We start from the raw sequence: 122,330 nt of genomic DNA, 5'->3' as shown, positions 1-122,330 counted from the left end.
TTCGGATGCATTGTAACGTCAGCCTGTCTGGAGGTATTTAGGACTTAGAAATGTTTGAATCTTTTCCCACTGTTGTTTCATATAAACTACTGCTTTCCAGCTACTCCTTGAATGTGTTGATTCATACACACACACACACACACACACACACATACACTATGTTTAACGTCAACAACAACCATAAGTTATCCCAACATGTCATCATTTTTGCTCCATCACTTTTCTCGCTTTTTCAACTCTTAAGATAAATGAGTTGAGTGGGTGACACATTTCCTACTTTGATCTTGCAGCTAGTCTCCACCAGGACGGGTGCTTGGGTTTGTGTGTTGCAGTGGGTACGTGTTAATTAGGAGCAAGCTTTCAAGCAAGCTCGATTAAATGAAGAGTCTTTGATCCTTCATGCTTTGGCCTCTCATGGGTACAAATACCAGAACACCCCTTAGATAGAGAGGGAGAGGGAGAGAGAGAGAGAGAGAGAGAGAGAGACAGAGAGAGAGAGAGAGAGAGAGAGAGAGACTATATACTATACTGTCTTTTTTATGACATTCTATACTATGACTTTTTATGACATTCTATGCTATGACTTTTATGACATTCTATACTATGACTTTTTATGACATTCTATGCTATAACTTTTATGACATTCTATACTATGACTTTGTATGACATACTACACTAACCCAGCCATGACCAAAGTCTATTCCAGCACCCAGTCTGTTCCTGGTTAATGTCGAGTGGCAGGAACATAAGATGAATGAAATATGACTTAAGGCTAACCCAGCAAAGAGAAGTCGGTGACTGTTGCGCCCAAATCTTTGGAAAGAACTGGTTCCATCCTGGCATCCCGGATTGGGCAGCACTTGACAGCATGACGAGGACTCCAGCGGGACGAGAGGAGATGGACCGAGATGGACCGCGCTGCTGTTTACATTCCTTCTCATGCAATTACTAAATGCACGACTGCTACTGTTTTTCTTCAGTCATGCTTCTCTTGTATAGCAAATAGACGAACCCTGTGACGCATACTGCCAATAAATTATCATTATAGTCATATCTCTTGAAGAGCTTTTTATCACTTTTTATGACATACTATATTTCATGACTTTGTAGTGACATACTATACTGACTTTGTTAATTCATCAATTAAAAATACAACATATTAACATTTGAATGTAATGCTATACAATTACTTTCTTGACATTTTTATGACACAATATACCATGACTTTTTTAATGAAAACACCCAGAACCAAATCACTTATTATTTAGCCTTTATTAAATAATAATAACATTAAAAAAGAAATTCTTCTGTACAAAGTCTACAAACAACAGTTTTAGTTATCTGACCAGTGCCGCAGGTGTGCGTGTATGTCTCAATATAGTGTGCATTTGCCTGTGTGTGTGTGGGTGTGTTTCAGGGTGTATATGTGTGTATCCATCGAGACAGAAGAGGTAATGCTATCTTGACTTCCAGAAGGTCAGAAGGTAAAAGTGTGAGAGAGAGAGAAATAGAGAGAGACATAATAAGCTCCAAGGCACTTGGAAAATGGTCCAATGAAAACGCAGTTTGGACAAAAACAACCCTCCATCTCTCTCTCTCCATTGTTCTCTCCCTTATCTCTCCTTCTATGATCATCTTTCAACACCTTTTAATAACCCCCCCCCCCCTATTATATTTTTTAATTTCATCCCAATGCTTCTCCTGGCTATATCCATGCATGCCCTCAGACAAGGAGAGATGACAGAAAGGCAGAAAGAGAGATGGAGCAACAACAAATGTGACTTAGATTCAGTAAACGCAAAAATTACTTTCTGTGATTGACCATCTGCTGTGGCCGAGCAGGGTGAGAAAGAAAAGCACGAAGCCGACAGGACAGCATCTGGTCCTCCAATTACAGTTTCTAAGATGTCTGTCTAGGTCACTGACTCTCCCTTACTATCCGTCTCTTGTATTGTGTCTTTGTTTGTCGTTCACTCCGAGTCGTGGTTGTGTTTCTCTCTATGTCACATTCCACCTGACAGTCTCATTAGATGTTTGTTCATCTTATTGGTCTGTAGCCACAATGCAACAGTCTCCCATGATTTACATTCATACGTACAGAGTACGTACTTTCAGACGTACAAAATTAGTATTAAAGCGGATTGAAGTTTGTTTTTTAAGTCAGTGTTGACTAATTTTTCACCTCGGACGAAAATCTTTCCAAAACTTTTACAAATCGCTTTGAGTTGTCTTACCATGACCATAAAAACTCAAAATATGTTTTAGTTGTCAAAAGTGTTGAGCTGCAGATATGCTTAAGTTATATGTTGATATTTTACTTTTTGTAGGCACTAAAGGTAGAGCTTTCTAGAAAACAAAAAGTTACATTTACACATTGTGTGTATCTTTGAAGAAATGTGTTGAATCCATTTCCTTCCTCATGAAAAAAACAATTTCAAAGCCATTTTTCCCCTCACGAATAAATAAAAATTCTTGCTAGCTTGCGGTCTTCTTCTCCTTCGCTTTTTCATGGCATGTAACCGCTGCCAACTGTTCATCACTGGAATAGTGTGAAACCATGTTGCTGCATGCTTGTGTGCATGCATCAGATACTAGCAAAATGGAAATGTTGCTCAGTAGCGCTACTAGTGGTCAAAAGCTCCACGGGGTACCTTTAAGTTTCCACCAAAAAGCTGAAGTCAAATGGTGACACATGAATGTAACTGTTGGGAGAAAGCTGCATAATGCCAAAATGTTTGATGTTTGTTGGATAAATGATGAGACTTCTGCTGCATGTTAACATATTCTCTCTCTCTCTCTCTCTCTCTGCATGTGTCTCCTCCTGTTCGTCAGTCTCTCCAGCAGCACTGGCACTCCTCGATGGCTGTCCTCCGATACAGCGTATACTGCAGTTTAGCTTAAGGCTCGATTGTGTGTCCAAGAAAGTCAACGGTATTTCCACTCTCCTCCTTTAGTCATCCCTTCTTCTTCTTCTTCTGTTTTCTTTTAAGCGTGCTTCATTCAGAGGGGTGACGCCACGAGCGGCGGGTAAAAGGCAGGGTGATCCATCACTCAGTCCGTTCGCCACCCTGCCTCTTTTAACACTTGTTCTGACCCCCTGTGCACATACACAGCTCTTTGGCAATCCATAGGTTGCAATAAAACAATCACTGACATTTTGTTCACACAGTGTCTGTCCATCATTTGGGCATCATACAGTCTCAAAAGCAAAAAAATATAGATATATACCAAAGACAAACCCTATAATACTGAATCTAAAGCACGACTCCATAACAGCATGTTAGATTTAGATAAATCTCTGATTTTCTGTCTTCCATCTTCCTTTACCTTTCCTCTACTCTTTTAAAAGACTGATCATCTATAGTGGAAAATGTGTGAAAATGGAAAAGGGCTGAAGTAACAATTAAGACCATGAAGTCCAACACAATGCTAAAGAAAGTCTAAAAATGGCGTAAGAGCTCTACAGGGCGGCTACGAACTGAAGCTGGCATTTCTTTAACTTTTTTTTTTCCCCCAGACACAAGTCTAAAACATAACAAAAACAGTCACCATTACTCTTCTATGCCACTGGTTTCACAAAGCGCAGACAAAGGAGCAAGCGAGTGCCATGTGGCATTAATGGACATTTGAAAGTCCCAGAACTCATATCGAAAACTTTCAGAAACAAAACAAAAAGAAAATGTCCTTTTTCATCCTCTTTTTCTTCTTCACCTTTAGAAATCTAGATTCATTCGAGTCACAGGTACCCACATTAAATGGTCCACTGGTGCTGAAGTCTTCACCAACAGTCAGAAGCTGGAGGTTTTTTTTTTTTTGTATTTCAGCATGCCGTCTCTATTGGCCACATTCAAATTCAAGCCGATGAGGACAAAATGACTTCTGCAAAGTAGTTAATGGAATTCTCTTCTTCATTAAGAATTCCATTACCAACATTTTTACCAAACACCCCAGACTGTGCCGTCATTTGTGGTCCAAATGTCTAGATTGTCAAGGGTGCTGTCGTCTTTCTCCTCGCTTCATTGCAGTGGCGGGGGTTTGTTATATTCTGTGGTAGATCTGTCATTCATATTCATTCCTTCATTCATTCACAGGCGTTTTATCGAGCAGGCTCTCTCCTGCAGGCGGAGGAGATGTGGTACTGTGGGAAGGGGGGGAACTGGGGTCAGGTGTTCCCCCAGTTTAGGCCTCATAGCATGTGGGGGATATCAATGTCACAAGTTCCCACTGGCACACAAATAGGGGGAACTCCGGGATGAATGTTACCCCTTTTAGACATCAGAGCAGGATATTAGGAAAGTTGACACTGGGGAAGGAAATAACAGATAGTGCTTCCTTTTTGTGTTTTCTTTGTCCAAACCGAGAACAGAACAAATTGACTTCTGCAGGAGCTCACGGGACGTGTCTTTCCCCCCCCCCCATCGTTCTCTCGAATTCTCCTCCTCGTCTTCATGCCTCTGAGCAGCACCTCTGCTGGTTTATCTTCACTTTATGCTTAATCCCGTCGTACAACTCAAAGTTGTAGTTCTCCAGTGTCGTGGAGGAGCGCGAGGAAAGGCCGCTGTAGGAGCACGTGCAGTAGAGGAGCAGTCCTGCGCAAACGGCACCCATCAGCACGCCCAGCGAGCTCATCACGATGATGGTGAGGAGGATGGGGTCCAGCGTGTACAGCCAGGCGTTGTCCTTGTCTTTGTCTGACACCAGGGTGACGGAGGAGGGGTCCACATCAGAGGAGGAGGGGGTCGAGAAGGAGGACGGCCAACCTGGGAAGACATAGTCTGGAGACGAAACAGGAAACTTTAGAGAAAATATCTGAACATAATTAAGTTTCAGAGCAATATACTGTCATTTACTACAGATACTGGTCAATGTTAAAATTGTAATGTAACGGTAGCACAAGCTGAGAAGAGTCAGAAAGTCAGAACTGACTCTTTAATGTCACTTATACAGCAATGTCTATCGTAAATTAGCTAGCATTAGCCACAATAGGCTACTGCTTATTCCACACTCAGTCAGGCTGCAGCAGCAAATCCCTTGAGTGTAGTGAAGTGAGCAAGGGTGCGTTTTACTGCTTATGGATCACGTTTTCAACGTTGGATGGAAGGACTGTGGTTTTTCTTCCTTCAACAGTCGCATCGCCTCGCTTTAAGAATTCAACTGTATCGGAGGCAAATACCCCGACGTCATGGCCGATTTATTCAAGAACAGCTAATTCTGTTACCCCGGTTGTTATTGTTGACTTCATAAGTTTGGAAACATAATGCAATGAATTACTTTTAAGGTGCTCTCCGGTGTGTCTTGTGTGTGTTGAAGTGTGCACATCTAGCTGGCATAAGCGATCAGGCTAATCCACTTAATGAATGTATACACATGAACAAGCCAATCCGCAATTAGGCACTGCATTTAGAGTGTTTCATGGCAGAACACAGTACACACACACACACACACACACACACACACATAGATAGAGACACACAGCGGAAAGCAATAAACAGACAGTAAACAGACTTGTTTCGTGAGGTAAAGGCTGAGTACTCTTCTTGTATCTGTCAAGGGGCTGGGAGAAACAAGGGATAATAACACATACATGTGGACACACACACACACACACACACACACAGGCGCATTACATACGCGGAAAGTAAACCGTGATTGTTACAGACAGATGTTTTCTAGGTGCCCAGGAGGAAGGTGTCTGTCTCACTTTGTCTGCCACAGAACATGAAAGAGGAGAGGAAACACACGCCAACATGCCAACATGCACACACACACGCACACACACACCAGAGGTTGTCTGTCACTGTTGCCACAGGCTTTTTTCTTGTGGAATCACAAGTAAAAGGAAGAGCCATGGGCATGCCTCTGCTTTAAGAGCTATTTCTCTGGTATTTGAGTGAGGCTTGTAAAACGGCCAGTGCAGCCTCGGGCTGAGACGACAGGGAGAGAAGGGGACTTCAAACCTCACCTCCATTGTTGGGGGGCTTGTGGTTGTAAACATGATCGTTTCCAAAATCCATAGGCCTGGGATCTGTTAAAAAGATCAGAAGAGAACAGTATTAATCTCAAACATCCAGTCAAGCCAGAGCTACTCAAGAGTCCACAACATGTTGTGATACCATCACTCCATCCCTTATGTTGTCAGCTCACAAGCTACATTTGTAGATGGAAATCAAACTACACAAACAGCTGAAAGAGTTCAAAGAGTGAGGGATCTTGTTCAGACTGTGAAGATATCAGGCAAGAGATCGCCTACAGTTTAAACCGTGTTATTTATTTATTTAGAGAGAGAGAGAGAGAGAGAGACAGAGCGAGAGACCGAATGGTGAAAAAAAGATACCCACAACCGCTTCATAGAAAAATATCACTTTTATTACCTTCACATTCCCCACAATATATTTTCTTTTTATTCCAAGACCATGAAATTCAACAAGCTAAAATACCACATTCTATTTCTGAGGCAGGCCGAAGTGCAAGGCTTTAAAGGGTCTGGAAGCTCAACTCAGTTTTTATTCAAGGCAAATTATATTACAATCCTCAGGAAAAAAAGAGCAATATCTGAGCAGCTGATAATCATTTATTGCTGCGGCAAAGCAACCAAAAATGTATTATGGAGTGAAACCGTAATAGATATTTCAAGGACATGAGGTGAAAAACTAATTTAGTTGATATGAAAAAAAGATACGGAGCCTCATTTCCTCAGTTAGATAAGGTCAATTTTTTCTATGAGACAATTTTAACATGTGGCATCCAGACTTAGAGAGAGTATTGGAAGTTCGTAAAGGCTGTTTATAGAAGACCTAAGTCTTCTATAAACAGCCTTTACGAACTTCCAATACTCTCCCGTCTGTAAATGATAAGAGGTGAATACTTTTAAATGAGACCTGCTATCTGTGAAATGAAGATATCTGCTCATGTGTTAAATATGAGGTAATTTCCTTGAAGTTCAAAAAGTGAATCAATGAAATCTTTAATTGTTTAAAATTGACCCAAAGCTGGCTTCCAAACCCAATTAGAGAATAAACTGAATAAATTACAGCAACCAATAAACCCTACGCTGAATGGAGCGTATTCATTCTCCGATGTTGATGGTTGTTGGGAATTTGATTATTTAATTATTTGATTGTGGGATTGAGCATGTGTGCCTCTGGGTTTTGTATGTTTCTCCGGAGTTCAATATTTAATTTGCTTTAAGTGCACAACCGCAAAATCCAGCGCAAGTCAAACAGACAATCGTAAAGTTGAGGTCTTTCTTTCACAGAGGCAGAGAGGAAATACATCAATGAGGAGGCTGCAGCCAGGGATGAACGTTTAAGCAGTTTACCACTTCAAGGCTGGTTTTGTTGAGCTTGAATCTAAACGAGTCACAGTTTGAATTTAAAACTCGTTCAAGTTCATCCCCCTGCTGAGGCCATGTTCCAGAAAGGCCAGTCTGTGCTGCAGCCAACAGATTTACATGAAGAAAGGTCTTTCTGATCAGCAAAAAAACCTCAATTATTTGAACAAGAAATCAAAGAACAATAACATCATCGATTCATTTGATTAAAAATGACATCATCAAGGTAGGTTTTACTAAATAAATCGCACTTTACCCCTAAAATGTGAGATTTCACATCACCGAAATTGAGGGCGAAAGGGGAGAAATGAGAACAAAGGAGCACACGCCTGGAAAACTTCAACATGTCTTCAAATGTTTGTCTGAACCACCCAACTAAATAAAACAATGCTGTAATGTTATTATATATATTTAAAAAATGCTGTTACTGTGCACAGTAACACCTGTTTAGCTGAATATGGCTAATCCCAGTCGTCACACTGTAAATTACATTATCTTCTGGAACTCTTACTGAAATGCACTCGCCATGTAAGACTGCACTTAGTGTAGTACATGCACATGGAAGCATCGAATCAGTCTTCTGGTAAATGTGTACGGTCTCACAACAGACCCTCAGGGCTCGAACTTATCCTTTCTCACAGTTAACGAAACATTAAATCAACGGGAGGAAAGCAAAAGAAGCAGGATAAAGCAAAGACAGATGCTCGGACAGTCTTTGGACGACTGTTGAACACTTTCTAATGATCCTGGCTTAAAGCCCGAAGGCTAGGATCCTGAGAAGAATCATCACGCGGATCTGAAAGGAGATTAAAACTCCCTGTAGCCCCATTTTATCTCCACTCTCCAATTAGCAAAGACAGGAAAAAAAAGAGGGCTTTTTTTTTTAATTCAGGAAAAGACATGGATGGCTCTTTGGCACCATACGCTGTTCCAGTGGGGGCCCGAGGACCTGTTAGAGTGCTTTCACTCGTAATATTTCTCCAGGAGCAGAGAAGGAGGAGGGCAGAAAAAAAAGAAAGGCCTGAGGGCTAGAAATGCTTACCGCAGGGTTTTATGAATGCAATAAGCTCCATTAACTAATTAGAACTATTAAAGGGCTTCAAAGTAGTCTGTGATGGAGAAGGGAGAGGGAGGTTGATTTAAAAGCGCTGCGTGAAGAGACGCCAGCGCATTTTCCAAATCTTGCAAAAAGTTTGATGGAAAGAGAGAGAGAGAGAGAGAGAATGAAAGAGAAAAGTGCACGGGTAGCACAACATAAATACAGTCATATATCATTTCTCTGTTTTGAATTTCGGACCTGCATTGATTGGGTTACAGCGCAGGGCCGCTACAGTGAGTCATGTGATGTGTAAATCATGCACAAGTCGATTGAAATGGAAGGGAGAGGGATACGAAAGCATAATATAACGAAAATACTTGTTGACTCAAGCACAAAACCACATTTTCCGAGACACAATTTGATGGAACAAGTCAATATGGAGAGCTGCAGGTTTGTGTTTGTTAGATTGTGTGCGTGCAGTGAGTTTAATGTGCGTCTCCATCACACTGTCCATTCTGCCAAAAGACTTCTTTCATCTGCGTTTGTGTTTGAAACAACCTGCCCTCCCTCCTCCAAGTCTTTCCCTCCTTCAATCCAAACTGCAACCTGCCTCCCTGTCAGCCTTCCTCTCGGAGCAAAAGAAAAATCTATCTTTAGAAAGTATAGAGAGCAGGTTTTTTTTTTTTTCAAAACTTCTTTCATCTTCCTCCATCTCTGGGCGCATTCTTTGGAGGGAAAGGGGGCTCGCTTAACGGGCCCTGCTCCTCTGAGAGATGTTGCTCTCCTCCTTTTCTGCCTCTCATTTTCTCTCCAGTGTTTTTTTTTTTTTACTGGAAGGATTTGCAACGAAGGGAAGGAGTAGAATAGGAACAGGCGGGTTTTGATAAAAAAAAGGCTGGGGGATTCGAGCATGAACAAAAAAATGGTGCGGGGGGGGGGGGGGGGGGGGGGTAGCACACAACATAAAATGGTGAGCTGCTGAGAATCCCAGGAAATAAGCACCACAGTGGTGCGCCCGGTTTCACAGACGTGGATTTGACTGGAAGTTGACACTGGGCTTTTCAAACCAAAACCAAGCAAATTAAATGACACTTTTTTTTAACATCATCTGAATCAATATCCCACAACAGCTTGAAGCTGGACGCTTTAAATGAAGTACAAACATTTTTTTGTTGCAAAATGGCTTCAACATAAGTAACGTTGTTAAGATCATCTCAGTGAACACAATCAACATAAATACATGTGTCCGACCGTTGCATTGAAACAATAGTCAGCGAGTAGAAAATAAATCAACATTGTATAACTATTATACACCAGAAGCACATGTAGGCATCCTGTTACATGTAATTGCAAAGACAGAAGTTCTATTTAATGAAAACCAGTAGAGCACTCAACGTATAAGTTTCTATTAAGATTCACAGTAAATGTAAGAAATTGTAACAAATCATCAAATACTTCAATAAATCATCATCGAGCAGCAGAAAGGTGCTATTGTTACTCTCAACATTGCAAAACATCGTAAACACATCTGCGTAATATAAAAACACACATAAGGTGAGACGGATGATTCAGAAAACATCTGCGTGACGGTAGTGCTGCACTGGAATCCGTCTTATTTGACATTTCATAGGAAATGAAATGATACAAATAAATGGCCGGTGATCCTGGATCAGTGTTTTTTTTTTAAAACCCTTCATAAGTAAGCAGCTCTTTCCCACAGCATTTGTTTGGTCTCACCTGTTGAATAGAAGCCAAACTGAGCAGCCAAGTGGACCACATTGTCAGGTCACCAGGCTAATATGCAAAACATTCAGATTTTCACAAATTATTGATTTGTCATCGGATGACACGCAAAAAAGATCGAACAGAAAATATTTAAACTTGCACAGACTTGAAAGAAAAGTAAGACTGCGTCTTTAGATACTCGACACATATGATTTTTGATTTGTTTCATTCATCCGGTCTGTGTGTGTGCGCGGGACATACAACGATGTTTGATTTGAACATTAACAGACAGGCATTGGATTATTTATATGATCAAGGCAAAACTGTATGGAGTCCATTCATACTCCGATTTGACACTGAGGCACCACCTCGTTCTGGAGGCGAAGAGGTAAGAGTTTTAAAGCACATTTTTAAGAAAGGCATATCAGCATGTTTTGAAGAATGCACTCGGGGTAACACGCCAGACTCAATTATTAGACGCTGAAAAGTTTTTAAGTGTCCGTGCATATGCGTATGAGCCTTTTGAGCCTTTGTGTGTTGCGATGCCGAGACAGTGTTTTGTTTCTAGGTCTGCAGGATGCGATGTAAGCTGTCTCATCCTATCCCCCCCCCCCCCCCCAGTGTAAACCAGACAGAGAACAGCACAACACTGATTCCCCGTTCACAGACCAAAGGAGACACCCACACTGGATGTGCAGCCGTCTATCTGTCACGGCTGGACGGCAGCACTAATTCTCCCCATTCCCTCTTCCTTCTCTGTTCTTAATCTGTCTCTGTCACTCTCGGTCTCTCAAAGGCTAGTGGACAAACAAACAGCAGCTTCATTCAGACCCAGAGAAATAGACTTCTTTCTTTCTGCAGCACACACTTCTATCTCCCTGTACCTCTGTGTAAATCCCTTCTCTGTCGGACAGAGTATTTGGAGGCAGGCAGTGTCCAAGTTGCAGATCAGAGCAGGGCAGACAGACATTTCCTGCTTTGTAGAAGAAGAAAATATGCTGTTTCAACGCTGCATGTACATATGTTTTGTCCACAGTTTGTTAGGCAGTCTTCATGTCCAGGCTACCAAGTTGGGGTGCAGCTGTAGAAGCCAGTAGGCTCTTAAGTTCATCAAAAAAGTGGCAATGTAATGTTGTTATCAGGCCCTCATCAGCCTTCACAATTGGCAATTAAAGTTCTTTCATCGACTCTCCCCAGCGATGGTGAAGTTCTCACAATTTCCTTCTGCCAGTGGCAGCCCACAAGGAAGTTTAGCAAAGGTGCATGCTGATCAGCTAATTCAATCAGTCATCAGCAACAGGAGCTGCAGTGTCTCTTCTATGTAGATTCTCGTCATGCTGAACACTGCTGTTGATCATGTATTTCAGGGGGTTTTGACACCCTTTAAATCGCTTTGTTTGAACAAAGCATTCTAATAAAATGATATCATTCACATACAGTCCAGTTGTTTTCAACACTGGGAATCACAGCCGTCGTCTTTCTCCAGTCTGATGGTGAGCATGGGGTCAAGAATCGGCCCGGTACCTGGGTACAGGTGGTTTTGGTTCGGGCTCTGGACCAGATTATAGCTGAGGTTTTGGTTCTGGTAGCAGTTTTGGTGACTTGGCTGATTTGGATGCTGGCTGTTGTGGTACATCACTGAATGATGATGACTAGCGCTGGTCTTCTTGGGCGCCCAGTGGTACCGATGGCAGCACAGTGTCACCACCACGGTTACAGTGACCAGCAGCAAGAGGGCAGCACCTCCCGCCAACACATAGTACCAGTAGGCAGGAACGGGCTGCACCGCCACTGTGTCTACTGTGGGCTCCATCCCAGACATGGCACCCCCTGGAGGGCAGGAGGACACATTACTGGTTGGCACTACGGACGAGGGAGGCAGGCATGCAGACCCAATTGGAGAGTCAAAAGCTGTCGAATTGACTGTTCTCGAAACCCCTCCCCCAAACAGTGATTGTTAAATCATAGCTTAGCAACCTTTACTCTGCATCTGTCAAGCTTTAGATTTCTGCATGTGCTGAAATCAAGTGTGTTATTTTGTAGCCCTTCCAAAACCTACGAGTAAACAAATAAGGAATGGATTAAACACAGTGTTTATCTGCGCTATCGTAAGATGCAATCCATAGCATGTCTCGCTAACTAGCTTAGCAACAAGGATTGATTTCATAGCTTACTGGCACATCATTACCTAGGTACCTAAAACTAAACTACTAGCTTAGTTTGTGGGGTTTCAAACATACTGTGTATGGTTACGTTAGAATGTCTGACTTTACATTTTGCTCTTTGTAATACTAGGATTGTCTTCTGCACGGATGCAGCTTTGATTCGCTAACGAGCAATAGCTGATCAAATCTGCCACCTCAGCCGGTAGAACTAATGACAGCCAGCGAGAAATGAGAAGACTGCTTTTGTCTCCCTCCGGCTAAAATCAAAAAGCTATTGTTTCAGAAAGTACGAAGGATTTCAAGTGTTAACTCTGCCATTGTTTTGTAAATTGCATACATGTTGGGCGAGGATGAAATGCTTGACAGGCCTAACAGTAACTAAGGGGGGTGGCATTCAGGGAATGGTCAATTACTGCAGCAGTGAGCTGCAATCATGTCTCTTGCTGTTATTCAACTAAACACAATATATAAGATCTACTGCAGGCAACACAACTTCCAGATGTAGCTCACTTTCTCAACATTTAAACACCCAACTGCATACTCCAAGTCATCTTCAATCTTCATTCTTTATCAAAAAAAAAGTACTGATGCATGTAGATTATGCTGTGTTTTTTGGCTGATGCAAACAACACAACAATTAGCTGCACATTGACAGTAAGAGGCTCATGCGATGCGTTCAGATTCGATCGGAGAATGCAAAGCCTTGATTATGCAGTGACTGGCTGAGTTGGACAAAAGGGTGGGGTGTTAGGTGGTTGTATTCGGCAGGACGCAGCTGCTTTTATCCGGGCGAGATCACATTGAAGGGAGTCGAGTGGAGGGAGAAATAGATGGAGAGGGGAAATCAGAGGGAAATTACAGAAGGGAAGAGGAGGCATTATAGGAAGAAAGAATGGAGTGAAATAGAGAGGGATTGAAGAAAGTGAGGAGAGAGGGGAGGGAGGGGGAGTGAAGGGAGAGAGCTAATCCTGCCATGATATCTTTAATCCTGCATTAGAGGGTTTGTCTGAAACTTCAATACTCTGTCAACTCACCGTGAAAGAAACCCGCTGAGAGAGAGGTTGTGTGGAAGAAAGAAAGACAACGGGAGAGAACGGAAGAAAGATAGAACGTGAAAAAGAAAAGAAAGGTCAAAAGAAAGAGGAAATAGAGGCGGGGAAAGGAAGGAGTAGATGGAGAGGAGCAATAATGAAAGGACAGAGGCAGAAGAGGTGCAGAGACACAGAACCTCAAGGAAACCAGTGAGCTTAATTTTGCCTTTAAAAGAAAAAAAAGAAAAAGAAGTTCAGACGAACTCTTTAAGGGTTTAAAATTGGCTTTGATTGGAAAGCTGTGCTCGAAGCAGCCTGAGCAGAGAGCCTTTGCATCAGTGGATTAAGACACAGATGATTTCTAGGGCTGCAAAAATTGACCGTTACTTTGCTTCTTTTTTTTTCATCCAAAGGGGAACAAAGGGGAAATGTTCTCAAGAGCACCACTCCCAACGTGAGCTAAAAAGTGTGGCTTTCAAGGAACCTTGGTTACTAGAGTTTCTGAATCACTGATCTTTTTCTCATTCAAGGTCTAACACTTTACACATCAACAGCCTTTCCTTATCTGCAATGAGATAAAGTGGAGCTGGAAGTGTGAGAGCTCTCTCGTCAAACTGAAGCCAGAATTAGCTTCTTTTCTGTGTGTGTGTGTGTGTGTGTGTGTGTGTATATATATATATACATGTGTATGTGTAGCACGGTCGGTCAGTGTGCCTCCTTGTTTGCGATGGATACAAAAACCCAACACAGTGGTTCACGTCACACCACAATGAAGCTGCCATCGTACTGTCAGCCGAGGATCACATCAGGCGATAATCACACATCACACTTTACATTTGATCGACAGATCTCCTGAAGTTTCTCCATGAATGTGAGATTTTGGGTCGATTAATTCATTTAATTTAATATATTTTTGGTGGCTTTTGTCCACCGCGCACTCGCCATTTTATAGATGAAGATTATAATAGGATACAATTCAAATACATTGGTTGCTGTAATTAATTCACTGTATTCCTCCTCACACGTCCTCACTATGGATGGAGTCAATCTGACTTCTTGATTTAAATTAATTGAATTAAAATTATCTTCTAACAATTTCCTCTCTATGCCTTCATCACTCAAAATCTTGTTTCAAGCTCCTTCTCACCTGCAGGATTGAGCAAAACCCACAGAACCCTGCTGCCCAGAGCCACAACCCACACACTCATCAAGTATCCACATCAAGACACACACATATAAGTAACAACTGAAACATTTATAGATAAATAGTATGTTAACAATCTATGCAGTAAGTTTTGAATAGAGTTCAACACTTTACTTCTTAGCTGACTTTTCAACAGGCGTCTCAAAGGAGATATTGAATCCCTCTCTCCGGGGCTCAGCCTCGTGAAAACATACGTGTGTGAGAGCTGACACTGTTGTCATGCTGCGAGTCACATGATACCTGCTCAGGATCCAATATTCTAAGCACCCGCAAGCATTAGGTCAAATATTCAGCGTACGAGTCTGGTGAGAAGAGTTTTCTGAGTTTGGCTCTTACTATATTTGGGATTGCTATTCTTGTTTATTATTAAATTGAATGTGGTGAACAAAAACAAAGTGCTGCTCAAGCACCTGACAGTATTCAAAGAATGTTTTTGATCTCTTCACACACTCGGAACACATGGACACTCTCTCTCACACACACACACACACAGCAAAAAACTAAAAATACACACAAATGATAAAAGTCTTGATATACTACTCGGAGTGGTAAAATAAAGTACATATTTATATTTTTTAGGTCCAACTTTGAATAAATTCAGTGTCACTAAGGCGCTGGCTCTTTATAAATCCCCATGTTAATATGTTGTGGGTGTCTAAACAAAAGCAGTCTGGCATTTTAGGTCACAACCCAGACTTTGAAACCAAGCGAACCAGTAGCATAATCTGCCTAAGCCCATTTTATCTGTTTTCAGACTGGCCTATTTAAGGATGAAGGAGGGGGGAAAGGAAAGAGGGGAATAAATGGTGAACAGGGGGGCAGAGGAGAGGAGAAAAAACAAAAAAACAAAAGGCAAGAAAGGGAATGAAAAAGACTGGTTCAGATGAAAGTAGAGAAGCAGAAAGAAGCGGGAGCAAAATATTGAAAAGGGCAGAAAATTGTAATAAGAAGAAGTAGAGACGAAGAGAAGGAAGAAAAGAAGCTCCTCGTATGGCGTTGAATGAAGAGAGAGAGAGAGAGAGATTACATGGTGACAGAAAATCAGGACGGAGGAATGAACGAGGAGCGAATGTGTGCTGATCTCTACAATGAGGAAGTAGTTAGAGTTGGACTGAGTTAAGAACACAGAAGTTCTTTTAGTTTCATTAATAACCAAAGAAAACCACTGGATGGGGACTGTTCAGCCATCACCTCATGATTTTTACCTCTGCTCCTATGTCACCTTTAAATTCATTTAAAATACGAGCAAGTATTTCAGTAATTTGCTGTGCCCACTATAGGCACACTCACTGTGTTGCATACATGTATACCAGTAACAGATCACACACAACGTGTTGCACACCATTATAGACTTGGAGAAGTGCAAACACACCCTGATGTTACTCTGTTGGAATTGCGGCCTGCCAATGTTGTTGTAGTAAATAATCACGTGTAACTATGTGTTTATGTGAGCAGAAAATAGTAATTTTCTCACTGAGGAACAGACCAAACTACACCAAGAATATCAGCCCAGCATGCAGGGAGTCATGCTGAAACAATGCAGTGGATCCATTCCGTCAAGTTGCAACGTTGTTACCGTTATTTGAATAAATGTGGATAAAGTCCACAATCAAAATCCATCAATAAAGGACATATTCTTTGACTAGTTGGAAATGTTATACGTATGTATGTAGTTATATATAAACATTACACATTGTATTTAATCGAGGTCACTCGGGGACAGTGCAGTGCTGCGAGCTGAGCTTAGCAACAAGCAGAAAGCACAGACATTTGGCACAGGAAGTACAAATGGAACAGGAAGTAGGACTTACTGGTTATGCCCGGAGTTAAGGCGGGGAAAGGCTCTGGAAGAAGAGAGGGAAAAAGAAATGTTATTGATGATGGTTGAGAATTAATATGTGTGATAAAGCGCCGAAGGGATAAGGGATGTATTGCACCGCTGTGATATGAATCTCATTCGGTGATTAAAGTTCAGATGATTCGTACGCAGTGTGAGTTCACTGCAGTTTGATACATTTATTTCATTCTAAAGTAGCCCTTTACTAAACTGAAATACAGCACCAAATACATCATGTTCGGGATTTTGCTTAGTCTCGGTGTACGGCGGCATATTTCCATGATTAAATTGACATGGAAAAACTATATTTGTGATGATTGTTAACAGAAATGCATTTCAATGCAGCTGAATCGCAAAACTGCAGGACGCCGCACTTTTTGCGAAGGCACGTGTTTCTCCTTTTTGAGAAAATCAAGAAATATTTGTCGAGTTCCGAGATGATATAGGAGTCTAAAAGCCCATACATCTTCCTGGATCACAGTCATTTTCACAAAATGGAGAGAAAATAAAGAGAGGGAGTCAAAAGGGTGGATTGCATTGGGTTGAAAGACAGCAAGCATGTCGTCCCTGAATGTCTCTCTCTCGCTCTTTGTGTGTCCGTCATTTTTGACTTGCTCTCACTTTCTTTTCTTTGCTGTGTCATTTATGTCTCTCCTTCCTGTGAATGCTCTCTAACTCTCTTTTCCTAAGGTGACACAAGAGGTGTCAACGGCAGAAGAAGAAAGAAGTGGGTGGATGGAAGATAGGGGTGAAAAGAGTGAAGAGAGACGGGAAATAGAGGACTGGGAAGGAAGGGTGGAGGTAAGTTAAAGGGCCATGGGAACAGGGACTGCAATGTACTGCTGTTTATTATTTGCCGGAGGATACGACATCTATTATGAAAGTGAGAGAGAGCGGCACGGAGGGAAAACAAGAGAGAATGGCAGCACAAGTAAAGTAAAGAAGAAAAAAAGATAATATAAGGTGTGAAGGAGTGGGTGATGGACTAATGAGAAAACAATATGAAACGAGAATGGTGGAAACATTGGTGGGAAAAGTAAAAGAGGTAAGAGTAAACATGTGCCCAGATAGAACGGCATAGCGAGAAGCGTCATTCACAGAATGTAGTAACAATCACCTGTCATCTGAGACATCAAACTCAAACCACGGAAATGGTTACAACATTGAAAATCCCAGAGTCACATATAAAATAGTGAAAAAGTTCTTTAAAACGTTAATCTGTTATAGCCACGACACAGAATTATGAGAGAAATTCATTCAGTCGGGGGACTTTTGAGAGACGAATTTAAATACGAATGGTCAAAATTGAAGCAGCAGAGGCCAAGACATCCAGTCTTTTAGTTCCTAGACTCAGACGGAAAATGCAGGATCCTTCAATACCCATAATGCAACATGATAGCTGATCAGAATCAGCTATATTGGCCATGTATGCGTACTCATACATGGAATTTGTCTCCGGTGTCCACTCCGCTCTCAATGTACATACAATACACAATCCTATTCGGTCCGTCCTGCCTGTTAAAGGCTCTAAGTGAGATTACCCTGGTGAAATCATCAATGCTATTGATAAAGCTTCTCCAAAGCCACAGAAGACGTCATACTACTGTTGACACAGGCTAAGAATTCCCCCTCATGGCTTCATGTGTAAAATCGGTAGAATTCCCATTCAAAATATGGTGTCAGTAAAACATACCATAAGCCCAACTGAACAACTGGAGAGCTCGCCGTGATTTTAATGTGGAGGATTTAAATGAAAGAGAAGCTGGGCAGAGATTAGACGGATTAACACCAGGCTCAATTAAACCGGGTTGAAAGTGAAGCAGCTTGAAATGTGGGAAGCCGGTTTACAAGCGTGTGTGTGTGTGTGTGTGTGTCTTCATATGTAACGGTTGTTGATGTAATACAGCGGTGGCAGTTTTACGTCATTATATTGTGTGGTCACATCATGGTAACTATCGCTTGTGTGTAAGAGAGAGAAGAAGAACGACATGAACGCGCACACACGTTCTTTTGATGCTCTGTGGCTCAGCGATGGCCCAGACTGATTGACTGAAAGACAAGGCTAGGGACAGAGCGAGAGAAGGAGAGAGAGAGAGGAGAGAAAGCAGCAGAAGAATCATAACGGGAGGGGTGGGGTTGTATCGAAAAACACTGAAGGAGATAGAGAGAGGGAGATATGAAAGATAGATTAGTATCCATGCCCAAAGGCCGTTTGTGGCCTACTTTCTTTTAATATATATATTTTTTTTCATGTGTGTAAACGAGAAACATTATGAGTTGTTATCCCTTCTCTCTCGCTCCACCGGTCTCCGGTGAGAACATGGTGGTAAAGGAGTCGGGGAATCAGGCAGATAGATCATTGTATGGACAGACGGACTGACCGAATAAAGCTGACGTCGTGATGACCAGGTAGACAGACAGGTGGTGGGACTTACGTGTACACTGCTCCAGCTCGATGCTGCTGCTCATGTGGATGTTATCTATTCTGATGTGGCCTCTGGTCGGGTGATCGAAAAAGCCCTCGAATGCCACCTAGATTATGGAATAAGAGAGATATATTACAATAAGCTTTTCTTTATCAAACACTGTACAATGTAGTGGTCTGTAAAAAGGTGGGGAAACCCACAGTAGGTAATGATGAGCTGTTGCAAACACCAATAGATGTAAAACTATAATATTTTAATCGGAGCGTTCATCTTTCATTCCAGCGTTTTAAGTGTTCCTTAATCATACACTTAATCATCACGTTAACTACACGCTGTGGGCTTCTGTCCCCAGTTATGTGCTGGAAAAACCAATGATAGCACAAAGTAGTAAATGTCGGTGTCCCTGCAGTGAGTTCAAAAACAACACGTACCAGATACTCCTTGGGGCTCTGGGGCAGGATGGTGCGGCCCTCCCTCCAGTGAGGCCCCTGGTCTCCCTTTAGAGCCCACAGCAGCGTCTCCTCCTGGTCGCTGTCCCTCAGCAGGACCCTCAGGCTCCCCTGGGCCTCCCCCTGGAGCTGGTAGTAGAAGAGGAGGCAGAGCGGGCCTCGCTCTGGCCCCACCTCGGGGCTCAGCAGCCGGGCTCGCTTGCGCTGGGTGTGGGCGCCTGCGTCCAGGTGGAGGTAGTTCCCTGAGAAATCTGCAGGAAAGGAAGAGACCGAGAGTTGGCGGATGCTTCATTGTCGTATTATTGCAGGATCAGTGTGTATTGTAGATTCATTACTTGTAACAAATGATACATTCGTGACCTTTAAACTGATTCATCTCCCCTCCCTTTAGCGTGGGGATGTAAGTTCATGGTTTTGCCTGTGCTATTTGCATTTTATTCTTTTAATTGATTCCATTTTAATGACTTTTATGATTTGTGACAGTGCTGCAGCGCAAAGCCGATTCCTCCTCCTCGCTGGTGTAGCAGTGCCAACGTACAGTATGATGTAATAATGCAGTGGAATGTGGGTTCTTAGCGTTTAAGCCATTACCTCCATCATCCTGTGGTACGAGGCTTAAACCGCAAATGAGACTGCCATTTCATCGTGGCCACTAATGGCTATGGATACAAATGAATGCGCATGCATACACACACAGACACACGCACGCACACAATCGTGCTAAACAGCCCGAATCACTCTGAATGCTGACACCTCGTTCTGTTGCTCTCTCCGATTTTGCTACTTAGTCAGCACAGCCATCATACCAACACAGTTACAAAGCTTGCGACCGTATAGCGTATCGCTGTGTGTGTGTGTGTGTGTGCTTCCTCTACACACACTCACTCTATCCGTTTAAAAAAATAAAATCTAATTCACTTCCTTTCTCTCCTCTCAGCTCAAAGAATTGATGGCCAGAGAGCAAAGATGGTAAAGGGAAGGGAGGGAGAGAGAGAAAAAGGGCAGCGCTACAATGCTTTCCCCATCCCAAACAGGACCAAACAGGACCAAACAGGACCAAACAGGACCAAACAGGACCACAAGCATTAGCGTGCTGCTGTGTTGTGGCTGTGTGTCTAGTTTGTCTAATATGGCCGCAGAGTCAAAGCTTTGCTGGAGCTGCACATAGTCTTTTTATCGACAAACAGACGCTGTGTGTGACAACTCATCAGGAGAGAAAGGGAAGAGAAGCTATCTATCTATCTATCTATCTATCTATCTATCTATCTATCTATCTATCTATCTATCTATCTATCTATCTATCTATCTATCTATCTATCTATCTATCTATCTATCTATCTATCTATCTATCTATCTATCTATCTTCACCTCTGTTCTCCCTCAGCTAAGACACAAAGAAAACACTGGACAGATTTCGCAGCACATCACACTGAATGAACAATGGATTTGGGTTGAGGTAACTCTGTTTCTTCACTTCGTGGCAATGAAGAAGGGGACCTCAATTACCGTCGCTCATTAAGTACAGTGAGGGAAAGTTGCAGTGTTTTTCTGTTTCTCCTCGTTTGATCTTGGTGAACGTACAAAGGGAGGGAATTAATGAACAACTCTCCATGGGAGGGAGGGACAGGCAGGGATGTAGAATTGGCTCGGAGGGAGGGAGGGAAATGTGTGTTCCGGTAAGTGTGTGTGCGTTGGTGTCTTTTGCAGTTCATTTGTGGGTATCTTTGTTTGTACGAATCTGTGTGTGTGTGTGTGTGTGTGTGTGAGAGTTTGTCTGTCAGTCAGTGTGTGTGTGTGTGTGTGTACTTGTAAGAGCCTTGTGTGTGACTTTATCATTTTGGATTTATGTAGATGTGTGCAGTATCTATGTGTGTATATTATGAGTGTGTGTAGTTTAAATGTCGAGTTATATTATGCGTATGTAGCATGGGCAAAGAAGTAGTGCAGAAAAAGTGCACGTGTAAACTGCCATACACTTGAGATAACTGCACACAAAGCGTGACAGGGCCATTTCTTGTGTGACACAGATTCTTAACTTAATTGTTTCTGCATTGCTTTTTTCTTCGTCAGCAGTATATAAATGTAATTTCCAGTTGATGTTGGTAATTGCAATTGAAACATGTTTCACTCGCTACTGTCGGTTGTATATTCTACTTAATCTGCGCTTGTTTTTCAGTTTTAATCCTTTTCTTTTACAACTGTTTATGCTTGCTTGTGTGTTTTGGGTAACAGATATTCTCTGTGTTACGTGTTCTTTTTGGTTCATTTGCCGTTTGTCTTTGATTTGTAATAATCTTTGCTTAAATCGGAAAGGACTCACTTTTGCATCCTTGTGTTGCATTATTTCAGCTGATCTTCGTCAACTTTGTGTACAGGTTGTCAAGATAAGATCACAGAAAGAGAAGCTGATTGGTTTATATTTTGTATCTCTGTGACACCTGTTGGATCACATCAAAACAACTCAAAGTGACACAATCAAATAATATATTGGGGTTTCTTTCGATGAAAACCTCCACAGGGTGTAGAATTGCAGTCTTGCCCTATCTGAGATCAAAAGAATAACTTAGGAGCTCCGTTCGGGTCGGATTTTCTCTTTTACAGAAAAGAAACCCCTAAAAGGGCTTTCAGCGACAGGGGATGTGGATTTGATTTGCATATCGAGACGGCTTCCAGACAGGGCGCAGCGCTAATGTTGCTGTAGAACAAGACTTAACGTCATGTTGCTGTCCAACACGGACACAGTGACGCTGCTATATCAATTACACACACACACGCGCGCGCTCACGACACACAGCAGCCCGGTGTGATGTCGAGCCTCGCCTTATGTCACGGCCCTGTCTGTTTAGAAAGGAGCTGCTCAGTCAACCATAAACTGGAGGGCTTCAGCACACACACACACACAGAAAACCTTGAGTGAATGGCAAGGTTGTGTGTGTGTGTGTGTGTGTGTGTGTGTGTGGGAAACAAACCCACACATGCTGAGTGTTTAATACGCGGGCAGTCCCACCTTGAGTGGTTTGCGTAAGTGTGTGTGTGTGTGGGGGGGGGGGGCACCTCAGGAGCAGCTGGAGAGCTAAGGCAGCACTTCTGTCAAAGCCATCATCTGACTTATCACAGCGCTCTGTGATGCGTTTGCCTTATGGGCAAGTATGTCTGTACTTGTGTGTGTGTGTGTGTGTGTGTGTGATGGATAAAACAGTCTTCGTTATCCTCTTGCTGTCTTATTAAAGATAGACAGATGTGGAAAAGGGCAAGTACCACTGAGGGAAATAGGAAAGAGGTCAGTGAGGAGAGGAAGAGGTGATCACAGTGATGGAGTGAGAGGGATGGAAGTGGAAAGGAACTTAATGTACTGTAGCATGAGTTAGAGCTGAAAAGGATGACTGGATGACTTAAAGAGGAAGGCTGCAATGACAGAAGCATGGTGAGGGTAACGAGTAGAAATGTGAGCGGACATACAGTTGAAGTGACGTTAAAGGTGAACAAAACGTAAGCTGAAATGAAGGAAAAGAAAACAGAGAAAGGAGGAGAAGAAAGAGGCTGAAGTAAGGTTATTAAAGCATACGAAAGGAACAAGCAAACAAGAGTGAATGAAGAACAGAAATGAAGTGAAAAAGAGGAAAATGTGGGAGTTAAACTCCAAGAACAGGCAAAGGAAGTTGTGGATTAAAAGCAAAGGCTGACAGAGAAATGAGAGAATAAAGTAACAAACTAGGTTAGTGAAAGTGAGACTGTTGAACATTTTTTTTTGAAGAAACTCCAATTAAGTCACGGCCGTACACCCTTTTAGCAGATCAGAGTGAAATCCTTGCGTCACAGTTGCTGTCAGTGGTTCCTCCCAGCACTGGGATCAGCACTGGGATCTGCAACTTCTACATTGTGTGTGTGTGCGCTCAACGTTTGATGATGATTCATATGATAAATGTATGTTTTATTGACAAACTTATGTTCTGTCACATATTCAGTGTTATGTATTTCTGGTAGTTTCTGGTGTTTAAAATCCCAGGCTTAGCCTTCATGTGGAAAATAGGTGGAGTGTCCCTTTAAATTATTTTCATTAAGCCGGCTTCCACAACAATGCACGCGTATTTTTGGTATTTATTTGGATGTGATTGCTGGAAACAGCAGAGGAAGTGATTTAAATGCAATATTGAATCAATCCAGAAGAACATGTTTCCAGCACAGACTCTAAACTCTCCCATGATCCGTTTGTGTTAATGGCGACATACAATTTGGGGAGTGACTGAGCTGAAACTCTAGTAATACAGTGTAAAAAAAACAAGGATTTCTCCAAATATTTGATATTACTTCGAAAAATGCCATGTTGTAAAACGTAATTGCGGGTGATTGGAAACAAATCAGTACTCACTGTCTGATCCCAGCGCCAGGTCCTGCCTCGTTCCATGAGAGCCGTATCCAGTGGAACTGCTGCTGGCTGTGTGCAGAGACCAGCTCACACCTGACTGGGGATCAGCCGACCAGCCGCACAAGCTCTGCTCAAAGTCACACACGGCCGACAGGGACGGAGTGGTGGCTGTCGGTCGTGAAAGAGACACATAGAATTAGGAATACAGATGTTTGATAGAGCGCCTGCTTGAGCAAATATTCACTTTGTTTTCCTCGGCATCTTGTAATCCTTGCCGTGATGCTTTTGGAGGTATTCCCGTTGTGTTTAGATGTATTGGCAACAGTTTTCATGCATTATGTCATCTCAGTATGTATCATGGTGAACACAAATATTAGAGTAAAAGAGAGCTCATGTGGAAAGAGAATGAGCTGGACAGAAGGAGCTGAGGAGAGGATAAAAAAAAGCGAACATAGATGCACTTGCTGTCCCTGCTGCTGTATTCAGTTTAAATCACTGCCTTCAGTTATGTAGCAACAAACCATTTAAAACTAGATCCTTAACCTGCCTGCCAGTCACTGACATACACCTGTGAAATCGTATTCTCGTTATGCGTTTGTGTGAGAAGGTCAGATCCTGGCTGTGAGAGCTTATTTTCCTTCAAACAGAGCTTCCTGTGGGACCCTTTGCATCTAACAGACTTCAAAGCCCAGAAGCCCCGGGGGTGTGAGATGACATCATGCGTTTGACCTTAAGAGTGTGAGCGTGTGTGGACGAGAGACAGAGACGACATCACTGCATGTGTGCTTGAAAGAAATCAGCATGAGTGCGTGTGTGAGATGCTTGAATTAAGTGTGTGTGTGTGTGTGTGTGTGTGTTTACCGGGTCTCATTGCAGCAGTGGTCTGTTCCACTCTGGGCAGGGTGGGGGTCACAGTGTCCGGTATAGTGGTGATTTCTGTCATCGTGAAAAGAAAGGACGGTTAGAATAGAATTGAATGAGATGGCAGAAGATGGATGACAAGTGTTGCGTGAGCTTTCATATGTAAACCAACATTCGGCCTTGTATTCGCCGATCATAACAAGTTATGTTTCCCTCTCGTCCAAAAGAGCATCATCAGCTGTCAGCATCCCAGCTAACAATGTTCACGAACAACACGTCACGCTAACTAGCATGTTGCTGTCACTGGCTGCATGCTGCTCAACACCCATTTAGCCACTCTAAACAATTAACCACAGCATTAACGCTTATATATGTTACAGCACGTGTTAAACGATTTTAAATGCAAGCACTGAGTTAAGCTGTTCTAATTTAGTTGGATTAACCTCCAACACACTCAAACGGTCGAATAAGTAGAGACAATACTGGACATACAATAACCAAAGCTAAGCTTTTAAATATTCACAATTTGTTCTTCACATCACACTGGAAAATAGTAACATTTAACAGTGCAGTGGTGATGTTTGAGCAAAGTAAGACAGTTATTACACAGTAATTAATGATGTTTCAGCACACTTTGCTGTTGTTTTCCAGGACTGTGTATTAAGACTGAAGTTTGTCATTATCCAGGCGGTGACACAGTTAGCTGAGGCAGTGAGCTGGCACTCAGCTGAAGAATGTGCCACACTGCAGGTTGGCACACACACACACACACACACACACACACACACACACACACACACACACACACACACACACACACACACACACACACACACACACACACACACACACACACAGCTATGATGATAGATGCTGCACTCACACTGACCTTGGAGCACAGCAGCATGTAACCAGTGTATGATGGATCAAACAGAGGCACCCACACACAGACACACACTGACACACACACACACACACACACACACACACACTGACAGACACACACACACACACACACGTCAGCAGTATGTCATCGTAACCTCAAGACCTTCTGGTCTTAATAAGCAGTTTTCTACAGTTAGTTAAGGTTCCTTAAAGGGCCCTGAATGCTGTACCAGCTCCCTCTCGCTCACGTGTGAAAGAAAGCCTGTACGTTGACGTAAGGGAACAGAAGATGGTCGGGCTTGAGCGGCACAGGGCTTGACGCCACAAACCTCTCGCCAGATTATTCTTAGAAATGACTGCTTTCTCTCTCATTGTCTGCCATTCATCTCATGTTCCGTCTCTCGTTTTTCTTTCCTCCCTACATCTGTCATCGGGCTGTGCACATCTCCTCCCTCTGTCTCTCCTCCCTCTGTCATTTGTCACAATAAATCTGACCACTTTCAGTTCTGCTGTGCAAAACCACTATCAACACCACAAAAAAGCTCTTTCCACACACACGCACACACACACACACACACACACACACGACACACACAAACTTGATCTCTTTTTCTCTACCTCTCCGGCGTAGAAGCGAAACCCTATCTCGTCTTGTTTCTCTTTTACCACAACCGCAATTTTCTTCTCCCTAACTCTCTCTCTCGCTCTCTTTCTGTCATCTCTCCCTGAAGCATATTTTGATTTCCACGCGTCCTTTGATTTTGTCTGCCCGCAGATCTTTCTCTCTCTTTGTTAATATTGCATCCCTTTCTTTTGCTCTTTTTCCTACGATCTGCCGCTCTCCTCTCAACCTTTTTTTATCACTTCTCTCTGTGCTGCAACTCTGTCTCGTGGTCTTATTTTATGTCGCTTCTAACCGCCAGCTCAGTAACTCCAAAACCACTGTTGATTTACTGCTTGTTTGGATGTTCTAGATGTTTCCATGGCTGACTCGCTTGGTGATCTGCATGTGCGTGTGTGTGTGCGTGTATCTTGTTTAGCGTGAACTCCTAACCTTTGCTAATAGCTTTGAGTTCGCTGCAGCTCTGATGTGTATTGTGTACGTGCAGCACTTTATTGAGTTGTTAACACAGTCTGCTCATAGTGAAAGTATGCAGGATTATTATGTAAGCCCAAACAGAGAGGCCTCATGTTGCCGTCCCAACACACACAGAGCAAGCAAACGCAGGCACGCACACACACACACACACACGCACACACACACACACACACACACACGTTCATATACAGAATTAGATATCGACATTGGATAAGTAGCTCCCAGCTGCTGACATTAAGCTGTTTTCATTTGGTGCCCTTTACCACTGTAATTAGCCCCCCCATATGGAGGGAAGAGAGGGAGGAATGGAGATGAGAGAGGGAGGGACAGAGACACACACATAGAGAGAGAGAGAGAGAGACATGGAGAAGGGAACACAACCTTTTCAACCTCTCACCACCATTTTCCTAATTAGTGACCACACACAGCTCCTGTCAGCCTCCCATTTCTAACTCCATCTCATCTCAACCCGTCTAATCCAATTTCGCTCTCTGTCCATCGTCCCCTCTCCTGTTATTTCTCCCTCTCCTCTTCATCGTCTTCCCTTTCTCCGTCCTATTTCAGGGCCCTCTCTGTAGCTACTGTAATGGTCAGTAAACTGATATGAATGAATTGCTTTACGCTCATTTTAAGCGTGTTACTGTGGTTATTATGTAATCAGCTGTTTAACTTGCTTTCTTGTGTCTGCTGAACTAAATGTGACCAACAGACAAGACGCTCAAGTGCGTTTAGTCACTTCTGTGGGAAAAGTCAGGATTGATAACAGAGGCGGACATGTTTTAAACATAAAGATTGAAACCGGGCAGAAGGGTCATCCTGAGCAGCAACCTGCCATCACTCTCTTTTCCTTGCTCACACACACACACACACACACCTCAAACCGAGAAACAGAAGGTGTTCGGTTCGGTTCACCGCACGCGCACACACACACGTGCTCGCACACTGTCATAGGCCCAACGGCTCATCGTAAAGCTGCTGACTGAGCAGGGCGAGGCGGAAACAGAGAGACGAAAAACTGTTCAATTATGGAAAGAGCTCTGGGTATAAATCTACCTCTGTCAGCCTGAATAATGACTACTGACACAGTGTGTGTGTGTGTGTGTGTGTGTGTGTGTGTGTGTGTGTGTGTGTGTGTGTGTGTGTGTGCGCCTGAGTAAGAGAGAATGTCGTCCTTACTCAAATTATTGGTGACAGTGCATGTGTGTGTTGGTAGGAGTTTCCTTTACGTAATGAGTATGTGGTTGACTGACTGACTGAATGGCAGACTCACTGTGTGTGTGTGTGTGTGTGTGTGTAGCTTTAACGACCATTAACTATTTTACCGCTGGCTGACCTGTCTGCTGTTGGTATCCATTTACTGATGGTAGAATTTCCTTTTAAAAAGACATTCAAGTGACTTAAAACTGTATCCAGCAGCACTATCTATAACAGGGTATACTTGCTAGCATGATTGCTAGAAAATATTTCCATCCAAATTTGGGAAACAATAAATATGTTTATATGCAATGCAAAATAAATTGTATACATTTGGAAGGAGTAAAAAATGTGTTCTTTGGGAAAGGAAACTTGGAAACTAGTAAGGGAAATTTGAGTTATGGCACGACCAAGAATGAGACAAATGTTGAAGTATGACATCAAATGAGACGTGATGGTGGAAAACATGAGCGTTTTTAGATGAAAATCATTGCCAGTGATCTGAATGGCAAATCAGACAACTGTACTTAAATACCAAAAGTGCAGGTTTGATTTATATGTAGCTTAAAGTGCTCGACTAATTATGGCTCCCTCTTCAGCAGATGAGTGGGCGGGAAAATGAGTTCTTTACAGCGGGAAACTCTTTCGAGACTAAATGCCTAATTAGCCCATTGTACAGCATGCTACCAATAATATCGGCTTTTACGGTAAGTGCTGCACTGGACCACGACTTTGAATGCCTGGTAGATGGAGAAGGAGAATGTCTCTAAACCAGAAACATGTATAAGTATCGGTGGTATAAGACCAAGCACCAATAACGGAGCTTGGCTAAAAAGAGGCAAAGAAGCAAAGCAGAGAAGCTCTTCATGTCAGGAAACTACTGACAATGAATTGCTCATTAGTCCATTGTGCAACAAAGCACCACAAGGTATGTGACTGCAACTGTAGCCTTAAGTGTGCGGCCAAGTACGACAACAACTGGGATGATAAAAAGAAGCTGCTGGCAATGAATAGCTAAAGGCATCAGTGAGCAGTAGTCAGCTACAAAGGAAATGAGTTTAAGTGTGGCAAAAGCCATTAACTCCGCTGGACAAAACAAAGACAGCTTTCTCGATCACCAAGCAGTAATATGTTAACAAGGATGTGGTTCAAACAACTTCCACGGCCCAATCAGTACTTCTTAGCCATATTCAATTACAGGTATATCGATAGACTGTATGCACATTTTGGTCATGGATGGAACACGCGTGTGTGTTTCTCTGCACATACAATCAAATCTAGTGTATCAGGATGAACTTGCGATGTATCATCTTGTTTTAAAGGGGATCCCAGACCCACTTAAACATTACTGAAAATATTGACTTATTTTTACGTATTTTTATGTGTTAGGTTTAAAGACTTGAGAATGATTGCAGGTTCTTATTCTGTGTTATGGATAAACATAAGTTGGATGGATGGGTTTTTTGATGGATGGATGGAAAAATAGATAAGGAAATGGAGAAAAAGAGGCAGGCACATCTGGGAAATACTGCAAAGAGGTGGCGAGCCAAAGCTAAATATTTATGTTGGAAAAAATACAGGCATTTTTGCACACAGACACATATAAACACACATGCAGCCACAACGAACCAGTACTCAATTCTGAGTGTTTCCATGTGTGATGTCTCAAGATGGAAGAGATGAACTAAACTGTCCTCTTGAAGTGAACGGAGTAATGAAAATTACTTCGGACCATCTTTGGGCGTGTGCTTGACTTTCAGGCAGTCAATACTGGAACATCTTTGTCTGTAGCGTATTGTGTGTTGGATCCCCTCTACAGTGGTGGGCAATTGATTTATTCGTCACTCAAGCGCCCCTGTGTTTTGCCTGGACAACCACATGGGAACGTACTGTTGTTGTCCTCCAAACAGTTATCCCTTCAGGAAGTAAGATTCCAAAAACAATCAAGTCAGTTCCCATTCGTACTCCCATGTGTTTGGGAAATTGCACAGTACTTGATCTGTGGTTTGGCATGGCTCTGGACTCGTGAACTATTTTTCTGTTGGTGGGAGAATCTTTGCTTTCAAACACCATAAAGCAAAGATAGCACTGGCAATAGGTTTGGTTAGCCTTGAATTTCGAAAGGATGTGACAGGTGAGGGATAATATAAAAGAAAGACGGGTCTGTAGAAACAGTGTGAGAAGAGCGAGAGCAAAGAGAAGAGACGGAAACAAATCCAGGAGGGTAATGAGGTCAGGGGAAAAGAGAAGGTGAAGACTTGGGGGAGATGGAGTGTGTGTGTGTGTGTGTGTGTGTGTGTGTGTGTGTGTGTGTGTGTGTGTGTGTGTGTGTGTGTGTGTGTGTGTGTGTGTGTGTGTGTGTGTGTGTGTGTGTGTGTGTGTGTGTGCCTTGGCAGGAGACGGGAGTGATTAAATTCCTCTGATGGGGAGGGAGTCAAATGGGCGGAGACAGAGACGGTACTGCAGAAGACACAAACATTTGCACATACACCTCCCTCTGGAACATTATTTTCCATTTCTTCCAATGTTTTTATTATATTGGTGAGAGCAGAGTCACGTCCGTAACTTTAGGAATTTAAATAATGGAGTCAGCGGCAGGCTTTTTATTTTTAGCCGTACTGTTGCTACCCAGTAATGTTATGGTGTTGTTAGAATTCAAAATGACAATAACAAAACAACAACAATTGATAATAATTATATAATGATATGCTTACCCATTGCTTGCCCTTTTGAAGAGTATTAAAGATATTTCCAGAAAAAAAACATTTGCTTTGATATAAAATGTTCAACTAAAATACCTCCCACTTCTGTGGAAATAGATGAATGTATTCAAAACTTCATAAAAACACTACATTTACCAACAATGACAATAAAATATATATTTTATAAAACCTAATAAGTGTAATAAATAAGAAGTCTTCGACGAGACAGAAGAAGGTGGAGCAGAGCAGAGAGATGAGTGGGTGTAACTAAGGACACATCCCACCGATCCCATGAAAGTATCTGGACTGGAGCCACGGCTCACATGTGAAAGCAATCAGCAATGTTGGACAAGGACAACACACGCACACACACACACACACACACACACACTTGGTTAAACCTGAAGGATTGGCTGGAGACCTGGAACAGTGGAACACCTCCAGAATGTTCTAGAGAAGAAACTCTAAACATTTCCTCCTGGCTGCCACTGTCATTATGGAAGTGTGTGTGTGTGTGTGTGTTTTCCAGGTCCAACATCATCAACAGCTCTGAACTCACTGCTATTTTAACCTTCACTTAGGCTTCCTACATGCAAGTTTGACCCAGTGCTGTTCCAACAATATTTATGAATATTCGCGCTGGGATTTCTCACGGACAACCAGGCGGTAACCTTCGGTTCTGAAAAGTGAAGCCATCGCAAAAGTGCCTTAAACTTTCATTCTAATGGCCATCAGGGGGCGACTCCACAGGTTGTAAAAAGAAGTCTGATTGTATAGAAGTCTATGTGAAAATTACCCTTTTCCTCACTTGATTTATTACCTCAGTAAATATTGTTTGAACATGAGTTCATGGTCTCAATCGCTAGTTTCAAGTCTTCTTCATTACAGCTTGATGCGCAGATTTTTTGTGAGTTGTGTTTTTGTCTTAGAACTTTAACCCTTTCACCGTGTGTTTTCAGGTCATAAAAGTTAATTGAAACATTTTGGTCACCTAAAAATGACTTATTCAGCGATCCTTTGTACTTCGGTGAGACTTCTCGTGTCAAAGAACAAGATGGTGACGGACAACATGTCGAACTCGAGGCTTCAGAGCAGTAGTCCACAAACAAATGGCTGACGTCGCGGTGACTATGCCCACTTCTTATATACAGGATATGTTTACAGCCCTCGCCTTTCTAGGACTGGCTGCTGTTTTTGGTAGTGTTTAAGGTTTCGTGACAAGTGAGGATCAGTGATCCAAAGACCGATAACACCAGCAGATGAATGAAGCCACACCGAGACGCCGCTTTCTCTCTCTATTTAAGTGTCTCTCTCTTATTTTCCACTCTTACTCCACCCATACCATGGCCGTTTTCAATAGAGATGAGAACCAGCATGTATTTACACAACTATGAATAAACCTTTTCTTAATGCCAAACAGGTGGTGTGTGTGTGTGTGTGTTCTTCCTGCTTGCCAATAACTAGGTGTGGAGAGAAAGAGATGAGAGCATAGCAGATGTTCTGATAGCTCAGTCATTTAAAACATGAACAAAACTGGCAGCTCTCAGTTCACATCCAATAGTCGGGGGTTACAAGACCTAAATTACATGTTGCCTCCGCAGCTAGCGTGTATAATCAGAATGAGTCCTGAAATAATATTCTGGCTTTTGTCTGTTTTTTGCACCCAGGGCTTGCTGCAATAATGAGATGCTGAACTACATCATTGTGTGCCACCTAAGAACCCTGTATCTGTCATTTTGGATTTCCTCATTGTAATTGGGTGCTGAGATTGTCTCTCCCATGTGTGGAAATTGTTTTACAGTCCTGAAGCCAGGTCACTGCGCTTCATTTTAAATATGAAAACAATACTGGGGAAGTAATGGAAAAGTAATTTCTTTGTGAGTTTGTTGAAGCTGATGTTTTGAGGACATGAGGTTTGTGATTGGCGTTGTAACAGATTGGCTTTGTCTCTACTTTTGAACAACATGCAAAGCAACACAACATGTCCGAGGACAAGGATGCTTTCATTCTTATTTTTAATAAATAAAGTATGACGGTAGATTGGCCATTTGGAATGCTAAATATGGGTGTAAATTAAATACTGTCAAGCATTTGTAACGGGTCCAGGTTTGTTATTTATGTCAGGGAACAGAGGGCTGAGACAAACTACTAAACAATGGAAAGGCCATTCCGACTGCTGCATCCACTGCAGGTTGGTCCATGTGTGTGCGTGTGTTTGCGAGTGTGTCAGTGAACATGTGATAGCCTTACACTGCTGATGTCTTTTTTATTTATTCATCAATTCATTTATTCACTCCTTTACTGCCTGAGCAGCGCTGACACAGGTGGGGTGTGTGGCTTGAGGCGTATGCTGTAGCTCTGGGGAAACAAAGGCTGCGATGTTGTAACCCTAGTTCTATGAGCACTGGCCGAGCCCTCTACAGGACTCTTCAGTGGGCAGTGATTGGAGGGCGGAGCATGTGCGAGTTAGAACGAGGGAACTCCTACAATTCAGATTTTTAAAGGGAGGAAGGGTGCCCCTTTTAACGTGGGGTAATCTCGTGGATGTCATGCTTGGTGCTTCAATTATGTATTCGATAGAGAAAGGAAGACAACCTCGTAGGATTTCTCCTCATAGAACGGACATGGAAAAGTGCTGTTGGGCCTTTTCCTGTATGACTCTATATCTTACTTCCTATCTGTAGCCCTGTGTGTGTTTACGACTGTGTGTCTGAATTTATGGGAGAGGGCCACTAGAGTTGAATGCGTGTCCGCTTGTGACTTATGTGTAAACAGCTGTGTTCAGTGGACTGAAGCTGATGCACTCTGTTGAATATTTAAACACTTGCAAGCACACACACACACACACACACAAAGCGAGAAGAGTTTTCATTTTACAGCACAAAATGATTGTGACTACACGGCTGGTGAGATCATGTGTTGTTCAGTGTTATTATCCTAAAATCACTTAGCGTGGAGACAATTAAAAACTAGACAAAGTGAACTTCCACAAAATCGACTTGCCCGAAGCCTAGAAGATGTAGAATTATCTCCGCGTGTGATTGTGGGTGGTATTTAGGGATGGCAGCAGGAGCAGTTGCTGTGGTGTAAAGTGGGAATGAACCGTTATCGTGCACGGATTACATCCAGAAGGCAAACATCTGGCACGCAGACATAGACAGAGAGACCAGCAGACAATCACTGAACCTGCAACAGCCAAGAGGCTGATCCGCACTGTGATCATGGAGATGATGGCTGCCGATATGATGTGCATGATGTCATTAGGCGCAATAACAAGCAATGTGTATGGGCAGGATAAAACATGGCCGGTGCAATCACAGAGGTTGCAGTCAGCATGATTGGATTTAGGACACATTCATCTCCATTGGAAAGGAATCAGTTGCTGCCAGTCATGTTCTATGAATTGTACAAGGTATATAATCAGTTCAGCACAAAGCTGTTTTTTATGGAAAGATTTCACTGTTACTTTGTTGTGTCTGAGCAGAACATTCATATTTTACACTTTACAGTCGCCCGATACTCGAAAGGAGAAAGATTCTACCATGAAAAAAACTCTCTAAAACATTCCACATTTTATGTCCTCTCATTACGGACACTTTAAACTGAGGCAGGACTGAAGTAAGAGCTCATTTGAAACCACAAAGTTGAATTGGACAAACTGTAAAATAGATGTAGGCAGAGGTAAATGGGTTATAATTGCATATAATACAGTAGGCCTATTCTCCTCTCAGTCAAGTAAAGACATCGTTTCAACCTGAATGATGAATGTATGAAACGTGTTGCAAACATTTTAGATTTTTCAGTTCTTCCACTGAGTGCTTTGTCTTTGTATTACACGTATTATAATGAGAGAAGAAGGAGAGAAGAGGAGAGGAGAAGGAGAAGGAGGAGAATGAGAAGGAGAGAAGAGGAGAGGAGAAGGAGAAGGAGGAGAAGGAGAGAAGAGGAGAGGGAGAGAAGGAGAGGAGAGGAGAGGAGGAGAGGAGAAGGAGGAGAAGGAGGCCATAAAAGTAGCATTTTAACGCACCATTTGCAACTAAGAATAGAGGTCTGCTTAAGAAAACACTCAAATATGGTACGGTTACTGTTTTTAGCCTTCATAACATATTAAAAAATATATTGCTGGCAAATTTATGAAGCACGTCATTATTGCTGAAGTAAAGTAGTAAATGTGGGGAGATTGGTACAATGGCCTGCTTTATGATTATTATTGTGCAGCTGAGAATAATTTGCTATCCCCAGCTAACAAGCTCCATCCAATAGTAACATATTGTAATAAATAGTACTTAACCAGCTCAATAAAGAAACGTACGGACTAATGCTCTGCATTTGTCACTCTTTACACTTAATCATCATTCTTCATGAACAACGTTTTACACAAATTCTTGAGCAGATCATGGATTGATAACGAATCCCAAAATTCAGCAGAACATGAACTGCACCTAATCCTTTGCTACATAGCTGTGTGCTATTAACATAATAGGCTGAGAACACAATATAGTACTACACAGCTGGCCACTGTAAGTCCCATGACCTAGACATGTTAATCCCTGTCCAGACGTGCTGCATTACCTCCTATAGAGCAAGATGATTAACTTCAACCACGATGCAGAATGCGAAGTATACGCAGACAGACACACACAAACACACACACACACACACACACACACATATACTATACTTTACATACAGAAACAGAGATACACAAAGACACACACCATGGCAGATTAAAATAAAAAGGAAAGCAGACACACTCTTAATCCTCATAAGCACACATCCAACCGTGCACCCAATACACACTAATTACAGATGTCAAATTGATTAATGGTGTGATTTTTTTGTTTGTGATTATATTTATGAATCATGTTTACTTATATGCAGAAGTATCATGATAATTTTGATAACATATGTGTGATGTGGAAAAAGATTGCTTTTGATCACAAAAAATGCCGCCACCATTGTTCTGATTGGTCTAAACTTTAGACTCTAACGTCTTGAATCTGGTACAGAAATACATTGGGCAACTATCTAATCGTTTAACTTTCAACATGAAAAATCACATTTCTATCAACAGCAAAAAAAATCTGGATTTCTGAAAAATGAGGTAAAAATATAACATTGTGTTCATTAAATGTCCTCCGTGTGATTTTTTTTAACATCTCAAATGTGGGCACATCTTCAAGATTATTGTAATTTCTGAGATACAGCCATTTTCTCCACATCCAATATTTAGTGTTTTGGCACATGGGACCATTTTTACCCAATATATATTGCAAAAACAGTAGTCCATGTGCCCAAAGACTTAATATAGTAGGATAAGAAAAACTCACTTTTCTATTCAAATTCAAATTTCAGTTGGAGGCACAAATGGATTTGTCACAAACAAAGTTTTGTGTTTTTATGTGTGTACATTCCTGCAAGCTCATAGTTGTGACTTTCTCTGTGTATGTGCATGACAGTGTGTGTGTTGCACATATATGTGTGTAGCCTTCTGTTGTTCTTACCAGGCAGGTCGCAGCCGAGGACCTCCATCCTCATGCCGATCCCAGCAGGGGACCACCTCTCTGGAAAGACTCTGATGTACTGGGCCACTATCTCATCGAACCTCCGCACCTCAGGGGTATCATAGTGGCCATTCCCCTCGAAAATCTAAGAGGGAGGCAAAGGCACGTTAGGAGGGATGTTGTGTTGTTTCGAGTTATAAGACAGTGCTTTTCTGTTTCCATTGTACAACAAGGAACGAGTAAAGATGAAACATGTCCCCTCCAGTTTAAAAGATGTTTTTCTGTCAATTCTGACATTCAAGTTCAATTCACTCAATGTGAAAATGTGGCGACGTTCTTTAGCCTGCTCCGCTGATGACAGCAGCTTTTTTTTGACTGTAGCTCAGCACAGGAAGAACCTGCTGTGATTTAAAAGAAGATGTGTCACAAGTATCACTGCTTGTCCTGGAGTTTGTTTTGAAGCCAAAGCTGTCTGAGACGTGCCTAAGATTTAACACGATGAGTGATAAGCTTGACATCGTGTTTATTTGACATATGTGGCATCTGTCAGAGTGGGTGCACTAAAACATTGTTCTGTGGTGAAGACGGCATTGAGCGTCCTGAAACAAATGGAGAAAGACATGTTCGCTGCAGAGGTAGTTCAAATTCAGTCATTTCCCCACTCCACCGTTCACGTCTCGCTGAAAAACAGCAAAATCACGAGCCTGTCTCTCCGAAGTCATATAACACTCCTAATCAGCACCGTTTCCAAGCACAGTATGACATGTGACATAAAAATAACAATGGAGACTGTGTTTTCTTTGATTTTCAAGTAAGCAGCCAGTGGCAAAAACACAAGATTTATTACAGGCTGAAAACTGACTAGAGTGCAAAAATCCTTTCAAAATGTGGGCCGTGAAAGTTGTAATATTGGTGTCATTAATTGAAATGCATATATCTGTCTTCCCCATTTCTAGAATTTAAAAAAAAGTGTATGATGAATTTCCCAGGATGCCTATTTAAAAAGACAGGCAGATGAGAGAGAACAGAATTTGAGCACCAGGAGGAAAAGCCTGGCACTAAGAAGTACTATTAACGTTTTAAGACTGAGTCTCAGAAAGGAGAAGAGAGTTTAAAGTGCCCTGTCTCACAGTGCGTTAGACTGCCGGCAGTGTTGATGCAGGAAAGACATTTTTAATTAACGCCCATGAGAGTCAAATAGAGGATGAGTGAACAGGAGGATGAGACACAGAGAGAAGCAGAGAGAGAGAGAGAGAGCACAGAGGACTTAGACAGCAGCAAAGACAGAAGCAGGGAGAGTGAGGACTGAGGTGATTAAATAGAATTATTATCAGAGCTGAGGCTGTATTCAATGGCTTTTTTTCTTGGAAATGGCAAAGCAGAGAGAGAGGCAGATGAAGAGCAATGAGGGATTGAGTTGAAAGACAGCTATAAATGAACTGAGGGAGAAGTGACAGTGACAATCAGAGACAGGAGGGTACATATGTATGTGTCAGGCAGACACCATCCCCCTCCTTTACCTTAGCAAACCCTGTCTTGCTGTCAGTGATGTAAGTCCAGTCTTTGCCGTTCAAGCTGTGCGCCAGTTTGTACTTCCTGACAAATGCTCTGTTCTCAGCGCTGGTGCTGCCCTCCAGCCCTCTTGCACCCTGGGTAATAATGCCCCGCACCATCTTGGGCACACCGAGGTCGGTCTGCAACACAGACAAACATGATCATTGTTGTTCGCTCACTCTCTGCCCACCACTGTCTATTACAGCAGCTCTGACTTTCCCTACAGCCTGCACAGTCCATCAATGCTGTTTTTTTTTCCATTACAGAACTTTTAACAAGGTGCAAGGCTGGAGAAAAAAGTGTTCTTTTCTTTTGCATGTCTGTTGTAATTCATCAACTGGCTCAGTTCAAAAATAGAAGGTAGTCTGTGGTTCAAAATGGTGTCCAGTGTGCCAATTACTTGGTTGTTCTGCAGTCTGGTTTATTCTCATTTTATTTCCCACATGTTGCAATATCTCCCCCCCCCCCCCGAAATGGCCTTCAATTTCATGGTTTGTCAAAAGTGATTTTGACAGTCGCTGTTATTGGAGGTGCTGTAGCAAATGGTGGTTGTTGGTTTGGGGTTGTTTTAGTCCTTTGAGACATTTTTCAGGAACTATAATAGAAATAAAAGCAGAACCAGTGACAATGGCAGGCTGCGTGTTTTCATCTAATTTGATTCCTGTAGTGGAAAAGGGTCAAAAAGATACTGACTGAGATGCAAAGCTAGCCAAGGAGCAGCATTTACTTTCTGATGCAGTTAAATGAACCCCACCTGTGGCCCCTCATCTCAAACTACAGACTCTTTTGTGATGCAAAACAACAAACAGTTCTATAGAACATCTACAGTGGTGTAAAAAAACAAACAAGATCCCTCATAAGGACACGGTGACGTACCTGCAGCCACTCTTCCCCAGCTATTGGTTGTGTCGGGTTGGGAAACCAGCCCGACCGACTGGCCACCAGCCTGGCCGCCCCCATGGAGCCGTGGATGTCTCTCATGGACGACGCAGAGATCTGGGAGTCTGGCAGCAGCCCAGACAACATGCCTTGCAGCTCTGAGCAGGGTGCATCTAAACAGGACACAGAAGGAGAATGGAATGAGAATACTGGGTTACTATACTCTTTCTGAAGCGTGACAAAAAGAAAAACATGTTCAACGAATGTAATCACTGCATATTAATGCAGAGCTGGAACACGTTCCTCTGCTCTCTTTCCGTGTTCCAAAGATCAGTCAAGCATAGAACACTTGAAAGTCAGCTTCCGAAAAAAGGTTGTATTCATGAGTGGTCTGATGTGGGAAGGACACCGCTTCTTGTATTAAAGGGTTGATGCTGGAGCTTTGTTGAATGAATATTTTTTTTCAAAATGGTCTCTGCATTCAAATGCATTTCCAAAACAGCAATAAAATAAAAGTTCACCAAATGTTCACTGTGGTGGATTTTACAGCTCAAGCCTGTGAAATGAAAACGGTGAAATGAAATTAGAGACTGCCGGGACAGTAGAAATCGAAGAACTGCTTTGGAAACGGTCAGGAGTGAAGAAGGTCAAAGGGGAATACATGGTATGATTACCATCCTGTTGGATTTCCTGTTCTCTGGGTTGCTGCATTACTCAGCATCTAAGAATTCAAAAACTGAATGAATGTGACTCCAAGGTCAGCGATGGAGCAAAACGCTGGTGTGATGGTGATGTGAATTGTTAAAACACGGCACTCCGCTGCTTTCCATCAACCCATTTAATTATTTTTTCCTTCCTTCTTGCTGCAAAGTTGATGCATAACTTTAACCAAGCTTCCAAAGGGGATTCTTCACGGGGAATTGAGCCGGAGAAGTCCCAAATGGAAGAACTAAATGAGGGCATGCTGCAGATCAAAGGGATTCTGCTTATTGTGCTGACAAATGTGTTTTAGTCTAACAAGCATCAGAATATCTGTTATTGTCATGAATAATCACAAAAAACAACAAGAAAGGGAGCACAACAGAGTGACCATTTGTATTTCAGAAATGTAGCGGCTAGAAACAAAACGATTGGAATGAAGGAAGGAAGAGGAAGCAGGACAAAAGGTGAGGAAGAAGAGTTGGAGGACAAGGAGGAGGCAGACAAAAGGTCAACTAGAAAGATGGAAAGTAGAGAGAGCAAGTGAACAGAGAGATACAGAGAGAGAGAGAGCAGATTGACGGTGATTGATGGTGACATTCGTCGGGTCCACGTGGAGATGAATGTCTAATGCCGTGATGTCTGCAAGCGCACCTCAGTGTGGTGAATAATGCATCAACAACAAGCAACAACAGCTACGCCATGCTAGATGAGCGCCCTCGAGCTCTGTAAAAGACACATCAACTGAAAATTCTATCGTTGTGTTTGTCAAAGTTTTTTATTTTTGAATCTATCTTTTTTTGAACAGCTGCACTCCAGCAGGTTTGTTTTAATACAGGAGTGCAGTGGGAGTCGATAAGAGTATCATCTCCGGAGATCGCAAGAGCAGAAATAGCTAGATATCACACACCAGCATGAGGGCTCTTAAAGCTCCACACAAATATATACATCGACACACACACACACACACACACACACACACACACACACACACACACACACACACACACACACACACAGAAGTTGAATAGACAAGGTCTCCCACGTTGGCACATGCTCTGACGTTTAGCACACACACACTCCCACTGTGCTGTTCCTGATAACAGGGTCTCTACAAAAGCTGCAGAGTACACCATTGAGTGCTCTACCTCGCCGATACCCATGCACACGGCTGCGCACCACACACACACACACACACACACACATAGACACACGTATAGCGTTACGAACACGTACACTACATAAGCCTGGTGAGAAAAATAATAAAGGTGCTAAAAATAAATGATTGATAGGTGCTGCGGGGCTAAAATAAAGCGAGATTAAGGAAGGAGAGATGGAGGGACGGAGGAAGAAAGAGTTGAATGAGGCAGGGAGAGGGTAATATTTAAGGGAAGGAATAGGGTGGAGAAAATGAGAGACAGGGGGAGAAAAGTGGGAATGGAAGCTGTCAGCAAAAGGCAATAGAAGGACAGAGGAGAAAGCAGAATGAGAGAGAAGGAAAAACAAACGACAGTGACGAGGGACAGGCAGAAAGCGAGAGAGAAAGTAGAGAGAGACATAAAAGTGTGATTTAAGTTAATGACATGTCACTGACTGAGTGCTTTATGTCGGCCTTTATAGGCCTGTGTAGGGCATTATCACTTCCCCCTGGCAGTGTGTTCGGTTGTGTGCTCGTCAATATGTGCAGGGAAATTAGAATGGAAGACACTGCATAGCTATTAGCGGGTGTGTTTGGTTATAAAGCTTCTCCGCAGGTTATAGACGTGTCTTACTGAAAAGCGTGGCAGAAAAGTGCTTACGTCTGCAGTGACGTACTCTGTCATCTCTCTTAACGGAAGCAGTGACGAGATGCTGCGTATAAACCCAGTGTTTTCCTCAGGCCAGTGATTGATTGGAGACATTACAGAGGCAGCAGAGCTGGGCAACACACAGGGAAACGGGAACGGCCAAAAGAGGTGTTGAATGGGTTCTCACTGCTGAGAGCATATGAGAAACTTAGGGTGATATATAATGCAATTTCAGGTGTTAGAAAAGGGTCAAGAATAGGCTGTTGGTAGACAAGAACAGGCAAAGATACCTGATTTGTGCCTTCTCTCTCTCTCTCACACACACACACATGCACGCACACAACACACAGGGGCACATGCACACACCACCACACACACACACACAGTATCATATTGTTTTGGTGTGATTGTGATTTGTGTGGGTGCTGAAATAGCCCCCTAGATAAGAGCATATCTGTCCCTCTCAATGGCCACTATGATGGCAGCAGAGAGGCTCTAACCCAATAATGATACAGTGGGACTGAAACACACGCACACACACACACACACACACACACACACACACACACACACACACACACACACACACACACACACACACACACACAGACAGTCTAATTAAGTTTTATCTATTTATAGGATTGAGCTGATTATGCTGGTTGAAATCGTGTTTGTTTGCCAGGGCTGCAGATGAAAGCTGAGAGCCTGTCTCTGATGTTATCACCCACACGTCACACTCTAGTGTTATTCTATTAGGACTGAGTGTGTGTCTTTTCGTGCGTGAGTGGGAAACTGAGAGGGAGGATATGTACATGAAAGAGCGAGGGCAAGAGTGCGAGGGCACACGAGAGTGGGTGTGCTGTGTGCATCGTGAAATAAGGAGAGGAAGGTCTGAATAGAAGCATTGGATGGATTGATGGATGGACAAATTACTGAATTGTTCATCATTAGGTTATACAAATGAGGAAAAAAAGACCATTTCACGATTTGCTTGCTTGTTCTTTTCCAGGAACTGTTTTCTGAGGGAGTTATTTTTGCCTTGACCCACCTTCTGACCCGGTGTAAAAGCCAGTATATCACTGGTATAAAGACCGCGACCGTGTTTTCACAAGAGTGAGTCCCACGAGGAGAATAGAAAAAGTCGGAGAAAATGGACAGAAGACGCCACGTCTTTCTTACCCGTAATTTGACAGCCGTACAGCTCAAAGCGCAGAGCGATGCCGTTCTTCCACGTCTGAGGTCGGATTCTTACGAAGCGGGCCAGGACGGGCTGTGGGATCCGATTGAGAACCACCTCCGTGGCGTCAACGTTGGCATGGAAAACCTACATCGAGAGAGGAACAGACATCATTTAATAATACTACATTAATGGCCGAAGGGATTTCCCTGTACAGGAAGGGCGGCGTGAGCGACACAACTAAATGACGGATTGGACATTTTGTCGACATTTATGGTTCCCAGACGATGTCTCCTAATGAATTTGGTGAACCTCCATCCTGCTAGTGCCCCCACGAGGTTCACATTTAAGGTTTTTCAGTGAAATGTCACGACAACTCTTGGTTGGATTGCTGTGAAAGATGGGACATTCACGTCTACATTTATATGACGGAACAAGATATGAATCTCATGTCTGTGGCTTCAGTGTGGAGCTGTAGTCAGGACGAGTTCAGCCTAACTTTGCATACAACTCTCAATCATTCAGTGTATTTTGTTTCTGCATGAACATAAATGTAACAATGACAGTAACAGGGACAACGCAGAGATATCCTAACAGTCAACAGTTTGTGTTGTCGGACTACAACAGACTAATGTTCCTCTTCCATGTGCACACACACACATATGGTACATACACACACATACACACACAGTCAATACATTGCTTCTGTCCACAAAGGAAGAAATGAGCGCAAATGTTTTCTGACAGTGTGTTATAAATCAAGGGTGTAAGTATGTGAGAGAGCATCCTCTTCTCACATCCCCTTGACTTAACCACACACACACACACACACACACACACAGGAAAACATCATCTTTACTCCTTCACGCACAGAGAGCAAAGAAAAACAGACGCTGTCGCCCCTCAACGCACACAACATGATATCGTCTCTCACACACACAAAGTGCCCTCTGAGCTCCCACATTCCTCACCACACACACACACACACACACACACACACACACACACAAATACAGATAAAAAGGAAACAGAATGCAAGTGCACATGGCCAGAAGCACTCTTTTTGTCTCTTAAAACCAAGACTTTATATCTCTGTCTGTTCTTTCGTTAGAGAACCTCAAAGGCTGTTTTCCCTCGGTGTCTTTAACACTCTTTCTGTTAAGTTACATCAGTGCTGAAAACACAACATAGTGCGTTTATCACAAAGAGCAGCGAACCCCGTTCAACAGAGCCAAAGGCCTTGTAATTACTTGCTTGGGTACTCATTCATAGCTTTGTTTTTGAAGTGTGTGTGAATTCACTATTTTCTTCCTGTTCCCAATCCATTACACAGCAGGGCCTGTCAGGGGTGACAAAATATGGATGAAAGGGGTTTGTGACTTGAAGGAACAGGAGCGGGCCAGCGGGCCAGCTGGGAATTGAACCCATGACCCACTGGGTGTATGATACAAAGTCAGATGCAGTGAACTCATGCCCTTACAATGGCTGTGACCAGTTAAATGATGGAAAAATGCCTAAAGGCCCCAGAAGACTTAATGGGGTTGTGGCAGTGGTATGTAATTACAGCTGTGTGTGTGTGTGTGTGTGTGTGTGTGTGTGTGTGTGTGTTGGTGTGTAAAAGTGTAATTATGAATTCTCACTCTAAGGAGTTGGGGGCTGGTGGGTGCTTTCTGATTTCCCTCGGTGCACACTGAAACCTTTCCTCAGCAAATGTGTGCACAGACACACACACACACAAGCGCACGCACACACACACAGCACTGTATGTGCTTTTATGTAAGTGTACATAAGGGTGTGCACACTGTGAGGCTGATTTTTTGTGTGCCTGTGTTTGTGTGGTAACCTTGCTACTGTCCTTTACCATCTGTTATATGCAGTTTATGGACATGTCTGGTGTACTTCTTTTTTTTTTTTGTTACTATATGATCAGCGTTTGTGCTGTTATGACTGTCAGCTGCTAGCCGCCAGCTCAGCCGGCGCCATGTTGAGAGCCATGCGGAGGCAATCCCTTCATCAAAGATATGCTCTTAATTTGGAATTCAGCACCTTGTCTCTTTCTAAAAGGCCCCCGCAACAATCAGCTCATGAACTACACCTGTAACCAAGCTCAGGTTATTGTGTGTGTTTGTGTGCGTGTATATGTATGTTTGTGTGTGTGTGTGTGTGTATGTATGTTTATGTGTTTGTTTTGTGCAGGTTCGTTAATGGACCGCTGTTTCCACCTGTGTGAGACAAGGCAAGCTGACACCAGCAACACTGGGGGGACAGATGTTTAACTTTACACCTCTCTTTTCCTGTGTGCGTCTCTCTCTCTTACACGCACACACACACACACACACACACACACACACACACACACACGCACACACACACACACGCACACACGCAGGCCAATACAACCAGAATAAATGCTTCAGATCAACAATAGAAAAGCAATTCAAAGCAAGAGAAATCTTCCCGATTAAAACGGTACTTTCATCTCACAGTGAAGGTCACAGGTGATGGACATGGAGTGAATATTGTTTTCTCCTTCATTTACACACACCTACTCTTCTGAATAACAATGGTGTGCAGGGCAGAAGGACACATATTGTGTGGCTGCTTCTGGTTTATAGTCAAAAGGTGACTACCCAAACGCATAACCACAGGATAGAAAAAGAGCACGAGGAGGAATATGTTCACCTCACGGGAAAGAAGAGAACAGGTGTGTGTGTGTGTGTGTGTGTGTGTGTGTGGCTGTGTCGTGAGCCTTCAGGGCCACAGTCAGTCAGCCAGTGAGGACCAGCACAGACACGCTGAATTATTCAAATGTCCGTGCTACGCGTGTGTGTATGTGTGTGTGTGTATGTGTGTATGTGTGTGTGTTGTGTGTGGATAGAGCTATAAAATAGTGAAACACCCCCCCCCCCCCCCCCATCTCCTTTCATTTCATCCCACAAGGACAAATACACACACACAGACTTTGGGGAGGTAACCTGTGTTTGACAGCTAAGTTCTGGTATGTGTGTGTGTGTGTGTGTGTGTGACAGTTTAGTCACAAACCAAACGACGCATGGCACCCTTATATAATAATAATATCCCCCTTTGTCCCGTTCCAGTCTTTTTCCTCTCAGCTTTTCTTTCTTCATTTGTCACAAACTCTTTCCTCGCTCTCTCCTTTGACCTCGACCTCCCTCCCTCCTGCCTTTTCCTCACCTCGCCTCCCCCCCCCCTACCCTCCTCGCACGACTCCGTCGTTTTATTTAATTTCCCCTCTCCTGACATCCTTACAGGCTGTGTTGCTGATGTGTCCAGAGGGATTTGTGGTCAACACCCTTGTCTGTTATTCTCATTATTCCTCCTCTCCTCCATCCATCCATCCCTCCTTCTTTTGCTCCGTGGTTCCCCAGTGAACACTTCTTCTCCCCCTCTCTGCCTCTTGCTATCACTCACTTCCTCCCCGATGAACCTCGCTTTTCTCCCTTTGGTCTCCACCTCTCATCCTCCCACTGCACAGCTCAGTTTCTCTTTACTCTATCAGTTCAATGCTTGACTGGCTAACCTTTTGCTGATATTTTCTTTCTTCATTTTTCCAACTCTCCTACACTTTTCCTCTCAACACGATCCCTCTACCCCCCTCTGATTCCACCCACGTTTCCCACCTTCATCCCTCTCTCTCCATCCATCCTCTCTCCCGCAGATTAAGGTGGGAATAAGAGGTTTTGATCTTGGCAGAGGTCCAGTGTTGTAATGGCCACAGACCGCTCTGCCTGCAGCAATTCAGGAGGGCTCGGTAATGACATTTGTACCACGTCGTGCTTAAATGTACCTCTACCAGCAGAAGGTCTCTGACTTCTCGAGACAAAGAGCCAAACTAAGACAACATCGTGTCTAGATGTTGATACCTCAGGTCACAGAAAATGTATGCTTTTCCAACCTCCCATGAGCAGACCCACGGTCAATTGTGTGCACTGAATCATAGTTAAAGTTATACTGATATTTCTTCCTGTTTCTGTATAATGCTCCCATGTTGGTGCTCTAATGATATTTCCCATGAGCAGTAAAAAATGATCTGGAATGACCTGATCATCATGAGGGGATATGAAAAAAATGGCAGCTTCCAATTAAAAACAGGAACAGAGGAATACAGAAACATTCATGGATGAAAAGACACAGAAAACAGAGAAAACATAAAATACAAATTGGCTAAGAATCACAACTAATCCCAGAGAAACGACACAGCATACTGGTTCTGCAATGATGATTCCAATATAATCACATTCGCCTGGCATTCCCCTTGTGTCTTCTACTTTCTGCCTGCTTCTTTCCCCTCTTTCTCTATCGTGCATGTCTTGAGTCAGTACCTATCATTTGTGAGTACAACGTCAGTACAATGGGAACGAATTCTTCTCCTTCTCTCCAAAAAGTCCCTGCACTTTAACATGTATTCCATATGTCCCATCTGGTTCACAACAGGCCCTTAATAACATCATCAAATACATTGCAGATCACACAAATCATCCTGACGTTGTGTGACACGGGCTGGCTGCCAGATGTTTAAAATCAGTGTGCGTGTCTCTGTGTGCACAGTGGCTGTTTTATTTAAGAGTTACTCATCTGAGACAGATGTTATCATATACAACAAGCAGGCACGTGTGTCTTCTTGCTGTTGTGTTGTGCATGAGCACAGACAGTATGCTCTGCTCTATACCTTTCTTTTCTTAATGTCCATGTGGCTACCATTCATTTCTGTCCTCCTTCCAGGACTGTTGCACATAAAACATAAATTGAATAATTCCTCCAGATTAACACACACACACACAACAAAGCTGAAGTGAAGCACAAAAAAAATCATGTGTTTGAGCCGCATGAACTTGCCTGTCTGGCTCATGATGACTTTCTCAGAAACATATGGGGGGGGGGGGGGGGGGGGACGAGTGATGGAGTGCCGAGAGAGAGGAAAGAAGAGGGATGGAAAAGGGTGCACGAGTGGAGGGATGCGGTGAATGAAGATGTGAAGAGAGCAAGTGTGAGGGCAAGGAGGGAGGATTTGATGGATGACAGAGTTTTGAGAGAACTAGTGAAGAGGTGAGCGAGTGAAAGTGTCAGGTGAGAGATGAATGGATAAAGGAACAGTTCAGAGCAGGTTCAACACGTTAAGGAGAGAGGAGTTGGGAGACATCTATATGTCCTTTGCATTGGTAGAAAAGCTACTGCACCTTCAAATAAAATAATTAATAAATCATTTGGCATTTGTGTACATTTAAGTTACTTCACATGCTTAGAAATGATCCAGGATCTGTTCTCAATTATGAAGAAATATATCCTTGGATTATCCTGTGAATGCAGACACAGCATTTTACAAACCCAAACCATAAAACGCTCTTCTTGGCCACTGACCGTTGATTTATTTATCTGTCTTTCTAACATGAAAGGCAGACAGTTGAGAAGGTAAGGCAGTTGCCGATTGGCCGCCTGAGGTATGTCAGCTGACATTTGGCCCCAAGACGCTGACGCCATCATTTCATCATCCCATAAATGACCATCCCTCTCTTTGTCTTTTTTTCAGCTCTCTCTGCTCTACCTTTACTCTGCTTCCTCTTTCATCTCAAGTATAGAAGCACCATAACGTCCATACCAAATTACAAGCCCGTATGCAGTAAATCATTTTCATTTTTACACAGCTCAATATCAAAAAATCAAAAATATGCCTCTGTCTTTAGACCCTCTAGTTATATGAACATGAATAAACTCTTTAGGAAGAGCTTCCCTCTCCCTGGAAGGAAAGACATGCAATAGATGTTGTGTGTACAGAATAGAACAACATAGTAGAAAGACAGTGTCAGTATGACAAAACACCCAATATATCTGGTTAATATCCGTATCGTACATATGAGATTATGATATACAGAAGAGGATAAAATGAAACAACTGAGGACCCTGAGCTGAACCATCAGATTACAGCACAGACTGTCTCACCAGGGGGGCTCAATAGGCCGTTACCAGTTGGTTTGACGATGCACATATGTGTGTGTGTGTGTGTGTGTGTGTGTTCGTGTGACAAGAGAAGGATATTCCACCAGAAACTGCTGCTGATTTATTCTAAACCCCTCCTCCTCTTCAAAAACACACACGCACACACTGTGCCTCCCGTAGGCATTCTGCTGTGAACGCAGCTTTCCAGGGTTATGGGGAAATCAAAAGTGATTACGGGTGGTGGCGCCAACATCTGACATCAAAACATCATCTTTAATATTATCAATGGTTATGATAGTATTGGATTGTTATTGTTAAATAGCTTAGTGTCAGCAGAATATTGCTATTTGATTGTCAATACAAGTGAGTGATGATGGTGAATTGACTGATTGAATTGGTTCATACTGCACCAATTAAACTGCCAAAATTATTATTTTTCTATTCAACTCAAGCTTCATAGCTCTAAACCTGATTTAAAAAAAATAAAAACTTGCTTTACGTTCACCTCCTTGGTCCTCATTCTTCTAATATTCCTGAACAAATGTATTTATTTTCTCCCAGACTGCCTTTCTCCACAACTCCCCGTGTTTTCCCCATCAATCATTTCTCTGGGAGTTAGCTACATCGATAAGCCTTATGGAACCTGCAGTCCACAGAGGAACCCCAGATGGTTCGACTGAATCTCCTGTTTCCTTCTCAGAGCACAAGAAGCATTTGCACTGTACTGCCTGTATGCAACTGTGAGTGTGTGTGCATGTATGAGTGGGTTTATAGCACGAAGCTAGACGTGGCGTTAGCCCGCGGGACAAACATGTGTGACCGCTATAGCAGCGGGAGAACGGCCCTGATGGAAAAAACAGCCACAACCACTGGAACGCTCCTCTACTTTAATTGCGGTTGCAACCATTTTAAAGACCCTGGGTACCGTCTGCTTCATTTCGACCCGGCTCCCACAGATTGCAGCTCGCTCACTGATGATTCATCATGCTTTAACACCACCGAGAGAAACGGCTTGGACACCTGTCCAACCAGGTCGACATTCGGCAGAACTCTGACCGGCGAGTAACACAAACCAGATGGGATGTGAAAAACAGGCCGTGCAGTCTACTGTAAGTGTAGCTGCAGTCAATGATGTAAGCTAAGGCTTGGAGCTTGGAGACGTGTGCTGATTCTGGCTAGGTCGTAAACCCTTAAATGAAGCCCGCTGAGCGGCGGTGGAAGGGCTGTGATTGCAGACACCGGTTGAATTTTGCCCTCGTGGTCAAGTGCTGCTGCATATATCCCGTCTCATATGTTTCTCTGCCACTTCCATGAGTGTGCGTGTCCTAGGCATGTGTGTCACCTGAGAGCATCCAGTCCTTCTCCCTCGTCCTGACTACTCTGAGTTTTAGGAATATGTGTGTTTGTGCATGTGCTTTGTGCGTGTGTATTTGTGCTTACCTTATGATATTTGCCGTGTCTGTAGACCATCCAGTCCTCTCCGTTGGTGCTGACCTCCAGCTTGAAGGTGGTGACATGGTAAGCCCTTTGAGTTTCCTTTGAAATGGCGCCCTGGGTGGCGATGCCTGTAAGTACCTTTAAGGTATGGAGGTCCACCTGTTGGCAGAGAGGACAGAGGAAGTTTTATAAAAAAATTTTTTTTAAAACAACATGAACAAAATATTAAAGGATGCACACAAGCTGAGAACTAATGATGAACTGAAATCCCAACCACATTCTCCAACCTTCCCTGATCCAAATCAAATTCTAATGTTAGGCCAGAATCCAACTTGACAAAACGCTGCTCCTGCTGAAGCTCTTACAACATTAGATTGGTTAAAGAGCTAATATACACCTGAACTTATCAGCATCCATCTCTCACCTTCACCGCTCTATGTTCCTCTCCTTCTTTCTCTCTCTCTCTCTCTCTCTCTCTCTCTCTCTCTCTCTCTCTCGCTCTCTCTCTCTCCTGGCAGATCGATATAGTAACGACCCGGGGCTCATTTTAATTTCCTCCCATACAATAGCCATAATCACCTCCCCATCCTGATTGTGGATGCTACGCTACATGTCTGGCATGCTGCGAGCACTGTTGCATTATACATAGACATCATTGTGCGCTGAATGCAGACTTCAAACTCCTTCATTTCAAGGTCCCTCGAGTAGTGCATTTGTTTTGCTCCACAGTGCCCAAAATGAGCAGACCAAGCAGAAAAATGTTCGCTCTATAAAGCACAATTGAAAGGAACAAAAGGAATATTTAAATTTTAGAAACACATTATATTGTTTGGTTAATGTTTTAAAGCGACTAATGAGGACTTTTATATTGATATTTTGGACTTACATCCGGGGTTCAACATTATTTAGTTGAGGGTCATTAAACAAGGTTTTGAGACAAAGAGAGGCTGCAGACAAATAAAGAGCAGAAGATGAGAAAGGTTCTACTGTCGGTTGTAACATTTATTCCCCTCCAATGGAGCTGTTGAAACCTTTCGATTAATCAGAACGTGTTGTGTGTCAATGTGTGTGTATGTGTGTGTGCTGTACGTCCCACTGGGGTATACAGTAGTACAAAACACCGGGGGAGGTAAAATGCTGCGTTTGTTATCTGTCAGAGATGAGTGTTTGAGATTACTTCCAACACACACACACACACACACACACACACACAGAAATGTCTGCACGCTTAGGGCCAGGCAGAGATCCACCAAGACAACTAATCGATGGTCCGGAACCGAGGAGAGGGGAGAAGAAGAGGGGTGAGGAGTAAGGGAAATAGGAGAGAGAGCGAGAGAATAGAAGGAGGTGAAGAATGAATGAATGAGCGAGCGAATGAGAGACAGAGAGAGAGAGAGAGAGAGAGAGAGAGAGAGAGAAAGAGAGAGAGAGAGACAGAGAGAAGAGAGAGAGAGAGAGAGAGAGAGAGAGAGAGAGAGAGAGAGAGAGAGAGAGAGAGAGAGAGAAAGAGAGAGAGAAAGAGAGAGAGAGAGAGAGGGGTATGCTAAGTGAGCCTTCCCAGGGAAGGCTTCTCATCAATCACAGAGTTGTTAGAATAACGGAGCCACCAGAACTCACATCATCAATCTGCACCACACCTCACTGGACCAGCCCAGAATAGCATAGAACAGAATAAAATAGAACAGAACAGAACAGAATAGAACAGAATAAAATAGAACAGAATAGAACAGAATAGAACAGAATAAAATAGAACAGAATAGAACAGAATAGAACAGAATAAAATAGAACAGAACAGAATAGAACAGAATAAAATAGAACAGAACAGAATCGTATAGAATAGAACAGAATAGAATAGAACACAATCATACAGAATAGAACTGAATAAAATAGAGTAGAACAGAACAGAGCTGGCTAGACGAGACTAGACTAGAATAGAATAGAATAGAACAGAACAGAATAAAATAGAGTAGAACAGAACACAGCTGACTAGACTAGAATAGAATAGATCAGAACAGAATAGAATAGAACAGATTAGAACACAATCATATAGAATATAACAGAATAGCATAGAACAGAATAAAATAGAACAGAACAGAACAGAATAGAACAGAATAAAATAGAACAGAATAGAACAGAATCGTATAGAATAGAACAGAATAGAATAGAATAGAATCATACAGAATATAACTGAATAAAATAGAGTAGAACAGAACAGAGCTGGCTAGACGAGACTAGACTAGAATAGAATAGAACAGAACAGAATAAAATAGAGTAGAACAGAACAGAGCTGACTAGACTAGGATAGAATAGATCAGAACAGAATAGAATAGAACAGAATAGAACAGAATCATATAGAATAGAACAGAATAGAATATAACAGAATCATACAGAATATAACTGAATAAAATAGAGTAGAACAGAACAGAGCTGGCTAGACGAGACTAGACTAGACTAGAATAGAATAGAACAGAACAGAATAAAATAGAGTAGAACAGAACAGAGCTGGCTAGATGAGACTAGACTAGAATAGAATAGAATAGAACAGAACAGAACAGAATAAAATAGAGTAGAACAGAACAGAGCTGACTAGACTAGGATAGAATAGATCAGAACAGAATAGAACAGAATAGAACAGAATCGTATAGAATAGAACAGAATAAAATAGAGTACAACAGAACAGAACAGACTAGAACAGAATAAAACAATAGAATCACAGAATGTCAGAGAAAGTGCCCTGGAGAGAGATTTAAACGACACATGTGGCTCTTGAGCCAACATAGCAACACACACGCATGCCTAAACTGCGTGGGCACACGTATCAACAGACACACACTCAAACACACTCACGCAGACACGCATGAACACACGAGCACACACTCAGTTATAAGAGAACAGGGGGTGCTACATGCAAGAAGGAGAGGCATGTTGGCATTCATGACAGCTGCTTGTCAAGACAGGAGGTTGCGCACGCACGTATGCACATACCTATGTACACACACACACACACACACATGCAGGGGTCTTGCTCTCTGCAAAGTGTTAACGCAGTGGAACAGCTGAGAGCCTCTGTGGAACGCGGCGACCCGACCACAACACCGGTGACCAGAGAGAGACAGAGAGGCAACATCGGACAAGTGGAAACTTCTTTTCCAAACAAATCTATGACGAGATCACACATGTCACAAACTAAATTCAGAAACCGAGGTCTGTTCATGGGTTGAGGAGCTTTATAAAAAAATTTAAAAAAGAATTCCGTGAAAAAAATATGGAGAGTCTTTCAAGCGATTCATGTTGAGCAAATTCTTTAATGTCAGCTAATTTGAAGAGGGGGCTGGAGAGAGCGAGCTGTCAGCTGCAGTTGAGGTGAAACAGGAAGGAAGAGACTGATGGGACCTTGGCCTCATGCTGCCTCTTGGCCACAGTCCCTTCCTGTGTTTGCTGGTCCAGAGTTTGGCCTCAGTAGAGCTCTGACAATCAGAACTGCTGCTTCTATTCCAAAATCTGTCTGTGGCTGTCTGTGATTGTGTCACCGTGTCTACAAATGAACAGATGAGGTGCTTGCCTGGTTCTTGTCTCTTTGAGCAAAACACAGATCCCTCACTGGCTCCTTTACTGTTAACTGAACACACTTGTGATCTTTTTTTTTTGTTGGAAGCAGCACATCTTGGGTCATCTTTAGAGAAGATGGAATATGTATGCTGCACAAAAGAAAGCCTAATTATTTGTGAGCTTTTCTGTGGGGTGATTGTGCTGCAGGATTGGCATCCTGACCAGTTGGCACAAACTATGAAAAATGATTTCGACGATGATGAATTTATGGCTCTCGCAACTTGCTCTTAAAATCATAAGAAATAGATCAGGCTGCATCTTACATTGGGTACATGAAGGGTTCAAACTGATAGCATAATGAAGGGAAATCATGCATGACATTACACCTATTTAAAAAAAAAGAAAAAACCGTGTCGACAATGAGTTTCGCAAAAAGCTGTGGGCAGTCTTTGCAAGGCTACGAGGAGGTGACACCCAACAAGATAATCTGTTGTTTATCGAAGGCGTCTCACCGAAGAGCGCCTCGCAGGCTGGTTTGAATTCATTTCTGTCTGAGGGGTGAGTAAACCTCACACTCCCTTGCCCCTCTCACCCAGACAGCCTCATAACTCACATTTGGCACAGGGATGGCAGGAAGTTGGCACTGTGATAAAATACGGGAAACAATGCCTTACCCAGACATCTAGCTGCTAAACCTTGATATCACTACACCTCCCACTCGCTCTCTCTCTCTCTCTCTCTCTCTCTCTCACTCCCACATACGCTGACACAAATATAGCTGTGGTGGAGTTATTATGTGTGACATGTCAACGCAAGAGTGTTTTTAGTTTAGGCGTAGAAAACTTTTTCAAGACTAAGATTCCACGGCAACCTTATCAATGGACCCAAAAGACCATCTATGAATTCATTGACGCACGGCTCCAAAACTCGTACCTGTATGTACTCTTTGTTGCTGTCTTCATTGGGCGTCCATCCGTTGTCATGATAGTTGAGCCGGGCCTGTCGTGGCAGCCAGTGTTCATCGTAGAAACTTGACGAGGCTGTGATCTGGTCATCTGTGATCTTTCCCGACTCCAGACCGAATGCATTGCTGCAGTGGAAAGCTACAAGAGGACGGCAGGAGGAGAGGAAGAGATTTACACCAATGTTCTTGCAATTTTTGTTATTAAAGAATAATTAAAAAAAAAAAACACACTACTATGTTACTTACTCTCACTGACTTCCTTGTGCGTCATGTTGTATCGCGCTGAGAAGCCGTCTTTAGCCACAGCCATGTCAGTGTGGAAGGACAGAGAGAGAATCCCAGTAGATGACTGGATCTCAGGGGGCACCCTGGTCCCGCAGTATCGACCAATCAGAGGGCCCACTGTCGATCAAACAAGAGGTATTGGATTAGCCATCACTTAAAATTCTGTCTGAAACCAATATATATGTCATCGGCTGGTTTATTTTTGTGACTCGTGATATTCTGGTGACACAAGATGTTGCAATGATCTCACTCATCCAGGTGTCGAGATGATTTCATCATTTTTTCTATTCCTTAGACAATCCTTTCATCCCTTAATCCTCACATTTGTTTCTCTCTATCCTTTGCTACTCTCATTGTCTTTTTCTTTCTGCCGTTATCTTCATCACTCCTGCCTCCGCTGACATCTGCTCATCACTCCACCCTCTCACGTCATCACCTCTCCTCCCTTCATCTATCAACTCTATCCCTGGACTGGACGTGGTTTTACACCGTGTACTATATGTGCGTGTGTGTGTGTGTGCGTGTGTGTGTGTGTATGTATATAAATCGTACTGTCCTCTTCTCTAATACCACAACTTGTATATGTCAACACAAACAGATGAGTGTGATTTAGAGCCCCGGGGTGTGTGCATGCTTGTGTGTGTGTGTGGATGGGTAGCACAGATAGTTGATTCATCCTTCTCCTCCCTGACTCCTCTCTCTCACACACACACACACACACACACACACACGCACAGATACTGTACACACAAGGCGGCTTGTGGAGGAGGAAGGGGAAGAAAATAGCCGACGATCGATCAGTGTTATTGAATTATTTTTTTCTCGTTTGGAATGGTTGGATATTTGAAATAGGGCTCTTGAGCAAATAACGGTAATAACTCTTTTCTTGTTGGGTGAGGAAAACGGAAGAAAAAAAAAAGAGTAAGAGAATCTCAAATCCACAGAGATGATTTCTAAAAATAAATGACCCATGTTTGCATAAATATCTGGGCCAACAAATTGAATATATTTGTTTTTGCGAATTGAATATTTAATATTTCTGGCTTTCAGGCAAAAATGGTTTCATTTCTCTTCCTCCCTCTGTGTTCATGAATTTAATTTCAGCATGTTTAAAATTGACAGAAGGCACATACGTCCCTTGCCTGACCCCGGTAGATACAGAACTTTATGTAGTAACACACACACACGATGATACCGCTTTGCTGAGGATGGATGGAAATGAGTGCAAGCATTGAGTTGGCCCTGTCATTAAACACAAACACACTCATACACTCATAGGGGAGGAAAATGGAAAAACACACAGACACACACAAAACAACCATCAACACTTCAACACATTTCAACCTTGTAGGAAACAAACATGGCCGTGCTCTTTTCCCATTTGTCTTTCTTCTTGTCCTTTCTTCCTGCTTCGGACTCTACACTCATACAAAGGTTGAAACTAAGTCCTTCACCTCTGAATCTCATCCTGTATATTTCCTTCCCTTTCAACCTCCACCCACTTCATTTGACTTTGCTTCCTTTCCTTTCATCCTGCTATCCTTCTTGTAGTCTCTCACAGAGCATAAGCCTTTCATCCTCTCGTTCTCCTCCATCCCTCTGTTTTTGCCTTTCTGGACATCTTCATCATTATTTTTTGGACTCTCAACTTTGCTGAACCTCTCCTGTCTTCTATTTAATCCCCTGAAAAGTAGCAAAGATGTCGTGGCGTTTTGCTTTCCTCCTTTAACCACCTTATATTCCTCTCTGTATATATTGACATCAAAGCTCTTCATTAGAAGAAAAGAAACTCTGTTTACTCTCCTTTGCTACTAATCTAATGCTATTCAGTCTTTGATGGCTGGATTCTAAATACCTTACAATATTTGGGAATTAAGCAATTAAAAATCTCTTCTATCATATGGTTCAATTTGTAAAACTAAATATGGCATGTAAATAATAAGGAGTAAAGATTTATCATCCAAAATGAATCCTCCTTCCTCCTCCGTTCCAGCTTCCTGAACTCCCTACAAATCTTCCTATTCCTCTTTATTCAGTGCTCTACTGGCTTTCATCTACTCATCTCAACTTCTCCTTTGTTCCAGTCTTCCCAGCAAGTGGAGGACCTTTCCCTGCCCTTCCACTGCTCTTCTTTTTCTCTCTACCTCTTCCATCTCTTGAAACTAGATCCAAGGTCTCTGAGCCTTAGATTTGTTCTTCTGAACTCTTCCGCTCCTTCCAGGAGCGAGTCTAGAAATATCCTCACCCTCTACCGCTCCTCCTCTCACCTCCCCCCTTTTCTCCCTCCTCTCAACAACTCCTATTTTATTTTCCCCTTCTCCACAATAGGTGCCAACATCCTGCCTGTAAGCTTAGCTTTCATCCAACGCATAGCTACTAAAATAGTTGCTACTCCACCTCAGTCAATAATGACGCAGGCAGGGCAGAATACGCACCATTTTAAATTTGCTCTGCGAATTGACAAGTGAATCGGCTGAATTATTGTTTAACACCTTCATCAAGCTCCTCATCACCAACAATTGTCTCTGCACCTTCATTGTCATATAAAATCATCATCATCATCATCATCATCTCACCTCCTGGGAGCCCGTCCCACACTTCCAGCCAGTCGTACTTGCAGTCCCCCTCTCCGCCCGGCAGGGGGTCGTTCTCCAGGTCAAAGGTGAGGAAGGTGAGGGTCACATCCATGCTGGAGGGGACGATGATGATGAAGGAGCACTCCAGGTTGTGGGGGTATTTGTCGGGGAAGCCCGGGGACTCAATGAGACCCGTGGCACTGGTGAAGTTACGGGAACAGTCTGAGCCTGTGATGAAGACGCAGACACAAAAAACACATTTATTTAGAGCAGTTTGACACCATAGACTGTGGTTCTACTTCAACGTGATGATATTATCCAGGGCGCACACTCAGAGGTGCTGTTTTTAGAGGAAGGTGCTTTCAAACTAAATACCTGCAGAACAGTTTAATTACTCCCAGTATTCAGCTTTATTGACCAGATAGAAGGTTATGAGAGATTAACTCCACGTTAACTACTTTAAATGCAGCTGATGTGAATGTTGGAAAACATGTAGAAGATGTATTTTGGGCACAATTAGGTCTTCACTTGAGTGCTTAAGTAGCAGTAGTTGTATGTAGAGGTGGATCTTGTGGGTAGAACTCTAAGCCAAGAGGGATATATCCTCAAAATGACCATGTAGGGAATACGATCTGCAGATTACCAGCTAAAAAAAAGGTAACATGCATTTGAACTAAAGCAGGCTTTTAAAGCGGTAACACAGTATTGTATTAATACTGTGTCATCTGTAAAGACAAAGACACAGAAGAGTAAGAGCGTGAGAGCAACACTTTAGAGGATTGAGTTCCAGAAAGCCGAAGTCTGGATGTCTGTAACAGAAAAATGCATCTGCTCATGTATATAAAGTGCACTTGTGCAAGATGCTGCATCCCAACGAGCAACCTGGGAAAATGCAGACACAACCTCAAATAAATATATATATTGCTCTTAGTGCTAAAAAAAAAGAAGAGATCGAGGAATTCAAGTGAGACGGAAGGAAACAAATCAGTGGAGTAAGGGCCCCAGTGCATGATGGTTATATAAAGCACACACACACCATATTGTCTCGTCACATGATCAAATAGACTTGACATTAGACAAAATCAACATACATATTATCCAGACATCTTCATTGCATATCTGTACATGACAGAAATACCAAAGAAAATATCAAATCCTTCATTTAAATGATCTAATAAAATGATTTCTGCTTTGAAAACAGGTGTATTTCCAAGCTAGCAATTTGAATCATTCAAAAGCCTGTTCTCTCTGCATTCTCTGTACACTTGTATGCTCCTGAAACAAATAAGGGCGGAGAAAGAGAGAAACAAAGTGGGAAATCAAACTGAGCGTGGAGAAAGCTACAGTAACCAAGAGAAAATTGAAGGTGTGTTAGTGACAGCAAAATAGGAGAGAGAAAGGCAGATGTGGAATCTGTTGACAGCATCACGGTTGGGTGGTTTAATAGTTATGAGAAGCTTTAGATATCATCATACGTGCACACACACACACACACACACAGTGATCTGGGGGGTAATCTGGGGCTCTTCATTTCTGAATGACTGTAATACCCTCTATATTAATACTGAGACACACACATACACACGATATGGAGTGGATGTGGTCGCACCAACTGGACCATTATTCCAGTCAACCCAGCCATGAATGACCAACCACCCAGACAGACAGACAGACAGACAGATAGACAGACACACAGACACACACACACACACACACACACACACATCCGTCTCATGCGTGTGATTTTTATCAATACAGCTGTCTGCAATGGCTGCTACACGGCTTTCGCTTTGTGCTCATGACTGCGACTGAAAGTGTCTTTTTAGGATTTTTATATGCATTTTCTTCTGACTTGTATTGGGCTTTGCGCGATGTCAATAATGAACTTGATTGAGGAACTGGCTAGTTTTGCTGGAGCAGCGGCTCCTCTTATGGCCAGCAGCATAGCCTCGCTGCTGGGTGGCCCAGGCCGTATTGGTGGAGGAAAGAGAGACAAGAGAGAAGCAGAACCAGGACTGAGCGAGTCCTTCTGCAGTAAAATGAGAGGTTTGCTAACGGGACTACCGCTACCGCTTTAGTCCACAGGGACCGAATTTCACTAATCCTGCACGGCAACTGTGTGAGGAAATAAGCCAAAAATTACATTTTGTTTTGTTTATGATAGTAAAATGAAAGTACACCAAATGTATTTTTCACAATTTCGTTTGCTAATCTATATTAATGCCTTACATTTTCCACTGCAACCTGCAATCTATTTTTAGGGTGACGGAGACGGTCCGTTTGTCTTGATTCATCCGCGTTTGTCTGTTTTTCTGTCCCACTTTCCACTCTGATTTGCTTGTTATTGTGACCTTGTCCCTCATGCAATGATGTCAGATACAACGCGCTGTCTCTCGCTGGGTTCCCCCTTGTGTCTGCCCCCCCCCCCCCCCCCCACAGAGTCAGTAGCTGGATAGCGTGGGTCTGAGAGACTGTGTGTGTGTGTGTGTGTTCAAAGTGAACGCCTGACCAGTTATGTTGCCTGCAGCAATTTTTCCCTTCTCATTACTTCATGTTCATGAACATTGCAAAAACACTTGTGCCCTCCTTTCTCTTTCTGTCCCTCCTCATTCTCTCTCAGTGCAACGCCTGTCTCCACCTTGTCCCTCCTCTTTATTTTTAAATCACACTAAAACCCCCACAAGGAATGTATTTGAAATGAGTTTAATACCGTAGTAAATCTAAGTACATCTGTCTTTTTTCTATGACTTTTGTTCCGCTCAACTTCCCTCCTCATTCATTTCCCCTTCCTTTTTTAGAGTCGTATATCCCCGCTTCTCTCCTTTTCTTTTTGGTTCTTTCTTACGCTCTCCTCTCCTGCTGTTCTTTTTTCTCCCTTCATCCTTGTAAATCTTTTCATCTTCCTCAGCTCCATCATTCCCTTCCCTCCCACTGTCTCATTTCCTATTCTTTTCTCTTTACTTCCCATCTGTTTGAATTGGATGAGTGTGAAAGGAACACGTGTTTCGCTATGGGGTATAAGGTTGGAGGAAGTGTGTGTGTGTGTGTGTGTGTGTTGCTGGGTAGATCTGGCGGTGGTGCTTATGGCTCACTGATTTCGGGGGAGACAGGACATGGTCTGTCAGTTTGTGTGTGTGTGGGTGTGTTTTTATGGCGAGCATGCAATTTGGTCTATTTCCTATATAAATGTGTGTGTGTGTGTGTGTGTGTGTGTGGTAAGCTGCATAAACTGTCTTTCATACCAATGGGCTATTAGTCGGATCAAACCCACAATTATTCCCCCTTCCCTCCACCTTTGCATTAACACACACACACACACACACACACACACACACACACACACACACTGCAGGCCCACACACACCGCTCCACAGAACCTTCAGAACCACAGCTTGTTTTTTCCGTATGTATGGTGAGATTCAAACTCGGTGTCATTTAAGTTGAAGGCTTGTGATGCTGAAACTCTTCCGACATTACATTTCAGCCTCTGTCACAGAATCACAGCAGGGATTTCCCTCCACAATAAACTTTCTATTCAACCAAATTACCGCTGACATATGAAATCAAACTGTCACAAGAAAACCACCCCCTAAAAGCTCCAACACAACATTACTTTGATGATGTAAATCAGGGAAATATATTCAGTTTTATTATTGAGTTTGACATTTTGGAACACTTTACGTCTGCCATGACCAAAACACTGTCTGCTTTATTCTCATATTTACAAACAAACCAATTAAAAAAATATATTCTGTAGTAGAAACATCTGCCAAATTATTCCCATTATAAAATCTCCATTAGTAGGTAGCATAGGCAAGGCAAGGCAAGGCAAGTTTATTTGTATAGCACATTTCAACAACAAGGTAATTCAAAGTGCTTCACATGAAACCATTAAAAGCATAAAGGCAAAAGTAAAGGAGATTTAATCGATGTCTCCCTGAGACATTACGCTGCACGCAATCAACCATACACTGCCGCAATTCTGCAATTACTCGCACACAAACCACGTCTGGAAAAGATCTCTGCCGATCTGCGTTTTATAGTGTACGCCTTGCACGAACTCGGTCCCGAAGGAAATGGCGATATATTGTGCAGTTCTTTTACTTGTCTTCACATAAAACCATTAAAAGCATCAAAACATAAGGCAAAAGAAAAGCAGATTTAAAAGCAATTAAGAACAGTGTAAGAAATAAAATACAGCAGTAAAATGCAGAAATGCAGGAAATTGATTGATATATTAATTGAATGTGGTTCAATTAAAGGCAGCAGCAAACAGAAAAGTTTCAATCTTGATTTAAATGAGCTGAGGGTCTCAGCAGACCTGCAGCTTTCTGGGACTTTGTTCCAGATATGTGGAGCAGAAAAACTGAACGCTGCTTCTCCATGTTTAGTTCTGACTCTGGGAACAGAAAGTAGACCGGTCCCAGACGACCTGAGGGGTCGGGATGGTTCATAAGGTAGCAGCAGATCAGAGATGTATTTTGGCCCTAAACCATTCAGTGCTTTGTAAACCAACAGCAGGATTTTAAAGTCAATTCTTTGTTGGACAGGAAGCCAGTGCAAAGACATCAGAACTGGGGTGATATGATCCACCCTCCTGGTCTTAGTGAGGACTCGAGCTGCAGCGTTCTGAATAAGCTGCAGCTTTCTGACGGACTTTTTACAGAGACCTGTAAACACACCGTTACAGTAGTCCAGTCTGCTGAAGATAAATGCGTGGACAAGTTTTTCCAAATCCTGTTGAGACATAAGTCCTCTAATCCTTGATATATTCTTCAGGTGATAGTAGGCTGATTTTGTAATTGTCTTGATATGGCTGTTCAGGTTGAGGTCTGAATCCATAACTACACCTATATTTCTGGCTTGGTTTGTGGGTTTTAACATCAGTGATTGAAGTTGAGCGGTGATTTTCAATTGTTCGTCCTTGGTACCAAAAACAATTACTTCTGTTTTATCTTTGTTTAGTTGAAGAAAATTCTGGCACATCCAGTTGTTGATTTGTTCAATGCAGTTACCCAGCCCTTGTATGGGATTATAGTCCCCTGGTGACATAGTTATGTAGATTTGTGTGTCGTCTGCATAATTATGATAACACACTTTGTTGTTTTCCATAATCTGAGCTAGTGGAAGCATGTAGATGTTGAACAGAAGAGGCCCCAGTATTGAACCTTGGGGAACACCACGTCATTTTAGTCAGCTCTGATGTGTAATCAGCTACAGACACAAAGTATTCTCGGCCCTTCAAGTAGGATTCAAACCAGTTAAGTGCTGTGCCAGAGAGTCCCACCCAGATGTTTAGTCTTTCTAGGAGTATGGCATGGTCGACCGTGTCGAATGCAGCACTGAGATCTAGTAAGACTAAGACTGAACTTCTGCCATTGTCTATGTTTAAGTGGATGTCGTTGAAAACCTTAACAAGAGCAGTTTCAGTGCTGTCGAAAGCCTGACTGGAAAACATCAAAGCAGTTATTTACGGCCAAGAAGTTGGTCAGCTGTTGGAAAACCGCTTTTTCAATTATTTTACTTAGAAATGGGAGGTTTGATATTGGCCTATCATTTTTCATCGTTGCGGAGTCTAAACTAGCCTTCTTTAGGAGCGGTTTAATAACTGCAGTTTTTAGGGCTTGTGGGAAGACACCTGAGAGAAGGGATGTGTTTACAATTTGTAAGAGATCAGTGGTCATGCAGTTTGAAATATTTTTTAAAAAGTGTGTTGGTAGAATATCCAAGCATAGTGAAAAATATCCTATAAACAGCAATGTCGGCAAAAAAAAAGTGTCACGATATGCTGCAGAAATGATCACATTTCTATTCCAGGTTAATTTTTGTTGTGCATTTTGAAGTTATACCTTTTTTTACCTTAGCCCTACCACAGAGCACGTTTCACGCCTCACTGGGTCAGATCTGGATCCACTTTCCTCAATGAAAGCCAGAGGAAGGAGGAGCAAGCAATCTGATTGGTCAGACTGTGTAATAAACTGAGTTGATGGGTAGTCGGACAGAGGCAGAGAGGAAGTGCCTAAAGGTGTTTGGCAGAACGTAAACAACAGCAGTTATTGGAAGGATTGTCACGATAGCTTCCACATTACAGCGCCTGAGGAGTGTGTGTGAGTGTGTGTGTGTGTGTTGACACAGTTGCTTTTATGGGGACTCACTTATTATTTAGGGCAAAAATTGGCGAGGTAAATTGTAACTATTTAGGTTCAAATTTGTTTTTTGGTTAAGGTTAGGTTTGATGGATCGAAGTTAATGGAGTAACAGCAAAACTACATCAAAAACATCAATTTTCAAACTCTCACACAACTCGTGCACTACAATCCGAGTATAATTTATTCATAAAAGGGTGTTTTGATGTAGTTTTGCTGTTTTTAAACGCAGACCCCATTGCCTTCACTTTATCACCATTTCTTCGTTCGCAGTGGATTAACATGCCTCACTGCATTCATACGTGTGTGTGCATGTGTGTGTGTGTGTGTGTGTGCGCGTGTGTGCGTGTGTGTGTCTGGAGAGTTCTAGGTCACCATAACAGCTGGGGGCACACTGCCTAGACAGTGAATGTTGATTGGTCGTCCCATTCTGGTGGCAGTGTTCCTATTGGCTGGAATTTTACTACAGTATCCATTGTGACAGAGCTGTAAACAAAAATAAGTATGGCATGTCTATGTATTTTTGTGTTGAAGTATTCTTTGGGTTCGCCCAAGTCCATCATTTTGATGCCTGTTACTATTTGTGCAGAAGGTTTTTTTTCACCTGTTTGTGCTAATGCATTATGTCCTTTTACAAGCTGTTTATTTGTTCTTTATGTTCTGCAAACGTTACTGTATAATGGACACGATGCACATGTACGCTTCTGAGTTTTAGGTTAGTGTTTTTCATGGTAGATCTGTGTTTCTGCACATGTATGTGTGTCCGTCCAGACTGTTAATCTTTGAGGCGTACAGTAATTAGGACACCCAGAGCATAATAACAATCTCCTCTAGCACACCTTCTCATTGCTCCAAAACACAGACCTCAGTAACAGGAATGGATTGTGGCAGAGAGACAAAATTTTCAGTAAAAAAAATACATTGATAAATCCCAATTTTCTCAAAGATGGGATTTATGGGGAAGACAAAACAAAGAACTGTAAAAATGAAATTTGACAATATAAAAAATAAATTGCCGATATGCCAGAAAACTATTCTCTTCAACTGCCTCTCTCCTTGTTTCCTCCCCCCCATGTTCTTTGTGTCTAGCAATGAGAGGCCGTGTAAATACACGAGAGGACAGACTTTCCGACTTCCTTTTAGGTTAACCAGAACAGAATGTGCATGGGTGGCACAGATAGATACATATTTAGACAGTTCATCGTGAAGCTAAACAGTATAACACACACACACACACAAACACAAACACATACATACAGACACCCTGACAAACACACAAAATCTAGTCACCCACATAACCAGACGTTCTGCTGCACCTTCCAGGATAACAAGATCTTGTTAACAGTATGGCAACAGCTTGAATGTTCCAAATGGCTCCATTATTACTGCCAGGGAACACTGGGCACACAAATACACACATACATACAAACACTAAGTTACACAAACAGATAAACTAGAGGAAGTCCAGTACATGCTCATGTATAATTTATCAATCAAATCAACTGTCCTGACAACCAGAGATCCTGTCGTTGATGATAACAAGGTAGGAATCCCTCTGAATAGAATTGTTTCGGCACATGCCCCAAAAATTGTTCACATTCAAGTGACAAAGACCTCTAGTGGCCTGTGGCAGAAGTGGAGGGTTGAACAAAACGGCGGACTTTAACACAGGCGACCGCGGTAAATGATTGTCAAAGTCTCACCAAAACCACAACGTTCCCTAACATTACCAAGTATGTATTTTAACCCAAACCATGATGTTTCTCTCAACCTAACCAAGTCATTTTTGTGTCTATACCTATACCGAACCTTAATCAGGGCTTTTTCAGCGGGAAACAAATGATGTCATCATGCCGATAGAGGCGTTATAAAGCTGTGGTAGTGTGAAACATCTTCAGTGTAATTCCACCGTTGTTCATGTTTAAATCTGTTTCAAGGACTGCATGCTCTTCTTTGAGCAAATTGTACCAGTCTTGGATTTACAAAACCCTTTCAAAACCAATTACAAACTTAAAACTGTGAAAACAATTAAAGATGTTTTGCTTTGTTTCTAAAAATGTTACACGTGACATGTTTTTTTTTTTACATTTTTTATAAACAGCAGTAATGTACAAGAATTGTGAACCAAACGTTTGCGATGAATTACAAACGACTGTAAACAAAGACTTCATCTAAACTCTTCCCATGAAACTGCCGTAATAGTGTTTCATCTTTTATGGACGGTATGTTGTAGAAGGTCATACGTCTAAAATCAATTAATTGATCCACAAATCTCTCTCTGTCTTTCTCTCTCTCGGGTGCTAGGGTGTGAACACTGACACCCTTGTTGTTTTCAAGTCCATCAGGTGGACTGTGTCAAGCACAAGAGAAACACACACACACACACACACACACACACGGGAAATCCCAAAAGGCTGGTGCCAGAGTGAGAAACACCGACAACCGCACGTGTTGTGTTAGTAACCTCAGCCCTCTGTGTGTGTGTGTGTGTGTGTGTGTGTGTGTGTGTGTCTCTCAGGGGAATAGGGCTCAGGACTCAATTAAGAGGGCATGTGTGGAATGCTTTCAGGGGGAACGGGACAAGATGGCTGTGGGGCCGACACTATGCGCCCCTCTGTCTCACTCGCCCTTGATCTCAATTGGTCTCACTTTGGCTGACCCATGGCAGCGTGAAGGGGAGCCATGTCAGGCTCTCACACACACACACACACACAAAGTGCCATAAAGGGGAGAGATGTCTCGCCTGGACAGTCTAAAGGGCTCTCAGGGGTCCTCTGCTGTGTCTCTCGTCTCTTTCTCTCTGTCTCCCATGACACCAGGGAGATAAACGAGGCTTGTTCACCTAATGAAGCATGTTGAGTCCTCAATGAGTAGCTTGTAATACAGTTACTAATAGCCTTTTCGTAAAGGTGCAATCTGAAGGTGCTTGTAAAACCAACTTTTTTTGTCCTCTTAAGACACTGCATTTTGTTTTCCACGGTTACTTCAGTTGTTTCATCGACTGCCATTTCCGTTTCTGGGGATAGTAACTGCAAAGAGCTTACATTGATGGACTTTGGTAACTGGGAATAGCTACTGATAGCTATGGGGAAAACAAAAACGCTAGCCTCTTCCTGTTTTGGTTGCGCAATGGTTGATATGCTTAATTTTCCTGCAAAGAACAACATCGATGGCTTTTCTCGATGGAAAAGATGTCTTTGCTCTTCTTCCAACTGATTGACAGATGGTTCATCCAATCACCTGCCAGTTTCCAATGATGCCTTCAACAAACGTCCATGGTGTCAACATTCTACAGCCATTACATTGTGCAAAAGTTAAAGCAAAAAAAACATTTCTATTGCCACTTTGAGTTAATTTACAGGGATTCTGAAAATACAGACTTTAGGTAGAGTATCACGATTGAAAAGGAAAACTTTTCCAAGCCACATTAAAATGTCACATGCTGGGGCATGACGATCACCTTGTCTGTATCAAAAGCATCAAAAGCAACGTCCACTTACCGGTTTTGAAGATTTCGTAGCGCAGTGAAAAGCCCGCCCCCTGGTGGGCGTAGTCCGAAACAAACTTGATGTGGAGTGAGGGACCGGACGATATGATTGGTGCAGGGGCGATGTTGCTGCAGTGCTTCCCCAGTAGGTCGGCCGTCTCCGAGTTCCCATCATGGATCTCTACATAGTCGTACCTGCAGAAGACAAACAAATAGCATTGAATAGCAGCACGTGAGATTAGCAGCACGTCCAAACGGTAAACGCAAATATAATTTTCTGTGAAATGTAATAACACAGGGGCATTAATAACCTACAGTGCTAAATATCTACTCCAGTCCATGCTTGATGTACAGACATTTAATTTGTCTACTGATGAGATGTTTCGTGGAAGAGTGGAGACGAGACTTTAATTTGAGGAGGAGGAAATTGTTAAATCTTTTCAAGCCATTTTGCCTCTGATGTTATGAGTTTTTTTTTCTGTATCAGTTTTTTCCTCCGGCAGGCACATCACATTAGTTTTGGCAACATAACGGAAGCAATGAGCACATTTGCTTGCATCCATCAGTGGCTAGAGGGACTTCAGAAAGCACAGTTACTATCAGCAGACGCATCGGGCGTCATTACAATTCAAATGAATGCAGCAGAAGACATTGGCAGTTCACAGATGGTGGAGGAAGAAAAGAACCACCTGCATGAGGCAGAAAGAGAAAGAGAAACCGTTTTTAAAATTCAATAACTGCACTGTAAGCGAGTGATTATATACCCCAACTGCTATGGGCTTCATGGTCTACAGAACACCTTTTTATGGATTATAACTATATTATAATACAAACAAATGGAGAGTGTGACTGTAAGATGACGTGCTTCCCTTCAGCTTGCATGAGGAAACAGTGGTGTCACATGTGTGCTGAACTTTAGAAATTCATAAGAAAACCGGCTCCCAATCTCACACAACAAATGTTTCTAATTTTTTTTAAAGTTAATTAGAAGTTTCATGATCTTAAAGCAAGGCAATGGAATACTTTAAGAAGGAATGACAGGTAAACAAGTCTTGTATTGTGCGTGAAAATATATATATAAAACAAGAACATGTCCTTCACTTAGTTTTGCTTCATGTCACACGAGGGCCAGAGTCAGACTGTGAGAGCTTTTTGAACTACGGATGCACCCTACTTACAGCCTTTGATGCTGGAAAAGGATTAACCTGGAACAAATGACTCTAGTTTCCATCTTTGCCCAGGTCTAATTCAATGATGTTTGTAACTCAGCCTGGGGGACTTCAGTTCACAGAGAAAGTCAAGGGCTGTGCTGAAATATAACGAACCATGTTGGTACTAAATGAAGGAATAGATGTGTTATGATGCATGGATTGCGCAGTACACAAAGATTAAACTCAGGTTTGTGGGAATAGAACTGGCATTAAAGTAACAATTGTCCTGTCATATCACATCAAGTGCTGCAACTTGTTTATCGTTCTTTTCATATATACCGAAGGCCATGATTCAAATCGGAATTTACCTAAAGCTACAGACAGAAAGACTGCATGTGACGCTCCTTTCATCCAGAACGGGAAGGTTCTGAATCTATTCTTATTCCCATTTCTTTCATGTTTTCTGACCACACATGTCGGGACCTGTCTCCGGACCCACAGAAGGAGTGTTGCCTCCGTGTCTGGATACCGAACACACAACTGCCTGCCTCTGAAATAGCTTCCCGGAAAGAAATTCCTTGAGCAACTTTTCTTTGACTTTGAGTTAAGTGACTTACATTTTAATTAGAGTTTCTCTTATGGCTGGACTCTATTTGCACATCTTCGTCCATCATATTGATCAGTTCTAATTGCTGTAATATTGAGCGTTCTACATTTCTCTAAAGTAATCAAATGGATATGCCTCAACCTTAAGGAACCCAAAGCATCTTGTCTTTTCCATACAGTTTAAGAGATATTATACTTTAAGTACAACATTTATTGACTTTTTTTAAAATACCATAAACCAGCGACAGAAGGCCAGTGACTCAACAGATGAAGTTCCATGTGCAATAGAATGATAGTACTACTACTAAGCTTAAAAGGATATTTCAGGCACTAGCATTTATTCCCTGGACACTCCAAACCCCAGCCCTTAACGTTGCGATAAACAGGATTGCGAGCACCTATTGCCTCTCCTGGCGAATGCTGAGCAGGTGGCTCGCAGTTACCGACGCTAACGACGCTAACAGTGTTTACCTGAGGGGGAACTGGAGGGCGAATGCTCCGCTTCTGTGATGACGCCTTGGTCGGTACGGTGTGATAAGCTTTATTCGCCGTATGAGAGCGGAGGCCGTGAGCTCGTGAGTGGGGCACGTTCGTGTGCACTAACATGCACTAACATGCACAAACAGCAGGCGTGACCGGCCAGGCTATGTCAACAAAGCAAGGAGAAGCTCGTATTACAACACACACAGAGGGACATAACTCCACTATATCTTTACAGAGAAAACTGTTGTTTGCTGCTATATGAATGCTTTAAATCCTGTATATTACCAATAACCACAGCCAAGTCTAAAACCTAAAGTTGTGTTTCTTAACTTTTAGGGACTAGCTTTTTGACCCCAAACGGGCGGTAAATCACCTCAATGTGTGAATATCATTTTGTCCCCAAAATGGTGATTACTGTAATACACATACACCACAGACAAAAGCAGCAGATTCAACAGAACCCCCATAGCTTTATAAAAGGCTGTCAAGTCACAGATGATAACTCTATTGTGCATAGACACAATGTGTGCGTGTGTTGCTCTGGTTCTCACCGTACATGCGCTTGCAGTTTGTGTGTGTGTGTGTGTGTGTGTGTGTGTGTTTCCTGTGATTTTCTGACAGGTGAACAAGCTCCTGACATAATGAGGGTCATACACCTCCCACTCTCACATCATGCTTTGTTTCTGCTTTGCGTGGAACTATAACACCACAGTTATGACGCAAGCTGTCACTGCACTGTGAGCGTTGTGTGTGTGTGCGTGTTTGCGTGTGCCAGCATACGTGTGTGTGTGTCGCAGTTCCTGTCATATTTTCCCAAGAGAACGCCTCATCCCGGAGACAGTTTCCTCCTCCTCTTTTGTGAAATGACAACTTTGTTTCACGGCTACTCGTGGATCCTGACAAGATCTCCTTTTCTTCCTCCTCCTGGCTCACTCTTCCCCTGATTATTTGTCAGTGTTTTAATTTCCAACGCTGTCTTTTTCCCCCAATCATTCTTTGACTCCTTCCTTTTCTCGCTCTGTCCCCTTTTTCCTCTTCAGAGTTCTCTGATGTGCTGTCAGACGCAAAACCTGTGGCCAAGACCCAACGTGTGGGTGAGAGCTGGAAGAGATGAGGGAGAGAGAGAGGATGCTGGAATTTGTGAATATTTGAATTTGAAACTACTCTTTATTGACAAAGCTGAGAGGATGGATGGATAGATTAACTTGACAGTTACATAGCCTCTGACAGTTCTTCAGCAGACTCCTAAAATCATTTTCCAAAACTCAGTTTTCCTTGTCCACACAAAAAAAACGTGATGCTGGCCCTTTTTTTTTTTTTTTTTTTTACAGATTACATGCTGTTGAGGATAGCTCTGTTTTTGGGGTGAAGCAAAACTAAGAGAAACAGATTTTGAACTCAGCCGGCACAGTGTGGACTTTAGTCAGAGAGAGAACACGACACTGCATTCACCCTGCCAGCTCCTCCCCTCGGACAGACAGAGACAGGTGTCCCCTCCATCCCTTCCTCCCTCGCTACAGCCTGGAAGACGTACACAGCCACTTCTAAGTCAGCAGACACGCACACGTACGCAAGAGACCTGCACAAACACACACACTTTCTGTCTCACACATCAACACACTGGTTCACACACACACACAGAGCCTGTGGCCATGCACTCGGATGGATACGGAGGAGTTTGAGGTTTCCTACGATCTGTCTCTGTGTAGGAGGAAAAAAGCTTCTAACAAGCTGATTAATCCCATCATCATCATCATCATCTATCTATCTCTCTCTCTCTCTCTCTCTCTCTCAACATATCTCACTGCAGCCAATCAGAGATTTTTTTCAGACTTGCCATAGGGAATGACAAGAAGTCTGAATTCGTTTCTCCCACCCTTTTCACGAAATTCTCTTGTCGACAAAGAGTGTACGAGCTGCTTTTTCCTTGCTTGCATGAAAGGAATGATGAAAAAACTATGTTGCTTCCAAAATGTGTTCCATGGGCGGTTACTGCTGTAAAAAGCATTTGTTATGGATTGTAAGCACAGATTGGAGGACTTAAAGCTGAATAAAACAATTGACGTCATGATTGAGGTGTGCTTGTGTGTGTGTGTGTGTGTGTGTGTGTGTGTGTGTGTGTGTGTGTGTGTGTGTGTGTGTGTGTGTGTGTGTGTTTTGGGGGTAGGGCTGTTTCATGAGCGAGAAAGCTCTCAAAAGTCTGTCTGACGTGAACCAAGGAAAAGGTTTGGCTGCAGATGCACTTCCACCCGTCCTCCCTTCTGCCTTGGTCTTAATTGCTTTTCACACGTTCTCTCTCTCTCTCTCTCTTTAGGTCTGGAGTTGTCTTCTTACACCTGCACATTTCTTTCAAACATCAGGGGTAGACAGAGCGTCTAGTCACACACACACAGACACTAATAAGAGATGACAGCAGGCCAGAGTTGTAGTAATGTGTCAGTGTTTTCACGCTGAATGAAAGTTTCTTAAAAACTTTTGTCATAAATTGTGAATTGGTCTAAATGAAAATGTATCGAGTGTGTTTCTTTGTCTTACTTTCCTTTATGCTTGTGCAGCAAACACAGGGAAGGTCCAAGCCAACTTTGAACTGAACTGATTAAACTGAAGTTGCTCGACAATCAGCTAAGAACACAGTGTGAAGTTAATTATCAGTTCAAGAGTCACTGGAATTTGAAATGAATGTTTAAACAAACTGATATACTGTTGCCATTCAATCACACAATACAGCAGAGGTTGTTGCAGACGCACCTGGTGGAGATCTGCAGCACCTTTCTAGTTATTATATATTTAGTTCAGGTTTTTGTTCTCAACTTCGCCATCTGCTCATTCACATTTCGCAGAAAGAGATGTAAACACATCTCTGTCGGGACAAGAACAACTCTGGGTGGTGGATTCAGCAGAGGTTTCTCTGACTGTTCAAAGATGCTTCCGGCTGCGCTGATCATTCCCTTAAGCCATGACACTCGGCTCCAGTTCAGCTGCTGCTGCTGATGTTCCTCACTTCTCCTGTATACAACCCTGGAGACAAGGAATCTCAAACACTACACATTCATAAGTAACCATGATACAGAATTTGAAACACAGAGCCTGAAAGAGAATTCTAAATGTTCACAGACGTAGCTTAAACACCAAATCCGAGCTAAGGGAGCCTCTTGCATACTGAATTATGAACTATTGTCTCAGACTAGGATGTGGTCTGTACTAATCTACCATTTTCATTCGTACCCAATTGAATCCACAGTAAGTGAATCAGTGTTTGCATGGACCCTGCACCACTAATAGTGTGTTTTAATTTGCTATGCGTTAGTTCAAATGTATGAGCACATGACCCACACGCTCACCCTCTGTATGTTCATATACCTGTGTAGGAAAAGCAGCCGTAGTCAGTCTGTCACTGAAGCAGTTAATAGAGAGTGACTGACTTCACTGTTATCAAGTAATAGGCCTATTACTGCAGACAGATGGACAGTGTGTGTGTGTGTGTGTGTGTGTGTGTGTGTGTGCGTGCGTGCGTGCGTGTGCACGTGTGTCCAGCTGTAGTCTCCAGGACAACCAATCGATTCCTCATTATGGCTTTAACACACATTGATCAGGGTCAGTCCTTCAAACATGCACACATACACACACGCACACAATAAAACACACACGCACACGCACACACACACACACACACACACACATACATGCACACAGAAACACACGGCCATTACAGTAACAGACATTGATCAGGCAGACCTTCAGGGCCTCAGGGAGTGTCTGTAAATCGGACTACTGATATTATCATCATTACCTGAGTGTGTGTGTGTGTGTGTGTGTGTGTGTGTGTATGTGTGTGTGTGTGTGTGTGTGTGTGTGTGTGTGTGTGTGTGTGTGTATGTGTGTGTGTGTGTGAGTGAGAGAGTGGATTTCCTAAAATCCACCTTGGAGCTGAACAAATCTTCAGGTTTGTTTGACTTAACTATCAACCACAAACATGAAGGACCAATGAAGGTCTTGCTGCTGACCAGTCAGAGCTACTAAATCTCACAGACAGTAATTACCACAGCATAAGCATATGCCTGAAGTGAACTTTAACATTTGTAGTTTCATTTGTTTGAGTTATTGATTGCCTGAAGGAGATTGTTGCTGAAAGTTATCACATGGTGCTCGCTGGCACAAAGTGATCTCTGATTTATGTTTCATAACATCAGCAAGACGCCTCTCCCCGAAACAAATGAGGCGATGCGATCGTGATCACAACTGTATAAAAGCACGGCTTGCATCCCTGCTCAGGCAGCTAAAAGGAACTCTGATTCATGATGAACCTAAACTGTGTTGTAAGGCACATCTGGGTCCTACGGTGTTCTCCTTCCTGCTCTCTCCGAAGCGTTCTAATAACATTGTCTCTCCGCGTTGTGCTCGGGATGCTTGTCTGGACTCTCCTGCTGGCAGAGTCGCTGTGATGCTAATTCAAACATGCAGGCAGCTGCTAAATGCCCACAGCTGGTAACCGAACACTGTCACACCAAATGCTGTTCCTCTCTCTGTCATATAGACTCTTCATCTTCCCCCCCCCCCAACTTTCTCTAGTTTCCCCTTCTGCCCCGAGGCCATTGTCACATCACATCACTCGGCCTTTTGCTCTCCTCTTGGCCATGTACCCGAGACTTCCACCTGCCTGTCGGGTGCGTCTAAACGTGTGCATATGATCAAATATTCAATATTCACAATATAATATATCACAATGTATGTCCTTTACAGCTATGTGTTACAAGGTTCACATATACTTGCGGAAAGGTGGGTTACTGAGAGATGATAATTGAAAAAGAAAAGAGAGGATGAAAAGAAAGGAGAAGAGAAAAGAGGGAAGATAAGGGAGAAGAGTTGAGGACAGAAAATAGATCTAGCATGAAGTTAAATGATTGATTGAGGCAGAGTAGAAAGACAAGGTCTAAATCATTAGTGAAACCATTATTGGTGACTGCAGCTTCTCTGTCATATAAATCACTTCTTAACTCACTGCTTTACTCCACACTTATTGTGTAAGCCACATAACCGTGAAACTGCCTACGTGCCTGTCTGCTTGTGGTGCTTTCATGAGTTTATTTGAGATCCTCAAAAATGATCATACCTCCGTGTGTGCATTTGTACTCTTGTTTATTCAAGCGCATATGTGAGCCTTAGACTGTGCGCGTGTGTTAATATTACAGAGAGCATCTGCCTTGAGAGAGACATATAGAAAGGGGATTTAAGTGATGGATAGACAGAGGCTGGAGGATAAAAGAGGATGAAGACAGATATATGCGGAGGACAGAAAAGTCTATGAATGATAAAGAGAGAAGAATATGTGCATTTTAAAGAGGGAGACAAGGGGAGAGGGAGATGAGGAAATAAGAGAGGAAGGAAGACAGAGTGTGGCATTTGGCTCTCTGCCTGTGTTTTCTCATATGCAATGCTGAATAATGAAAAGATTGGCACACTAAGAGGGGATGGCGGTGAGGAGACGCGAAGGAGGGAAGGGAAGGGAAGGAAAGAAGGGGAGACATTAGATGGAAGAGATTGAAGAAGAGGAAGACGGGAGGAGAGGTGACGAAGAAACAAGCGGGCAGGGAGGCAGAGGCAAAAGGAGGTGGGAAGGCACAAGAGCAGATGAAATATGATAGATAGGGTCCAGTGGGCAGTGGTGAGGGGGCGGGAGAGGTGAGGAAGGGTGAGACGAACGGTGGGGAGAGGAGAGGGAGAGAGCCAGGAGGAAAGAGGAGAGGAGGTAGCTGTCAGGTTGATTTGAGCTTGCCCTCAACGGACCCTGACGCTGCACTTTTCCCTTTGCAGCTGTGTGTGTGTGTGTGTGTGTGTGTGTGCATGTTCTTTTCAAACACTCCAAATAGAGATCTTGCTTTGTGAGACAGAGCAGTGCAGTGAGCTAAGAGGAAAATGTGAAGCAGACAACGAACTACTGCGAAGTAGTGAACCCTTTTAAAAAAAGAAGGATTCTGTAGCAGTTCTTTGACCTCAACTATCTTGGCAGTTGCCACATGGACGAGATGAATCTGCATCATAATTAATTCACGAGAGGTGCTTTACTCTCTTCCAAATTCCAACTAAACGGTCTTTTCACTGCAATACATTCTTGAAAAAACTCCAAAAGAAAAGGAATACATATAAAAATTGTCAGAGGACTGGACTTGTTGCTGTGCAGAGACTTAAAATGTTGACGCCTTAGTTTTATTTGCAGGGTTGAAGAAATACTTTCAGATTTTGAAAAATACAGTTATTTGCTCAGAGTTAGAGGATCGATACCATTCTCTCACATCTAACTCTTGGCAAGAAAGCAAATAAGCATATGTCCCCAAATATCAAACTGTTCCTTCAAGTTGCTGACGAAACCTAAAGGTGAACGTGATTGTGGTTGACAGAGTTGTGAGAGACTTTTCCAGTGCAAACACATACTGTCTGATTCTCCTCAGAGCACACTGAAGTTGGAGGCTAAGGTGTGTGAACTAATAAAAGTCACACCAAACATAAACACCAAAAACAGAGAGAGTATGGTTGTGACCTGCATACCCACACAGAGTCTCCTCTGTCTGTGTACCGCTCCATCATGTGGTTTAGATCTACACAAACGCCACAGCTGCAGTTGTTGGGTGACGACTGAGAGCCGCCACCAGTGACGGACTAATGCGGTCGGTCCCATGGTGCCTGTCATGTGAAGGGAAACGGGAAGTCACGGTGAGTCGTGACTGGCCACGGCTTTACTGATCTTAGCGGGGGCACGGCCTTCCTTTTCATCCCTCTCGCTCCCTCCAGCTGTCTCGTCGCACTTAAAATTGCTGCTGTATATGAATCTTAATGAAAACATCTCTCTCCGTCCGACCGCCTCCACATAGATGTTTGCCTGCGGAGCCAGCAGAGTGCTTGACAAAATGTGATATGTTATAGATTCCAGATTACCATCTTAAATTGCAATCAGGATCACAATAGATTCGATTGCTCCAACGTAGTGACGCAATAAAACCAGCCCTGCCTGACCGGGGCATGCAGATTCATAACAGCACTGTTTGTTTCTGTGTGTGTGTGTGTGTGTGTGTTGATAAATGACTTTCGTGCAAGACGGCTGCAACCGTGTGATGAGTTTTTATTCTGCGACACAGAGGAACCATATTGCCTCTTCATAATGTAGACTCTGTCTACAAACACAGATGACTCCTTCGTCTCAACAAGATGAGTGTGTGTGTGTGTGTGTGTGTGTGTGTGTGTTCTCCGCTCCACAAAGTGAGGATTAACAGCTGTTTTCTTATCGCTCGAAGCTGTAGTTTAGACACTTGATAAAAGAAACATATTGATAATGTTCTTACGGCCATATTAATTCAATCTGATGATTTGATTTTTTTTTTTTTTAAAGGTGAATCTAGAGATACAAAGAGGGGCAAATGAGTCAAAACTTGAACTGGAGACAGTGACACTGGTATGTTGTGTGTCAAGGTTTTTGCTGACAATCACTGGGTGACCATGTACCCCCCCCCCCCCCCCCCCCCTCTGCTTCTTCTCCTTGGCCTCTTTGCCCTCTGAACCCAACAGCTCAATTTCAGCCCACCACACAGACACACACACTGCAGGCGTTGGGCCCCTGTAGACTCAAATAGCTCTGCGCTGTAGGACACTTGTAAATAACAGCCTATTAGAGTTGAGTTGTTACCACCAACACTGCACATATCTCACTCTTACTGGCAGGGTTTTACAATTACTTCTCAGAAAATGTAACTTGTCATGACTCGAAACGAACTGAAACGATAAGAGCAACCACAAACACACACACATACTGTGTGTGTGTAGCACAATAAATAAATCAGAGCCTTTTTTTCTAGCAGCCACACCAGATTTCCTCCTCCTTTGAAACTAGTTGACTTTAAATGGGTGTAAGATATTGAAAGGGGAAAGTAAGACCGGAGGGTAGACAGAGAGAGAGAGAGAGAGAGAGACAGAGAGAGAGAGACAGAGAGCGAGAGAGAGACAGAGAGACAGAGAGACAGAGAGAGAGAGAGAGAGAGAGAGAGAGAGAGAGAGAGAGAGAGAGAGAGACAGAGAGAGAGAGAGAGACAGAGACAGAGACAGAGACAGAGAGACAGAGACAGAGAGAGAGAGAGAGAGAGAGAGAGAGAGAGAGAGACTACTAAAGCTGATCCCAGGATAAGAACTGCAGAGTAAAACTGAAAAATGACGAGGACAGGGAGACAGAGAAGTATGGTTTTCATTTCCACAGCACAGTACGAAAGTAGAGTAAAACAGTACAGAGCACAGCGGGCCTTTTCAACCTTTCAGCTTTTCAACCAACAGCCAGCCAGTGAAATATTGATGCTTCAATTCCAACAAAGAAATGTCTGAATGATTTTTGGTACATCCGAGTGGGGAAATTCACCCATCTATAATTGATACAGCTAACTGGGCGGGAAAGCACCGGAACAGAGAAATAACAGGAGAGGGGGGAAAGTGTGTGTGTGTGTGTGTGTGTGTGTGTGTGTGTGTGTAAGTGTGTGTGTTTCTGCCCTCTTCCCTGTGTCAGTGGGTTTGTATGTGGCTCTTTACGTTCATAGTACCCATTAGATTCCTGAGAGACAGTGGTCTCCTCTCTGGGCTTCTATGCGTAGGACGCATTCATACATGACAGTCCTACGAAGACGAGGAAAGGCCGGCAGTTTCTTTGAAGGCGAAAGACAGAAGACGTCGTAAAAACATTCAGATGTTTTTGTGTTTTGTGTGAACGCCTCTTCAGCTTCGATAACTAGCTTCCCCGTCTCGGCATCTTCCCACATTTCTTTGAAAATTAAAAATGTCCTTCTGCACTCCAGTTGTTGATGAACTTATCGAATTGGTTTTACTCTGTAAATGTTGGACTTCATATTGTTGTACTTTTGGTATAATTGCCAATTTAGAAGCTGCAGCCGTGACCATCTCTGGAAAATGGATCACATTTTTGATTTCTTTCACTTTCATAATGTGTTAACTTTAACATCTTTTGAACAGTGCTTGACCTGGATCAGAAACCATTGCACATGTTGCCTCAAAAAGGCCGGTGAGACAGTTTTTAATGTTTGAATACTCTTTCATATTCCTCTTTAAAGTACCTTGTAAGCTACAAAAAAAAAAGATTTTTACCATGATCACTCTTTCAGTAAGCCAGTCTGCCTGCATTCACCATGATTTCCCAGCATGCCTATTTTTCTTGATGTCTGTGTGCTGTATTTTCATTTCATGCTGCAGAACCGCCGGCCTTTCTTGCAGCTTTACCATGAAACCGAAGTCAAACAGCTCAAAAACAATGGCGGACACCAAATCCTCTAATCTGTGTTCATTCTTCTAAAGTGTGAAAACCATCCTGGAACAGCAAATGTGTTGTGATTAGACTTTGATAATTAGAGACAGGGGGCGAGGGAGGTCCCACAGTGATTATTATGGGATAGCTAAAGCCAGAGAAACAGGAGGAGAGTGGGCTGAAGTTCACCGAATACACCAACTCCCACACAGAGACAGGCTGGTGGAGGCAGAAGCTCCAAAGAGACAGCAAGAGAAGTTTGGAGTAAAAATTCCCAGAGTTGTAACATAACCTCTCTTTTTTAACTTTTCTTTCCCACCAACCCATCCATCCAGCCATCCATCCAGTCTTTACCTGCAGTCCAGTTTCTCGATCTCAAAGTGTGGGTTGAAGTTGAGGACGATGCGTTGTGAGGGTTCAGGTGCTGTGATGACCCAGCGACAGTTCTGGTGAGGTGGGTACTCCAGCGGGTAGCCGGGGGTGGTGATGTAGCCGGCATCGCTGGCATCTAAAAACCCACCGCATGGCTCAGCCGCTGGATGGGGAGAGAGACAGAGAAAGCGAATTCACCATCACTGTCTCACACAAAAGTCAAGTTAATGCAGAAACATGTTTACTTTCTGCGGCCAATCGATCAGCTTTTCCAGTCGGCCTTTTTGGTTATTTATAAAGCTTGCTAACCTGAAGTCTAAATGTACACAAAAGGTCTAGAACCCGTGCACTATATCTTGTGTAATATGGAAATCTCCCTGTACACTGAAAGTGCCTGAAGCTTTGATAACATCACTGAGAATGATTAATATGTTTCCATTGGTTAATACACAGAAGTTTACACATCAGACAGAGGCCATTGATCTGTTTTTCCCAACGTGATTAAATCAGCTACGACAAACAGATGGGAGAATAGAGGGCAGACTGTTGACTGAACTATTAGGGGGTGAAGAAATACATTACTGTCGAAAGACAGAGAATATTTAATTGCAAAATGGACAACATAGAAAGACTGATCAGATAAACCTCCAATAACAATATGCAACAATAATAACTTCCCTCACAGCAGCAGATGTAAGTGTAGAATACCATCGGGGGTCAACGATGTTGCTCATCACGACTGACCAGAAGCACGTCAACATTCTCTACAAACTCTTTCAAATGATTGTTTTTTTCTCACATATTTGTTCATTCAGCAGGATTTCACACCTGGGGAGATGTCCAACACTGACAAAATGCAGATAAGAGTTGTGTTTGCAGAGACAGGATATGAGAAACAAAGAAGAGCGTTGTCTATGTGGATGTAGTTCTGAGAGGTCAACTCAGCATCGCGGCATACAAAGAGTCCATTCTGACCCATGAAGACTGACACGCTGACACACAGACAGACACACAGTGGACGGGTCCTCCAGATGCCACAGATGCTGTCACAGAGCGGATCCACTTGTCAGCAGCCATAAGTCTGTGTCGTGTCACAAACAATGCCACTCATTCACTGCCGCAGATGTACCCCGACATAGACGGGGTAACTCATATATATCGGTGACACCCGACGGCATAACACACCCACAACTCGACTGTATTACATCTATGGCATCTATTGTGCTCCACGCTGACTGCCCTGCTTTGATTGACTGTGCGGACTTTGAACATGAGCTGAACTTCTTCATTGTTTAACATCTGCAAAACTCAAGTTAAGTCATCACGGTGTATACACTGAGTAACATTTTTGTTAAGTAGCCACCATCTGCCAGAAGGCCCTCAAGAAACAAGGCTGTTTGTATCCTCAAATAACTCTGCACCGATCAAATATAAGTGTTTAATATAAGTAATAATACAATGACTATCGGTACTTACGGACAAATTACTTATTTTAGACATATCGCAAGTGTAGTTTTGGTAAAGAGAGAAAAATAAAAACAAATGTTTTGCAGTATTTCCTTTGTTAAGGAGACCATCACTTTGAAAGAACTACTTTATTTGTAAAACTGCAAAACTGTACATTTTGTATCTTTATTTTTATTCAACCTTGATTTTACCGAGATATTCCGATCAAAAATATCTTTCTTGAGGGTTTCCTGGCCAAGACGGCGGCATAAACAGAATTAAAACAAACAGCAAATGACATCAAAGTGGTCAAATAGTCCATAATCCTGTTTTTAAACTTTAATGTTCGTAAAATAATCTAGTTTAAAAGCACTTTCACCAAAGACGGGTTTTTGAGAAATGACGCACATTATTTAACCGCATGGACCGGAGGTTGCAGCCACTGATAGTGTTACGGGTCCGTAGAAAACACAGCAGATACATTTCAACAAATATTCTGGGCAAATGGTGGACCAGGTTATACGAATAAAAACAGCTGTGAATGTCGGCCGCTTGCTGGGAAGAATTTGTCTGGTGAGCAGCCCCTGACTGAGATCATTTCCTGTTGATGAGAGGAAAAAACAAAACACACAAACAAGCTCCTGACGGTCTATATATTATTATTTCAATCAGGAAACCTTCCTCATCGTAACATCGAGAGAAAGAAACATTGTGTAACGTCTTGGTCTGTACCACCGCAGAGCCCACTGTGCTATGTCGCCGTTTTATTTATTGCCCCCGTGCTGCTGAGTGGGGGGACATAGCCAAGTCAAACTACTCAGCAGAACACGACATATTTCAACACTATAAATAGACCGGCTACTGTAAACCTACTCCAAGAGGAGTCACACATGCAAACATTAACACACGCTGCATAAACACTTTATCGGACACCACATTGTAAATTAAAACATACGTCTCAAATCTCTTCATTTTTTCATCATGTCTGCACACATGCAAACTGACCGAGCGCACACACACTCAAGAGTCAGGACGGGAGGATTAGAGCGGAGGTCAATACACAGTAAACAAAGTGATTGACACTTTGGCATCTACATCTGGTGTCCGCCTCAATTCATGATCGCCGCTCTGCCTCCGTCCGTCTCTCCCTCCTCCGTCATGCTGTGAGCCAACTAGTCATGTCCATCTCCTCCTATCGGCTTCCAATCTCCCTGGTGACATACGGTAATACAGGAGTCGAGTTGCATGGCCTATGTAACCCGGCCAGACGCATTTTATCTCAGCACCACCTGGATTAGTGTTTAACCACTCTGGAATCTCACAGCAGCAGCAGCCAAACACCACTTTTAGCACACGGCGTAGCTAACTAAAATCGGGCATATGCGAGGGGTAAACATCTCGGGTTGTCAAAGAAATGCCACTGGTTATAACCAATTGCTTGGGAACTCATCATGCATACTTAGTTGTTGTTAGTTAGTTGGGATAGGTCTGAAAATAAGAAGAGAGCAAATATGTTTTCATTAGATTCAGTCCCCAGATGAAACTCTGAGCTTTCAAGTGGGTAGAGGGGGGCAGACACAACAACACGCGCCTCTCCTACGTTCACCAGCAAGTGTCCAAGTGTCTGATGAATAAGGCTGGTGTGATAGAGCGGCATGACACTCTGTGTGCGTGAAGTATTGTGTCTGCTCTGCTTTGAGGGTCTATCAATCTCCACACACACACAAAGTCATTCGCCGTTTATCACATCCAAACAGGGCAGGAAATGAGACACACTGAGCGGATGAGTGCGTGGATGACGTCACATCCTCCTACACGAGGCGCCACCAAAGACATTTTAAGTGAATTTGATATTCTTTGTTTATTTGGTTCATACACACACACAAACACTATATATATATATATATATATATATGGGGAGGTTAGGCAACAAAACTACTTGGTTACGTGACAGTTAAATCAACGCTGACTTCCGGTTTTACGCGGGACACAAAAAACAGTCTCCTGGGTGGAAGTCTGGTGTTTTTGGATCCACCCATCCACCACAACCTCATTACTCAGAGTTTGTCACTCTTTACACTATACGTCACCTGTACGTACAAACTGCCGGAACAGAAGAGCCGCTATCAACATTTCCTCTGTCTCAGTTTGTCCGTCCCTCACAGAAAGCACAAACACTTCCCTCCTCTTGACCCCAGACTTCACATTATGATCTTCAGACCACACACACACACACACACACACACACACACACACACACACACACACACTCACGGAATAGAGCAGTAAACGGTGCTAAGCAGTCAAGCAGGGATAGAAGACAGGTCGCTGCATTATTTATGTCTCCCCACCATGTTTAGTATTGCATCCTGGTAACACCCATTCAGCAACTTTTCCCCAGATGCGCATACCTCAACAGAGATGCATCCATACAGAAATGTAATAAAAACATGCACGCACAGCACCATGCACACAGGGAGGCACACAAACTATCACACACACACACACACAGTCCCAAACCAGGAGAAAAACACGCACAAGCTTCCGTTTGGAACTGCTTTGAGAAATTGAACGAGAGACTTGTTTGTTGTCCCCAAATGCAAATTGCCTGACCTTGTTTTTTTCGCTCTCTATCGCAGTTTAATTTTCCCTCCGATTAGGGAGTCGGATCCGACTCGAAAGAGACACTTTCCAGCGTTTCGCAATCGATTTGGTAGTCTGTGAGAACTCTGCTGTTGGACCGTACCGCATTCATTTCCATCGGCCAGAGCGCATAATGAAAGCATCAGTGGTTTAGTAAGTGTGAGAGTGAGAACGCGTGTCTCACCCAGCTAACCAGAGAGCTTGTTGGAAACGAGGCTGGTATTTGGCACATCAGCTTATTATCCACCAACACGGGCCCCGGTACTCAAGACAGCACCGTGAGCCTCACGTTCTCATTATTGTGACCTTGATGCAAACAGGTCCCTGAATTTATCAATCAATATACTCCATCTGCATCAAAGCCTGGGGGAGGGGAAAATGCTAATTGTCCTCATTGATTTCTATGCATTTCCTACTGTTCACAAAGCATTTTCAGAAGGATGGATTCAGTTCCAGCATCATGAAGCACTCACAAGACGCTTCAGGCATTGTTACCTTAAACGGTAGAAATAGACACATTTGTAGCTGTGTCTTTGGGGATGAGAGAAACACTGAAAATAACAGGCTGAAATGTCTTCTTTGGATCACAACCAAGGAGCTTTTAGTCATTGAAACCTGGGAAACCTCAGGAATGGACAGAGAGAGAACGAGAATGAGAGAGAGAGAGAGAGAGAGAGAGAGAGAGAAAGTAAGAAGGATGCCGAGCAGGAGAAAAGAAAGAAAGCGAGCACAATGCCAGAACATCTGTCTCTCATCACCCGAAAAAAGAAAGTCAGCAGCTCAGAAAAGCTCACTGGACAGAAAATAGAACTGTCTCCCACACACACTCACTCACTCACACACACTCACACACACACTCACACACACACACACACACACAGACGCACAAACAGGTGGGGTAGTGCTTTACTCCAGGTGCCCTGCATTAAGCCACAGTGGAAAATTACAGCGAGAAAAGAGATGTGTGAAATAGAGAGAGGGATGGCAGAGGACTACAACGGGTCTGAGAAACAAAAAGAGCGATGGGAAAATGGAGAGAAGAGAGACAAGGAGTCGTAAATAAAAAAAAAAGAAGGATGAGTGTTTGATACGGAAAAATAACTGATATGAGAAGAAGCTTCTCAACTCAGGAGCAAAGACGTACCGGATCTATGGGGCTTTAGTGAGAGAGGGAGAATATGACAGTGGACAAAGAAGGATACAAACAAAGATCAATAACAGAATAACAATGACGAAGTGAAAAGGTAACTGAAGGAGAAAAGGGGACAAAAAAGAACAGTGTAGGAAAAGGTAGATGTAATGTTAAAGTATGACTAGAGAGGAATGGGTTTGGGACATGTCCTGTCATGTCCATGGCTCGATTACTGACCTACACTGGGATACATGGGATACATGTTAATCAGAATAAATTCTAATTGATGTAGACTACGCACCATTTAGGTTCACCAGCCAACAAGTCCTACAAATTAAATGTCAAAATGCGTCGCTCTGGCTCCTAGAACGACACACAGAAGCATTTTCTGATCCCCCTATGGGCAGAAAGACATCATCCGCCTGTGCCTTCCGAAACCACAACAAATCTCTGTTGGAAAAATAAATCTGTTTTACGACGTGACAATGTGACATGTGTAAGGCCCGCCCTCCTCCCTGCCCAGACTTTGTTCCTCTACAACAGCGGCACAACGTTCCCCCTTTGCTCCCGTCGCTGGTGGGCTTCGCGACTTGAACGTAAACACATGTCGTCTTGGGACACTTGCTGAAATGACTGATTCTCTTGGGAAGACCGTCTCTCATATTAAACTATAATTACAGGAGCCTTTAAAGGGGCCCCTGCGTTACTGTCCGTTTATGATGCCCTGTAGAGCAGAAGGCCACCGTCCTATCTGCTCCTGATTAACTTCAGTTATATTGATAGTCACTTGGCATGTTACGGGCGGACACTTGAAATGTGTTGTTCAGAAAGACATCTTCCAAGTTTTAGTTTGAAAATGTTTACTCTGTGAATGACACAAAAGTAAAACTTCTGACCTTTACCAATATAATCCTCATCCTAATATGCTAAAGAGTAAAGTATGTAGAATTTGAGTTGATGAGTGGAACCTAAATCGTGTATCTTCCTTTAAACGATTGTAAAAGGAAAAGGAAAAGCAGCCTACTTAAGGCCGTCAATAAGCCTTTTAAGATGTGTATGAATGAAGTTGATCTAACAAACCGTGTGAATGGATTTCAAACAGTTGAGCTTGATTCTCTTCCAGGCGGAGGGGAAAAAGGATGAGAAAACACAGATTGAAAGAGTCAGTGAGAATAGACGAGAGTAAAGAAACGCGGATGAAAACGCAAAGAGGCTTTCCCACCGTGCAAAGTGGGCGAACAGAAGGTGACGGAGGTTTCTTAATCGGAGCGAGGGAAAACACTGACAGAGGGAGGTGTGGAGAAAGAGACAGAGCGTCCTATTAAAGGAGAGGTGAAGTGCCATGAAAAGAGGAAAACAACGGGATGATTCGGCGTGAAGGGAGAGGGACAGAGGAAAACAACCTGTGGCCTGGCACGGCACTGCTCTGGAGGGACTACTGAGGACTCAGCTTACACGCACAAACACTCTTATTTGTGCGGGCGACGGGTTGTAGAAGAAGTGAGGACAGGCAAATGTCCCCATTTGAAGGATGCCCATGATCCGTCTTTCCCTCCGAGGACATTTGTTCTTCATAAGTGTACCAAAACAAGAACATGCGCTCGCTCGCACACTGAGCTCCCTTCCTCTCTAATTACTCCAGTCATTACCAATGGCCAATGAAGACAGCAGAATACTAACCGTTTGCTAATGACATGATAACTGTAATTAGAACATCCTGCTGGACCCACTAATTGTCCTTTCCCTTTTACAGACGAGAGAGCGACAGAGAGAGACAGTGCCGGAGGTTAATTTGCTTAATGTTTATTCGCTTACTGCTAACCACGTAGTAGCCAGTGGACCGGCCCCTCTGTTGTTCAACCACTATTATTCTAATGACGGGAAGGCTAATGTCTTCTTGTTTGAGTCCCAAATTTCTTCTTTTTTTTTAAAGTTGAATAGCTCATTTTAATGTATTTTCTCGAGGAAATTTCCTTAAAAAAAAAGGAAATGAAAAACCCAGCCGTCTGAACCACGAGATGAATAAGGATAACCCTTCATCCTGAAACCTGGTGTAAAACACCTGCTGCCTGCAGGATCCTTCAGATGAAATCAGTGTTGAAGAAGGTCTGCAGCAGCGGGTCACCTGCCACAGCTTAGCATACTCTGTTGTCACAAACACAAGATTTAAATCGAACCATCGCAGTTTGCTGATGTTATAATGTGAGCTGGTTGCTATTGTTGAAGATATGTCATGACCCCTTTGTGAACAAACCTGTCTGCTCTGTTGGACGGTTTCGGTAACATGGCCTCTGTTCCAAAGTATTAGGCGAGAGGAAGCTGAAGAGGAATCTGATATACATCTATCTGACAAATAATCTTTTCAACTATAATGTAATTCCTTTTGCCTGAACTATAATCAGAGTGCTTATTAATAATATGCTTTATCTTGGCCAGAACCCCCCCCCCCCCCCTGTGCTCGACAGAGGGGAGGAATAAATCTGGGTTGGTTTACTGCAGGTGGCTCCACTCAACTACTTCTTCACACTCTGCTGCCTTTCTCTTATTTCACTAATGCCCTCTCATGCTCTCGCTCCCTTTCCCTCTCTCTTTGGCTCTTCCAAATGCTCATGACTCCTCCTCGCTCTCTCTTTTTATTGCTTCGTTGTTTCAATGTGCTTTACTGGGTTGGAAGTTCGCAAGCCATATTGGTAAAGCGTTTCCTGGCCTTCTGTGTCAGCGAATTCTTGAACAAATCTGATAATGCGGCCGAGATTTAGAACAAACAATCGTAGGAAACGATGAGAAAATATGGGAAACACAGACACAAACATGCATGGCTGAGCTGATTTCAGTATTTCTGAAGTACGCTTGCCGATCTGTACATGCACTGAGTAATTACCCATGGAAACACACAATTACAGTGAAAGGAACAAGTTCAAATGAATGAAAAAAAAAAAAACTTCGAACAGTTCAGGCGAATAACTAATGTTTTCTAAGACAAAGTAATTACACAGAACGACTGTGTTACAGGCAGTGAGTCAATCCATTCTGTAGTGAGCTAAAACAGGGTACAACCCCACTGTGTGAGCAAATGACATGGATGGCTTGTTTTATTGATGGCCAATTGAAGCTTACAAAGCATTATGACCTCCACCAATGTAACGTTTAACTATTACAAGCCGGCCCCACGGGGCAACACAGCACCGGTCCGGTGGTGTTAGATGTGGAGCGATAGCTCCAGGCAAGGAAATAACGAATGCATTAGGAAACCTGGTCTCAGTCAGGATACATGGTATTGAGTCGCAAAAGTCTATTCAAATCACATTGTAAGTCTTATAAAGCAGTCCTCAGTGCATACCTGTGTGCAAGTCACCCCACTGCTATAGCTTCTCACGCTGCATCGCAGTGAGCCTGTTTCAGCATCCAGCATATCTCAGCAGAGACACTACAGAAGCAGACAGCTGGTCTTGAGTGGCCAATTATGTCCGTTTATCTCCCTCGCAGGCACAGCTGTGATCAAACGGAATGAAGAAACAGGATCAAACAGCGAGGCTAAAAAATCATTCTTCCGTTTCGTTCCCTCTGCCTGTTTCTGTCTCTGCTCCTTCCTTCCCCTTTACTTCCATCCCTCCCTACTGCCCCACCCTCTCTCTCTCTCTCTCTATATATATATATATATACCAAATATTTTGGTATATATATATATATAGTGTCACTATGCTTTCCTTGCTCATATCTCTGGAGACAGCGGAGCAGAGGCATCTGTAAAAGTGTACTGCTGAGGAAGCTTCATCCTGCACAGCCTACTGCTGAGCATGTGTGTGCTCCAGTGGCTCGCCCGGTGCCAGCGGGGAGACCTCAAAAGGGAGCTTGATCGAGTCCCCAGAAAAAAAATATCAAAGTCCTCAAAATAGGTAGTTTGCCAGTGACAAAACAACACATATAAGAGTTTCATAGGGGTAAAGTTGCATGGTTATCTTTAGGAAACTGGTCAGAGTCATGGTTAAAAGCAGAACTACTTGGTTACAGGGAAATATTTTGGTCATGGTTAAAAAAAGCAATGATGACTGGTGGTATATGGAGGTGGAAGAGGAACCTGTGGTGTTGAAGTTAAACTCTGAACACCACAACTTCCCTTTGGATTTTTGCTGCTCAATAGAACCTCACTCACACTGCTTTGACAGGAAATGTACACAAAGGCCATTTCAAGCCGTTGATGAAATAAAGAGTTGTGATCTGTGATCTGTCCGGATAAGAAAGTCTTTGAAACACTTCCGATTTGACAGTGTCAGCAGTTGTCAATTACATGTGAAGATCTACACATTTAGAGTGGCACGGCGCATATCTTCTTATCAGAGGTGAAGTGTGACGTAATGCCTCCACTGTTCTCTCTGTACGCTGTTTTTCTCAAAAACAACATTTGGCAGACTGGCCACTCAATCCAAGTCATGAGATCTGCAAAAAGCCTCCTGAATAAGCCCCAAATCAATAAAACCTAGAGTGCAACTAACTTCTCCACAGCGGCCCTATCTTAATCCCCTCTTTTGTAAATTGTGTACACACACAAATCTATCTCAAAGCAGGAAGTGGGCCTTGAGGAGACGTTATAAAAAATGATTTGAGCCAAGTTATCAGTGTTTTTTGTCGTTGTTGCATCGACAGCTATGAGAAAACATGAGAGACTAAACAGATTGTTTGCTTCTAAATCCATGAAAGGAAGGAGAGTCACACCACATGTTATACATACTGTCTTTTCTTAAAGGTCGATTTGTTTATAATAGTTCTGGTTTCCTGCACACCTGTGGTCGGTTAACAGCACATTTAAGTGTCGCTGCCCTGACAAGGAGTCGCCACGGTTAGGTTTGTTTTTAATCAAAGCGACTGACAGACTTCTCTCTTCCGTGCAGCAGAGAAGATGAAGCAGTGTTGTAGTGATCGCCCTGTGCGTAAAGATTGTTTTTAAACGCACAATTCCCATTCAAAGACCAACGTTAAACGCATTAGACCAGCGCAATGAGCGCACGCCTTTTGCCTTGCCACAATGCAGCTTCGAGCCCCATCGCGCACACGGACTTGGGAAGTGCCAGACCTCCGCAGCCTCGGACCTCCGCGCGTCTGGTGCGCCGGAGACAGGAGCCCGGTCAGATTCACTTCTTCGCACAACCGACAATGAGATTCAAAAGGGTTGCCCTGTTGCATGAAGCCTGCCTCGAGGGAAATATCTTTCAAGAAACGCAATAAGACCACATCACACAGTGAGATGAAAACAAGCGCGATAAAGACCCACTTAGACGACTAAGTTAACTGAAGACGACACAAGGCAAGACAACATCCCTCAGTTATCAATAAACTTGTTTTTATGACGGAGTGAAACCAGCAGTGGAGTGGGACGATGGAAACGAAGTCGTTTTGGGAAAGTTGTCCGCGTTAGAAACGGGCGACATCGAGCATCAATTGCGCACGTGTCAGTAAACTAATTAGGCTAAGGGTTTTGTTGGATAAAAAAAAATACTGATTTCGTTTACGATGAATATGTTGTTTACTTTTACCTCTCCACCTCTGGTGCCGACCGAGCGAGATGGGTCAATGCTGGAGAGTTAGAATAAAGCAGGACATCTCCCTCTTCAGCGTCTCTCGCACGATTGTTATCAACGCATTATTTGAACGGAAGTGAAGGCTGAGCTTGCACCCGTAGTAGAAAAACAAAACGGGTAACGATTTTGTGTAAATTTGTACGTTCATTACGCATTCTGGTTTGACGGGGAAACACCACAATTGTCCGAAACGAAATATCTCTAATGCGCTTCATATACTCCATGCTTGTGATGTGGATTGGGAAAAAGTTATCGAAAAAAAATGCAGGTTAACTTCCATTAAACACCTACGTGCGACTGTGTGATCTGAGCGGGTAGCAACAGTGTCAAACTCACCTTCCCCCGCTCTGACCGCTGAAGGCAAGACAACAGCCAGTAAACATCCACAAAGCCATATGAATAAATCCATCTTTTCCCCTCGGATGTGGAGAAAGAACACCTCTTCTCCTCCTCTGTGGTTTTTTGTCTGTATATCGGAGACAACGCTGCAGTCCAGAGTCCTCTTTTCCTCTCCTTTTCCACAGTTCTTTATTTCTTCCACCACAAACGCCAGGTTGCGTTCACCGGACTCTCCAAGAATGTCGTCCTGGTTAAACACTACTGGTTCTAATTGAATTGTCAACGTGTGCTTCTTCTTAAAAAACAATGTTAAACTTATTTGCGCAAATTGAGCGGATACCAGCGTAATATCTACTGTAAACACATCTTCAAAGCCTCAAAATCCATTGCCGTGCGCGCAGTCGGCAGCACCCTGTCAGTCACAACGCGCGTGGGAATAAAAACCTCGCTGACAGACAAAATCATTAATTACAAAAACAAAGTAGAAATCACTGGTTGAAACCACCAGGAACCATGAGAAGCATTTCTCAAAAAAGTAAAATGTGTTTCAGCGTGTTTCCTCTTCGTCGCGATAGAATATCCAAAAATCGTTCGCTGGTGAATGAGCATTTACTTGGTAAACGCACACATGATTAGGAAAGTAAAAAATATTTTCCCATCGATTATCCTCCTAATAAACTGTTTCGATAGCAGTCCGTTCTTGCACAAAAGATAACACAAGATCTCTTGGAGGAGGCAGCTCCGGCGTGCGTGCGTAAAAGTGATCAGGGAGAAAATAAACGTGCAGCCTCTCCGCTCTCCTCCTGCAAACTGTGCGTTTCTTCACTGAAACACGCTCTTCAACTCTCTCTCTCTCTCTCTCTCTCTCTCTCTCTCTCTCTCTCTCTCTCTCTCTCTCTCTCTCTCTCTCTCTCTCTCTCTCTCTCTCTCTCTCTCTCTCTCTCTCTCTCTCTCTCTCTCTCTCTCTCTCTCTCTCTCTCTCTCTCTCTCTCTCTCTCTCTCTCTCTCTCTCTCTCTCTCTCTCTCTCTCTCCTTCCCCTCCGATCTCCGCCGGTTTGTGGCAGCGAGCAAGACTGCTCACTCAGTCCCCTGTCTCAGCGTGCGTGCACGTCATGCGCGCGAGCTTGTATCGGTAGGCACCTCGGCCCGCCTCCATATGGCCCCTCACTGATTAAAGACCAGTTTCATCTCCCTCCCACTTCTCTCCCTCTCTCTCTATCTTACCCTCATATATCTCATACTCTCTCCCTCTAATTCATTATCATTATTACAGTACATGTCTCCCACTTTTTCTCCCATTTCCCTCCACAGTCCTGTCATCCAGATACTCTCTCTGTGCATCTTATTTGTTCCTCTGCCTTTCTCTCTATTAAAGTGAGAATAGAGGGAGGTGGAATGAAGAAAATCAGAACACCCTCAGCACAGCTTTATGAGCTTTGTAGTAGTGCTGAGCTTTAAATGGAACCTGGTGCTGGTTTACAGCATCACAGTGGAAACAGACCAAGTGCAAACTGATAAACTAATCAAAATGGAAAGGAATCGGATGAGTAACTTAGTTATCGATCACCCAAATTACTTTACGAATAATCTTTGATTTACTATGATAATCAACATAATTTTCTCTTTTGTAAAACACTCAGTTACTCATCATGAAGAGAAGCCATTGGGTAATAATGGCTGAGCACTTGGTTGCAAAAATGCACACACACCTTTGCGTGCACACACACACAAACACACTTGTGTGTTTGTGAAAAAAGCTGTTTACCAAGGGCACATGGGTCACTGTGAACAAGCGGCCTTATGTCACTGATCACAGCTACATTCTCATTTCCTGACCAGTTTTACTTTTACTGTAACAGGCCGACAATTACCAGCAGGCAGGTGAATCACTGGTCTCACTCAGGTCAGTGACATGTGACACACACACGCAGGCGCAGGCGCAGGCGCAGATACATACCTTCAAACTGTCACTCAGATGTTTCCGAACATCTCTGGAGGTCTGAAGGTATTAAGTTCTTTTTCCATGACAGGTCAGAGTGTGTGTGTGTGTGTGTGAGTGTAAATATGTGTGTGTGTGTGTGAAAGAGAGTCCCCCCACTTATTCCTTGGGTCCCTTTAGTCGTTCGACCTCTGTAACCTGTCTCTCTCGCCCCTCTTGCTCAACTCTTCCTGTGTCTTTCCACTGAAACTAAACCCACCCAGGCCAACTGGACCGTGTCAAGTGATGAGAGCACAGAGCAATCTCATGCTGACATCAATGTAACGTTCCACTTGAGCTGTAAGCTGTATGTAAGGATTTTCAGTGCTTCATTTGAAGTGAAATAATGAAAATAGTTTAAGATTGTAGTCCAAGGTTTGGTCCCACAGAGGAAGAGAGCACGCTGAATGCAATCTTGAATCTTCGTATCCAGAAGTCGGCAGGCAGACTTTGGACGGGGAGAGTCCGCAACAACTTCTGTGAATCATTCTGAATTCACACCAACCCACCACATGGACCCAAGCCTGCTGGCCCTTCCCTTCACGCATTCTTCTGTAGAACTTGCAACAGTATGTTGCGAAACTAGGATATGCCAATCCACGACACCTTTTTCTGCTCGCCGAGCAGTGGACTGGGTTTTCCCAGAAGTCACCACTGAGATTCCACTTTAGGGAGATTGGGCAGAAAATCTGCTCGTGCTCACAATCGTGTTTCTACCCCCTGAAAACTAACTTACAAACATCTTACATCACAGCATGTTATGGTGAACTTGTATGCTTATGTGATGCCATGCTTGTCAAATATCTTGACTTGGCAATAACCATTTCCTAATCTGCAGGCAACAGGACAAGAGTTCTGCTTTCTGTTAGTAGTAGTTGTATTGTTGTATAGTATAGTGTTGATTAGTCACGTTTGAGCTGGTTGGTTGAATGCAGGTAAACACCTGCAGAGTCATTGAATGGAGAAAAGCAAAACACGAATGCATTCACAGGAAAAGATGTTTGAGTGTGTGTGTGTGTGTGTTGCAACAGAGCTGTGGAACCAGTAGAGGGTAAGGTGATCCTTGCTCTGCGTCAGGGGAAGACCTTGTCCGCTGGCCTGTCGTCAAGCAATACTGGCCCTGTCCACACCTTGCCAACAAACTGCAACCTCTATCCCTCTGCTGTTCAGTCGATTTGATGAATGATTTCTTTCATTTCTTTCATTTTGTCGCTTTCTAAATTAGTTTTGTTGTTTTTCAGCATTATTCCTGTTGCGTTTGTCATTTTTGCTACCTGTTCAAGTGTACATTTTCCTTCATTTTTCACTCATACTCATATTTCATACCACATTTGCTATTTTCTTCCTTTTATCCATTTATTTGTCCATTTAATTTAATTTCCTGTCCTCTCTTCTCTTCACACGTTGCCATTCTCCACTCCCTTTCCCCCCCTTTCTGTCCCTCCAGGGGCCAAGTGGGTTTCATTTTCGGGAGTTTAGCAATGCAGACCAATTCTATCTCCTCTAAAATCCCCTGAAAATAAGGTCAGCCCTGACCACTGTGAAACAAACCACGAACCAAGTTCATTGCAGTTCAACCTGCAATGAGGCTCAAAAACGTAAGTACATCCCAAAGCAATCACCAAAATGTTACCAAAATGTTACCGGCCCGCCGAGATGACTCCTGATCACCACTTCACCCGCCGCTTCGCTCCCTCCATCGATCTTGGCGGTTTAATGGCACATGGAGAGCGTGGGGATCTCAGAGGAACGAGCAGCTCCGCATCCATCAACCTCTCCTCACTGCCGTGAATACATGTTTGTGTGTGTGTGGCTCCGTGTCGGGACAGTTAAAAAAAGATGTCTGTCTGAGCGTAGTTGGACGCTCTCTTTGGTGTACTTTACCTGTGTACGGGGTGTGTGTTGCGTCAACCCGTTAGCGTCTCCAGACTCCAGCGATGCGGCAGTAGCTGCATTTTGTGCAGTTTTTTCGACACTGTTCAATTTCCTGTTCAAGATCTCTCCCAGCTCCCCGATCCCGTTTCCTCTTCAAGTGTCGTCAATTTAGACTCAGAAAAAATCGAATCATTGGAAAAACAATATTCTACATAACAGCATGGCCCTTTATACGCATACAAAATAAACAATTATATGTTTCACTCTTCGCCTGCCCCCCCACAGCTAGCAAAGCGTCTCACAAACAGACACATTCGCGCACAGAGAGTCAATATTTATGTGTACTTATCTGGAGCGCGGCAGATATTTCATCTCCGGTGGAAATACTCAGTAATGCAAACAGACACAGACACACACACACACACACACTCTCCCTGTGGCCTCATCAATAAGCCATATTACTGAGCAGGTCTTACGGGAAGCGAGCCACAGTAAATTAGTGTGTCAACAGTTAACATGGGCTGCGCTGACATACTCATTTACTGCAGGAGCAGAGCTGAGACACGCTTCTGACACACACACACACACACACACACGAGTACAGATATAGACACACACATCTGAGAAGATTGACACATACGCAGAGACGCACACTTGCACAGCCACAGAGATGAACGTGTGAAGAGAGTCACACACACACGGAACTGATGACGTACATGTTCACACACTCTGTGCATTACCCTGCTGTGTGTACATTTGTGCGTCTCGTGTCCATCGTGGGATATCCACGTGTGCGTGTGCGTCTCTGTGTGGGCGCACAACTAAGTGGTGATAATCACAGTACAGCCTGTGGAGACTGCAGGGAGTCCACTCAGCTATTAGCAAGGACACAGAGGTGCGAGAGAGAGAGACAAATATATACACGGCCACACACACACACACACACACACACACACACTGATACATAGACACATACAAACAAGCAGTGTCCAGGGATCGCAGTGGGCTGTCAGAGCTGAGCAGAGTCGGTGAGAAATGTCTGCTCTTTCTAATAACTTTATTGTCGAGCTTGCTCTCCAGGTCTTCTGCACGTCCGTTTTTGTTCCCTCGATCATAGAACTATCTTTTACAAGTTTTCTGCTTTCGTCCTGCGTTTTCTCTCAGCCTCTTTCATCCTGGACCATTGTCTCGTCTCCCCTCTGTCTGACTTTGTCATTTATTGCTCTCTCTTCCTTTCTCCCCCCCCCCCACATGTTTTCTCTCTCTCTCTCTCTGTGTGGTTGTAGATAAGGATGCCCTCTCTGGATGTTTGATTCCACTGTAGTGCAGCAGCAGCAGCAGTTAGCAGCTTAGTGTTCCTCAGAGGAGGAATGGCAGGTACTGCAAAGATGTCTGACTTTCTAACTACTCGTCAGAGTCTTCTAATTTAAATGTTACTGATCTTTCGGAGTATCAACATCAAAGTCTTATTGAAATGGACTGCAATTAAACGTGGGCTCATAACTTAAGTGTTCATCGTCTTTACATAAGACGAGATGTCCCATTTAATGTGCATTATCACAGCTGTTGATTGAATTGAAATCGTTGTCAGCTTACTGATTATAAGTCTATGAGATGAATGGACATTGTGCTTTGTTGTGAGTTTGTCAAAATGACCGTTGTAAGTGAAGCATACCTCATAGGCTCCTTTAAACAACACGAATGCAGGAGGGCTATTTTCACGTCTTCTTCAAGTCTTTTTTAAAATCATAAATAAAGACACTAGGTTGGAGAGCAGTAGCAGCGTTTTTCAATAATAGCCTGTTCAGTTCTCAAGCATGATGTCAACATCAATATGCATTACAAAATAGAAGACAAAAAGATAAAATGCAAACAATATAGTCCAGTACCAAAGCTAGATTACCCCAATTAGTGCAGCAGTCTCCCACTGCTGGCCTCATCTGTGCAAAATAGATCATGTGAGTGGCATTTACAGGCTGTAACTGGGCGAAAAATGTGAAATGTGAAATCTAACAATTTGAGCTGCAAAGTTTAAGAACAACGGTAACATACACACTTCCTTCACCACAAAGCAACCCCAGTGGTGCCTGCAGTGAGAGGCATTGTGCTTTCAAAGGGGAGGTGGGATGAAGTTCTGACCAACAACTGGAGCAGATAAGTGCAGATACCAGGAGTCTGTTTTCAGCACCACTGAATGTTGAACTGATACAGCTGTCTGTTAAACACTGGGACATGCAGCTACATGTGGGGCACCTGTAAATGTAATCCCTTATTTCCTGAAGCCTGAACATCGATCTCTTGTTCTGTCTCCTACCCCATGCAGCTTTTTGTACGACGCCTTCTCCGATCTGGTTGTATTTGACCACCTTAATTGAACACAGGTTGCTTTAAGAGGTGTGAAAAGCAAACAGGGCATCTAAAGATCCTATATACGGGATAAGGAGTATCTCTACTGCATCTCCATAGCTCTCAACATTGCTACGGCTGAGCCGGCGGCTTGCAGTTAACGGTGCTACCAGCACTTACAGTGAAAACTACAACGCAAGCGCTGACATATTAATGCCCTGAATATCAAAAAATAGCAGCTTTAAGGTTTTTATGATTCAAGCAGAACAACACGCTTTATGCAAATTAGAAATACACAGCAGGCACTGCGTGTGATTACGGGGATTTGTCTTCCCTGTCCCTCTTGAATTGACATTTTACAGTTCCAGGGTTTCGGCGTGAGAGCCGAGGCACAGTGTTCAGCACCATCAGCCACTGACAAGACAAGACAGCTTAAAGTAAAGAGAAAGGGGGGCGAGGAGAGAAACCCCCCTTCACACCCATCCGACTCTCTTCCCCTTCCACCCCCCCCCCCCTGTTGTTTTCTTCACTCTTTTATTATTCTAACTTCAGATCAGTTCATGAGTCACACCATTACTTTCTGTTTAAGGCACCAGCTAAATAATTTCAGTCATTGGAACAAACTGTACTTTAGTGTATGGGAAACAGGCACACACACACACGCACACACACACACACACACACACACACACACACACATAGTTTTCACGAGCCACTACCTTCCAATTGCAGACAGTACAGTCATGTATGGCGGTATTGTTAAAGAGAAACAAAAGACAGACCTGTTTACGGTCAAGTCACTCAACTGAAACCCTGGGAGTACAGTGAAGGACGGGTCACTGGAGTAGTACATGCACATGCACGCACACGTGCACGCACACATGCTTTCAATGACGCTCACATCCTTCACTGTTAATAATGACATTATCAATAACAACAGCCTCAGGGTGGTTGAGGAGTGGATCCCACAATGACAGCGCTTTTCTTTGACTCCCTTGTTGTCTTAGATGACACAAACTGATAGGACTATCAGTAACGGCCCAATCACACACGGAGCAACAACACTCACACAAATGCGGAGACGGAGCGGCCTCTGATCATTGATAAGATGATGGGTCAAGAAACCTAACACTGATAAAATGGCCTCTAACCCCTTAGAGGGCTGATAACACAGACTGCGTTGGTGTGTGTGTGTGTGTGTGTGTGTGTGTGTGTGTGTGTGTGTGTGTCATGTTACAGCATAAAGCTTATCCCTGTTTTTCTTCACTTCACTTTTGTATGTCCTCCAATCATATCCGCCACATCCCCCTGTCTAACTCTCTCTCATCCCACTTTCTTACAGGAGGTATTTCGCTTCTTACTCATCACTATTTTCTCTGTCTTCATCCTCGTATACGTTCTTACTCTCCTCTTTCCTTCCTTCCTCCGCTCCTTCCTTATTTTCTACATTCATTCGTTTGTATTTAAATGGAAGAGAGAGAGAGACAGCCTGTGTCCCACTTCCTCAATACCTCTGTATGCTAATATTGACTTGAAGTGATCTGGCTGTTGTCTTAGCTTGTAATTAAGGGAAACAATACTCAATTACACACAAGCAAACACACACACACAAAGAAAGAACGAGGTTTACCGCACAGTAGGGTTTCAATAAAGGAATTTAACACGGATAATTCAAAACAGTTTTAAGCTCGTTTTATTTACCTGGGGAATATTAGGTGCAAAAATCATGTTCGGGTTGAACACAATCCATGTGCATGACAGAGAGCGAGGAGGGAAATACTCAGCCACACACACACAGACACACACACACACACACACACACACACACAGGCTGAGGACTCACACTGAGCCTGCGCTGTTCGCACAGCTCATTTCCAAGCTTTCCTAAAGCTCATATACAGTGCGGGTGACATTTCCGTCTCCTATAGCGGACTGAATTGGAAAATATTTTTGACCTTCATGCTACCGGATTGGAAGGACTGTCGGTAGGAGGAGTGAGACGGGATGGAAGGCTGGCAGAAGTGAGGGGCTGAAGAAATGGCTTGTCTTTGCTGTATCTGCGCACACAATTTAAGACAAAAGAGGCGGTGCATGGCGTGCAATATTAGACTATAGGCCACAATAATATCGAAAGTAAAAAAATGAAATGTCTGTGTTGGTGTAGAAGAAGAAGATGGTATAAATACAAGCCCAAGGTTAAAGGTTTATCAGAAGCCAAAACACATCGCAGCAGCTCACAATACCGTGAGATAGAATTTAACAATTTAGACGAGTTATCACAGCAGAAATAATGAATCCCTCGTCTCACACTTGTAAACGTAAACAGTATTACACCCTTCTGCTGTCTGTTCAAGAGTTGCCATTGCTAATCTAGCTGCACATGACATTTCATTGCTAAAGCCTTTTATTGTGGCGGTGTTGTTTTTTCGTTGTACAGTGTTGTACACGTGGTGTAGAAATAAAAGGAAATGGGCGAAGCACGCGTGGATTGTTGGATGTGGTCCGACATCGCCTTCGTCAGTGAATATAGACATGAATGAAAGTATAAGTTGCTTCATTGGTTGTGCTATAATACAATGGTGATTCACCCTGTGGCATACAGGAAGTCATGTGTTTGTGTGCGCTGTAGTTGCAGACACTAAAGAACAACTCCACCTACAGAAACCAAAATTAAAAAATGACAAACTTGAGGATTACCTCTTTGATGATGCGAATTAAGGAGGGAGTTACCAGGGAACGTGCAGTTGTAGTCAGGCATTTATAATAGGAAGGAGGGAGGAGGAGAAAATGAGCACCAGAAGGGAGGGAGTGATATAATAATTTGAGTTACTTCCAGGGAAAATCCTATTTGTGCCATCTGGCTGAGATAGAGGGACATGTGAATGGATGGAGGATTGAGGGAAAGGGAGGAATAGACAGTTGCATTCTGGAGAAAATCCTATTTTCTCCGCCTGGTTTTGAGGAAAGGATAGACAGATGGATCGCTGACTGACTGGCTGACTGGATGGATGGATGGATGGATGGATGGATGGATGGATAGATGGATAGATGGACAAATCTGAGATGTGGCAAAGGTTGATCTCTGGCTGGTTATGGATGGATGGATGGATGGCTGGATGGCTGGATAAATGGATGGGTGAGGAGATACATGGAGGGATGGACGGAATTGCTTCCAGTAAAATCCTATTACCTGTAGCTGGTAGATTTAGCACCTGGAGTCCTCAGATTACCATAATTATCTACCACGAGGAAATCACCAGATTTTGGACACAATGGGTGTGTGTGTCTGTGCGTCGGCTCATGTGTGTGTATATTTTCTATCCAAGTCTGTGAATGTGTATGCATTGTGTACTTGTATCTCTTCATGCAAAATATGTCTCTGTATCCGTGTGTGTGTCTGTGTGTTTTTGTTTGAAAGTGTGTGTGTGTGTGTGTGTGTGTGTGTGTGTACTGAGCAAGGAAAGATGAGAAAGGGAAATGAGGGGTTGCTACTCTGGCCCGCAAATTTGATTTGGAGCTGCCGCTTCAATGAGATGGTTGACCGCATCCACCACCACCCCCTCCCTAACACACACACACACACACACACACACACACACTCAGATATTAGTGGACGCTAATTGATTGAGGAGCGCTGGTTGATGGACAGCATCTGAGATGGGTGGAAGAGATAAGGGGGGTCAACAGCTGTTTCATTTCCCAGACCTACATAAGTGTGTTAACAGACACCAAACACAAACTGATACACACACACACACACACACAAATACAAAAGTGCACAACATTGTCATGTGACATTGAATGGCTTGATGACACAGAAAGAGGAAGACAGCTAAGCAGACACACACACTCTTATGGTATTATATTGCTATCACATGAGCCTGACTGAGCACATGTGCACTGTCTCTGAGTGCATAGACAAAGAAAAGAAGTACTCACACACACACACACACACACACACACACACACACATACACACACACACGCGACCATGGGAGTGTAGCATGCGCTGGTGTCAGGTCACCTTTAGATGGCTAACAGGGGACATGAGCGATCATGTCTGATCATTAATCCGTCAAGCTGAAAATTGGGTCAACGATTCGAACATCATCAAATGTTGTGGACAGGCCGCCGGCGCCTTGACGGAACGATAAGAACATGAACAACAAAACTATTGTTGTCTGGAAATCATGTTTACTGTTAAGATGAGCTAAACAGTCCAGGGGCTGAACAAGCTCACTGTCGATCACTGTTTTTAATTCAATATGACGCAATAGAATTATTTGTCTGTCCACAAGAGCAAAACAAATGAAGGCACATAATTTAAATACAAAAAAATAAAAAGTTTTATTGTCAACCATAGAACGCGTATCGTTTTTCACACTTTGTGATGTGTAATCTTTACACGTCACTGTGTCCCTCTCTCTGATATGAAGACACAGAAGCCTGAAACATCTTTCATCCTTTCTCACATCTAATCTGTCATAAAGAGCTCAGCCAGAGCAGGGCGGGTTAAAGAATCATACTCGGAACTAGTGTGTGTTTGTCTGATCTTTGATCTTCTTATCCGAGACCGTGATCTTGGTCTGACCAAGGTTTGTGGACTATGTGGTGCATATATACGATGGTGTGCATATCAGTATTTTTGAACACACACACCGAAGACTTTATTTATGTATGTCATGTTGCTTCATGACTAGTTTGGGACTGTCTCATCGACTCTGTGTGAGTCATCCCTTTGCAAGATTTAGAGATGCAGCTGTGCTCGTTATAGGAGGTGTGGGTGTTTTCCAGATGTACATTGCCAAACCAATTAATTAGTCCTCAACATTAAAGTCCTTTCTCTGCTAAACCAAGCACTCACTTAAAACAGTTCCAACTGAGCAAAAACCTCCTCGTCCAAACGGGCTGTGGCTGTACTGGGCTCACCGCTGCCCCCTGTGGCCAGTGGGGGAATCATTCTCAATGGTTCCCAGAGCCAACCAAAGTTGAAGTGGGTGATTTTGCCCACCTGCAACAGGTGGCTGTAATTAGCCCAGTCCGCCTCGCCATAAATGTGGTAAAGAAGACGCTGCACTTGAAATCATTGAAAACATGCACCAAACCACAAACAGGTGACATGTAAGCATTTTCAAGCATAGCATAGCACATTATATATATTATTTCCTAAGTCGGTGTATGTGAATATGTACTGTGTATATTATATTTCTCTCTCTCAGATTTGAATGGATGAGAACGGAAAAGATCAGTGTCGCTCAAACATTTATGTTTTCTTCTTTTCCATCTGCCTCTCTCTCCTCTTTATAGCCCTGGACAGCCTTAGAACAAGACACAGGATGACATACAACGGATTTAATGAGGCGTTCTCTACATCTCTCTAACACACACACACACACACACACATAAAACACTGACTCCGTCGTTTTAGGGCTCTTTTCTCACTCCAGAGTTTTATGGGGGCTGTAATATAACGGACAAAAGACAAATGGTCAGTGAAGAACTGCCTCTGCAAGGGGCATTTAGTCACTTAGTCATTCAGCTGGTCAGTTAGCCAGTCAATACGTCAACCATCGTCAAACAGTCAGTGTCCATAGCAGGTGGTCATGCGTTCAGTACTACATGTTCAGTTTAGTGAAGGTCTAGAAAAGACTGGAAAATAAAGACATGGGGACAGAAAGAACAAGAAAACAGAACCTTCCAGTAAAGCTGAATGCTTCTATGAAACATCTGATCTTTTGTAACTTTTAAAACTCAGCTGAAGTTTTACCGATAAAACAAGGACAACAAACATACACAACTAACCACACAGACCAATCTTTTCTGCTGCTGAAACAATGGCTAAACCCTTGAGTGTTTAGCCATTGGCTAAACAATGGCTAAACCCTAATAAACACAGTTATTCTCTTGGCGTGACCCCCGACTGCTGCTGGAATCAGACCAGCGTCTTCACCAGCAGCTTCTCCTACTAACCCTCCTCCTATAGGCATGCTGGGAGATGTAGTCCCTCCCCCGGGTTTATTCTCTGACAAGTTCTGAGCTTGTTGAGCTTCTCTTGAATGGAGCGGAAACAAAAAACACGACAACCACAAGAAACATGTGTAAAACAGTGCATACAAAAACCTGGGAGCATGCGGATTCAGGTTGCGTGCAGAGAATTGAGCTTGATTGTGGAATATAGGCCCAGAACTAAGCATTGCTAATTGAGACCTTGGATTTGTGGTTAAGCTCTATCTTCACCAACAGAGTCTAATACTGCACTCGCAGTGTGGCATTTAACAGACAAATCAACTTTTACTTCCACTGGAGAATTCCGCTCTTCATCACTCACCTGAAAGAGACACGAGGCAGAGAATGAGGGACTCGCCCTCTGAAGAAATGTGCGTGAGAGTGAGTTGAGAGAATTCATAGAATTACATTTATCGTGTCTAAATCTCAACAGTGGATATATAAAACATGGCAGTTGGTGCAGGGGATTTCTCTTCTTTGATCTGCTATCTTGTGAATAAGATGCAGCCAGACACTGTCCAGCTAAGAACCTCGTCCTGCAACCCAGCTACTTCTCATCTTCTTCCAGCACGAAAAGAGAGTGGACGATAATGGTATGCTTGGCAGGTTTGGAGCCCTCTAATGTATACCAAGTGCCTCTCCCCAGAGCCGAGTGTGGACCCTTCCCCTTTAAGACACTTTCCTAATCAGTCACAAAGGCTTCATCAGGTACAGGTGTGGCAACGTTCTCGAATGAGCCGACATAGCTTTCATTTTGAATGCAGGATTACATCTGCTTTAAGGTCAACAGCTTGCTTGGGAATGTATTCCTCGTAAGGTTTTTTGTGTTTTCAACAAATAGGAAGTCTGTATAATCACTTTCTAAAGGATGCCATTGAGAAGAAGGTGTCTGAGGAGGTTATTGATTGTTGTCTCTTTACGGTCCGGGATACAATCCTGTGGAAAACAACACTGACACACATCAAAGCGGATTCATTTCATCTAAAAATGTAGCTTTTTTTAAAATCACGTTTTCCTGTTTTGTCAATACTGTTGATTAATTAAGTAAAACAATCCGTTCAGCACACTTAAATGAGTTGGGAAAAAATTTAATTTAATTGATTTTAACAAAATTGAATTTAAAAAGATTAAATTAAAGAACCGAATTGGGGGAGAGCGGGAAACGAGCCCTTCACAGGTGATGAAAAGCGAGTGTCAGTGAATGTATTGTTAGGCTAATTCCACCAACAGCCTCCTGCAGAGGCACATGCTGCATCATTTCCTTCAATTGCTCTTCAGATAAAACCAAAAATATGAAAACATCGGCGAATCCCAGAAATCACTGGCGAACAAAATGTAAACAAATCGTGGATATTAATAAAACAGGAGGGCATTTGTTCTCATATCGCTTCCTGCATGAGGCCCATTGTTTGATTTCCATATCAAGCGGCTGTGAAGGAGAGCTTTTTAAATGGCTAATTGTTGCAATGGTCTGTTCTTCTGCACCTCTGCCTTCTCTCTCCGCTCCCCTTTTACAACCTCGCTCTTCTCCTTTCACGCTGTATTATAATGACCTGCTCACGTCTTCCTTTCTCTCGCGCTCTTGTTCCACGAACACATGAGCACGGATTTGTGAGTGACAGTTTAATGAGAAGTGCTTTCCCATTATACAGTCAAAAGGAGAGAATGCATCAATTAACAGCCTCTTACACACAGCACACATTTCTAGATGGGTTAGATTGTGTGTGTGTTTGAATCAGACACACAAACACACACAGCCAAGACCAACAGACAAATTGATGAAATCAGTCACAAGTACTCGATTCATGTTACCCACTCATGTACTTTAGTGTTTTCCTCTCACGCTCTTTCAAAAGTTAAACGTCAGCCTGACTGTATATATATGCAATCTGGTAAAGTCAAATGTTGCTACATTACGATGTCAGTGATTCTGACAGCAAAGCAAAATAACATATAAATAAAACAAACAGTCAGAAAAAAACGCCAATTCACGACCTTTTAAGCTAAATATTTGGCGTCCTTCAATTCCAATCTTCACCCCTCTCTTCATTTTTTTTACCTGTTCTGCTTCCTTTGAGAATATCCAGAGGCATGACAACAAGCGCATGTACTCTGTTCCTTGTGTTTATTTCTGGAACATCAGCTCAGAACATTACCAGGCAACTACAGAGCTGCAGCAGCATCAGTTCCCATATTACATGTGCTGTAGTTGAGTTAACCAGAGGCGTGTGGATGTACGTACGAGGTGTATGTGTGTGTGTGTCGAGATTGTTGAGTTACACTCAGAAACCGGTCACACTGAGTCTGACGCATTTTAATGAGAGACAAAAATGATTAAATGACGTCGAAACAATGGATGTGGTCCCAAACAGCTGATAATGAATCAATGAAATGAGCAAGTAGGCTGTTGCTTAGCTGCCAGGAGCACGACCACGAACCTGATCTCATCTTCTGGACATCCTTTGTTTTGATTCCCAGCTGTCCTGCAGTCACCTGCCACTCTGTGTTGCTTACTTTGTTTGTCTCGGAGAGCTTTATGCTGGGAGAGGATGAACGAAATGAATCAGCTTATCAGATGCCATTTTGGATGATCATGTTTATATTTACGGTGATTAAACATCTCGCGGAAAATGAAACCGGTTCCGAGAAGTCTAATGAGGCACGAAGGTTTCGGAGTCGGTGTGTAAAAGTGATTCACACAACGTGAGGTTGTTTCTATTTTTAAATGTGACAATTTTGGACATCCTCGGTCAGAGACAGTCGGACTATCTTGAAACACATTGATGCAGAGTTTATATACGTCCTATTTTTGCACAAAACAATAATTTTACTGTAACTGTACTATGGGGGTACTATGAAACTACTATGTACTATGAAACAGAAAACATTAGAAGACACAGAAAGTCCCAGCCGGCGTTTCAAGATGCATCCGCTCTGGAGACTTTGGCTCAGTTTTAGGTGTAAAAATGCTGACTTAGCGAGGACGGAGGGGAGATGAGAAAAAAAGATTTTGATATCCAACTGACCTCATGTGGACGAATGCACACAGACTCTCACACAGATGGAAGCAGCATGATGCCCCACCTGTTAAAAAGCACGAGTACTCTAAAAGAGTCGCTGCTGATGTCCTGAGGTTGAAGGTGGCAGTTTAAACGCTCCACACCTCAAAACAAACGTTTTTCTCCACACCTGCAGCAAAAGAAGAGGATTCTACCCGGACCCAATTCGACAAAATTCAATTTGGACCTGACCCAACTTTGGGTCTCATGTTGAGTCTCAGTTACTGGCAGTGGATCCATGAAAACATTACACTCATACAACACAGCCTCACTGCCAACCCGTCAATTACAGCAGCTCGGTGAGTGGCGCTGAGCTCCACTCTATGACGCTCTAGATACCCCACTAGCATGTACAGCGTGTCGATGTACGATCGCGACATGAGTCCTAGCAAAATAAACGTATGACTTCACAGGAAGTTTAGGTTTCGGCAACAAAATGCCTGTTAGGATGAGGAAAATATCGTGGTCGAAGTTAACTTGACTGACTGATTACTAATGTGACCAGTGACTCGTGTGACGAGCTAACTTGTAGCACAATTTAGCGTCAGTTTGTGTGCATGTATGCACGTGTGTGTGTGTGTGTGTGTGTGTGTGTGTGTTCGAGGGACCAACACTTCTCTGAGGGTTCTTTCATTCAGCCACTTCACAGAGCAGCCGGTCCACGTTGGTGGATGGAGCGTGTAACTGAGAAGTGTGTGTGTGTGAATGTGTGTGAGCGACTCTCAAAGACAACATTCAGACTTTGAGGCAGTTCAGTGTTCTCTCGTGTGTGTGTGTGTGTGTGTGTGTGTTTTTAGAGGAAGTGAGATAAGAGGCGTCACTAAAAGCGTCCTTATTCTGTTGCTTGTTTATTAAACAGGGTCACTTTGTGTGTTTGTGGTGTCAGACTTTCTGTGTGTGTGTGTGTGTGTGTGTGTGTGTGACATCCTGAAACAGAGTGGGAGGACAGACAGAGAGCGAGGAGCGTGATGGAGAGGGAAGGTGGAGAAGTCGCTCGGGCGTCAAAATGACTGAAGGGAGGAAGAGGAAGAGACGAGAGAGACGCAGAGAGCAGCCGATGAAAAGAGAGAAGAGCAAAGGTCAAGTGTTTGAAAGAAGAAGGAAGTGCATGTGAAAAACAATACCTGATCTCTCTCTTTATTTCCCAACTTCTCCAAGAAACGGCTTTGTTTTCTTTTCTCTGTCATGTTGACTGCTGGAGCAGTCCCCACTCGTCCTCTGATCCAACCTTTCTGTTTGACTTGCAACGAGACAGAGACACACACGACAACAACCAGTTGAACAAGGCTCAGGGAGGAAGTAGCTTCACAGTACAAACACACACCGCCAAGATAAAACACGTATTTACTGTGGAGCTTTACTTTTGAGATACTAAATACTACTGTTTGTTCTGGCAGTAACGGACCGCGGCTGAACTTTACAACTGCAGCTGCTGGTTAGACTTCTGAAATAGCAGATTTTTTTAATGTTTGGCTTCTTTCAAAGTGCGTTTACAGGCTTTGGCAGGAAACCAAACAGATAGGCAGCAGGTCAGTAAAAGAACACTTTTCATTCAACTGCTACTTTCCTTCCAAGATACACACACACACACACACACACACACACTTAAGAGCACCGTTAAGTTGCTATTTTCACCAGTGTTGTAGTGATTGAAACACTGTAAACAGTGTGAGTGCTGCGTCGTGGGCTCTGTCAGTACTGTCCAGCTGTCCCAAAGACTTTTATTGAGTTCCATTTCATCACTGGTACAGAGAAAGAAGCCGTGCACCTTGAATCGCTGGGTCCATTTACTGCTCTTCAGCCCATAAATAACCAAAAGTAATCTTGAACAGCAGACATTTGGAGACCATGGAAAGTAGTGATTTTAAAAGGGAGGTCCTGCTCTTTCTTAACAGGTAACTCACTGCCATTGTAATCCTTTGAAGAGCTACTTCAGGAGTGTAACATTGCAACATCTGCTGAGTATGTCAGAGAAGAACGATGCTCTTATGATACGACATGTTTATAGTTGTTCCAACCGGCCACGACGGAAGGCGGAGTGAAACTAGTGAGCACGCTGTTCTTCATCAGCGGTGGCAGCAGCTCAGTCCGGAGGCTCGTAGCTGGAATGATGTCAGCTCCTGGTCACTGCCCCGAGGTGTCCTTGAGCAAGGCACTGATCCCCCAAACTGCATGTGGCACTGTGCTGCCGTGACCCATCGGTGCCCATTTTCACGACTTTCCAAAAAATGAGAAACAATTGTGTCAAGAGGAGCGAGAGGGAGTAAAACAAACTCCCAATCAGGTTGTGATGGGAGGAAATGGTTGGACACGGCCCCTACTAATTAGACTTCAGAAAGGGTGTGTGTGTGTGTGTGTGTGTGTGTGTGTGTGTGTGTGTGTGTGTGTGTGTGTGTGTGTGTGTGTGTGTGTGTGTGTGTGTGAGAGAGTGTGACCTTTATGTGTGAAATTGGAGGAGCTCTCTTTAAAGTGTCGGGCTGTTATCTCGGCGATAGAAACACATTTAATTAATTCAATTCTGTATTTGGACAAACAATCGATACGATGACCCGATTGAGTCCTGACTTTGAGCACAGGTAAAGGACATCATCAATTCATTCTCATGAAAACAGTAGAGGCACGTTCCTGTTAACCGGCCTCATTACGGCTGAAATGCCAAAATCATTTAACATCTAGATCATCGTTAGGGTTTAGCCAAAGTAAATGAATCTTTACTGTAAACTGGATCTCAGTGTAGAGCAGAACCAGCTGAGAGAGATTAACCAGAGTGGCTGGAGAAGAATGGCTCATTACCGTGTGTGTGTGTGTTTGTTTGTGTGTTTATGATTATTATTCATGTGGAGTTGCTATGATACAACGAAGCCAGCTGGGGAGCAAGCGCTGCGCTCAACCTTTGCTGCCCTTCCTCATTTATTAAACACACGCAGAAATGCATGCGAGCAAGACCCCAATCACACAAACACACACAAATCAGAGAAATCTGTAATCTACCCGAGCAACTGGCACACGACCCCTCGTGCCCTCGCTCGTGTTAACATTCGGTAGTAGCGGGCTTGGTAAGTGGCTTCCTCTCCGCCTACACGCAGCTCACGAAGGCTGAGATCATCTAAAGCACGAGCACACGACGTAAAGCAATGCCAACTAAGAACACGAGACAGCTTGCGGAAAAATGCAGACGTGATCATTGATTTGATGCAAAACCTTCTTTTACAAACCGGCAGGTATTTGTTCTGTAACTGATCAGCACCGCACACATACGCAGACCAACGGCTGGTGTCCAGAAGGTGTAGCATTGAGTCATCTCTTCATACTGTGGATCAGAGCAGGTGATCTGACTTTAATCAAGTGATAAAACAACTCATTTACGCATTTTCTCATCTGCCTCTATAGCTACAGTCGGAAGACGTGTAGGAAAGCGATTGGTTGAATTTAGCAGAGCATTTATAGGAGGAAGGAGACGGCAGGTCAACCAGAACAGTCCTCAGTGTTGCAGACAGTCTCGAGTGTTGATGTCACAAACGTTGTACACCCATCCATCTCAGATTTCTTTGCAGCGGCATAACGACGTCACACTCGCTCTACCGTTGCTAATGAGAGAGGACAGCCATTACCCCAACCATCACGAGAAGCCACATGTAGGGAAAATGTAAACATGGAAAGTTGAAGTGATTTCAGTGAGGGCAGTGAAATTGTTCGGATAAGACATAATGGAAGTAAAGTGGTCTGTATTTCTGTATATATGTCTGAAGTTAGCCTCCCGAAAAGTGTAGGTGTGCGTGTTTGGGAATAACATGTATCCACGTGTGTGTGTGTGTGTGTGAAAGATGCAAGTGTGTCCTTTTCATGTAAGTCTCTGCATATTCATCAATTCAATATGTTACTCAACAGTCACACGTCTTCATTAAATATGCAATTTGTTCCGTGCTGTGTCTATATATACGAGCATGCGGTATGTGTCTATCAGTGCGTTTCTGAGAGGAGGAGTAGGACGATTAGTCAGAGGGCTCAAGCATGAAGTGGGTGAGTGCGGCGCTGCAGTATCTGTAAACACAGACAGTCGAAAGTTACTTTTTGACAGTGACAAAACGTGCCGCGTCTGTCTGTCTGGCACGCTTTCACATCGGCCACTTCATACCGAGATTAAACCCAATGGACGCCATAAAGAGGGCTTATAACAGTTTACATTCAATGAGTAAACGTTGTCTTTTTCCTTTTGTTTAAATCTTTTAAAAGATTACATTGATTATTTTACGTACCTTTAACAACATTAGAGGTTAAAATGCAAAATTGAATGACAGCCTTCATTATGCCTTGCTCTCCTGAGATATTGCATTCACAAGTATGGACCAGATGGACAGAAGTACAGAAAACACAGGAGGTATGAAAATAACATCAAGAGCAGAGCCACACGTTCAGCCATGGACACACTGAGCTGAGCCAAAGCAACACAATGGAAAGAGACAGACCCGCCACAAACGATGACGCATGTCTGGGCAGCAGCACAGGGTTCACACAAGAGCAACAGTCCATGACCTGTCTGGACAAACTCACACACACACACACACACACACACACACACACACACCTATTAAAACCCTGCAGTGACATGATAGTGCAGTCAACTAGGACCTCATTATCACATGGCTCTGAAATGTACCGTTGTCCATCCAGGAAAACACAGACACACCTGGTTCATGTGCTGGTGACGGTTAAGGGTCACTGGGCAGGATTTGAACCACATCTCCAGCGAGCACAGGGGTGCGGGTGTGCGCGGCGATGTGCATATATTTGCAAGCGAGCCTGTGTGTGTGTGTGTGTGTGTGTGTGTCTCAGAGGGCTAGCTTAACCTGCCCTTGCTATCGATACTCTCAGAGTGCCACACACGCCTGACTGACCAGCTACAGGAAAGAGGAAATGAGAGGATTTGGAGTGTGACATTTGCGTCTGCGGTTAAGAGAGTGCACGCCTGTGTTTGTGTGTGTTTGAGTGTCGGCCGTATTTCCTCGTCAGTCTGTGAGGTTCCGTGGGTCAACGAGTTGGTCTGTGTAGAGCGTGAGCGAGCAATCGAGCATGCGCTCTTGTCTCTTTGCTTCACTGCGACTGTTTGTTTCGGACAGAGAAGGTTCAGTGTATGTCAGCGCGGTAGCAAGTAACTCTAGCAGGCCAAATAAACTGAGAGGAAGCAGAGAGAGACGAGGGTGGATGAAAGGGAGGAAAAGGGGGAGGGATGGTGGATGGAGTTAAATCGAGAAGTAAGAGGGATAAGTGTAAAGAAGGTAAACAACATGCGGAGAATGGGCAGATCATTCCAACGGGCTCTCAGTGGATTGTAGCGTATCCTAAAACCTGATCATTAAGATTTAAAGAGATGACAGGAAAAAGAGGGAAAGAAATGGGGGATGACAGGCAACAAAGGTTCCCGGCTGCACTGAAACCAGGATCATCGCTCTGCATGACCGGCACCGTAACGCCTGGGCCACTCGGGCTTCCCTCACGATGAGAAATAATAACTCAGGACTGAAATTGGAAGTAATTGGAATGAGATTTGGATGGGAAGCGAGCATTTTAGGAAGAAGGGAATAAAACAGGACAGAGCAGGAAAAAAAATCCCTCCCCCATCCCCTTCCATCAACAATCACCTTTCTCATGGTTGCAATTGAACAAGAGCATCAGAAACATTTTCTTGTCGTAAATAAGTGTGTTGAAATGATCAGAAAGTACGGAGCCAGAGCAACATCTGAAACCTGCTCTGTGGAGCTGTGAGTGGGCGCTTTTACAGCTATTTCTTTTCTTTTTTGACATTTAACAGATACTTTGTGTAGGCGGGATCCAACCACACGGCCAAAATGTAAAGTTAGAGAAGTTGCTTATTATGAAAATGAAGATTGATGCACTGCCTCCCTCCCAATAGTTAGAGCCATTTGCTGTCTTAAGGGGAATTTCACCTGAAGAAAAGCTAAGAATCAGTCATGTTAGTGTTGCAATAATCAGATATTTGTCCTCGGTGAGAGGGCAAGGAAGAGAGAAGACTTCGCAAAGTGAGAGTGACTAAGAAAAGGTGAAAGTGAAAAAAGGACTGAAGGCAAAAGATGAAAAGAAAGAGAGAAAGAAGGAACGCTGGAGAGGCTGAAGGCTTCTTTGATGAATTGGTTTGCAATGAGAGCAGAGTGCTGGAGAGACCAGTGAAAACAAACTGGACTGAAGCATTTATTTACACTCTGCTTCTCAATTAAGTCAAATCGGCCACTTTAACGAGGCTGACATTTCAACAGTATAATGAGATAGCTGAGGGTGCTTCTGCAGGATGTACGCAAACTGCTCTCGCGTGTGTGTTTGGATACACACGTGTGAAAACAAACCCGCGTCACACACACGGTTTGTGTATTACCAAGATGTTGCTCTGCATGTCAGCCGGTGCACGCTTGCACACGTGTGTTTATCCACATTTTCGCCGTGCGCTCTCGGCCCTCCATCCCTTGCCGCCTCTGTCGGCACTGCGTTTGCATAAACAGAACAATCTGGAAAGCCTCAGCGGCCGGGAATGTTAACAGGCTGCATCGTAACGTTACACCTTCAGGAGCGTGCGGGTGAGGGAGGGAGTGAAAGAGGCACAAAAAGAGAGGAGGAAGAGGAGGAAGGTGTGCGCTGGTGTGACCGAGCGAAAGAGAGAGAGACTGACTTGATGGAGACAGAAGGATGGAAAGTGAAGGTTTGGTTCCCACTGTGCGTGCACACTGCGAGGAATGCGGCCCTCTGGAGCGTAGGGGAACTCCCTCTGTGGTAATGTTTTAAGCAGCTAATAAACTCTCACGGCTGAAGGGACGAAACTCTATCCACACCAGGTGAAAACCATTTCTCACGCTTTTGTGCTTAGATGTGAGTGAGCGCACGGATTCCTTCGCGCTCACGCGCTCCTGTCTGTTCACATGTGTGTTTGTGCCTGGGTGGAGATATGTGCACAGATGTTCCGTTCCTGTGTCTTCGCGTGTAAGATGCCTGTGTGAAGGATGAAAGCCAGATTCTCGGGGGGGGGCTGTGTGTTTAACACAGAGCAGAAGTCCTGCTGAAAAGATCCATTAAATGCACATCACCACAGCTTCACCAAAATATGAAAGAGGCCGTGAAAAAATAAGCTGTCATAATTGGACTCATGGCATAGTTTCTCCTCAGCTTCCCGGGGCAGGCAGTGTGAAGTCTGGGATACATCAAAATGTAGGTTCACACTCTATACATAACAGATTATAACACATCGTATGTTTATAATGTATTCTGGATATGGGTTACCAGAATCATTTTGTATGTGTGCAAGCAGAAGGTAGGCGTAGTGGTCCACTGGTGAAGGCTTCAGCCCGAAAACAATAACAAGACGTTACTCTGGAATTTAATCTAGAAGAGAATCAAGCTTCCCTGCTTGAAACTGTGCCCATGAAACAGAAATGTGATTACTTTTTCCCACTCCTGCCTCCAAAATCCATGGTTTCTGATGAGTAACAGACATTCTGATTCAAAAAAAGCCTCACCCACAGGCAGGGCTTGTTGATCGAAGGAGCATCTTCGTCTGTAATTTGACATCCAGGGGGTCCATTCTCCCCGTTTCTTCTTGTTCCAAGAAGTCATCACTTCAAAAAAAAGAAGAAAAACATCAGTTTGCTGTGTTTATTCCAGCAATTGTGAATGTTTCCGTTACCAAAAGCCACAAACTGACTATGTTTGCATGATTTGGCAAAAAGCATTTCAGCAGCTGTGGACTACATTTCTTTATTTGTACCAGGACACAGAAGTAAGAGAAACGGCAGCGAATGTGAACTGGACCACTTGTTGTTAGCGTACCTGTCAGGCTGGCCTATGTTCTCCCATGTCTCTGGCCTTCTGGACTCTGTCTTTGCTCTGCATGTGTGTAAATGCATGTCGAATTGTTTGTGATGAGAGGCAAATGTGTATGCATAACCACTGCACACACACACACACACTTGTGCAAGCTAGTGTGTCCAACAGAAGACGGATGACTCTCCGTTCAGGCCGCAGTGGAAACATTCATTCCTTCCAGCCTCTGCACAGACATTTGGTACAAATCTCTCACATGAATAAGACAACATTAGTCCATCATCAAACACACATACATGCAGGATCTAACTTTATCCTTTTGTTTCATTTTTCATATATTTTACTGCTGGAAAAAAAAGAAATAAACACAAATGTTTACGGCTTCGCCTTTAGGGTCACCATTGTGTCTCTCACTGTAGTTCGGTCCGTCAGACCTTTACCACATTGCAGGCTTCATTCAACGGAATAAAGGACAACGAGCTGAAACGACACTGAGAATAATGTCACACTTTGCTTGTTGGCGTTTCAGAATCGTCTCACAAAGCAGAGCTGTGATGGACGCCACATTCTGGGAAATTAATTAAGTCCCTGTTGACTGTGAAAAATGGTTCTCAGTATCATCAGTGCTCTTAAAAGCTTGCTGCCAATATAACGCTCTAACTTCTCTCATGACTGAGGAGTGTGAAACGTCTCTCCGTGGGGACGATGTTCTCTGTGTGTGTGTGTGTGTGTGTGTGTGTGTGTGTGTGTGTGTGTGTGTGTGTGTGCGGTGATGACTATTATTTAGAAAGCTCTCTGGAGCTCACTCCATTCCAAATGCTTTTGGGCTCAGTGGATTAGTTCCGTATCAGTTTCCACGAGAAAGAGTTGTGCCCACTGCCGGCGGCCTTTCATCACAGCACACGCACCCAAACGTGGCCTGGCACAAGTGAGGAGGCTTTGTCGCAGGTTTTTACCCAAATTCACTAAAAAAAAAAAAACCCCAACGTCACGTCGTCTGTTCAAACCAAAGCACACACTCAGAGCTTAAAGTTGATCCACATTAAGATTGTCAACAAAAAAGAGATCCTAACCTCCAACACACTCTGATCTTTCCTCCGCAACGTCATTGTTCTTCCTCTTCAACGGCTTATTTTATCCCTGAACGTGTTGTTTGTCGTACTTATGTCCCAACACGGACACAGTTTCTAGTGAGCACACACAGAAATAAAAGGAAATGTGCCAAAATCTCTCTCATACAACACCACAGCCACTAATCTGGCTTGGTACTGTTTTCTACACCCAGTAGTATTTTACCATAGCCATCCGCTCTGCCTATTGGATTACAATGGAAGAAAACGGGATTTACAACATCCTGGTTTAAAATAAAGATTTTTACGCGATAGTATGAACATTTGGCAAGTGCTCTTTTTATATTTCTCACGAAACGTGATGGCGAACCAGCTCGCAAAAATAAAAGCCTTACTCTTAAGGTCATTCGTAGAGCAACAAAACAGGCTGTTCACAATGATTAACACACACAAACGGCAAGAGGACCTTGGATGCTCTAATCGTCTTCATTGAGCTGCCCGTGTTTCTCTCGCTTCACATTCTGCCACGGAAACGGCAAAATGACCAGAGCTTCACCTCGTCCTATTTCTGAGTATCAATACGACAGACACAATGGCAAAGACAGACAAACAGCTACGTCTTTCCATGAGTGTTTAGAGATGGCTCGTCTCTGTGATGTATCTCTATGGTCATTACACACTGAAACCACATATGAAACACCACTTTTCTTAAATCCATTTTGGCTCCATTAGCCTTCAGTGACATTAATGTGTTTGCATCCATGCTTCGTCGCCACAACGCAAAAATAAATCAAATCTAAAAACGCAAACGCAGAGGAAGACAAAGCTGCCAAAAGGACAGCAGAGTGTTGTTGTGTGTCAGCAGAGACGTCTGAGAGCTAATGAAGGCAGCAGGAGCATCTGAGCTAGCAGGAGCATCTGAGCTAGCAGGAACGTCTGAGCTAGCAGGAGCGTCTGAGCTAGCAGGAGCGTCTGAGCTAGCAGGAGCATCTGAGCTAGCAGGAGCGTCTGAGCTAGCAGGAGCGTCTGAGCTAGCAGGAGCGTCTGAGCTAGCAGGAGCGTCTGAGCTAGCAGGAGCGTCTGAGCTAGCAGGAGCTTCTGAGCTAGCAGGAGCGTCTGAGCTAGCAGGAGCATCTGAGCTAGCAGGAGCATCCGAGCTAGCAGGAGCATCCGAGCTAGCAGGAGCATCTGAGCTAGCAGGAGCCCACGTCTGGTCAGTGTGACTACTGGCGGTTCAAAGTTTGATCCGGATTTGGCGCAAAATCAGGCTCCACTTCATTCGTGCCGATTACATTTTGCACCAAATCATAAAAATATTGTTACAGTTACATGTACTCACATGGAAGAATCATTTTATGGCTTGTTGGGAAAAAACGACAACCATTTAGAGCCTATCAAAGACCAACACACACCAACACACACACACACACACACACACACACACACACACACACACACACACACACACACACACACACACACACACACACACACACACACACACACACACACAGTCTGGGAACAAACCAAATCGGCCGTGGAGAAAACAACAGCTAATCCTCATCCTGTCGCACTCGTTATCCTTTTTAACTCATTTGTCCATGTTTAGCTCTTCCTTTCATCCCTCACTCGCTCTCCAAGCCCTCGCTAGTCATGTGACCCTAATACGTGCCGGATATGAGGGCGATCATCCAAGTATCTGCAACAACCACAGGCTTCAACCTCAACATTTTCTCCATTGTTTTGGCACATTTTGTTTACAGAGAGACAGACTGAGAGAAGACAGCGGGTGACATTTGGAGGGCCCTGACCCGATAAACCCCTCTCCAGCTCTGCCCGTCTTCTCTCTGCCCTCGCTGCTCAACTCAAGCCTTCCAGAGGATCAAATGGGCTTCAGGAGAGAATCTGTCCCGCGGTTCTCCGAGCCGGCACATGGCACTCAGTCACAAGAAGATCAACTTATGGCACTGCCAACAGACTAGTATCAAGTGAGTCAGACGACCAGAGCCGTGCTGGCCATCTGGAGATTCAGCAGCATTTGGAGAGACGGTACGGCAGCCTGTTCAAGAAAGGGGGTTAAACAAACGTCGCACTTAAACCTGCACTACGAGGTGATCGACATGGAGATGGCGAACTCCGGTTAGGTGATCCGAGTTAGTGTTATCGCCTCAGAGTGTGTGTGCTGAATGCCAATCTGCTGTGTCCAACATTTGTTGAGTCAGTATCAAAACTTCTACCAAGAAAAAGAAACAGAAGAGGTGATTGAAAAGCACAAGTCAGGTGAAATGGAACAGACATAACACGTCCAACATGTTTATAATCTCTGCTGGAAGTGAAGATATTTAGACGTTTTGTAAAGTTGGGAAGGAAAGACATGAATTAAAGCAGTGTGTGGGTTGTTAAAAGGTAAACTAGTGAAACAGAAAAGGAAAACGGAAATGAAGTGCCACTTAAAGAAGCAAAGATAACTCATCATTTCAGAATTGCCGTCAAATTAAATCCACACTGTGATTCATGATTGCTTGCTGCACGGATGTCTTAATGAAACTAATAGAAGCAGAAGGGATGATAGATGTGGCGTCTAACTGGATGACACAAAGAAACATAAACAAGTGTGCAATATTCTTTTCTCTCCACTTATCTTCATCGTTCGTTCTCCTGTCATCTTTCAGCTCCCTCCTTTTCTTCTCCGTCCTTGTGTAAAGAGCTCTCTCTCCTTCAGCCCTCATTGCTCCCCATAATCTCTTCCTTTCCTACCATCTCTCCCTTTGTGTCTCTTGAGTGCTTTGTTGTGAAATGTTTGGGCACAATCCTCCTATTTCAAACATATTTATCTGTATCTTGCCTCGCAAAACAAAGCAAGGCATGGCTTGTTTGTCTGTCAACCCCTCTCTAACTTATTTCCCTGCACAGAAACCAACTCAGCGGCTGCGAAATCAATGTATTTAAAGAGATGGAGGGATATTGTGTTCACTGCTCAGGATTAGGAACCAAAAAGGCAGACATTTGTGCATGTAGGTCTGTAGCCCCTCTCTCTTTCACTGTCCCGTCTCTTGCTTCTTGCCCTCAAGCGATTTGAACACAAATCCTCAACTACGGAGTCTATTAGCTTGGACGGGGATCGTGTAAAGAGGGAGATGTATTTTGGGAAGATTATAATTGCTTATGGTCCCATCGCTGTGACTGACTGTAACTGACTGTTGGATTAGGGTGTGTGTGTGTGTGTGTACTGTAGAAAGCTCCCTATGGCGATATGAATGATGTGTGTCCGTGTGTGTGAAAGACAGACGGACAAGAGAGATTCTTTCTATTTATATGTTTAATTTAAATGTAGTTTGTTTAAATTGGTCATTTTTGCCCTGAATTGAGACTCTTGTTGTGGTCTTTACACAGAACTGACAGAACTAATATCCAATGGTTCAAGGTTTAAGGGCAGCAGCACTGTCTCATCCCAGAGGGAAGAATGTATTCCTTTAACTTGAAGTGGAGCTTTTGGAGACTTGGGGAGTACATGACTGATTCTGTGAAAATAAAGAGTATTTTGTGGCTCCAGAGGTAGAAGCTTTGAGAAATCTTGGTTGGAGCTAAAAACTTTACAAATTGAAATTGAAAAATCTGTTGGCGTGAAAAAAGAAGCCCGCTTCTCCAGCCGCTCTCTAAGGAAGCATGCTCGAGGCTACAGCTGCTACGAGCCACATACTGTATACAACAAGACGTAGCCACCCGCGTTGCATTGTGGGCCAAGGAACCACGTTTTGACAAGGAAGATTGTATGGAATAAAAAAAAGATATAAATATATAAATATATATATATATATACACATCTCAGGTTCTGCTGCATCGATTTCAATCCTTTTTGTCTCCAACGTGAGTCCAACACTGTTACAGGATGCTGAGTCGGTGGAGTAATCCCTGAAGTTTGTTCATCTTGATGTGCCTTCGTTTTGTCTGATTGTAATTGTCATCCCTCTGTAAAGCACTTTGGTGAATGTTTGTTTTTCTATGTACTCTATAAATACACTGACTTCACTCGTCATTCAGAGTACTTCATCAGCGAGGTTGGTCATTTCTGTATAATTAGCTTTTCTTTTGGGTTATTCTGTTGTAATTATTCTCGAAAACTAAATGTTATTTTAAAAAGCCTTATCGATAAGACAATGGCCGCGCTGTCACAGCTGCCGACGGACTATTTTCTTTCTCTAATTGAAATGTCATGTTAGCTTGTGTGCTGGATTTGTTTCTTGACCGCAGAGTCAATGAAATCCTTTCAGTGACACATTAGCAATAATGAAAAATGAAGCCGTTTTAGAATTTCTTGCAACGATTACAGCAGCAAAAAATAGACAACACAAAACCACAATTTCTGTTTAAACTTCATCGTAGAACAAGGTTAGAAAAACTTCATGAAGACGCATTCGTGAATGAAAGAGAAACATTAAAGGGTGAATAGAAAAAGCAGATACAAAGCGACAAGAGACGAGTAAAGCCTGTTTGGTGGTTTGTAACTTTGGAGGAAAGAAAAAAATATGAAAGAAAAGCAAACAATTGCTGAGATGAAGAAAGAAACATCTTTTCACTTTCAGAGTGAACGCATGCAGCATAGCTCCTCTCGTCTCTCACGTCGTCGATTCTCTCTCTGATGGGTGTCGTTCAGCTGTTACTGAGAAACTAAACAGAGTCGTAGTGAAGATCACGAAGATAAACACATTGGATAGTGTGTGTATTCATATATGTGCACGTTGTACTGAAACTAAGTTGACGCTCAAAGCTCCACAAAGGAATGGAAACCTTTTGATGAAAAACACAGTACAGCTGTGTTAGTCCTTATTGCAGTGATGCTACTGCAGGCATCAAGAAAAGAACACAACTTGTTAAGTAACCAAATTATTGTTTAACTTTACATTTTTATGATACATATATAAAACAAGAGCGGGCGTGGTTTTATCTCTCAACATTATGCAGCGGCTGTTCTTCGGCTCAGACGTTAAATTATATTTTAAAGTAATTACATGTAATGGAAAAGTAATGTAAGAAACCTTTTTTTTTTAACGAGATTCTGACTCTGTAAAAAGTTGTAAGCAATGTTGCTATAGGAGCATAGAAAAGGGGACGGTACACTGAAGTTCAAGTTGGAAAAGCAGAAACTTTAAGTGCTGTGGTTTTTCTTTGCGTCCTGCAGTGTTATTTCTGTGTTTGTGTGATCACTAAGGAGGCCACGTGAAGCTGTGCCATGCTCTTCCCGGTTCAGGCTCACGGCCCATTCGGCTGCCTTACATGGAGATAGAAGGAACTTTACGAGTCTTTATCTCCAAGTACAGGGAAGTATCCCACGTGTTTGTTTTGTGCTCACAGTCGTCCGGGGATTTGTGGCCAAATGTTCATACCTGCATTCTGTAACTCCTGGCTGCTCTCTTCTGTCCTGGAAGCCCCAGGTTGAACTTGCATCACGGGACAATGCTGGAAAGCAGCCGAACACTGCAACAAACACACCGAGGCTTTGAGAAAAAGAAATGCCACCCAGTGTGGCTCAGTGCTGGGCTCAGCCTGGCACACAGAGGAGTCACCCTCACCTCTTCAGCGGCTCGTAGGATCCAGCAAGAGAGACGTCCTTAGTGCAGTATGTGTGCTCGGGTGCCTCGACTTTACCACTGGGTTCCAGTATGTGTGTGTGTGTGTGTGTGTGTGTGTGTGTGTGTGTGTGTAGGATGGGAAAAGGGGAAACAGCTGCCAGTGGAGTTTACCACAAGTCATTACTGTCCACAGGGGAAAGAGGAAATGTAATTTTTACACACAAAGACTTGATAGGATACACTCAGGATTCTTAATACACTGTCCGTGACCCTGCTATAATCAACACTTCCACTTCTGTCTCTCTCTCGCTGCGTTGTGTAAGTGGTCACCAGCTTGTTCACACTTGTTATCTACATTTCAAAGGAGTCGGTTACACAAGAACAGTGGTTCCCAACATGGGTGTCGTGGGTCCTAAAAGGGTTGCACGTTGGTAAACATGATGGGAGAGTGGAAACACATTTCTGCTAAAAAAACCCTGTTTTATTGAACACTTCTTTCGAATTGAACTGGTCACAACCCAACTGTTACCGAAGTCGATACACTGTAGCTTTGTTTCAAGGAGTTGCTGCACTTTAACGTGACACGAATGCGACAATTTTCAGTCAAGCCTGACCTGCTGCAGCTTTATTTTCTGAATATAACGACAACACACAAAGTTCAAACAATTCCATAAAAATAAAAAAAAGAAGTATTGCACTGACCTGACTTTGAACTGCATCTTTGTCCAAGAAACTTCAGGAACTCATAAAGTAACCCCACCCAAAATACAGTGCACACAATGTGCTGAATTGGATGATCAAATCTGTAAAACAGACATTTGACTTCTGTACACCAATACTGATTTATGCAACATTGAATTGTAGTCAATGTTGAATTCGCTGGCGCTCCAATAAACCTGCAGACTGTGGTAGATTTGCATTAACACGTTTTAAAATGGATGAGTGTGTGGAAGCAACGCTCCCGATTGTGATCTGCGCTCACACTTGAATCATTAGTCCGCCGTCACAGAGACAACAAGATCGGAAGTTGACAATAATTAATGAGGATTTTGGGAGGTCTGGCAGCTCCAAGGACGGCCTTCAAACAGAGTGTACAAGGAAAACAATCACAAGTCAAGGGAACAAAAAGCAGGCTGCCAGGCTGCCAAGAATAGCTACAACTGAACAATACCTTGCCAAACACACACACACACACACACACACACACTCACCCGTCCACAAACCAGCAGGCATTCATAATAGGAAATCCTAATTACAATGTATTCCAATCATTGTTAAAACTAATAATAATAACTGCTAATAATTACAGCGTGCCAAACCTGCCCCGGGAGGGAGGTTGGAGCAATTACACAGCCAGTCAGTCAGCGAGTCCACCAGGCTGTTTGACAGCCTCTAAAATACAGAATTAGTCAAAGAAATTACCAGCACGAGGACACTCAGTCAGCTAGTCTGTCAGGAAATCCCCGAAGTTACTGTCGGGTTAGTCATAATCTGGACAGATTAAACGTCAATTAAAACTGCATTAAGTGATTGAGAGCCCGAGAAGACAGATGTCTCCCAGAAACATTGCTCTGATATATGATCGGTTTCTAGGGCTTCAGAAAGTTGGGAGACGTGACAGAAAACCGTCTAAAAAATGTGTTGAATGTTGTACAAACTGGAGCCTCACACAGCTGGCCCGTCTGAGCCACAGACTGGATATAAAAGTGGACAAAGCGAGTTCGTAAGAAAAATAAGGACTGATCCACACTGTGAGGTGAAACAAAACAGTACATTAAGCTTCAGGCTTCGACAAGAAGTATGTAAAGTCTGGCTGAGAAGAGCTATGGAGCTCAACCTTTATTACTCAGTCGTTCCACTCTTTTCATTTGCTCCGTTTCAGAGACATGTCTGATTCCGACGGAGAGAAGAGTCTAGAAGCGCTCTGCAATTCATCTTTGTAACTACTTTGTAGCTCTCACGAGCATTAACACAAACAGCAGGACTTAAAGAGCCATTATAATCAGAATATTGAATGTTGAAAACACACACACATTGTAGATCCATACTGAACACTGTGCACAAAATGAACCTTGGCAGTGACTCAGGAGCATTTAATTACTTCCGCTCCCTCTCCCCATTGGCCGAGAGGTCTGGGATATGCTAATTAAGCCTCGACTGATAAAACGCTCCCTTGGCCTCTGTGTCTCATTCCTACTAACTTCTCTGATTGCAGCCTAGTCCTGCACCCACAGTGTATAAATAATAAAAAGCACCTTAAGCCACAAGCTGTGACTAAATGCTTATTAATCGGGGAATGTGACCTCGCAATGTGATGGCACGACGACAGGGAAACTACAAAAAAACTTTGTGCCGCAATCAGTGTACCTTATCTTCTCTTTCTAATTGATAATTAGTCTTGCATTAATTTAGGGGCCAACATCTATCTCTTATCACAAAGGTACAATTCATCAGCAGCTTAAATGATGGACTAAATTGGGTTGGCAATGTTAATGATTCACCTTGCAGGGAATGGGGGACATGAGGGAAATAATTTCTCCTGACTCATATTTAATTAACCTTAGCAGATGTGCTGGGCATGCATTGTGGCTTCAACAAAAAAAGAGACATGTTTGAAACATTTAAAGGATGACATCGTCTGGCAAATCCTGTTTAAAAATGAATATTTAATGTAAAAAAAGATGTTATATACATAAATATATAGGAGAACAGTAGAAAACATTGTTATTGTTACATTGTATAAATGAGATTCGTTTATGGATACACTCAGTTTAATAAAAAAATGTTATACTTGTAAGGCAGAGAGGTGGTTTAGTCGGCTCCTTCATACACTAATGTCTTCACAGGGAGAACCAGGACTCTGTTAACAGAAGACTGCTTCGTACCTTCAGCTTGTGCAACTCATACCGTCCTGCCAAAGACCAGAGAGCCATACATTCACATTGTTCGACGTGTTACCATGCTACTCAAACTGACTAAATGTATTTTTTCGTTTCCCCACATTCTCAGAAAAACAAGTAGAAAATTGCTTGTACGGTGAATTATTTGTCTGCAGATTGTATTCATACAAAACAGAGGAAAAACTACATGGACTGGATTTGAGGAACGAAGTGATATGTAGCATGGTACCAATGGTCAAACACGCTGTGGCGCTGGTAAACACAACCAACACGAATTATCATCAAAAAGAATTACATAAAACATACATTTTGAAGAAGTAACATACATGTGGATTGCGTACCAGCATCAGAGG

At 43.2% G+C, this 122,330-nt stretch overlaps 2 protein-coding genes across 5 annotated transcripts in view; both read right to left on the bottom strand.

Moving 5' to 3' along the window:
* Nucleotides 1-1,275: 1,275 nt before the first annotated feature.
* LOC306783491 (neuropilin-2-like) lies at nt 1,276-90,124 on the bottom strand. 2 transcript variants are annotated; one of them, XM_079277161.1, is made up of 18 exons: nt 89,347-90,124; nt 78,196-78,376; nt 66,326-66,507; nt 56,680-56,907; nt 54,065-54,220; nt 53,788-53,957; nt 49,309-49,464; nt 41,916-42,060; nt 38,248-38,423; nt 37,338-37,511; nt 35,818-35,962; nt 24,434-24,508; nt 23,576-23,740; nt 19,189-19,457; nt 18,767-18,863; nt 16,306-16,338; nt 5,963-6,025; nt 1,276-4,775 (listed from the first exon to the last, which is right to left on the bottom strand). In XM_079277161.1, exons 1-18 carry the CDS (start codon nt 89,417-89,419, stop codon nt 4,447-4,449), a joined length of 2,817 nt encoding a protein of 938 aa, XP_079133287.1. In that variant the 5' UTR covers nt 89,420-90,124; the 3' UTR covers nt 1,276-4,446. The 2 variants fall into 2 exon arrangements, with proteins under 2 accessions (XP_079133287.1, XP_079133288.1); XM_079277162.1 differs by lacking the exon at nt 16,306-16,338.
* Nucleotides 90,125-121,785: 31,661 nt separating this feature from the next.
* Nucleotides 121,786-122,330, bottom strand: part of LOC306783490 (partitioning defective 3 homolog B-like) — a 164,182-nt gene continuing 163,637 nt past the window's right edge. For all 3 annotated transcript variants that reach the window (XM_079277159.1, XM_079277158.1, XM_079277160.1), the window contains one exon: nt 121,786-122,330. This exon is cut by the window's right edge and continues 2,600 nt beyond it. The gene's annotated coding sequence lies outside the window, so the exon portion shown is untranslated.

The sequence above is a fragment of the Melanostigma gelatinosum genome (genome assembly GCF_949748355.1).
Source record: "Melanostigma gelatinosum genome assembly, chromosome: 10".
Taxonomy (NCBI): Eukaryota; Metazoa; Chordata; class Actinopteri; order Perciformes; family Zoarcidae; genus Melanostigma; species Melanostigma gelatinosum.
The sequence above is the reverse complement of the archived record's forward strand: the minus strand, read 5'-3'. Positions and strand labels throughout refer to the sequence as shown.

Excerpts from the sequence above, each read along its gene's own strand:
- LOC306783491 (XM_079277161.1), bottom strand. The coding sequence starts at position 89,419 with ATGGATTTATTCATATGGCTTTGTGGATGTTTACTGGCTGTTGTCTTG. Across the intron at positions 42,061-49,308 it reads GACACGGCAAATATCATAAG|GTTTTCCATGCCAACGTTGA; the intron begins GTAAGCACAAAT and ends CTCTCGATGTAG. Across the intron at positions 19,458-23,575 it reads CCTGGCGCTGGGATCAGACA|ATTTCTCAGGGAACTACCTC; the intron begins GTGAGTACTGAT and ends CCTTTCCTGCAG.